This window comes from Elephas maximus, chromosome 3 (assembly GCF_024166365.1).
Source record: "Elephas maximus indicus isolate mEleMax1 chromosome 3, mEleMax1 primary haplotype, whole genome shotgun sequence".
Taxonomy (NCBI): Eukaryota; Metazoa; Chordata; class Mammalia; order Proboscidea; family Elephantidae; genus Elephas; species Elephas maximus.
The window spans coordinates 133,496,626-133,625,471 of record NC_064821.1 but is presented as its reverse complement, the minus strand read 5'-3'; the positions used below and the strand labels follow the sequence as shown (position 1 = coordinate 133,625,471).

At 40.0% G+C, this 128,846-nt stretch overlaps 1 protein-coding gene and 1 long non-coding RNA gene across 2 annotated transcripts; one reads left to right on the top strand and one right to left on the bottom strand.

The window, feature by feature from the left end:
• The first annotated feature begins 25,614 nt into the window (after positions 1 to 25,614).
• On the top strand, positions 25,615 to 33,796 carry LOC126073225 (uncharacterized). Its single transcript, XR_007516683.1, has 4 exons — positions 25,615 to 25,710; positions 27,786 to 27,909; positions 30,017 to 30,100; positions 32,903 to 33,796. It is a non-coding gene; the product is annotated as an uncharacterized LOC126073225 (long non-coding RNA).
• A 38,235-nt stretch (positions 33,797 to 72,031) lies between these two features.
• Positions 72,032 to 124,885, bottom strand: SAMD13 (sterile alpha motif domain containing 13; the record flags this gene model as incomplete). The annotated part of the gene is made up of 4 exons (XM_049875553.1): positions 72,032 to 73,199; positions 96,685 to 96,796; positions 120,416 to 120,500; positions 124,870 to 124,885. Coding segments are annotated over 4 exons (357 nt in total), but the record flags the coding sequence as incomplete, so codon positions are not given.
• Between the last annotated feature and the right edge of the window lie 3,961 nt (positions 124,886 to 128,846).

The following is a 128,846-nucleotide window of genomic DNA, read 5'->3' as shown; positions in this document are numbered from 1 at the left end:
GTCCCTGGAGAAGGACATCATGCTTGGCAGAGTCAGCAGAAAAGAGGAAGACCCTCAAGGAGGTGGATTGACACAGTGGCTGCAACAATGAGCTCAAGCCTAACAACGATTGTAGGGATGGCTCAGGACCGGACAGTGGTTTGTTCTGTTGTGCACAGGGTTGCTATGAGTCGGAACTGACTCGACGGCACCTAACAACAACAACAACTACTCCATGACAGCAATTAGACTAGTGTTTGGCCAAACCACTGGGAACCATAGGCTATCCAAGTTGACACATAAATTAAACGTCATGTTTAGCAGTAATTTTATCAATTATTTATCAATAACAATTACAGCTAACACTGAGCACTTACTATTTGCCCACCACTTTTATAAGTGTTTTATAGTTTTTCTCATGTAATCCTCACAGTAATCCTGAGAGATGGGCATGACTATTATTTCCATTTTATAGATGAGGAAATTTGCCTCAGTCCACAAAGCTAATGAGAATTCATACTTGGGCTGTCTGAATCCAGAGCCCAGAGCCCATCCTTGCAACCCCACACCCACCCTCCAGAACCACCTTTATATTGTTGTTTTTAAAATTATGATTTAGGTGAAAATTTACAGAGTAAATTAGCTTCTCATTAAATAGTTAATACACAAATTGTTTTCTGACATTGGTTGACAACCCCACGATATGTCAGCACTCACTTTTTCCACCTCGGGTTCCCTGTTTCCATTCATCCTGTTTTCCTTGTCCCTTCCTACCTTCTTGTCTTTGCTTTGGGCTGGTGTGCCTATTAATCTTGTATATACAGTTGAACTGTGAAACACCTCCCTCACGTGTGTTATTGTTGGCCCTATAGGCCTGCCTAATCTTTGGCTGAAGGGTGAACCTCAGGAGCGACTTCAGTACTGACTTAAAAGGGTGTCCAGGGGCCACACTCTAGTGGTTTTTCCAGTTTCTGTCCAACCATCAAGCCTGGTCTTTTTTTTTTTTTTTTCCAGAATTTGAAATTTGTTCTACATTTTTCTTCTGCTCTGTCCGAGATCTTCTATTGTGATCCCTGCCAGGGCAGTCAGTGGTGGTAACTGGGCACCATCTAATTATTTGGGGCTCAGTCTGGTGGAGTATGTGGTAGTTGTAGTCCATTAGTCCTTTGGACTAATCTTTCATTTGTGACTTCAGTCTTATTCGTTCCCCTTTGCTCCCGCTGGAACAGGACCAGTAGATGTATCTTAGATGGCTTCTTGCAAGCTTTTAAGACCCCAGTCACTACTCACCACAGGTGGATGTAAAAAATTTTCCTTATAGACTGTGTTATGCCAATTGAGCTAGATGTTCCCTTAGACCATGGTCCCCAGCTCTCAGCCCAGTATCTTGGTTTCTCAGGGTGTTTGGATGTGTCTGCGAGGCTTCATGGCTTTGCCTTCGTCAAGTTGTGCTGGCTTCCCCAGTATTGTGTACCGTCTTACCCTTCACCAAAGTTACCACTTATCTACTATTTAGCTATCTTGGACATGGATCTTTACCCCATACTGTACATTATACATACTGTACATTATACAGCATGGGGTTCTGACACCTTGTAAAAACATTTTGTGGGCAGTGTCTGACCTCCTCCAACCCCACAAGCACGGAGGAGAACCAACATCAACAGCATAAGACTGACTCCCATGAGGTGGAGGCCAGACAAGCCTCCTCTTTCTGCCATCTTTACTAAATCTGACACCAACCTTTCCTCCCACAGCACTCTACTTCTCTGCTGGGTTCAATAATTTACTGCAATGACCACACAGAACTCACAGATTATACTAATAGTTATGGGGTTTATTAGGAAAGTAATAGTTACAATTTAGGCTCAGAAATGTTCAGGATCCAGTTCTTCCATCAAGATAGCCTCTTCCCAGCCGTGTTTGAAGGTATGCCTCTCCCTGGCCCTCAGTCTCTGCCCAAAGGCACTGAGCTTTCTCTTTCCGTGGCCCAGGAAGCTCACCGCACCATCTCCTCCTGCTGGTCTGTCTTCTTGGTGATGGTGGGCTCTTTTCCTCTGACCTGGAATTGGCTCTCTTTTAAGGCAAAACTGCCCAATCCTCTTGGACTACCCTGTCACACAGTCCTGCCCAATCACCTGGGTGGGAATTACAAGACCACGGATAGAAAGGCCATACAAAAATAATCAGTGAGTAATCAATTGCACTGCACACCTGTTACTGATTTCTTTAACCACAGAGCTGATGGAAGCCTTGAAGAGGAGAACAGCCTCAGTTCTGGTCCAGTCCATTATCTCCTCTGTCAGCTCCTGCAGAGCCTCTTTTGGGGGCCACAGCAGATTTGTTCCACCCTGCTGTGGGCTCATATGGTTACATTCTTTTATTCTGACTCATTGCTCAGTAACCTCGATTATTCAAGCTTTGTTTAAGAGCCAAGGCCCAGTCAGGACCTTGCTAAGGAGCACTAACCTCTTCCACATGTGTCACACATGAACTCTGGAATGGCTGTGTGAACTAGTGTGCTCTGTCTTATTAGAGCTATGACTCTTTCCGTGTGGAATTCTGTCCTTTCTGAGCATTTGTCCTCTGGCCAGGTGTGCCTGTGATCTCCAGGCTGTGGTGAGGAGAGGGTGTAAGTTTCCCTCCCCATTCTTCCAGGAAGAGATACTTCCTGATTGGGGTCTGAGCAGAAGCAGCCCTTCCTGTATTAAACTCCTTGGTGAATTTTTCATTAACTATTCTGTGTTATCACATCAGCAGGGGAAGTGACAAGGCATCATTCATTCATTCACTATGCATTTACTAAGCACCTAGTATGCTCTAGGCACTGTGCTAAGCCTAGGGTTGCTATGGTGACCAAGCTAGAAATTGTTCCTGCTCTCATAAGGATAACTGTTTTTTAAGGAATCAGACACATGAAGAGGCAACTGAAATACAATTTGATAAAGGCTCCAACAGGCCGTAACAGAGCATTATGAGAGCACATGAACAGGGAACCTATCCCAGACTGGAAGGGCTGGACTTGGGGGGAAGCAACTTCTAAGCTAAGACCTGAAGGATGACTAGAAGTTAGGCAGGTGAAGAGGTTGGTAGAAAAAGAGTGTTCAAGAAAGAAGGAACATATTCCTTAATGGGTACAGAGATTCTATTTGAAGCGATGGAAAAGTTAGTGTAATAAATGGTGGTGATGGTTGCACAACAGTGTGAATATAATCAAAACCACTGAACTGTACACTTAAAATGGTTGAAATGTCAAATTTTATGTTATATGTATTTTAGCACAATTAAAAACATAAGTTCCAAATTAAAAAAAAAAAGGAGGGATGAAGAAAGGAGGGAAGGAAGGGAGGGAATGAAGGAAGGCAGGGTAGGAAGGAAGGAAAAGAGAAAATTCAAAGATCTGGAGGCAGAAAGGTTGCAAAGCTTGGAGAGCAACAATTCAGTCAGGATGGCTGAAGCTGAGTTTGATATAAGATATGAAGCTGAAGATGTGGGCAAGGATGTGGATATGAGGGGTGGCTATTGCTTAATCTCTCTATAGATCATGTAGGTAACACTTGCTTTCACAGACTAAACTTTTGTAACTTGGATATTTAGTGGCAGAGAATGGGACTAAGGAGTAACATTTCTTGAGTACTGATGTGTGTTGGGGCTAGGAATGATCTCAGAGATCTTTGGTCCTGGACCTTAGCCTGTATCATCCAGGAGCCTCACGCCAGCCAAGTGCCTCCCTCTCCCGGGTAGAATCCCTCGTGGCTCAAGGTATTTGCCTTGGCATCTGCTGGAGTCTTCCTCCTGCTGCTGTGAGCAGCACTCTCCACACCATTAACTGGTGCCCTCAGTCAAGATTCTCTCTGCTGCCTCTGCTGCTGCTGCTTCCACAGCCAGGCCTGATATGGTCGCTATTTCTGGGGTTGGCCTTGTTGTACCCCTTTCCCAGTGACTGATGTAGCCACCGAAGTTGTTCTTACTTCACAGGAGGAAAGAGGGAAGGGAAATTAACATTTTTTAATATTTCCTCGGACTGGGAACTAAGCAAGGCCCTTTCACATACAACAACAACTCTACCAGGTAGCGGTGGTTATATCCAGTTGGACAAATGGGGAAACTAAGGCTCAGAAACATTAAATCACTTGCGCCAAGTCACAAAGCTAATAAGTGGCAAGACAGGATATGAACCTGCTATGATTCCAAAACTACACAACACAACATTGCCTCTTTCCCTGTCAGTATTATCATTTTTATTGTTGTTAGATGCCACTGAGTTGGCCCCAACTCATGCCAACCCATCCACAGTAGAAGTAAACACTGCCAGGTCCTGCCCCATTCTCATGATCAGATTCAGACAGCTGTAATCCATAGGGTTTTAGTTATCTGACTTTCAGACAGTAGACCAGCAGGCCTTTCTTCCTAGTCTGGAAACTGCTGAAAGCTGTTCAGCATCATAGCAATGTGCAAGTCTCCATTGACAGATGCATGGTAGCTGTGTATAAGGTGCATTGGTTGGGAATTGAAAAAGGGTTTGCTGTGTGGAAGGCGAGAATTCTACCACCAAACCACCACTGGCACCACAACTCTGTTAACATCCCTCAGTTCTGCTCCTTTGGTTTTCTTATTAACCCTTTTCTTGAGGATGAGTCCACCAAAGATTGGGTCAGAGGCTTTTGAGGGTCCTCTTCAAGGGTCTCTCCTTAAATGTGTCCCTCCCATGTAGGAAGGACAGAATTCAGACATCTCAGACCATCAGTGCGTGTTAAATAGCCAACAATGGCATGGCCTCCCCCATCCTACCCTCCCACCAAATTTAGGTTATCCTTCCATGTTTCACTTTGATTAAGAACACAGCAATAATTTCTGATACTGGCTAGTATTCCCAAATTTCTCTCAGAGGATCTGATGAGTTTTTACACAAATAGATTTTTAGGCAGCAATTTACCTTTTTTTTGCCATACCTGCACAACCAAAGTGTGATTTTTAGGTAGGATCCTTCTTTGTTGCCTTCCCCAGACCCTCACTGCATGTTGTTTTTGGTTCACTCTTATTTTTGTCACTTTCTTTCATGACCATTTTAATGTTACATTACCATGCTAAATAAAGTAGTTTTTTCTGTCTCTCGGCCCCCTCCTGCTTCTTCTCTCAACCACCAGTAAAGCCCAGGGACAAATCTTGTAGATTCTAGCAATGGTGATAGACATGTTCCTTAGCTAGGGTTCTAGCTTCAGATGAGGTACTAATGAATCAATCACCAGGCTTTAATTAAGTGTCTCTTTGCTAAAAGGATAGTTTTCCCTGCACTCCTGAAGGTAATCTGGACCCTATCACCAATTACTCTTCTCTTTCCCAGCAGCAAGTAGAAGCAATTTTCAAATTGTTTATATTGATCTCAGGGCATTTTCCCCAGAAAATCACTCTCTATAAGAAAGGATTATAATTATCTCCAGTTAATGTAGTAGTCAAGAAATTCTATAGAAGAAAAGCAGTTTACATAGTGGTTAGGAGTACAGATCTGGAGTCAGCAGACTTGAGCGAATTCTAACTCTACCTTTTATTGGCTATGTGAATTCAGGCATGTCACTTAATCTCTTTGAACCTCAGTTTCTTCCCCTGTCAAATGGGAATAATGCTAGTTCACAGAGCTGTTAGGAGGATTCAGTTAGCATGGATTAGATAAAACAGAGTAAATTAGCATAGTGTGACCGGAGGTACTATTATTGCTTATTGTTATTATCAAGAATCTCTGTTTTTTAGGCCAATCTGATATATTTTCATCTGTTTCTTGGGATTCCCTTCTTTCCACACAAGTTCTCAATCTTCTTCAAAGGTCAGTATTGTCTCACTCTCATGAATACTTTAAATCTCACCCTTTATAACTGTGCGATGAAGTTAGAACTTAAGTTGCAGCTGACTTTTTACTTTTGTTTAGCCTTCTTCAAGAAGATGATTATGTTTTCATTGCAGAATGATGAAGTGGAGTTTGTCAAAACTGTCTATGGAAAGGATATGGTAAAAGTTCTCCATATTCAGAGAGATGGAAAATACCACACCATTAAAGAGGTGGCAGCTTCAGTGCAACTTACTCTGAGTTCCAAAAAAGATTACCTGTATGGAGACAATTCAGACATCATCCCTACAGACACCATCAAGAACACAGTCCATGTCTTGGCAAAAGTCAAAGGGGTATGTGTCATTTTCTCCTTAGATGCTGCCTATCTTGATGCAGAATTCAGTATAATATAGCATGGGGTTGTCACTTCCTTATTTCAAGTTCCCTTTACTTTTTTACTCCATTTGTTATTTTTACATTTAAGCCATTAAAAAAAAAAATGTCCTTTTTCTATCCTAAAATTCTCAGGCTTACAGAAAAGTTTGCTTTTCTTCTTCTTTTTTTTTATGTTTTATATTTTCTTTCTTCCTATTTTTACTTACTTCTTTGCGCTGCCTTCATGGCTCTCATTACAATATCTCTTAGGTAGAAAAACATTCACATGGTATCTCTTAATCAGGATGATTGCCTAAGAGAATTTCAGAATGGAATTTAACATATTTTTATCATACATTTCTTTGAGTCTGTCTTAGTCATCTAATGCTCCTGTAACAGAAATACCACAAGTGGATGGCTTTAACAAAGAGAAATTTATTCCTTCACAGTCCAGTAGGCTAGAAGTCCGAATTCAGGGCACCCGCTCCAGGGGAAGGCTTTCTTTCTTCATTAGCTCTGGAAGAAGGTCCTTGTCCTCAGTCTTCCCTTGGTCTGGGAGCATCTCAACACAGGAACCTCAGATCCAAAAGATGTGCTCTGCTCCTGGCACTGCTTTCTTGGTGGTGTGAAGTCCCCAAATCTCTGCTTGCTTCCCTTTCCTTTTATCTCTTGAGAGATAGAAAGTGTTGCAGGCCACACCCCAGAGAAACTCCCTTTACATTGGATCAGGGATGTGACCTGGTAAGGTTTTACAGTCCCACCCTAATCCTTTTAATATAAAATTACAATCACAAGATGGGGGACAACCACGGAATACTGGGAATCATGGCCTAACCAAGTTCATACACACATTTTTGGGGGGACATAATTCAATCCATGACAGAGTCCTATTATGTTTTCTTTTTTCTCTTATAGGAAGGGTATAGATTTATAGACAAAAGTGCCATTTTTCTTCCTGTTGTTACTATAGAAGAAAATCTTGAGTATAAGATAGATTTCTTTTTATCAACAACATTCATTTTTGCAAATTTTATTGCCTTCCTAATTTTTCTAGGTGACATTGGTGGTTCAGAGATAGAATTCTTGCCTTCCATGTGAGAGACCTCGCTTTGATTCTCAGCCAGTGCACCTCATGTGCAGCCACCACCAATCCTTCAGTGGTTGCCTGTGTGTTGTTATGATGCTGAATAGGTTTTAGCAGTGCTTCCAGACTAAAACAGGATAGGAAGAAAGGACTGGCAATTTACTTCCAAAAATTAGTCAATGAAAACCTTATGGGTCACAATGGTCGAAACCAATCATTGGGATGGTGCAGGACTAGGCAGTGTTTCCTTGTGTTGTGCATGGGGTTGCCATGAGTCGGGACCAATTCAAAGGCAGCTAACAACTTTCCTAACACTGTTACCGCTTACTATCCATATGTGTATATTTGTATGTGTGTGTGTTTGTTGTGTGTTGTCAGGTCAATTCCAACTCATAGTGACCCTATAGGACAAAGTAGTGCTGCCCCATGGAGTTTCCTAGGCTGTAAATCTTTACAGGAGCTAATTTCCAGGTCTTTTCTCCCATGGTGCCATTGGTGGGTTAGAGCCACCAACCTTTCAGTTAGTAGCCTGGTGCTTTCACCATTGTGCCACCAGGCTACTTTCTATCCATATACTGTGGTTAATTGCACTCTCCAAGGAGTCCTGGTGGTGCAAGTGTTAAGAGCTCTGCTGCTAACCGAAAGGTTGGCAGTTTGAACTCATCCGGCAGCTCCATGGGAGAAAGAACTGGCGATCTTCTCCTGTAAAAATTACAGTCTAGAAAACCCTATGGGGCATTCTACTCTGTCCTGTAGGATCACTATGAGTCAGATTCGTCTCAACAGCAGCTGGTTTGGTTTTTTGAACCTAGGGTATATGGTGGCTACGAATCGGAATCAACTCAATGGCAATGGGTTTTTTTTTTGTTGTTGTTTACCCAGGGTTTCTGTAAGTGTGAGTGAAGCTGTGCTGGATCACCAGAAGATTTCTGATCAACTATAATAAGTACAATTTAAGATAATTTTTAATTTGATTAGAAGCCTTCAAAGGCAAGAAATGTAGACTGGAAAGCTTCTTTTCTTATGCTTTGCATGAAAGTCAAGTCCAGGACGCATTAAATGAACAAACTGGAGATGTACTTTTCTGTAAGGCCTATTCCTACCCTGAACCTTTCTTTCTCTTGCTAATCAGAATGACCCAGGAAGCACTGGCAGGGATATAGAAAAAGTCGATGCTCTCTTTAAAAAAATTAGTCGAAAGAAGCCATCTGTGCTGTGTTATTGAAGAGGACCAGGTACCCAGATCTTTATATTTCCTGTACTGTGTGAGAAGTTGCAGAAAACTGAAAAAATGGACCTGGATGTCAACAATTTAAATTCATTCATTATAGATAGAGTGAGCATATAATTTCCTTTCCAATCATGATAATTTTGAGAGTGAAATAGGATGCTATTCTGGGACGACAGGTATAAAACAGAACAGTCCCAGGGAAATCTGTACAAATAGTCCACCTTAATTATAGACAAAGCCACAAATAATTCATAGACTGTGTGAGGACCATAAAATATTGCCTAGAGATTAACATGAAGGATTTGTGTAGAAATGGAGAGCCTCTTTCTGGTGGTAGAGAGCCTGTATGAAAGGCAAGGAGTCGCTATGTGGCACAAATGATAAGATCTAGACTACTAACCAGAGAGTTGGTGGTTCAAACCCACCCAGAGATGCCTCAGAAGTAAGGCGTGGCGATCTGCTTCCAAAAGGTCACAACCTTGAAAAGCCTATGGAGTGCAATTCTGCTCTGAAAAGCATGGAGTCTCCATGAGTAGAAATCGACTCAACAGCAACTAACAATAGCAACATACAAGGCAAGGAAGCTGAGGTGGCCCTTCATTAATATCTTGCCTTCAGAAACTGGGAGGGCCATTCACAAACCTCATAAAGAGTGTTATGAAATATACTATTGGTGCGTGTGGTGACTGAGCTTGCCATAAGAAGAATGTGCATGTTGAATTACTTTTTACTCAGCCATTGACATCCTCTTCTGCAAAATGGATTTCTTTTAAAAACAAGATAGAGTCTCACCTGGTGATGGTGCTTTATTAACTACACTTGGGAACTCTAGTGAAAAATTGGAATAAGGATCAACTCATCTGTTAAGATTCTAATTTTCCATTTCTCTGATTCTAAAAAGCAATTTGATACCATGGGTATCTAAAAATTCCTTTTAAATGGGGTAGCTAAGGCTGATGGCTAGCATTTTGTTTCTTTTTACAGATCAAAAGCATAGAAACTTTTGCTATGAATATCTGTGAGCACTTTCTTTCTTCTTTCAACCATGTCATCTGAGTTCAAGTTTATGTGGAAGAAGTCCCTTGGAAGCAACTTGAAAAGGTTATCTCACTTATTTGTGTTCCCAGTTTAATTTAAGAAATTGGATTTATGACATATGCTAAAATTTTCACATATTTTTTCTAATTTTCAGAATGGTGTTGAGCACGTCCATGCGTTTATTCACACTCCCACTGGAACACACTTCTGTGAGGTTGTGCAGATAAGGAATGGTGAGAGATTTTTCATGCCTTGATTCTGCAATAGCATTTTCAGGTGGCGCAGTGGTTAAGAGCTAGGTTGCTAACCAAAAGGTTAGTAATTTGAGTCCACCAGCTGCTCCTTGGAAACTCTATGAGGCTGTTCTACTCTGTCCTAAGGGTTGCTATGAGTCAGCATTGACTTGATGGCGACCATTTTTTGTTTTTTTCTCCCCCCTCTGAACAACCCTGTTTATTAACACCAAGGAAACTATAGAGAATTTTGAGGCCTTGTAAATCTGAAATGGGAATGAGAGTTGTGATTTTGGATTATATTAAACTACTCTCCACTTTTTATCTTAAAAATATAAAAATGAAATAATTCTTTATACAACAAATCGGGGGGTTAATTGGGGTAAATTATTTTTATTACCCAGTTTTGAGGTGAGGCAAAAAAAACACCCAGCAGACGAGAAACAAAACCCCTCAACTTTCTGACCGGTATTTTTTGTACCATACCATGCTATAATTATAATAGTCTTTATCAGAAATTTTTACTAAATAGCAATCAAGTTTCCATGACATTTTATTTGTATAATAATAAAACCACTGCTATAATTATAACTATTATAAAATGAATTTCATTTCAAAGAGCAATAACAACTATTTAATTCTCTTTACCAAGAAATTTTAAAGTTAACTGTGGAAGATAATTATAATACAACCCTTATTAGTATTGATAATTCAACTTAGCAAATATTATTAAAATTCTCAAAGTTTGTCTTTTGATTTGTTGAGGTTGTCAGAGTAGAGTTCAATAATTTGCTAATAATTAGACTAGAAAACCTCTAAGACTCACGAAGCCAAGCATGGTAGAAGTATCTGTATCCCAGTGAGAAGTAGGCTTTAGTGATCCTTATAGAGGGTGTGAGCTCTGAACTTTATTTTTTTTACTTTCCTTTCCTGTTTTTCCTTTCTGTATTCTTTAGCTCTCTTGAGTAGGAATTTGAGGTAGCATTTAATAAATGTAAGACATATTATAAGGTTAATAAAATATGCAACCTTTTTTTTCATTTTGAGTCCCATTGGATAATACTCCCTTTAGAAAGTTTAGTATATTAGCAATCATTTAATATTTTTACATCTGTGATAAACTGTAGACATAGCTAGGGTCTTCTCTGTCTCATTAACAGTTGTAAAATTATTGTCATAAAAAAGAGACTGAATAAACAGTTGTTGAATTAAGTTGAAAACATACTGATTTTTTATTCTCCATGATGAATTGTTTTTAGTCATGTGATACATTAACTCTGATAGTGCTGTTAGTTAAAATCTTCCTTCCTTCCTTCCTGTTCTAATTTGCTAGTGCTACCATAACAAAACACCACAAAGTGGGTGTCTTAAAGAATAGAAATTTATTTTCTCATAGTTCAGAAGGCTAGAAGTCTTAATTCAGGGTGTTGGCTCTAGGAGAGGGTCCTTCTTTGTCTCTTTTAGTTCCTAGTAGCTCTCAACAATCCTTGGCATTCCTGGGTTTGTAGATTAATTTGTCTGTCTCTGTGTCTATTCTGCTCTTTTTATAAGACACCACTGAGAAGTGATTAGGTTTAAGACCCACCCTACTCTGGTATGATCTTATTAACATATCGAAGAAAACCTCTATATCCGAACAGGATCACATTCACAGGTACAGGGGTTAGGACTTCAACATAATTTTTTGTAGGACACAATTCAACCCATAACCCATCTTTCCTTCTTTCCTTTCTTTCTTCTTCCTTCTTGCCAGAGATTAGTGATTTTGGAGGAGAGAGAAAACGAAAGGTTTCCTAACTCCTAGGCTGGTATTTTTCTACCCAAACTATATTGACTACCCTCATAAAATTATAAGCTCTAAACCAGCACTGCCAACAGAAATATAGTGCAAGCCATGTGTGTGATTTTTAAATTTTCTAGCAGTCACATTAGAAAAGCAAAAAGAAATAGGGAAAATTAATTTTAATATTTTATTTAATGCATTATGTACTAAATAATATCATTTCAGTATGTAATAAATATAAAAATTATTAATGAAATATTTTACATTCTTTTTAAAAAATTGAGTCTTCAAAATTTTGTGTGTATTTTATATTTATAAACAACAAAAAAGAAAGAAACCAAACCTGATGCTGTTGAGTTGACTCCAACTCATAGCGACCCTATAGGACAGACTAGAACTGCCCCATAGGGTTTCCAAGGAGCAGCTGGTGGATTCAAACTGCTGACCTTTTGGTTAGCAGCCGAGCTTTTAACCACTGCACCACCAGGGCTTCTTTATAGCACATTTCAATTCACTCTAGCCATGTTTCCAGTGCTTAATAGCCACAGTGGCTCATGGCTACCATATGGGTCAGGACAGCTCTAAACGGTTTTTCAGTGACTCTTGGGATACTAAGCACATTCCTTATTCCACCTTCAACTATGTAAAATGATAGTGTAGAATAAGATTTTATTAATTTAAAGATGAAAGCATTTATGAAAAGTGCTTTATGTCATTAATTCATATACTATTCATTCAACAATTAGATTTTGAGGACTTACGTTTTCTAGGAGCTGTAGGTAAAGAGATGAATATGATATTCTTTGACCCTAGTGAATTCATAGTAGGTGAATAGTAGAAGACAGACTTATAAACAGAATATACTATAATGTGAGGGTCTAAAGACTACAATGGAAGGATTAAAGACATGCTGTGAGAGCAAAGAGGTGCAAAAAACTAGCTCTTCTTAGGGCAATCTGGAAGGCTTGACAGGAAGGAGGAAATACTGTAATTGGCTTTTGAAAAATGATGCAGGATATTTGGGCACAGAAGGGGGACAGGGAATTATAAGCAGAATAAATGGGATGTTTATGCAGGTAGGAGGTGTGAAGGAGTAGAGGAGGGAAACTAAAATATTTTGAGAACCTATCTTTTATTGATCACCATACTGGGCAGCTAATTTTATTGTAGAAAGGGCAAAGCATTTGAGGAATGGTAGCATGTTTGGTGGTCTAGTTCTTAGTATGTATGAAGTTGAGATGAAGATGAAGTTGGTTTGGGCTGGACTCTGAAGAGTCATGTGTGCCATATTGACAAGTTTGATATAACTTGGAAGCCGTTTTGCATGCTGGTTAAGCCCACAGGCCTTGGAGTTAGACTGGACTGTATCTGAATTTGAGCTCTACTACTTAATAATTTTGTGACCTTGAGCAGGTTACTTACCCTACTTTAGTCGTTTTTCATTTGTAAAATGAGAATAACAGCGCCCAGGTCATTGGGTTATCCAGAGATTTAATAGAGACAAATGTAAAATGTAAAACATTTAGCACAGTAACGGGCACATGGGAAGCACTCCTTAAATGATAACTGTAATTATTATTTAAAATGACAACAGGGAGCCAGGGAAGGTCTTCCAAGATATGTGTGTATGTGTACGTTTGTTTGGTAATTATGATGAAGGTATGACAGACTGGCTAGAGAAACAGGCAGTAGAGAGATATTTGGAGACTTGTAGTAGAGATTCGACTCAACGGCACCTAACAACAACAGTAGACATTAAGAAATGATGGAGTCTTAACTAAGGCAGTAACAATAGAGATGGATAGGTTGGTGGGGGCACTATGTAAGGCATTTTTGAAGTGTAACCAATAGGTCTTAGTGGTTAAGTAGGGATGGGAGGCTAGAGAGAAGGAGGGGTTAGAGCTGGCCCTAAAGTGAGAGAGTTGGGGGAATTGACTATATGGAGAATACACGAAAGGAGGAAATTTTCATGGGGAAGCTAGTGAGTTTGAGAAATGGGAGGGAGATAGATTCAGGAACCACAAACAGATTGGTGGTAGGTGATGCTGTGGGGAGGAAGGAGATAACTCAAGAAGAATATACAAAGCGAGAAGAGAAAAAATGAGAGAGGCAAGAATATTCCCCAGTTTAAGGGTGAGACAAAAGAGTGGTCAGAGAAATAGAACGATTGGAGACAGTGTTATCATGGAAGCAGAAGAAAATTAGATTTTAAGAAATCAAGGATAGTTATTAGGGTAGCAGGATGCATAAAAAATAGGATCAGCACAATAGAAGTTTTTATTTTCATAAAAGTCCAGTTCTATTTATGTATGCGTGTGTGCACATGCTCTGTTCCCGTAAATTTATTCAGGGACCCAGGCTGATGGTAACTCTTACTCTATTTTTTCCCCTATCACCCTCTACTCTCTCAGCCCACCTCTCACTCCAGGCAACCACTAATCCACTTTTTGCCTCCATGGATTTTCCTGTTTTGGACATTTACATGAATGGGATCATAATATGTGGTCTTTTATGACTGGCTTGTGTCACTTACCATAATGTTTTCAACATCCATTCATGTTGTAGTATTTACCAGTACTTCATCCCTTTTACAGCCAAATAATATTCCATTGTATGGATATACTACATTTTGTGTATCCATTTGTCAGTTGATGGGCATTTGGGTTGTTTCCACCTTTTGGTATTATGAATAATGCTGCTATAAGCATTTGTGTACAAGTTTCTGTGTGGACATATATTTTCATTTCTCTAGGGCATATGCTGAGGGGTGGAATTGCTGGGTCATATGGTAACTCTATATTTAATATTTTAAGGAACTGCCAGATTGTTTTCCAAAGTGGCTGTATCATTTTATATTCCCAACAGCAGAATATGAAGGCTCTGATTTCTCTACATTCTTGTTAACACTTATTATTATCTGACTTTTTGTTTCTAAATTAGTATCCCATTTGCTCATTTTTAAAATTAGGTTATTTGCCTTTTTATTATTGAGTACTAAGAGTTCTTTATATATTGTAGATACAAGGCTCTTATCAGATATATAATTGGAAAATATTTTTTCCCACTCTGCGCATTGCTTTTCCACTTTCCTGATGTTCTTTGAAGCACAAAAATTCTTAACTTTGGTTAAGTTGAAATTATTTTTTCTTTTGTTGCTTGTGATCTCACTGTAATATCTATGAATCCTTTGCCAAATCCAAGGTAGTATCTGTGAATGCTTTGCCAAATCCCTTATATATTCTTCTAAGAATTTCGTAGTTTTAGCTCTTACGTTTATTTAGGTCTTTGATCCCTCTTGAGTTAATCTTTGTGTATAGTGTGAGATAGAGATCCAACTTCATTTTTGTGCATATAGCTAACCAGTTCTTAAATTTTTAATACTTACTTTTTAGGATCACCCTTAGAGTAGGCCTTTATACCAGACAACCAGGACAGGAGAAGAGCTTGGAGGAGGAAAAGGAGGGGACAAAGTCCCTCAAGCATAAGCTCCAAGCCTGGACAAGGTACACATCACTTCTACTGGAAAGAATGCAATCACAGAGCCACACCTAACTACAAGGGAGGCTAGAAAATATTATCTAGCTGGGCATCTAGGGGGAGGAGGAAATAGATTTAGTGAACAGCCAAGAGTCCCTGCATGAAGGCTTAAGAAGTTTGTGTTGAAAGAGAACTGAAAAGAAGCTGGGGAGTTTGGCAAATAGGCATCATAGCGTCTTCCTCAAGAATATTTTTAACAGAGCCATGGAGGCAGAAATGGAGTGGCCAAGTATACCCTGTTGCTGTCGAGTCGACCCCAACTCATAGCATTAGATAGCCAACACAGTTGCTAACCAAAAGGTTGGCAGTTCAAACCCACCAGCTGCTCTTTGGAAACCCTATTGGGCAGTTCTACTCTGTCCTATATGGTCGCTATGAGTTGGAATCAACTCAATGGCAACAGGTAAGTATTAGCCTAAGGAGCCCTAGTGATGCAGTGGTTAAGTGCTAGGCTGTTAACCAAAAGGTTGGTGGTTCGAAACTACCAGCTGCTCCATGGCAGAAAGATGTGGCAGTCTGCTTCCAAAAACATTCACAGCCTTGGAAACCCTCCCTATAGGGTAGATCTACTCTGCTCTACAGGGCAGCCATGAGTCAGAATTGACTTGATGGCACTGAGTTTAGTATAGGTTTAGTAGCCACCTGAATTCTAGTCACTTGGCTGCTACAGAGTGGAAAAACTTGTCACCATAATCAGGCCAAGTGTCTTGGTTATCTAGTGCTGCTATAATAGAAATACCACAAGTAGATGGCTTTAACAAAGAGAAATTTATTCTCTCACAGTCTAGTAGGCTACAAGTCCAAATTCAGGGAGTCAGCTCCAGGGGAATGCATTCTGTCTTGGCTCTGGAGGAAGGTTCTTGTCATCAATCTTCCCCTGGCCTAGGATATTCTCCTTGCAGGAACCTCAGGTCCAAAGGACACGCTCTGCTCCCAGCACTGCTTTTTTGGTGGTATGAGGCCTCCATGTCTCTCTGCTCACTCCTCTCTTTTATATCTCAGAAGAGTTTGGCTTAAGACATTATCTAATCTTGTAGATCTCATCTGTCTCATTACATTATACTGATAGGATTTACAACACATAGGGAAATCACATCAGAAGACAAAATGGTAGAAAGTCATATAATACGGGGAATCATGACCTAGCCATGTTGACAGATATTTGGGAGGACACAATTCAATCCATCACACCAAGGAACCCTGATGCTGCAGTGGTTAAGTACTTGGCTGCTACCCGAAAGATCTGTGGTTCAAACCCACCGGCTCTTGCTGCTCAGGAGAAAGATGTGGCAGTCTGCTTCCATAAAGACTACAGCCTTGGGAACATTACGGGGCAGTTCTGCTCTGTCCTACAGGGTCACTATGAGTCAAAATTGACTCAATGGCACATTACAACAACATGATCAGGCCAAAGCTTTTTCTTTTTGCAGAAAATTACAAAGCTTCAGGGTATTACAATCATTGTGGTGGTGTTCCCGGAAGCTCCAGCTTGGCTCATTTAGAGTCCAGCCCCACCCCCGATATTCATGCAGGGTGGGCAGGGATGAGGTAGAGGAGAGGCATCTATTCCCTTAAGTGGCTGCAGGTATGTGTGTTCACATGTGTATGAGTGTGTGTATCTTCCAGTGTTGGGTATAGAAAGATGACACTGTACTGTGTCCATCTTTTGGACAGTGGGGATTTATGTTCTTTTGGTAGGAAAGTTTAATTAATTTGCTTATTATGCAAGAGTCAAAACTGCAGGAATTGTAATGTGAGTCAATGTTACAATCATTGCCCTTACTTCATAGGCTTAACTGAAGAAAAAAATCATTGTCTTACTCAGACACATGCATGTACACACACCCTCCCACCAATTCACCTGGTGAAGGCTGTTGTTATAAATTCCTAAGTAATGCCTGCGGTGGGAGGACAGGCTAGGGTGGGGAGAATACTGCACTTTCAAGCACATTTACTTAAATACAAATTCAGCCAAAAGGGACTCTTCTCAGTGGGAAATGTGACTGGGTTTCTTCTAGTGGACTGGATTCATTCTTACCAACCGAACAGACGTTTATACAAAGCCTACGAAATGCCAAGCACCATTCCAGGTGCTGAAAATTGCTGTAAAACTCCCATTACGTTGTTTTTTTCTTTGGTAGATCTTTTAAAGCTACATCATTAAACTGTATTTTTAGGTGTTTCAAAGTCTGCTGGCTCCATGGAAGAATATGGAAGAGAGAGAAATTTGTTCACCCAAAGGGATGAGGGCTGGTGGTATGTTTGTGACTTCTTGAGCTCTGAGAGGAGAACGAGCCTGCATGTGTTATGCAGGCTGTTGGTTTAGGCGTTGCACAGAATCTTGAGTCTCAAACTCTTTCTCTCATGTGTCTCTGCTGAACTGCAAGCTTAGTGGGCCTTGAAATCCCTGGGACTGTTGACTCACTGATTTGAACTAAATCGGCCCCCAAATCTCATCACTATGTGAATTATAACTCTCAATTCTTTAAGCATCAACTTTCTCCCATTCTGACACTAATGATAAGAATTTCGCTAAGGTGTAGCTAAGCAAGGGAATAGCAGATGGAGAAGATGTCTCAAATAAACCAAAAAACCAAACCCACTGCCGTCGAGTCGATTCTGACTCATAGCAACCATATAGGACAGAGGAGAGCTGCCTGATAGAGTTTCTAAGGAGCACCTGGCGGATTCGAACTGCCGACCTCTTGGTTAGCAGCCGTAGCACTTAACCACTACACAACCAGATGTCTCAAATAGTAGGGGAAAAAACCCATCTGTTGACATGGAGGTTAAAGGGGACAGGAGGACGGTTTTGAGGAAGGGGGATGATGAAACCAGAGTCCTGAGGGAGACAAGCTGGGCAGACAGAAGAAGTGAGATTGAGAAAGGGGGAGGCCCAGGGCAAGGAGTCTGTTTATGTCTTTATGATATCAAGGCTAAAAGCACTCTTCAGTTCCTCTCAAAGAACAATTCTTGGCAAACACAGGTTCTTTAAAAATCACCTTGATCTTCACCTAGCTATACAAAATCCCAGTTAACTTCTTTGCCTCTGGATGATGTCATCTCTCCTCATCCAGAATGTCACAGAAGGAGCTCTCACTCTCCCTGCATGAGTTAAATGGACTCTCAAAGGCAAATGATATTTAATTGATCTTCACTTTTTCTAGCACTTTACAAGTTTAAGATTTTCTACTAGAATGATTTAATATAGTTTTAAAAATATCCTCCTTTTAGCTATTTGTGTCCTTTTTGGAGGTGTTAAACATGGAAGCAATTATCCTCCTCATGACAGGATTTTTTTCTTGGCTCAGTAAAGCTTTGTGCCTTGTGACACCTGATGCGTAGGTAAAGAATTGGGCTTATTTTCTATTAATTCTCGGTGAGTTTCTTTCCCTTAGAGAGCTAAAGAGTAGGACGTATGCTTCTCTGAGAGATAAACCACAATCTGTTAAGTGTGTAGGAGGACACGAAAAGCTTGAAAAGATTATGTCCTACCAAAATAAAATGCGAAAAATCTTCCTTTTGCATTACTCTATGACCATGGTGAAAGGGCAAAAAAGAAAAAAAGCTGATTAAGTGGTTTCATGGGAAGTAACCTAGAAAAGGACAGTCATTTTGGTTGAATTACTTCTTGTTAGTCTAAATTGGAATCTTTTTCAAGTGTGTTAGGCATCATATTTTTAGTTGATGGGCCCGTGAATTTGAAAGCCTTGGGTTCTTACCAGTGTTCAGATGGCTGGGGCACTGCCAACAGAGAAGATAAAATAAGCTCTCTGATTTCATCCACAGTGTCCAATGTGTGCCAAGGGAAAAAAAATTTTTTTAAATCAAAGAAAATAGATTTATTGTTGTTGTTTATAGTAAGATGAGAATGCCAAAGCTGATGGTTTGCATTCTGCCAAAACTGTGGCAATAGTTAGTCTTTGGGAACATGAGACATTTTATTTTGTGTGAAACCGAAGCCAAGACACATGAGAAAATGCAACCACTTTCTCCATCTTTAAATTCTAGCAAGAAAGGAGACCATTTCAAAGTTGCCTAGCAAGGCTGAAAGTTCCCTGAAGTAAATAAATCTCATCCCAGAGCTGGAGGCAGCCAGGGGAAGACTATCAGAAGGGGTTTTCAAAACCCATTGAGTTTCTGTGAAACATGGCAAATAGCTACAGGTGTTCGGGATCAAAAAGCAAAAGTCAATTATGGGAAAAGATGTCATAATAACTAACATTTATAGAGCACCCCCTATGGGACAATCTACTAAGTCCTTTTTGTGTATTAGACATGTATCAACTCTAGGAAGTAGGTATGAATATCGTCTCCATTTTACAGATGATAAAATAAAGGTACAGAGAAGTTAAGCAATTTCCTCAGGGGCATAGTGCTCATAAGAAGAATGGCTATTGGTATTTGAATTCAGGGAATCTGAGTCCCAAGGCTGTGGACTCAACCACTGTGCAACGCTGCAACTAGGAATCCTTTTATGATTTAAGACCTTCGGAGAAGCCAAAGTCTGATTGACTTACTTAGGTGCTGGTGATCAAGGCCAGCCCTATATGCAAAGATGAAAAGTAGGTAGAGTTTCCCTTTAGTTCTCTCTCATCTTCTCTTTATCCCCATTCAAGCATTCTCCCTAGTCGTTCTGCCACTTCCCTTCATTGCAAACCCATGTTTCATTTCTGCAGAATTTTGTTTTCTAGAAGGGATTTCTGCTGGAAGTAGAATTATAATATTAGTTTATAAAGACTTAAGTAGTCACTCATTTAAGGGGTCTTTGCATTTTATTAGGAAAAAAAGTTTAAAGAATAAGGAGTTTTCAAGACATCCAGGGGCCATTTCTAACAGTGCCATTTTAATTTCCAATTCAGAACAATGGAGATGGTATTTTCAGGCTCAGAGCTCTCGGTTCCTCAAAATACACTGTGGATGAGAGGTGACAACCTTCTTGTCTCCTGAAAAGGCTTCTGATAGTACAGAAGTGGGGAGAGGGGGATAAAGGAAGGAAGAAGCATTGTATGGATGTGGAGTGATCCAAAAAAAGGGAAGAAAACACAGAATCTCATAGTGTGATACTGAGTTCAAACTCTGCCTCTGCCAGTTTCTAGCCATGTGACTATGGCAAATGATTAAAGTCACTTGTATAAAAATACCTACTTTATAGGGTTGTGAGGATTAAATAAGATAAAGACTTAAAAAATATCCAGTACAGCATCTGACAGTCAGGGGGTTCTCAGCCAATGTTGATTCCCTCCTTCTCTCTCTTGCCACACTGTGTCTGAGTTGATGGCATCAGGAAGGGAAATGGTAAAGACTGATGGGGGTGCACTGTCTAGAAGAGAAGGAAAATAAGTTATTCCTTGACTCGAATTGATCTTTTTACACTTTTACAGTTCTCTCGGGTTTGAGACTTAGACTCACTTTGATTAGCTGTACACTGCATTAGAAATCAGCAGTTCTATTAAAGATCTGGAACCATGTTCACAGATCTTTAATAAGTTTTGTCTTTATACATTTAGAGGCTCTGCTTTAACTCTGATAAAGCCAGTTGCTACAGTGGGCGTTGGAGAGGATCATTCTTTGGCCTGAGTGTCATAGCCACATAAGGCATTGCTGGTATCTTTCTCTTTATCCTTCTTCAGATACAGCTTACAATGAGAACTTCAAAATTCTAAACAAATGCCATTTTCTGTTTCACCACCTTATCCTGGAAGACTACATGAATACCTTATTTAATAAAGCAGCACTAGATAACTAAGACACCACACATGATGTCCTTCTCTAGGGACTGGTCCCTCCTGATAACATGTGCAAAGTATGTCACACAAAGTCTCACCATCCTCGTTTCTAAGGAGCATTCTAGCTGTACTTCTTCCAAGACAGATTTGTTCATTCTTCTGGCAGCCCTTGGTATATTCAGTGTTCTGCCTCAACACCGTAATTCAAAGGTGTTGATTCTTCTTTGGTCCAGCTTTTGCATGCATGTGAGGCAATTGAAAATACCATGGATTGGGTCAGGTGCACCTTAGTCCTCAAAGTGACATCTTTGCTTTTTAACACTTTAAAGAGGTCTTTTGCAGCAGATTTGCCCAATGCAATATGCCGTTTGATTTCTTGACTGCTGCTTGCATGGGTGTTGATTGTGGATCTAAGTAAAATGAAATCCTTAACAACTTCAATCTTTTCTCCGTTTATCATGATGCTTATTGGTTCAGTTGTGAGGATTTTTGTTTTCTTTATGTTGAAGTGTAATCCATACTAAAGGCTGTGATCTTTGATCTTCATCAGTAAGTACTTCAAGTCCTTTTCATTTTCAGCAGCAAGGTTGTGTCATCTGCATAATGCAGGTTGTTAACAAGTCTTCCTCCAACCCTGATGCTGCGTCCTTCTTCATATAGTCCAGGTTCTTGGATTTTTTGCTCAGTATACAGATTGAATAGGTATGGTGAGAGGATACAACCCTGACACACACCTTTCCTGACCTTAAACCATGCAGTATCCCCTTTTCTGTTTGAATGACTGCCTTTTGGTACAGGTTCCTCATAAGATCCACTGAGTGTTCTGGAATTCCCATTCTTTGCAATGCTATCCATAATTTGTTATGATCCACACAGTCGAATGCCCTTGCATAGTCAATAAACACAGTTAAACATCTTTCTGGTATTCTCTGCTTTCAGCCAAGATCCATCTGACATCAGCAGTGATATCCCTCATTCCATATCCACTTCTGAGTCTGGCTTGAATATCTGGCAGTTCTCTGTCAATGTACTGCAGCAACCACTTTTGAATGATCTTCAGCAAAATTTTATTTGTGTGTGATATTAATGATATTGTTCAATAATTTCCACATTCTGTTGGATCTCCTTTCTTCGGAATGGGCACAGTCAGTTGGCCAGGTAGCTGTCTTCCAAATTTCTTGGCATAGACCATTGAGCACCTCTAGTGCTATATCCGTTTGCTGAAACATCTCAATTGATATTCCATCAGTTCCTGGAGCCTTGTTTTTCACCGATGCCTTCACTACAGCTTGACTTCTTTTCTTCAGCACCATCAGTTCTTGATCATATGCCACCTCCTGAAATGGTTGAATGTTGATCAATTCTTTTTGGTACAGTGACTCTGTATTCTTTCCATCTTGTTGTGATGCTTCCTGCACCATCCAATATTTTCCCTGTAGAATCCTTCAGTATTGCAGCCCCAGGCTTGAATTTTATCTTTAGTTCTTTCAGCCTGAGAAGTGGCGAGCATGTTCTTCCCTTTTGGCTTTCTAACGCCAGGTTTTTGCACGTTTCATTATAATACTTTACGTTGTATTTTCGAGCCACCCTTTGAAATCTTCTTTTTAGCTCTTTTACTTCATTATTTCTTCCTTTTGTTTTAGCTACTTTACATTCAAGAGCAAATTTCAAAGTCTTTTCTGACATCCATTTTGGCATTTTCTTTCTTTCCTGTCTTTTTAATGACCTTTTGCTTTCTTCATGTATAATGTCGTTGGTGTCATTCCACACCTTGTCTGGTCTTCCGTCATGAGTGTTCAATGCATCAAATCTATTCTAGAGATGGTCTCTAAATTCAAGTGGAATATACTCAAGGTCCTTCCTCCTAGTCTGTCAGCTCCGCTGAAACTTGTCCACCATGGGTGACCTTGCTGGTATTTGAAATACTGGTGGCATAGCTTCTACCATCCAGCAACACTCAAACCACCACACTATGACAAACTGACAGACAAATGGTGGCTCTCTCTGGTAGGTGCACATGTATAGCAGAGAAAAATATCGAAATACAGCCAATATTTACCTAGTTCTGAAACTCCACAGCCACTGAGTTAACTGCAGCAATTAAAACCACACAGGGGATGTAAATGATTGGATTATTAAGAGCTACCCTGGATTTTAATTGCAGATCATGAGTTACATTCTTGTTCTTCAAGAAGACCACATAGAATGTAGTGATGCCTGATACCTTAGGCCCTTGATTTACAGAAATAGGACAGGAAGGATAGATATTAGTTGTAACGAACTTAGAGACTGAAGAGAGGTGATCTTAGTAATCCTCCTGTGGAACTTTGGAGTTGGAAATTTGTACCCAGCTGTCTCCTCAACATCCTCCCGACCTCATCAGCCTGAATATACAAATAAAGTCATGGTGCTAATGTTGATCACCATATTTCCCTGGCTTTGTAGCTCCTCACTACAAAGATACAGAGCCTCTCTAGCCACACTCTCCCACCCCTTCCTCTGACAGCCTCCAACAGCAGTCGCACACATGCTGAGGAAGAAGCTTGAACATTGGGTAGAACTACCACCTGACTGGTTCTGCCTGTACTTGCCATGTCAATTGGGAAAAAGGTTGCTTCCCACAGAGCATTGTACCTTTGGACTTCCCAGTATGTTACATGGCTCTTCAGGCTCCACCCAAGTGCTGGAGCTACAGTAGGTCCCATATAGGAAAGGAGAGAAAGACTCTTCCCCTCCCTAACTCTGTGCCCCACCTGCCACCTGGGCTTTAAGCCAGAACAGCTTGGCACACAAGTAAACAGCTTCTTCAGGTTATGCTCACATCCTTCCACCTCCTCCATTCACTTTATGGGGTGACCTCAGGGACAGTAGGCGAGCCATATCATCTCCTCCTCCATTGTTTTCAACCTTCCTTCTGTCACCTAGGTATGTATACATGAACCAATTTTCTCCTTTCTTTTTCAGTCAAAAATCATAAGCGTTTATGGGTATCAGTACAGGTGGATTAATACCTTTGGGTCACCAGCCTCATCTTTCCAGTCTCTCCTTAGACTCAGCCAGGCATACGCTTCTTTCTACTCATGCATAAGTTGCCTGGTTTTGCTGAGTTCATTACTACAAGGGAACTGAGACACCATTAGAGGCTGGCGGAGTCATCCGCCAGTGTAGATGGTTGTCCTATGAGAACAATCTCCAGTAAAATGAGTCACAGTGTCAAAAGTAAATAGAGGAATGGCTCTTGAGGAGCTTATTAACTCATTTTGACATAATTACCTGTTGAATGATATGGAGCTCCAAACATGTAAGGTATTTTGGCCCAGAAAACACCCCTGCAAGTAACTGAGAGGAGGGCATTCATTTTTGTGGGCTTCCTCACAACTAGGAAGTTTATTCTCTGGTCTTCTGTTCCCCTAGGACAGGAGGCGGCAGGTATGTAGTAAATAATTTGGCCGTGGCCAAAGATAATTTCTGGCCTTTGTTCTCAGCTTCTGGAAGGTAAGCTCTGGGCTCTTGGAATGTTATACCTGATAGGAGTGTGTTCGCTTGCCTAGGGGTCTTGAGTCAGTGGACATTTTTAAAGTGGGAGCTGGCATGACAGAAAGACCAACCATGTGATTTAGGCTGGGGGCTATCAGTTGACTTGGAGACTGAGATCAACCACAGAAGTAATCAATCAATCCATCGTGCCTATGTAATGAAGCCCCAATAAAAACTCTGAACACCAAGACTCGAGTGAGCTTCCCCTGGTTGGCAATATTTATGCATATTATCACGTATCAGTTTTGGGTAAGTATTGTGTCCTACTCTGTCCTATAGGGTCGCTATGAGTTGGAATCAGCTTGACAGCAACAGGTTTGGTTTGTTTGGTTTTAATGTGTCCTGACTCCACAGGGAAAACCAAAACCAAACCCAGTGCTGTCGAGCCGATTCCAACTCATAGAGACCCTATAGGACAGGGTAGAACTGTTCCATAGAATTTCCAAGGAGCGCTTGGCGGATTCCAACTGCCGACCCTTTGGTTAGCAGCCGTAGCACTTAGCCCCTACGCCACCAGGGTTTCCTGACTCCACAGGGAAAGGACATGGAAACTTCATATTTGGTATTCCCTGGACTCTACCTGTGGTGCCTAGGTGGTGCAAATGCTTTGTGCTCAACTACTAAACTAAAGGTTAGCTGTTCAAACCCACCCAGCAGTAGCCCAGGAGAAAGTCCTGGGGTTCTGCTTCCATAAAGATTACAGCCAAGAAAACCCTATAGGGCAGTTCTACTCTGCAACACATGGGGTCTCAGTGATCAGAATCGACAGCAATTGGTTTGGTTTTTGGACTCTACCCTATGTACTTCTTGCATTGGATGATTTTAATTTGTATGCCTTCCCTCAAATAAAACTGTAACTGTGGATATAATGCTTTCATTGAGCTCTGTGAGTCTTTCTAGAGAATTATCAAACCTAAGGGTGATTTTGGGAAGTCCTTGAACTTGCAGTTTGTGTCAGAAGTGAGGCTACGCAGTTTTGTGTGGACGCTGTGTGCCCTCTAAGCCTTGTAGTTGGCACTGACTTTTCAGAGCAGGGATTCGTGGAATCTACATAGAGGGAAAGGCACATCATCCTCATCACTCAGACTGAACGGGAGGTAAGAAAAAAGAAATCAAGGAGGAGAAATGTAGTTCTTTTTATTAATGTAGTGTGCCATGTTTTAATGACTAGGGTTCTCATTGCTAGATCTCAGTTAGAAGACACTGTTTTGTTTATGACCTCATCCTCTCTTACCTTTTTTGTTTACTTAAAACAGGACCTCCAGCCATTCATTCCGGACTCAAAGACCTCAAGGTCTTGAAAACGACTCAGTCTGGATTTGAAGGATTCATTAAAGACCAGTTCACCACCCTCCCTGAGGTGAAGGACCGGTGCTTTGCCACCCAAGTGTACTGCAAGTGGTACTACAGCCAATGCAGAGATGTGGACTTTAAGGCCACCTGGTACAAATGGGTTCTAGGGTCTGGCTCTGAGGCAGGTAGTATTTGCTCTGTTTGCAGGGGCTCAGAGTTCATGGAGTCTTATGTCTGAAAGGAATTTCTAGGTTAAAACTCTGTTTTTAATTTTTTATATCAGTGGTTCTCAAACAGTGTGTATTGGAATCAGTGGGAGGGTTTGTTAAAACACGGATTGATGGACCCCACCTCCAGAGTTTCTGATTGTGTAGGTCTGGGGTAGGACCTAAGAATTTCTGTTTCTAATGAACTCCCAGGTGATGCTGATGCCACTGGACTGGGAAACCAAACCTTAAGAACCACTGGACTAAATGAAGACAACAATATCTGGCCTTACTACCTCAGAGGGTTGCAGAGAGGGTTAAACTAGTTTAGGGTGACCAACTCTTCCCAGTTTGCCTAGGATTTTCCTGGTTTTAACAACCAAAGTCCTGTGCCGTGGTAAACCCCTTGGTCCCAGGCAAACTGGGACAATTGGTCACCCTTGGCTAAACTCAAAATGATGTGATATCCATAGAAACACTTTGTAAATGATAAATGCTTTAAAAACATAAAGGTATGATTCTTATTATAATATCTGACAAGCAGTAATTAGGCCTTTGAACTTCCAGAGACAGAGAACTTGTTTTTTGACCAGGCATCTCATTTCCTTGCTGAAGCTCTAATTGTTAGAAACTTGTACCCTGTGATAAGCTGGAATTTGCTTCCCAGTAGCTTCCTCCCACTGATATAGTTTTGTTTTGCTCCTTTAATGATATGATAATATGAAAATCTGGCTCTGCAACATGTATAAACACTTCCTTCCTTCTCAACTCAAATCAGATCACTTCCAAGTTCCCAAAGTTGCTTGATTAAACCATGTTCTTATTTGCATCAGTGTCTGTGGCTATTTTTGACCTTCCCCTTCCTGTCCTTACCTGATAACCTTCTATTAATCCTTTAAGACTGAGCTCAAAATGTCTCCTTTTGGGTGAAACTCTCTCTAGAACTTCCAACCATGGGCAGTTCTGCCCTTTGTGCATTGTGGGTATTACGATGTATTGCCTAGGACTTAATGGGAAATCAAATATTCTTGAATGACTGAATATTTGTTTACATGCCAGTCTTAACTATTAGAACAAAGACCATATCTTGTACATATTAGTATCACAGTGGCTAGCAGAGTGCTTGGCTTATTGTAAGTATCTAAGAAATATTTGGAGAATGAATTATGCAAAACAGTAAATGTTTAGTGATCACTTGTTACGTGTAGCTAGAAATGTAACAGTAACATGAAATAGGCAAAATTCCTGGCATTGTGGAGCTTAACTCTATAGGGGAAATAAAACAAGAACAATATGGTATTAAACCAAACAAAAAAACTAAACCCATTGCTGTCAAGTTGAACCTGACTCATAGCGATCCTATAGGACAGAGTAGAACTGCTCCATAGGGTTTCCAAGGAGCACCTGGTAGATTTGAACTACCAACCTTTTGGTTAGCAGCCCAACTCTTAACCACTATGCCACCAGGGTTTCCAATATGGTATTAGGTAGTGATAAATATTATGAAGAAAAATAAACTAAATGAATGAGTGACTACAGTGGAATTTTGTCTTTATGTGGGAAGGTCAGTCAAGTAACAATTCAAGGGACCAGCCAAGCTGAGCACTAAGAGGGTGAGAGTGTTTGGGAGTTCTTCTTTATAAGTTCTTCAGATGTGGAGGGAGGTTTACCTTGGAATACCCATTCAGCCCTGGTGTCAGACTATGGAGACAGCCTAGTGATACTTAATATGTTCATTGGATGGTGGTGGTGGTGGTGTGTGTGTGTGTGAAGGGAAATAGGAAGTGAGATTTTTTGGCATTATAGGATACTAATTTCTTCTAAAACCGGCAATAAAATTGTTTTCTGGGGGGTAGAAAGGTCACTGCTAACTCAGCTTTCCCACACTGCCATGTGAGACCTTGTGAGAGTCTTAGTTCCCTTCTCTGGGTTTCAGGGACACTGTTCGGGACATTGTCCTGGAGAAATTTGCTGGGCCCTATGACAAAGGCGAGTACTCACCTTCTGTCCAGAAGACCCTCTACGACATCCAAGTTCTCTCCCTGAGCTGGATTCCTGAGGTATGTTTTGTCACTTGCCATTTCTGAGGATTGAGAGAACTTGTGTTTCCTGTCAGCTCTGAAAAAGAGTTGAGAGTTAAAATAAGAAATTGTAAGACACATGTAAAATGACATCTGTTATTGTTCAAAAGCTTGTTATAGCAAGTGAGAGGAGAGCAAAAAATGGAAAAGCCTGTCTAACTTAAAAACACAGGCCACTGCTGTGGTTCTTTAGTTTCGTTGAGAATTCTTTGAGTCCTTTCAACCTGCCACTGATTTAGGGCTCATATTCACAACACTTGAATGCCTTGAGGGAGGGATAATTAAATGGAGGACCTATGTTTCAGGGGAGCCAGAGAATAAAGGATAGATGTAGAGAGATTCCATCCGTCCGTCCGTCTGTCCATTTGATATTATTGAATGGTTATTATGTCTCTGCCAGCATATGAGGGATACAAAGATAAATTAGAAATGTTCCTTACCCTGAAAGAGCTCATCATTCAGTGAAAAAAAGAAAATAAGTAAACTAACAATATACTAGAGAATAGAGTATTATTGGAAATACAGAGGAGGGCACCTAACTCAGGTTTAGAGGATAGGGCTAGCCAGGCTTTCTGGGAGGAAAGAATCTTGAGTAGATACTTTAGGGGTAAGTAGGAGTTATCTGGGTTCACATTTGAGGGTGAAGGAGCTGGGGGAGTTATGGGGACAGGAGGTCAGCATGGTATAATTATTTACTGCTGAGCTTGTTGACCATATGTGAAACTCCAGGAGTGCAAGTATTTCCATGTGCCTAAAAATAAGGCAGGGTCCAGATCAGGAAGGACTATTTTGGGCTTAGCCATAGAGTCTATACTTTATCCTGAGAGCTCTTAGGGTCTAAGCAGGATGTGGCATGACTAAATTTGCACTCTAGAAAGATCACTCTGAAGAAGTATGATGAATTAAAAGGCTGACAGATCACTGGCAAGGAGACCTGTTGGGAGGCTATTGCATAAATCTGGGCAAGAGGGACTCCTGCTGTGACACAGTACTTTAGAGACTGCCTTCAGGCCTTCCTCTGGCTATGCCTCTGTCCACTGGGTGAAGTTTGTGGGGCCAAGGGAACAAGCCCTCTAAGAGCTCACACATCCCTTTCTAGACCCTTCTCTGGATACCTGGGCCTCCAAAATTTCCTGCCCTGAGCCTACTTCTGAACCTGTACAATTGTCTTCCTCAGATCTACCCTTTAAATAATAGATCATGCCATTGGCGTATACACCCTTAGGCTAGAGGGTTGTTAAAGGGGCAGCTGTTTGCAGGAGACATGAATGGGACAAGATGTGCAGGCTGGGGTGTCCACCCATGTGAGTCCAAGAGAGAAAGGTGGGTGGGCCAGGGCTGAGGGCTGGCCTTTCCGACCCTGCCATGTCTTGGCCTAGGACTCCAAGGAATGAGAGAATTTTAAATTTGAACTTGACCTTCTAGGTCATTATAAAGATATATTTGTAAGGCTAGAAGGCTAGAACATATTTTACTTCAAACAGTTTGTTAGTTTGATTCATAACTTTCAAATCTTTAGGCATCTGCTATACGGGCCTCTAGAAAACCCTGGTGGCGTAGTGGTTAAGAGCTACAGTTGCCAACCAAAAGGTCGGCAGTTTGAATCCATCAGGCGCTCCTTGGAAACTCTATGGGGCAGTTCTATTCTGTCCCATAGGGTCACTATGAGTTGAATAGATTCAATGGCAACAGCAAACAAACAAAAACAAATACGGGCCTCTAATTGTAGTCTTATCCCCGAGCCTGCAAATGTTAGGGAAAGGTGTAGTAGAGAGGAGGGAATGGTTGTAGGAGGAATTTGGGAGGTTAACTTGCCAGCATATAGAGACCAGTTGGACATCTAAGAGGTTTTCCAGGTTTGTGACCCAAGGAACCCTTCACTTTTCAGAGGAACAGATTTTGTACACTGAGAAGAGTGGGCCCACCCTTTAAAACCAGAACAAGTAGGAGAGAAGAGTGTAGGGCAAAGAGAGGCAGCAGAGGGTGCCTCAGAGACAGAGGTGGAGCCTGAGTAAGGTAGGGGGTGGGTGGTGATAGAGAGAGGCTCACAATTGCCCAATGTGATACATATTATTGTGCATTCCAGATAGAAGACATGGAAATCAGTCTGCCGAACATTCACTATTTTAACATAGACATGTCCAAAATGGGACTGATCAACAAGGAAGAGGTAAGAGAACTCTAAAAAATATTTAAAGCACACCCCCAACCTTCTTTATAGACTTGGAATGATAGTATCACCAACTAAAACTCTTAGCAGCTGTTGCTTTGGGGAATATTTATAGTCGCCACTGATTAGAGCTCTCTCAGACCCTGGGCCTTTCAATGCCTGCAGCTAGAGTACCCTAGAAGTGGATGAATAATTATAGAGGAGGGTTGGAAGCTGCAGAAGGAAAGACAAAAAAAAAAAAAAAAAAAAAAACAGAGTGTGCCCAAGGAAACAGCTCTGAGATCTGCTTCCTCAAAAGGTGCCACACAAGGTTACAGCTTCGTTATTCTTCCATCATGAGGCAATGGGGAGAGAAAAAGATGCTATTTTCAGTTTTTTCCATCATCTCTACCTTTTGATTAAGTAGCCAATTCAATAGCATACACAACACACAGAAAGATGAAAGAGTATTTGTGTTTCTAATTGCAATTACAGAAGGCAGGATGAAGAAATTCATTTTCTGAAAGGAAACCTTGTCATGGAAAAAACCTTGACCCATTTTTAGCCATGGCAGAAAGTTAAACCACTTAGTATATCCGATTATCAAACCCAAACCCATTTCCATGGAGTCGATTCTAACTCATAGCAACCTGATCCTACAGGGCAGAGGAGAGCTGCCCCATGGGGTTTCCAAGGCTGTGATCTTTACAGAAGCAGACTGCCACATCTTTCTCTTGCAGAATGGCTGGTGGGTTCGAATCACCAACCTTTCAGTTAGTAGCCAAGCATTTAACCACTGTCCCTTCAGGGTTCCTTGTGTATCCAACAACAACAACAACAAAAAATCCAACTAGATAGCCTGAAATCCTGACAAGATAGTCTCTGGGGTCAATTTTCGGCTATTAGAACTGTCTTTCACTCTTGGACCAATTTCAGAATGATGTTGTTAGTTGCCCCGTAGTTGATTCTAACTCATGATGATCCCATGTGTGCAGAGTAGAACTGTGCTGCATAGCATTTTCAGTGCTGTGACCTTTCAGAAGCAGATCGCCAGGCCTGTTTTCTGAGGTTTCTGTGTGGGTTCGAACCACCAACTTTTTGTCTTGTAGTCAAGAGCCATCCAGGGACTCCTACTTTAAAATGATAGGATTTCTTTATTTGATCCATCCTCCCAGACTTCTATAATTTAAAAAGCTCCATTTTGGGTAACTTCTTCTGTTGTGTATGGGGGAATAAGGTAAAGAAGGGACCATCAATTAACACAGTTCTGCTTCCTTGGAATCATATCCTTTGGTGGGTGAAGGCCAATAAACGGTTCTTCAAGAAGAGCCTACATTCTGGTTCTGCTGCCTCTGCAGCCTCAGTAGTCACAATCCCTCTGTCAGATACCTTACTCTGTTCTGCAGTGACTGTTGGCAGACTCCCTGGCTTTGCCCTGCCATCAGTAGCTGGTAGTGGTTGAGGGGCAGCTTTGGAGAACAAAGGTCTTGCTTAGGTGATAGAGAGCCCTGAGTGGCAGAGGAGAGAGTGACCTTGATCCCATGGGCTGTTCTTTTAGCTGAAAGAAGGGCAGCACTGTGTACTTCAGAAGAAGGAAAGGGTGTTTGTTGACTACTGAAATTTCATTATTTCAAACTTAAAGCCCCTTTTAAACAATTACCTTCTCAAGGGCAAGAGATGGACCTGGAAGAAATCCTTGCTGTGTCCACCAGGAAAAAACAAAAATACCACCAGTTACCATTAAGTTGATTCCAACTCATGGTGACTCCATGTGTGTCAGAGTAGAACTGTGCTCCATAGGGTTTTCAATGATTTTTTGAAAGTGGATCACCAGGCCTTTCTTCTGAGGTGTCTCTGGGTGGACTCGAACCTCCAGCCTTCCAGTTAGCAGCCTAGCATGTTAACCATTTTCATCACCCAGGGATTCCATGTCTACCAGAGGCAAAACAAATGGGCACAAGCAGGAAAAAGGTCAGGTTTCATGACTCAGTTGGAGCAGTGCTCAGCTCAGGACCCCAGGCAGAATGAGAAGGGCATCCTCAGGGCCCCCTGACACCTTAGGCCTGTACTGATCCAGCTCAAGGGCTTGCCAGTGGGCTGAGGCAGTAGTGTCCCTTCATTCAAGAAGCCAGACTCCCAGCTCCCTCCTAGAGTCCAGCCAGGGACCTAGAGGCAGGAAGACCCAAGCTCCTGTGAGTCAAGGCTCTGCATAAAGGCCTGTGCAAGGCTGAACAAGCTGTCCCAGTCTGAGTCTGCACTGTGGGGCTGGCTGGAACTACCCTCAGGATCTGACCCAGCAGGTGTGTACAAAGTGAAGGCAACACACAAGAAGCAATGAGTCAGAACACACTGACAACAGCAGAGAAGTGACAAACGGCAAAGTGGGAAGATGGAAGAACTCTAAAAGCACAGCCGTCTGGAGCCATTAGCATTGGGCTAACAGCCCTGCGGACCTCATATGCTCCTGAGGGCACGGCTGTATCACAGCACTGGACGATGATTGATGTGCAAAGTGAGTCATCAAGAAAAGGTCAAATTATGTTCTCTATACTCCATTGGAAAAGCAGGGATATGTAATGCATTTCAGAAACATTTATATCCCAATGATTAAACGTTTTTCAGAAACTCTCTAATCTTCTGGTAAATCAACTCCTCTCTCATCCATTGCCGAAAAAATAATGCACTGCCATGTTTGAAGTAACTTTACTGCACAGCACATACAATTTCCTGTTAAACAGGTTGTAGCTGTTTAAATATTGATTCACAGAAAAAGGAGGGGAGGTATTTTAATGCCTCTGAGATTAACGTGTGGTTTTTCTGCAGGTCTTGCTACCTTTAGACAACCCATATGGCAAAATTACTGGTACACTCAAGAGGAAGCTGTCTTCACGGCTGTGACATGGTAGCCACCAGTATGAGTCCACTGTCAGCTGAGGAATGCCTTATAGCCACTCACATGATGCTGGAGATTGTTTTGCGTAGCCATGCAAATATTCCACCTAGTAGATTGATTTATAGTGTTCATTTTTCTCCTGCATTAAGTAATTTCTTTGTTCCACACCTAGCTCAGCAAGGTGCTTTGTGGATTACCTGATTAGTAATTATCGCATGGTTTATGGATACAGTTTACTTAAAAAATACTAAGCAGTACGACAGCAGTCATAAATCAGTATTTCTTTTTGGCTGTCTTATGCCTTCTTATTCTAGAGAAGCCTTAAAATCAATTAAGAAAATAATCATGAATTAACGGAGGTGTCACATCAATTAACTTGTGTATTAGTTTAAGAAGCAAATATTGATTGTGTTTGTTCTATGGATGGCAAAACTTTGCTTCTGGGTAATGCAGAAAATGTAGTGACAAAATCAGGCTGAAATATATCACTACCATAATTTAAATTTGACTGAATATTTGAATTTTTAAGAATGTTCCACGTATGTAGTACTGGGAGCTTATTTCTACTTGATAGTACTTTTGTAATCTAAATGTATTGATTTTATGACTTTTACAATGCTTAGAGAATATTTAGTACACACTGAGGCATTGACGAAATATAAATTGTCTTTATGTGAATAATGCATCACTTTGGCACAAAGAGCCACTTTTAATAAACGTCAATATACAAATGGATGGATATACATATAGAAAGAAGACTAGAGAGTATATATATGAAAATATCAACACTGATGATTTCTAAATGGTAGGATTATGGATGATTTTTATTTTTGCATCTGCTTTTCTGAATCTTCCCAATATGAACATTTATTGTTTTTATAATCAGAGGAATAAATATAATTGATGATTAAAAATGCATACAGACTTGAGGGGTGATTATCTTTATATCAGTTGACTAATGCTACCATTGTATACATAGCATAAAACTTCATGAGTTATAATTTTAGAAACTCATGATGAAAAGCTGTCCAAATGAACATTATAGATAAGCTCCCTGAAGAATCTCACTTTTAAACTAAATGCTTATGTATGAGCATTGAGTGTTATTTGATGAAAAAAAAAAAAAACTCACTGCCGTCGAGTCGATTCTGACTCATAGCGACCCTACAGGACAGAGTAGAACTGCCCCATAGAGTTTCCAGGGCGCATCTGGTAGATTCAAACTGCCGACCTCTTGGTTAGCACCTGTAGCATTTAGCCACTACACCACCAGGGTTTCCTATTTGGTAATACTTCTGCTTTATTCTCCTTTATAATACTACTGCTTAATAGGTAGCATGGTGCTGTGATTAATTACACAAACTCAGTTTAAATCCTGGCTCTACTTCTAACTCGCTATATGACCCAGTTTCCTCAACCGTAAAATGGAGGTGAAAATAGAACCTACTTCATAGGGATTTTGAGGACTAAGTGGGTTAATGTTTATAAAGTGCTATGGAAGTTTTGGTGCCTGACACATATAAAATTCTATATGTGTATGCTAAATGAAATAAGTACCTTACTTCTTCTTAATTGTTAGATCCAAGTAGAAAGTCATCACTGGGTTTTGTGGGTGAAGTAAGAGAGGATATGGGGGATCTGAGAGCAGCAAACCCCAGAAGATGCTGGAGGCCATTTACAAACTACCACCTGCTTAGAAAGAATGTGGGATAAGAAGGATGAAATAATTTGATAAGGAAGGTTTTGTGCTACATTGAATTCTCATGTTAAAAAACGTGCTGCTATGTCATATAACTTGCATGGCCACATGGCCAAATGGCTGGTACATTTTTTTCCTCTGCTAATTTGATAATTCTCTTCAACGAGGCACTTAGAGGTTAGTACGACTTTTCCTTTAAAGAAAAAACAAAATAAAATAAAAACCCCAAAACTTAATTAGGCCCTTTCTTACTCGATGTTCTCTTCTTCATGTAAGTTTTGGAAATAGTATATTTTCTCCAGAGAAGAAATTGATGTTAGAACAGAATCCTTAGACAGAAATTGTGGCCCACGGCATATGTATATGCATTTTACTTCTTGTGAACTATTAAAACAGTTTATTGTAACAGGTTCCAAACAAGCTATTTGATGTTATATCCCAGGTGTGTGGCAGGAAAGGCTATAGTCTGTGACATTTTCAAGGGCCGGGTTCCTATTTGGTGAAGGATATTTTCTTGTGGTTAGAATTGTAAACTAGGTGCTGAAAACCAGACCTGGGGTTTCACCTGCTCCTGTCAGCTCCTTGCAGGCAGGCAGGCAGGTGGGCAGTGAACTGTAAACACCTGTGAGGTAATTTGTACGCAAACATTTTATAATCTTGTTATGGAAGGCTACGGGGACTCTGTGCCAATTTTCTGGAAAGCCAAGCTGCTGTCTCACACTGACCCTTCTTCTCTCTCCCTACCGTTACCCCAACAGGGATCTCAAGTAATTTCACAGAGGAATTGCCAGTAACTGCCATTGAGTCAGCTCCTGACTCATGGCAACCCCATGCACAATGAAATGTTGTGATCCGTAGGGTTTTCATTGGCTGATTTTCAGAGGGAGATGGCCAGGCCTTTCTTCCTAGTCCATCTTAGTCTGGAACCTTTGGTAAAACCTGCTCAACATCATAGTAACACACAGGCCTCCACTGACAGATGGGTAGTTGCTGCACAGGAGGTGAACTGATTGGAATTGAACCCGGGTCTCCCATGTGGTAGGTGAGAATTCTGCCACTGAACCACCCATGTCCCTTCACAGAGGAATAATGCAGGTGATTCCAGCCCACGTACTGCTTGTGAGGCAGTTTGCATGGTACTTAATGGAGCAGGCCATCATAAGGGGCTTGTGGATTTGGCAGTTAAGATTATGGCTAAGACTTGTTCCAAATCCTCTAAATTTCATCTCATAACTTTTCAATATCGACAGATCCAGAAACTGTATCCTGCTCCTCTTCCTTTTTAGAGTGAGACTTAAGATCATACCTTTCCTTATTTTTAGCACCTGCTTTCTCTTCCTTTCCCCCAATATAATAGAAATGACTCTTTTAGAGACAACAATTTACTTGTCACTGAAACAAGATTTACCTTTTTCAATTACTTTTTAACTAATGGAATTTGAACTGTTCTGTAACCTCCTTACCCTCTTTCCAGAAAGCATTTACTTTCCTTCGGACTCTGAGCTATATGGAGTTGCCCTTTGTGGTCTCCCTTGCAAAACCATTGTAATTCCTGCCTCCTCACCTGCATTTATGAGGAACTGAAGCTTGTTTCTGAAGATGGGGCTTTCAAGCCTTCTAACCAAACACACTGGTTCCCCCTGTTTCCAAATATTTCAAACTTATCTCTTTGTAGTTTTCATGGTCTTTGTTCTCATTTCTCTCAGAGTTCAGGCTGCCTCTCATTCTCTACACCCACATAGAAATTCTTAAAATTTTTTGGATCCTGTTGAGACTATAACATCTATAGATCTTCTTCCCAGAAAAATATCCATTCATGTGTCTACAGGTGCCTCGGCCTCTGCTAAGGAAATAGTTTATACTCTATCCTTTAAGTACAAAGGATTCCAATAGAAATTTACCACATAAGGAATGTATACATCCAAACTTAGAAGAGAGGCATACTGACCAACTTTGCCTGAGAAAGTAGATAAGTATATTTAGAATAAAACAGAAGGATCTGCGGCCTATTAGTTTTCTGAGGCTGCCATAACAAATCACCACAAACTTGATGTCAGAAAACAACATAAATTTATTCTCTCACATTTCTGGAAGCCAAAAGTCCAAAAAGTGGGTATTGGCAGGTCTACACTTCCTCTAAAGGATCTAGGGGAGATTTTGTTCTTTGCATCTTATGGCTTCTGGTGGCTGTCAGCATTTTAGGCTTGTGACTGCTTCACTCCAATCTCTGCCTCCATGGTCACATTGCTGCCTCCTCTTCTGTTTGTCAAACGTCCTCTGTCTCTTATAAGGACACTTCTCATTAGATTAGGGCCCACTCAGATAAGCCGGGATGATCTCTTCATCTCAAGGTCCTTAACTTAATTGTATCTGCAAAGACCCTTATTCATGGAAAATAACATTTACAGTTTTCAGGAATTAGGACATGGACCGGTAAGGGGACAGTAAGCTTTCTTTTGCAGGCAGCTCTTCTGGTACACATTGTATCTTTAGCTATACCCAGGCTACTCTTTCTTTCAGGTCTCGGGATGGTCACATCCCCCTCCCATTTTGATTAGCTATCATGTAGACATTTATAAAAGGGTGAAAAACATGGGCCTTGAATCCAGATAGTGTTAAGTTTTAGACTGAGCTCCACTAATTTGTAGTTGTGTAACCTTGGACAAGTTACTTACCTCTCTTAGCTTCTCTCATATGTGAAATGGGAATAATAATGCCTAAGTTCTCTCATTGTGAAATGTGAATAATAATACCTACCTCATGGAATAATTGAGGATTAACTGAGATAATACTTTTATGAGTTAGAAGGCTTTTGGTTGCAAGTAACTGAATGCCTACGGAGTATCTTAAACTGAAAGGACATCTTGTTTATTTAATAAGTTTAGAGGTAGAGTATGCCAGGATTGGTTTGGCAGCTTAATGGCAGCGTTAAGCAGTAGGGTTCATCCCATCCTTTGTTTTATCGTCCTCAGGGTGTAATAATATCTCCCTTGTGGCCACAAAATGGTGATAAACTCCTGTCATGGATGCTGTGGTAGGCTGCCCAGATCTCCCTTAGGGCCAAACACTCATCCTCTCAGATACCGGAAGTGTTGACCTCTGATGGCTTATAGTTCCATCCCTCTCCAGGAATTACCCTTGACTAAAGGAATCTGTTTACACCCACTCCCTGCAAGCAGCACAATCAATGTCTAGTCAGTGTGGGAGATACAACATTCTCTCTTGTCTCAATAGGGACAGACCTAAAGGGTCATTCTAGCTCCAGAGCTCCTGATTGGCTGAGGCCTCTGTTGCAACAGCATTGCAGTTCAACTTCTCCCTCTGCCCAATTCTGCTTCCTTTACTCTTCACAGGCAATAAACCTCCTGCATGTATTTTTCTTTAGGAAGTTGACCTTGAACCAGGAGAAGTTCTAGGAATGACACGCTAAAATGGAATTTGGGAGCTGGATCATCCACTGCCAACTGACAGTGAGAACCCCACCATTGGAGATGGGGTCCGGATAAGTCCCAAAATGCTGTAGTCATGTTAAAACCTACACCGAAGGTGAATTGGCTAGGCTACTGGAGGAAGGCAATATATTGGCAGGCACAATATCTGAGAGGTTTGAGAGGTTTGGGGAAGTAGTTATTATAAGGACTATGGAATTTAGAGAGTTGTTTCCGGGGGCCATTAATGCACTGAAGAAAGACAATGAAGTACTGGAGGTGATTAATAACCAATATAAGGCAAAGTGTGAAAGCAAGAGGGCATCCCTGACAGCATATAAAGAGACTCTACTTTCTTGTAGCTGGATGGCAGAAAAAACTTAGGATTAGGCCCAGGACTTAATTATAAGAGTAGCAGAGCTGCTTAGAAGACTGAATTCTCAACCCTGGCAGGTCCACTACACCAAGGTCAGGGCCCTGATTGATGCAATTGAAACCTTGAATCCCCAGATTTCCCAAAACCCTCTGTGCCTGCAGAAGTTGTCTACTCTTCCCTCTTAAAAGCTATCACTACTCCCCTTGCATGAAGACAATGCAGAGACATCTGCTTAGCAACACACTACATGCCCCCTTGGAATCTATTATCACCACCCCTTTTGGCCCCCAGACCTATATATAGGGTCAAATCACATCACAAACCAGTCAGAGACATGCTGGGCCTGCTAAGGAAGGAAAGGGGCCATTGCCAAAAGAGCTGCAAAGACGAAACCAATATATACAGGAGCTGGGAGATTATATAGGGGGACTGGATCCTGAGAAGGCTGGATGAATGTGAACGGAATATAAATTTGGATAAGGGAGAGTTTATCAATATGAGAATACTTCCTCATGATTTAGGATTTAACACCTTGACAAGGATCCAGAAGACAGTGTTAATATGCTGCTAGGATGTTAGGAAAAATGTTTTCCAAACTTAGACATTTGTAAAAGCTATGGGTGGTGTTAAATGAAGTAGAAATGCTAGAGCTGACACAGAAAATGATGAAGGAAGGAAAAAAAAAAACTTCAACAAAATACTAGCAAATAGAATCCAACAGGATATTAAAAGGATTATGATCAAGTGGGATTTATTTTAGGAATTCAAGGGTGGTTCAACATATGAAAATCAAGTAAAACACTACATTAATAGAATAAAGAAAAACTACATGATCATCTCACTTTATACAGAAAAGGCATTTGATGAAATCTAACACCCTTTCATGATAAAAACACTCAACAAACTAGAAATAGAAAGGAAATTCCTAAACATGATAAAGGGAAATTATGAAAAGCCCATAGCTAACATTGTACTCAATGGTGAAAGACTGAAATTTGTCCCCCTAAGATAAGGAACAAGACAAAGATACCACTCTCACCACTTCTATTCCACATTGTACTAGAAGTCCTAGCCAGAGCAAGTAGGCAAAAATAAATGAAAAATAAGAGAGAAGGTATCCAAATTGGAAAGGAAGAAGTAAAACTATTCACAAATGACATGATCTTATATATAGAAAATCCCAAAGAATTCCCAAGAAAGTTAATAGAGCTAATAAATGAATCCATCTAAGTTGCAGGGTAAAGATGAACACATAAAAATCAGTTGTGTTTCTATACAACAACAATAAACAATCTGAAAAAGAAATTAAGAAAATTCAGTTTACAATAGCTTCTAAAAGAAAAAATACCTAGGAATAAATTTAAGTAGAGAGATGAAAAACTTGTGCATCGAAAACTATAAAACATTGCTAAAGTAAATTACAGAATACATAAATAAATGGAAAGACATCCCTTTCTCACGGAGTGGATTACTTAATATTATTAAGATGTCAGTAATACCCAAAGTGATCTATAGAGTCAGTGCTATCCCTATCAAAATCCCAACAGTGTTTTTGAAGAAATGGAAAATACAGTTCTCAAATTCATAAATAATTGCAAGGGGCCCCTAATAGCCAAAGCAATCTTGAAAAAGAACAAAGTAGGAGGACTCAACATCCTGATTTCAAAAGCTACAGTAATCAAAACAGTGTGGTATTGGTATAAGGATAGACATATAGACCAACAGGATAGAATTGAGAGAAATAAACCCATACATTTACGGTCAACTGATTTTTGACAAGGGTGCCAAGTCCATTCAATGGGAAAGAATAGTCTCTTCAATAAATGGCACTGGGAAACTGGATCTTCACGTGCAAAGGAATGAAGTTGGACCCATACTTTATATATGAAAATTAACTCAAAAGGGATCAATGATCAAAATATAAGAGCTAAAACCATAAAATTCTTAGAAAAAACCAGTGCTTCAAGACCTGGTTTTAGACAATGCATTCTTACATATGGCACCAAAAGCTTGAGCAACAAAAGACAAAGAAGATAAATTGAATTTCATCAAAATTAAAAACCTTTGTACATCAAAGGACTTTATCAAGAAAGTGAAGAGATAACCCACAGAATGGGAAAAAGTATTTGATGACCATATATCTGATAAGGATTTAATATTCAAAATTTATAAAGAATTCCTGTAATTCAACAACAAAAGACAACCCAATTAAAAAATGCCAAGGACTTAAATAGGGATTTCTCCAAAGAATATATGTAAATAAGCACATAAAAAGATGCTCAACATTATTAATAGTTGTGGTTGTTGTTAGTTGCTGTCAAGTCCACTCTGACTCATGCCGACCTTATGTATAATAGAACAAAACATTGTCTGGTCCTGCATCATCTTCATTATAGTTGGTATTTTGAGTCCAAATTAATCATCAGAGAAGTGCAAATCAAAACCACAATGTGGCAGCACTTCACACCCACTAAGGTGGCTAGTATCAGAAAAGTGGAAAATAACGAGTGTTGGCAAGGATGTGGAGCAATTGGAACCCTCATCCATTGCTGGTAGAAATATAAATGGTGGACCTGCTGTGGAAAACAGTTTGGCAGTTTCTCAAAAAGTTAAACATAGAATTACCATACTGAAAAAAAAAATTGCCATGGAGTAGATACTGACTCAGTGACCCTTACAGGACAGAGTAGGACTGCCCCATAAGGTTTCCAAGGAGTGGCTGGTGGATTCAAACTGCCCACCTTTTGCTTAGCGGCCAGACACTTAACTACTGCATCACCATATGACCCAGAAGTTCCACTCCTAGGTATATACCCAAAAGACTCAAAAGCAGGGACTTAAATACTGGTACATTAATGTTCATTGCAGAATTGTTCACAATAGCCAAAAGATGGAAACAATCCAAGTGTCTATCAACAGATGAGTAGATAAATAAAATGTAATATATCCATACAATGGAATACTATTCAGCCATAAAGAGAAATGAAGCTCTGATACATGGTATGGCGTGGATGAACCTTGAAAACATTATGCTGAATGAAGTAAGTCAGAAACAAAAGGATGAATACTGTATGACCCCACTTATATGAAATAAGTAGAATAGGAATTACATAGAGATGACCCTTTATTACTTGTTACCAGGGGCTAGGGGAAGGGGGAAATGGAGAGTTATTATTAATGTGTACTGACTTTCTATTTAGAGAGTAAAAAAAAAAAAAAAACATTTGAAAATGGATAGTGGGGATGGTTGTATAACACGGTGAATGCAGTTATTGTCACTGAATTTTACACTTAAAAATGGTTAAAATTACAAACGTTTTGATATTCGATACATTTTACCACAGTAAAACAAAAAACCAATATTACATCTCCAAGGGGAGTGGCAGAGATTAGTGCTACCCTTAAGGACCTAAAGGGTTGAAGAGTGATAATCATCATTGTTGTTGTTTTAAATGCTGTTGAGTCAGTTCCGACTCATAGTGACCCTATGTATAACAGAACGCAACACTGCCCGGTCCTGTGCCACACTCACAATCATTGTTACGCTTGAGCCCATTGTTGCAACCACTGTGTCAATCCATCTCGTCGAGGGTCTTCCTCTTTTTCGTTGACCCTCTATCATGCATGATGTCCTTCTCCAGGGACTAATCCCTCCTGATAACATGTCCAAAGTATGTGAGACGTAGTCTCGCCATCCTTGCTTCTGAGGACCATTCTGGTTGTACTTCCTCCAAGACAGATTTGTTCATCCTTGTAACAGTCCATGGTATATTCAGTATTCTTCACCAACAACACAACTCAAAGGTGTCCATTCTTCTTGGGTCTTCCTTATTCATTGTCCAGCTTTTGCATGCATATGAAGCAACTGAAAAACACCATGGCTTGGGTAAGGCGCACCTTAGTCTTCAAGGTGACATCTTTGCTTTTCAACACTTTAAAGAGATTTTTGCAGCAGACTTGACCAATGCAATGCATCTTTTGATTTCTTGACTGCTGCTTCCATGGATGTTGATTGCAGATCCAAGTAAAATGAAATCCTTGACAATTTCAATCTTTTCTCCATTTATCATGATGCTGCTTATTGGTCCAGTTGTAAAAATTTTTATTTTCTTTATGTTGAGGTGTAATCCATACTGAAGGCTGTGATCTTTGATCTTCGTCAGTAAGTGCTTCAAGTCCTCTTTCGCAAGCAAGAGTGTGTTATCAACATAATGCAGGTTGTTAATGAGTCTTCCTCCAATCTTGATGCCCTGTTCTTCTTCATATAGTCCAGCTTCTCGGATTATTTGCTCAGCAAACAGATTGAATAGGCATGGTGAAAGGATACAACCCTGATACACACCTTTCCTGACTTTAGACCACGCAGTATCCCCTCGTTCTGCTCAAACGACTGCCTCTTGATCTATGTACAGGTTCTTCATGAGCACAATTAAGTGTTCTGGAATTCCCATTCTTCACAATGTTGGCCATAATTCGTTATGATCCACACACAGTCGAATGCCTTTGCATAGTCAATAAAACATAGGTAAACATCTTTCTGGTATTCTCTGCTTTCAGCCAGGATTCATCTGACATCGGCAATGATATCCCTGGTTCCGCATCCTCTACTGAATCTGGCTTGAATTTCTGGCAGTTGCCTGTCACTACACAGTTGCAGCTGTTTTTGAATGACTTTCAGCAAAATTTTACTTGTGTGTGATATTAATGATAATTCCCGCATTAGGTAGGATCACCTTTTTTGAGACTAGGCATAAATATGGATCTCTTCCAGTTGGTTGGCCAGGTAGTGGTATTCCAAATTTCTTGGCATAGATGAGTGAGCACTTCCAGTGCTGCATCCATTTGTTGAAACATCTCAACTGATATTCTGTCAATTTCTGGAGCCTTGTTTTTCGTCAGTGCGTTCAATGCAGCTTGGACTTCTTCTCTCAGTACCATCAGTTCCTGATCATATGCTACCTCCCATGTGGGGGGTGGGGAGGGAGGTGGTAATCATCATATCCTCATTTAATTCAGCGGTATGATCTCTAAAAGATCCTAGAGGAAGACAGAGGACTATTAAAAAATCAATTGAGTAGAACTCATAGTTGCAGCCACCATTTCATATGTGGTATTTTGCTAAAGCAGATTAGCATGGCCTCAGAAACACAGGATGTGGCCTTCAATCTGACAAACCCACCAGATCTTCAAATTAGGAAGGAGGAACAGAAGCAGTTTCCATTCACATGGGATGGCCAGTGGTATACAATTATGGTCTTGCTCCAGGACTATGTTAACCCTCCGGCCCTTGGTGTATGAGAAACCTGGACATTCCACAGAATATCACACTGGTCCACTCTATTGATGATAATCATGTTAATTGGACTGGGTGAGCAAGAAATGACACTTGTACTTCACAGGATGCTAGATAAAGCCATCAGTGCTCCATTGCATTAGTGACGTTTTTTAGAACTCCAATTACCTAGAGCGAGGGTTGGAAAAATCTGGTTCAACATCTGTTTCTGTAAATAAATTTCATTGGAACAACACAGCCTTGCCCATTTATTTATGTATTACCTATGGTTGCTTTCGTGCTATAATAGCAGAGTTGAGTAGCTGCAACAGAGACAATATGGCCCTCAAAGCCTAGAATATTTATTCACTGGCCCTTTACAAAAAAGTTTTCTGACCCCTGGTCTCGGGCATTTCAGGACAAATGATTGTATCTCAAAATTCCCACCACTGAGAAGAAACCACAGTGCTTGGTAGCCTCTTCATTTTTTGGAGGCATTATATTCCACACTCGGAAATACTACTCCAACCTATTTACTAAGTGATAAGGAAGGCTTCCAGTTTTGTGTGAGGTCCAGAGCAGTAAAAAGCTCTTTAGTAGTCTAGGCCATGATACAAGCATTCCTGTTTTGTGGGCCATATGAATCAGCAGATCCTATGCTATTAGAGGTTTCTCTGGTTGGTAAAGATGCTGTGTGGGGCTTTTGGTAAGCCCCAATAGGTTTTGGGAGAAAGGCCATACTACCCATAACAGAGAATTATTCACCATTTGAAAAATAGCTTCTGGGCCCTGGTAAAGACAGAACATCTGACCATGGGACATCAAGGGACTTTGTGGCACAGCTGGTAATCATTAGCTAGGTTCTATCATACACATCAAGTAAAGGCCCAGCAGCAATCCACTGTAAGATGGAAATGACAGATCCAGGATCGGAGGGTACAAATAAGGTAGACGAGGAGCAGGGGGCCCAGACCCCCATGTTATCCACTACTGTTTCCCCAGCACCTCTCCTTCACCTCACACCTATGGTCACACTTATGACAGTCCTGAAGGGAAATCCTCCCAAGGGTACAGCTTTTGGAAATGTACCAAAGGGTCACCTGCTTTATGTGGAAAGAAAAGTGGCCCTAGGTGTATAATGTATACAACCTCATGGGCAGTGGCTTGTTTGGTTGTCAGGCACTTGGAAAGAGAAAGACTGAGAGATTGAGAAGGAAGTGATATGTAAATAGATCTATGAGAGTGGACACAAAAGGGGAAGATCTTTGTACTGTATATTAATGTGCACCAAAGAGCATCAACCATGAAGAGTCACTAAACAATCAAGTAATCAAGTAGATAGAAGGACTTGGCCAGTTGATGTTAGCCAGCTTTTGTCATTGGCCATCCAAGTATTGGCACAATGAGATCATGAATAGAGTAGCTATAGTAGCAGGCATAGAGGATGAACATGGTCTCTAAAACACAGAATCCCACTTTTCATGACTGATTATAACTTGCTAACAAATATCCAACCTCCCAACAGTAGAGACCAATACCAAATGAAAACTTGATATGGCACCAATCCTTGAGAAGATGAATGAGGTACTTGGTAGCAAGTTAAATACACTGGACTCTTTTAACTCTAAAAGAGGCAGTGATTCATCTGGATTACATATTCTGAGTACAGGATTTGCCTTTCATGCCTGCAGGGACTTAGCCAGAATCACCTTTCAAGGGCTTGCAGAATCTTGCATAACATCACTCAGACCAAGGGACCCACTTTACTGCAAAGGAGATGTGGCAGCAAGCAAATGACCATAAGACCCACTGTCCTATCACATACTGCACTACCCAGAAGCTGCTGGTCTGACTGATTGATAGAATAGTCTCTTGAAGATACAACTGAGGCACTAACTTGGAGATGACACTCTGTGATGATGGGGTACAATCCTCTCAGATGCAAGATATGCTTGACTCATATATGGTGCTGTTAAGGATTGAATTGTGTCCCCCCAAAATATGTGTCAACTTGGTTAGGCCATAATTCCCGGTATTGTGTAGTTGTCCTCTATTTTGTGATTTTCGTATGTTATAAATCATAATCTCTGCCTGTGGTTAAAGAAGATTAGGGTGGGATGTAACACCCCTGTTCAGGTCATATCCCTGATCCAATGTAAAGGGAGTTTCCCTGGGGCGTGGCCTGCACCATCTTTTGTTTTATAAGAGATGAAAGGGAAGCAAGCAGAGAGTTGGGGACCTCATACCACCAAGAAAGAAGTATCAGGAGTAGAGTGTGTTCTTTGGACCCAGGGTTCCTGCATGGAGATGCTCCTAGTCTAGGGGAATATTGATGAGAAGGACCTTCCTACAGAGCCGACAGAGAGAGAAAGCCTTACCCTGGAGCTGACACCCTGAATTTGGCCTTCTAGCTTACTGGATTGTGAGAAAATAAATTTCTCTTTGTTAAAGCCATCCACTTGTGGTATTTCTGTTATAGCAGTGCTAGATGACTAAGACAGGTGCTATGTCCCCAGTGGGTAGAACACACGGGTATGGTAACCAATGGATAGAAATAAGAATGGCCCCACTTACCACCAATCCCAGTAACCCATTTGGTAAGCTTCTCTATCTCCTCAACTCTAGGCTCTGCTGGTGTAGAGGTCCTATTCCTAGAGGGGAGATACTTCCACAAGGGAACACAGTGAGAGTGATTTAAACTTTAAACTATAAGGCTGAACAATCAGCAAACTTGACAATTCTTAAGAAAAACAGCAGTTCCCAGCCCATTATACAGCTGAGAGAGAACCATAACCAGACTAAAATCTTAGAATATTTATAACTCAATGCTGTGAGTTTTACCTGAATGATGGAGGGAAGCTGTGGCACACATAGACCAAGTGAATGAATTCTTAGAAAATCATAGGAATTGAATGCTTCAATAAACTTCTAGTCAGACTTGTTTATTTTACACGAGGCAACTGAAGCCAGAGAGGTTAAGAGACTCGCTCAAGATCTTGCAGGGAAGACAATAGCAGATCTGGGACTAGAACCCAGGTCTCCTAACCCCTAGTCCAATGTCCCCTTCTTCCTCCAATGTGGCTCCCTAGTTCCAAAATTGTCGTTTTTAACACTGTGTGTATTAGACTAGTTTTCACTTACTCTGCATTCTGCAAGCACACCATACAGAGGGCTGTTGAATAACCTATAAACATTCTGGTGGCTGGAAGAAGTCACCTTAGCATTAAAAATTCATTATAGAAATCTGCCCCAATACACAGTTAGGCAGACTGGAGTCACCTTAATTGGCTTAAATTAATGATGTGATTCCATTCAGATTTTTAAAAATTTTATTATTATTATTATTGCTATTTGTTTTTGACCCACACATGTCTTTATTAAAATCACAAAGTAGGAGACATTTCCTTTTCATTAGCCTCATAAACCACTTTGAATGTCACTGAATGTTCATTTTGGACTGGGGACAGGATATGTTTAGAGTTCATCAAACTAAATTCTCTAGGTCTCTCGGGACCAATAAAATCTTATATGCATTTTGCTCAGCATATTTCTCCTAACTCAGATAACAGTTTTTCAAGGAGCTTAAACAATGCAAGCATTTTTTTTTTTTTTTTTTGCTGTTGTTTGCTTAATTTATTTGCCCTTATGAAGATAAAGCATCTAGAACCACCCAATATCCAAGGACCTAAGAAAATAATTATAATTTTGTTTTTAGCCACCAGGGCTCCTTACAATATTATGATACATCAAATGAGCAGTATTTAGGTTCAGCATACACTTGTTAATTCTGTGACTGGGTTGGCCTTGAAGTGGGGTAAGATAATAGTAATAATACCATATTTTTTATGGTACTGTTTATGAAATATCAGCAATGGTACATTGTACTCTCATTCAAACCCCATCAACCTTATGAGATTGGCCTTATGGAAGGACTGCTAGTTTCCCCCAGTATTCATCCTCCTTTCCTTGTTTAGCTGGATGCATGGCTGCCTGAAATAAAGACTACATTTCTCAACCTATCTTGCAGGTAGGGTATGGCTAAATGACCAAGTTCTTGCTAATAGCATGTAAATGGAAGTGTATGCAGGGTTTCATAACAGGTGCCCTTCTTTCTCTCTTTCTCTTCTTGGCTGGAATACAGTTGTAACAACTGACTCTCAAGCAGCCATCTTGGACACCATAGGAATGTATGTGTTGAGGATGGTGGAGCAACAAACTGGGAGAAGACTGGGATCCCATGATTACTGGGCTGCTGTACCAGCCTTGAACTGCTTACTTTCAGATTTCATACATATAAAAAAAATTTTTTTTTTTTTTTTTTAGAAATTCTTTAAGTCACTGTTATTTGGGATTCCAACTGAATTTAATCCTAACTGATACACTAGACCTGCACTGTCCTAAGATGCCCTTTAAGTGTAATATGCACACTAGATTTTGAAGACTTATAAAAAGAGATTGTAAAGTATATAATCAATAAGTTTATATTGATTACATAGGAAAACGGTAACATTTTGGATATAGTTATTTAAATAAGTATATTGTTTAAATTAACTCTGTTTATTTTTATTTTTAATGTGGCTATTGTTGTTGTTAGGTGCCATCGACTTGGTTCTGACTCATAGCAACCCTATGTACAACAGAAGGAAACACTGTCCAGTCCTGCACCATCCTCAAAATCGTTGTTATGCTTGATCTCATTGTTGCAGCTGCTGTGTCAATTCATCTTGTTGGACTCTTCCCTCTTTTTCACTGACTATGTACTTTACTAAGCATGATGTCCTTCTTCAGGGACTGATCCCTCCTGATAACATGTTCAAAGTATGTGAGATGCAGTCTTTCCATCCTTGCTTCTAAGGAGCATTCTGGTTGTACTTCTTTTAAGACAGATTTGTTTGTTCTTCTGGCAGTCCGTGGTATATTCAATATTTTCGCCAGCACCACAATTCAAAGGCTAAGTTCTTCTTCAGTCTTCCTTATTCATGGTCCAGCTTTCACATGCATTTGAGGTGACTGAAAACACCAGGGCTTGGGTCAGGCGTACCTTAGTCCTTAAAGTAACATCTTTGCTTTTTAGCACTTTAAGGAGGTCTTTTGCAGCAAAAATGTGCCTATTAGAATATTTTAAATTACATGTGTGGCTCACATGATATTTTTATGGGACAGTGCTACACTAGTGCTGCTTTGCTGTGTATCTGTACTAGAGAGTAGATGCAATACCTGAGGCTGAGAGGAACTATATACCTTACCTATGCCCCATTACAGGTAAAGGATGGGCCTGTCATTTAAGTTCAAATCAACCTGATGTCTCCATCACCCACTGCCCAGCGCTTTCACCCACTGCACTGCAATGCTTCTCAGCTGATCTCACTGAGTTCAGGCACAGAAGGGAGAATGCTGTGCCAAACACTAGTTCTGAAAGGCAGGAACTCCTGGTGCTTAAAGAGTTTAATTGCGTTTTCCTCAAAATGTTTATAATCTGAGGGGTTATATTGTATTATTTTGAATTCCCAGCATACGAAAATAGAAAGAAAACCATTAAAAAAAAAAAGAAAGAAACGAAACACAATTTACTGAATGACTCTGCTACCCTTAGTACAGAGAGGAGAAATGTAATTTCAAAATTTTTCTACAGAACGTCCCAGAGATGACAGAGCTGGAGGCCCTCGCAATAGATCTTTCCTTTGTTGCTTTATTTGACTTTTCTGGGAGCTTAAAGGCCTTTAACCCTGGCGACCAAAGGTGCCCCGTGGGTGGTGCCTGTGTGACAGCATATGCTATCTTGCAGCATATTTTCCTTTATCTTGTTACTTATAGATCTGGCTGCCTGGGGCCATGGCTTCCTCCATAGGTAATAAGTATGTTCAGCATTATTTCCACCTTTACTCACTGACCTCTTTCCCACCTCTGCTATGATACAGGGTACTATGATACATGCACTTATTCCATAGAAGAGGTCACGTTTTCTATTTGGAGATCGCCTGGCATCCTCAGCTTTTCCTGATTTCTCCCTAAAGGTAACTGTAGAAAGGAGCACACTAACCTAACTGAGGTGAGGCGGCATCAACATAGCTACCTACTTGTGGGTAACCAAAGACTTCACTTGCTTTGCCTGCAGGATCCTCCATTATTCTGCTCCAGGGCTAGGCTACCAACAGTTCTTTTCTTTGAGGTTCACAACCTTCAACTGATTCTAAGAGACGAGATACCCACAGTCACCAAATGAAGGTGGATGCAATCATTTTAATCTCTTTCTCTCTCTGCAGTACTGCACTCCTGGCCAGAAATGATACCCATACTACTTAATTGCCTATGGAGCTACAGCATGAAGCTAACGAGCTGTTCATTAATGTACCCATTGCTCACCCTCTCTCCTTCCTGTGGCTTCTGTTCCTGGTTTAGCTGCAGAGTTAACAAGTTTTCTCCTAAGAGGAATATCTGTCCTGCTGCAGTCAGCTCTTTGAACATTTAACTTCATCCTCCAAATCATTATTGAAAACATTTAATGGCTCTGGGCCCAGACCTGACCCCTGCAGATTCCATTTGTAGTGACCGTCAGAGGCAGATGAATCACCACCAGTAAGTACTTTTTGCATTTGGCTTCCAAATATGGGAGTAGTTGGGCAACTGTGGGTCATTAGACTTCTCCAAATTAAATTTCTCCAAAGACATATTTAACTAACAGAAAGAAAGGCCATTGTGTGCTCCTGACAGGGTATACAAAGCTCAGAGGGAGAAAAAACAAAACTATTTTCACATAGGATATTTACTGAAGACAGAACGAGGAGACTGCACCAACTGGTCTCTTTTTCTTCAAATTCATCATGTCCACTAAGTACCAAAAATTATACTCAAATCTGCTGCACATCCCAATGCAATATACCACCTTGTTTTCTTCTCAACTAAATCTACTTGCCGTCTCTAGATCTTGAATTAACTTACTATCAGGGGCTCTCTGGATGTTCTTTGCTTTAGGTCAGGGGACCTGAAACTCAAATGCTTTCAAAATCCAGATAGTTAATGCAAAAGTGTGAAGTTGCTGGTTATAAGACATTAGGGAATGGAAGAGACTTTCAAATCGGAGCTTTATGCCTCACCTAGAATCATGCAAATGTATTTTAAAAAACAAATACACACTTTGCTGGCCCAAGAAAAACATGTAGACTTAGATTCTGCTGAGAAGTGACCCTTTTGTGACCTCTCCTTTAAATTAATTCATTAAGTCTTCCTTGTAGAGTCTGAAAGGAGCCCTGGTGCGGCAGTGGATAAGTGCTTGGCTGCTAACCAGAAGGTCAGCAGTTCGAACCTACCAGCTGCTCCATGGGAGAAAGATGTGCCAGTCTGCTTCCATAAAGATTAAAAAAAAACCAAAAACCAAACCGAGTGCCGTTGAGTCGATTCCAACTTATAGCAACCCTATAGGACAGAGTAGAACCGCCCCGTAGAGTTTCCAAGGAGCGCCTGGCAGATTCAAACTGCCGACCCTTTGGTTGGCAGCCGTAGCACTTACCCACTACAGCCTTGGAAATCCTATGGGGCAATTCTACTCTTCATATAGGGTCTCTATGAGTTGGTATTGACTTCATGGCAATATTTTGGGGCGGGGGGTGGGTAGGGTAAATCCAAGGTTAGAATATGGGGCAGGGAGAGGAGATGGAGCGGCAGTTATTTTTCTAAATCCTTCTGGTGATTGTGATATCCTGTCAGCCTCCCCCACAGATGAGAATAATTTAAATTCATTAAACAGTTCCCACATATGCAAAGGTATTCAACTATGTGGATCATAACAAACTATGGATAACATTGCAAAGAATGGAAATTCTAGAATGCTTAATTGTGCTCACGTGGAACCTGTACACAGACCAAGAGGCAGTTGTTCAAACAGAACGAGTGGATACTGTGTGGTTTAAAACAAGGAAGGGCGTGTATCAGGGTTGTATCCTTTCACCATACTTATTCAATCTATATGCTGAGCAAATAATCTGAGAAGCTAGACTATAAAAAGAAGAATGTGGCAACAGGATTGGTGGAAGAGTCATTAAAAACCTGCATTATGCAGATGACACAACCTTGCAAGCTGAAAGTGAAGAGGACTTGAAGCACTTACTGATGAAGACCAAAGACCACAGACTTCAGTATGGATTATACCTCTACATAAAGAAAACAAGAATCCTCACAACTGGACCAATAAGCAATATCATAACAAATGGAGAAAAAACTGAATTTGTCAAGGATTTCATTTTACTTGGATCCACAATAACGCCAATGGAAGCAGGAGTCAAGACATCGAAGAATGCATTGCGTTTGGCAAATCTGCTGCAAAAGACCTGCTTAAAGTGTTAAAAAGCAAAGATGGTACTTTGAGGATTAAGGTGCACCTGACCCAAGCCATGGTATTTTCAATAGCCTCAAATGCAAATAAAAGCTGGGCAATGAATAAGGAAGACCAAAGAAAAAGTGATGCATTTGAATTATGGTGTTTGTGAAGAATATTGAATATACCATCGCCTGCCAGAAAAATGAATAAATCTGTCTTAGAAGAAGTACAGCCAGAATGCTCCTTAGAATCGAGGATAGTGAGACTTTATCTCACTTACTTTGGACATGTTATCAGGAGGGGACCAGTCCCTGGAGAAGGACATCATGCCTGATAAAGTAGAGGATCAGTAAAAAAGAGGAAGACCCTCAATGAGATGGATTGACACAGTGGCTGGAACAACGGGCTCAATTATAGCAATGATTGTGAGGATGGCACAGGACCAGGCAGTGTTTTGTTCTGTTGTACATGGGGTCGCTATGAGTCAGAACCCACCCAACAGCACCTAACAACAACATAAACCTTTGTCACAGAATACATTAGCATCAGAGCAATGCTCCTTCACACTCACATTCATGATGTGCTTCCCCACACAGCTTGTATATTTACTCCTAGTTACAGACCCAGATCACATTAAGAGAAATCCAGTTTGACCTGAAGAGGAATCCATGTCTCTGATTTTCACAGCTGCCTGGAGACCAAGGCTGCCTACCTGCCGAATTTCAAGCACTTTCAGCTTCTCTCCATGGCCTATTTTGACCACACTACTGTTCTCCTAGGAGCCCTGGTAGTACCATTGTTAAGTGCTCAGCTGCTAACCAAAAGGTTGGCAGTTCAAACCCACCAGTCATTCCATGGGAAAAAGATGTGGGCATAGGACCTTCCTAGACACATCAAAACACCTTGAGGAACCGAGTTACTGAGGCTGAGGGCTGGGTAACATGGTCTCGGGGGACATCTAGGTCAATTGGCATAACATAGTTCATAAAGAAAATGTTCTACATCCTACTTTGGTAAGTAGTGTCTGGGGTCTTTAAAGTTTGCCAGCAGCCATCTAAGATACATCTATTTGTCCCATCCCATTCAGAGAAAAGGACAATGAAGAAAACCAAAGACACAAGGAAAATATTAGTCCAAAAGACTAATGGGACCACATGAACCACAGCCTCCACCAGCCTGAGCCCAGAACTTGATGGTGCCTGGCTACCACCACTGACTGCTCTGATTCAAATTCACAAAAAAGACCAGACTCACTGGTCTGACAGAGACTGGAAGAACTCCCTCCCCTCTCCCCCAAGACTATGGCTCCCAGATACCCTTCTAACTCAGAACTGAAGTTCACCCTTTAGCCTAAATTAGATAATTAGATAGGCATATAAAAACCAACAGTACACATGTGAGTAATGTGATTCTTAGATCAATCAAGTATATGAGACCAAATGGACAACACCAGCCCAAAAGCAAAGATGAGAAGGCAGGAAGGGCCAGGAAAACTGGATGAGTGGGAATGGGGAACCTGGCGTGGGAAGAGGAAGTATGCTGGCACATTGCAGGGATTGCAACCAATGTCCCGAAACAATTTGTGTATAAATTTTTAAATGAGAAACTAATTTGCTCTGTAAACTTTCACATAAACCACAATTTAAAAAATAACCCATCTATATGAGATCAAAAGGGCAAAAATAATTTTAAAGCAAAGATGAGAAGATAAGGGGCAGGGAAACTAGAGTATTGGAAATGCAGTTAAAGAGAATGTTGACACGTTGTGAAAAATCTACTGATGTCACTGAACAATTTATATAGAAATTGTCAAATGGGAACCTAATTTATTGTGTTAATTTTCACCAAAAATACAAGATATTATTTTTAAAAAACTCCAAAAAACCTTGTTTTGAGTGCTGACTTTCAACAGATCACAGTGAGGGAACTGCTATGCTATATAAAGATTCACAGCCTTGGAAACCCTATGGGGCAGCTCTACTCTGTACTATAGGGTCACTATGATTCAGAATTGACTTGACAACGGTGGGTTTGGCTTGGGTTTGCTCTTCCCCTGGATGGGCAGAAACCAGGGCTTCGGACCAGTTTGTTCCAGTTCAAACATTTGCTGAGATTTTGCCTTTCTGCCCCAGATATACTGAATCAGAATCCATATTTTAACAAGATCCCCAGGTGATTATTTTATTTTATTGTGTTTAGGTGAAGGTTTACAAAGCAAATTAGTTTCTCATACGCAAATTTATACACAAATTGTTTCGGGACGTTAGTTGCAATCCCTGCAATATGTCAGCACACTCCCCCTTTCTACCCCGGGTTCCCCATTTCTACTCGTCCAGTTTTTCTGTCCCTTCCTGTCTTCTCATCTTTGCTATTGGGCAGGTGTTGTCCATTTGGTCTCCTATACTTGATTGATCTAAGAAGCACATTCCTCACGTGTATTATTGTTGATTTTATAGGCCTGTCTAATTTGGGCTGAAGAATGAACTTCAGAAGTAGCTTTAGTTCTGAGTTAGAAGACTGTCTGGGAGCCATTGTCTCAGGGGTTCCTCCAGTCTCTGTCAGACCAGTAAGTTTGTTTTTTTTAATATGTGAATTTGAATTGTTTTACATTTTTCTCCCACACTGTCCTGGACCTTCTATTGTTATCCCAGTCAGAGCAGTCAGTGATGGTAGCCAGGCACCATCTGGTTCTTTTGGGCTCAGGTTGGTGGAGGCTGTGGTTCATGTGGTCCATCATCAGTCCTTTGGACTAATATTTTCCTTGTGTCTTTGGTTTTCCTCATTCTCCTTCTCTGAAGGGGATGGACAAATAGATGTATCTTAGATAGCTTCTTGCAAGCTTTTAAGACCCCAGATGCTACTGACGCAAGTAAGATGTAGAACATTTTCTCTATGAACTATATTATTCCAATTTACCTAGAAGACTCCCAAGATCATGGTCCCCAATAACTTGGTCCCTCAAGGTGTTTGGATGTGTCTAGGAAGCTTCTATGACTGTGCACCCTTTGTGTTCTATTATATATATGAACATACATGCTGTACATACAAATATGTATGTAAAAATATCCACAGTCTAACCTATATATGTACGTGGGTATACTCCAATATGCCCTCTTGCCCTAATTCAGCATAAGGATCTGCTTGTAATTATTGTTTTTACTGTTGTTGTAGGGTTATATATGTTATAGAATTTACTGTAGTTGCCTCTTTTTTTGTTGTTGTTGTTCCTTTAACTGTCTTCTTTTGCCTTGGTCAAGTTGTGCTGACTTCCTTTATATTGTGCATTGACTTTCCCTTCACCAAAGTTATCACTTGTCTGCTGTCTAGTTAGTGATTTCCTCTCCCCACCTATCGCCTTCCTGATAACCATGAAATATTATTTCTTTCTGTAAGCCTTTTCTTGAGTTTTTATAATGGTGGCCTTACATAATACTTGTCCTTTTGTGATTAACTTATTTCACTCAGTATAATACCCTCCAGGTTCATCTCTGTTGTGAGATGTCTCACAGATTCATCATTGTTCTTTATTGCTGTGTAGTATTCCATTGTGTGTATGTCCCATAATTTGTTTATTCATTCATCTGTCGATAGGCATTTAGATTGTTTCCATCTTCTTGCTATTGTGAATAATGCTGCAACAAACATGGGTGTGCATATGTCTATTTGTGTGATGGTTCTCCTTTCTCTAGGATATATTCCTAGGAGTGGGATTGCTGGATCATATGATATTTCTATTTCTAGTTATTTATTTACTGTGCTTTAAGTGAAAGTTTACAAATCAAGTCAGTTTCCCATACAAAACCTTATACACACATTGTTATGTGACCCTAGTTGCTCTCCCTACAATGTGATGGCACACTCCTCTCTGCCGTGTATTTCCCGTGTCCATTCAGCCAGCTCTTGTCCCCCCTCTGCCTTCTTGTCTCGCCTCTGGAGAGGAGCTGCCCGCATAGTCTCATGTGTCTGAGTGAGCTAAAAACACACTCCTCACCAGTATCATTTTATGTTTTATAGTCCAGTCTAATCTTTGAAGAGTTGGCTTCAGGAATGATTTTAGTTTGGGGCTAACAGAGAGTCCAGGGACCATGATCTCTGGGGTCCTCAAGTCTCAGTTGGACCCTTAAGTTTGGTCTTTTTGCTAGAATTTGAGGTCTGTATTCCACTTTTCTCCTGCTCCATCAGGAATTCTCTGTTGTGTTCCCTGTCCGGGAGGTCATTGGTGGTAGCCGAGCACCATCTAGTTCTTCTGGTCTCAGGCCGATGGAGTCTCTGGCTTATGTGGCCCTTTCTGTCTCTTGGGCTAATGGTTTCCTTATGCCTTTTGGTGTTCTTCATTCTCCTTTGCTCCAGGTGGGTTATGACCAATTGATGCATCTTAGATGGCCACTTGCTAGCTTTTAAGACCCCAGATGCCACTCACCAAAGGGGGATGCAGAATGTCTTCTTAACAGTTGACCTAGATGTCCCCTGAAACCATGGTCCCCAGACCCCCACCCCTGCTACTCTGTCCCTTGAAGTGTTTGATTGTATTCAGGAAACTTAATAGCTTTTGGTTTAGTCCGGTTGTGCTGACTTCCCCTGTATTGTGTGGTGTCCTTCCCTTCACCTAAAATAATTCTTATCTACTATCTAATTAGTGAATACCCTTCTCCCTCCATCCCCAACCTTGTAACCATCAAATATTTTCTTCTGTGTTTAAACCTATTTCTAGTTTTTTAAGGAAGTGCCATATTGTTTCCCATAGTGGTTATATCATTTTACATGCCCATCAGCAATGTGAGAGACTTCCAGTCTCCCCACAACCTCACCAGCATTTATTGTGTTCTGAATTTTTGATCAGTGCCATTCTTGCAGGAGTGAGATTGTATCACATTGTGGTTTTGATTTGCATCTCTCTGACAGCTAATGATGGTGGGCATCTTTTCATGTATTTGTTGGCCTTCTGGATATACTCCTTGGTGAAGTATCTGTTTATGTCCTTTGCCCATTTTGTGATTGGGTTGTCTTTTATTGTTGAGTTGTTGAAGTTTTTTGTATATTTTAGAGATTAAGCCTTTATCAGATTCGTCATTGCCAAAGAATTTTCCCCAGTCGGTAGGTTCTCTTTTTATTCTATTGTAAAAGTCTCTTAATGAGCGTATTTAATTTTTAGGAAGTCCCAGTTATCTAGTTTATCTTCTGGAGTTTGCGCATTTTTAGTTATGCTTGTATTTTTTTATGCCATAAGTTAGGGCCCCTAGCATTGTCCTATGTTTTCTTTCATAATCTTTATAGTTTTAGGTTTTACATTTTGGCCTTTGTTTCATTTTAAGTTAATTTTTGCATATGGCATGCGGTATGGATACTGTAGCTGTACAGTAGGTTCTGAGATCAGAGAGTGTGAGCCCTCTTACTTCGTTCTTTTTCAATAAAGCTTTACTTATCTGAGTCCTTTCATATGAAGTTGGTGATTAGTTTCTCCACCTCATTAAAGAATGTTGTTGGAATTTGGATTGAGATTACATGGTATCTATGGATTGGTTTAGGTAGTATTGGCATTTTCACAATTTTAAGTCTTCCTGTCCATGTGTATGGTATGTTTTTCCATTTATGAAGGACTTTTCTGATTTCTTTGAGTAGTATTTTGTAGTTTTCTTTGCATAAGTCTTTTATGCCTCTAAAAAAAAACTAGTTACATTTATTCCTAAGTATTTTATCTCTTTTTTTTGGGGGGGGGGGGCTATTGTAAATGTTATTTTCCTAATTTCCTTTTCAGAATTCTCTTAATGTAGAGGAATCTTTTTGTTGTTGTTGTTTATCTTGTACCCTGCCACTTCGCTGAATCCTTCTATTAGTTCCAGTAGCTTTCTTACGGATTCTCTGAGATTTTCTATGTGTAAGACCATATTATCTGTGAATAGGGATAGTTTTATTCCTTCCTTACCAATTTGAATGGTTTTTATTATCCTTTCATGTCTTATTGCTCAAGCTAGGACTTCCAGTACAATATTGAATAAGGGCAGTTATAAAGGGCATCCTTGTCTGGTTCCCATTCTGAGGGGAAATGCTTTCAGTCTCTCTGTTGAGAATAATGTTGGCTGTTGGTATTGTGTATATGTCCTTAATTATGTTGAGGAATTTCCCTTCTATTCCTATTTTGGTTAGAGTTTCAATCAGGAATGGGTGCTGGACTTAACCAAATGCCTTTTCTGCGTTAATTGAGATGACCATTTAATTCTTTTGTTTTATTTATGTGCTGGATTATGTTGATTGATTTTCTAATGTTGAACTATCTTTGCATACTTGTTATGAATCTCACTTGGTCATGATATATTATTTTTTGATATGCTGCTGAATTTGATTGGCTAGAATTTTGTTGAGAATTTTTGTGTCAATGTTCATGAGGAATATTGGTCTATCATTTTATTTTTTAGTGGTGTCTTTGCCTGGCTTTGGTATCAAGGTTATACTGGCTTCATAGAATGAATTAGGGAGTATTCCTTCCTTTTCTATGTTCTGGAATACTTTGAGTAGTATTGGTGTCAACTCTTCTCTGAATGTTTAGAAGTCTCCTGTGAAATTGTCTGGGCCAGAGGTTTTTTTGTTGAAAGTTTTTTTTTTTTTAATAACCTCTTCAATTTCTTCTGTTGTTATGGGTCTGTTCAGGTTTTCTACCTCAGTTTATGTTAGTTTAGGTAGATAGTGTGTTTCTAGAAATTTGTCCATTTCCTCTAGGTTTTCAAATTTGTTGGAGTATAATTTTTCATAGTATTTTGTTATGATCCTTTTTATTTCAGTTGGTTCTGTTGTGATGTCACCCATCTTGTTTCTTATTTGGGTTATTTACATCTTCTTCTTTTTTTTCTTTTGTTAGTTTGGCCAGTGATTTGTCAATTTTATTGATCCTTTCAAAGAACCAGCTTTTCGTCTTGTTGATTGTTTCAATTGTTTTTTTCTGTTTCATTTATTTCTGCTCTAATCTTTATTATTTCCTCTCTTCTGGTGACTCTGGGCTTCTTTTGCTGCTCTTTCTCTATTCTAGTTGTAGGGTTAAAGTATTGATTTTTGCCCTTCTTTTTTGATGTGTGTGTTTATTGCTATAAATTGGCCTCTGAAAGCAGCTTTTGCTATGTCCCAAAGGTTTTGGTATGTTGTATTTTCATTCTCATTTGATTCTAGGAATTTTTTTTATTTCATTTTTAATTTCTTTTATTACCTGGTGGTTTTTTAAGCATGGCGTTGTTCGGTTTCCAAGAATTTTATTTTTTTCCTTATTCTTTATTATTGATTTATAATTTTATAGCATTGTGATCTGAGAAGATGGTTTGTATTATTTTGCTATTTTTGAATTTATTGAGGCTTTCTTTGTGGCCTAGCATAAGGGCTGCTCTAGAGAATGATCCATGTGTGCTGGAGAAGAATGTGTACTGTGCTGCTGCTGGGTGGAGTGCTCTTTATATGTCTATGAGGTTAACTTGATTGATTGTGTTAGTTAGGTCTTCTGCATATTTGCTGAGTTTCTTTCTACTTGTCCTGTCCATTGTCAAAAATGGTGTGTTAAGTTCTCCTACTATTATCGTAGAACTATTTCTCTTTTCATCTCTGTTGGTGTTTGTTTTATGTATTTTGGAGCTCTATCATTAACAGGCTTGTTGCTAACCAAAAGGTCAGCAGGTCAAATCCACCAGCCACTTCTTGGAAACACTATCGGGCAGTTCTTCTCTGTTCTATGGGATCTCTATGAGCCAGATTTGACTCAACAGCAACAGGTTTGGTTATGGGTTTTGGTCATTGGATGCTGTCTTAGTCATCTCCTTCCACTATAACTGAAATACCACAAAGAGAAATTTCTTCACAGTAAAGTAAGCTAAAAGTCCAAATTCAGGGTGTCAGCTCCAGGGGAAGACTTTCTCTCTCTCTCGGCCTTCTCATCAATCTTCCCCTGGACCAGGAGTTTCTCTGCACAGGGACCCCAGGTCCAAAGGACATACTCTGTTCCTGGCACTGCTTTCTTGGTGGTACGAGGTCTCCCTTCTCTGCTCACTTCCCTTTTTATCTCTTGAGAGATAAAAGATGGTGCAGGCCACATGCCAGGGAAACTCCCTTTACATTGGATCAGGGATGTGACCTGGGTAAGGGTGGTATACTCCCATCCTAATCCTCTTTAACACGAAATTACAATCACAAAATGGAGGACAACCACACAATACTGGGAATCTTGGCCTAACCAAGTTGACACACATTTTTGGGGAGACATAATTCAATCCATGAAAGATGCATAAATATTTATTATGGTTACATCCTTTTGGTAGATTGAGCCCTTAATCATTATATAATGTCCTTCCTTGTCTCATATGATAGTTTGATTTATAGTCTATTTTATCAGAGATTAATATTGCCACTGCTGCTCTTTTTTGGTTACTGTTTGCTTGATATGTTTTTCCATCCTTTGATTTTTAACCTATTTATGTCTAAGATGTGTCTCTTGTAGGCAACATATTTATGGGTCATGTTTTTTTATCCATTCTGCCACTGTTTCTTGACTCCTGCATTTAAACCATTTACATTCAGTGTGATTATCAATAAATTTGAATGTTCTACTGTCATTTTGTTACACTTTTTTGGGGGGGTGGTATTGACAGTTTCTTTGTTCTGCTTAATTTTCTGTGCTGAGTTCTTTTGTTCATGGATTGTCTTCATTTCCTTCATTTTTGTTAATTTTGTGTTTACCGAGTCTTTTTGATTTTATTTTGGTGGGTAGGTTTGTTTTCTTTGTGGTTACTGTGAGGTTTACCTTTATCATCCTATGTTTAAAACAGTCTGTTATTTTTAGATAGCACCTTGACTTCCTCTCCGTACGTAATTTCTATAAGTACACCATTCCCTTTTTTTGTTTTGAAGTTGTTGTTCATTTCATATTGACACCTCTAGTTCCCTGTTTTTGGTTCTGTTGCTTTATTTTACTTTTGAGATTTCCCTATATGGATTGGAATTTTGGTGATGCCATCATGTGGCTTACTCTAAGGTTGTTGTCTGATGTCACTGGTTCTCTGTCTGAAGGTCTCCCTTTAATATTTCTTGTCAAGATGGTCTGATTTTAACAAATTACGTTAATTTCCGGTTATCTGGGAATGTCCTAATTTCACCATCACATTTGACAGACAATGTTCCTGGGTATATGATTCTTGGTTGGCAATTCTTTTCTTTCAGGGTTTTATATATGTCATCCCATTGCCTTCTTGCCTGCATGGTTTCTGCCAAGAAATTAGAGCTTAGTCTTGTTGGAGTTCCTTTGTAGGTGATGTTTCATTTTCCTGAGCTGCTCTCAGAATTTTTTTTTTTATTGTGCTTTAAGTGAAAGTTTACAAATCAAGTCAGTCTCTCCTACAAAAATCTATATACACCTTGCTATATACTCCTAATTGCTCTCCCCTTTTTTCCCTCCACTCTCTATTTTCATGGCCTTTCAGCCAGCTTCTGATCCCCTCTGCTTTCTCATCTCCCCTCCAGACAGGAGATGCCAACATAGTCTCATGTGTCTATTTGATCCAAGAAGCTCATTCTTCACCAGTATCATTTTCTATCCCATAGTCCAGTCCAATCCCTGTCTGAAGAGTTGGCTTGGGGGATGGCTCCTGTCTTGGGCCAACAGAAGGTCTGGGGATCATGACCTCTGGGGCCCTTCTAGTTTCAGTCAGACCATTAAGTCTGGTCTCTTTACGAAAATATGGGGTCTGCATCCCACTGCTCTCCTGCTCCCTCAGGGGCTCTCCATTGTTCTCCTGTCGGGGCAGTCATCAGTTATACCCAGGCACCATCTAGCTCTACTGGACTCTGGCTGACCCAGTCTCTGGTTTATGTGGTCCTTTCTGTCTCTTAGGCTCATAGTTACCTTGTGTCTTTGCTGTTCTTCAATTTCCTTTGCTCCAGGTGAGTTGAGACTCATTGATGCATCTTAGACAGCTGCTTGCTAGCATTTAAGACCTCAGACGCCACTCTCTAAAGTGGGATGCAGAATGTTTTCTTAATAGATTTTATTATGCCAATTGACTTAGATGTCCCCTGAAACCATGGTCCCCAAACCCTGCCCCTCCTATGCTGGCCTTCAAAACATTCACTTTATTCAGGAAGCTTCTCTGCTTTTAGTTTAGTCCAGTTGAGCTGACCTGGCCTCTATTGTGTGTTGTCTTTCCCCTCACCTAAAATAATTCTTATCTACTATCTAATTAGTGAAAACCATTCTCCCTCCCTCCCCCCTCCCTCCTCCCAATCGTAGCCATCAAAAAATATTTTCTTCTGTTTAAACTATTTCTCTAGTTATTATAATAGTGATCTTACACAATATTTGTCCCTTTTCCAACTAATTTCACTCAGCATAATGCCTTCCAGATTGCTCCATGCTATGAAATGTTTCACAGGTTGATCATTGTTCTTTATCGATGCTTAGTATTCCACTGTGTGAATATACCATAATTTATCCATTCATCCATTGATGGGCGCCTTGATTGCTTCCATCTTTTTGCTATTGTAAACAGTGCTGCAATGACCATGGGTGTGCATGTATCTGTGTAAAGGCTCTTAATTCTCTAGGGTATAGTCCATGGAGTGGGATTCCTACATCGTATGGTAATTCTATTTCTACTTTTTTAAGGAAGCGCCAAATCGATTTCCAAAGTGGTTGTACCATTTTACATTCCCACCAGCAGTATATAAGTGTTTCAGTCTCTCCACAACCTCTCCTTTTTGTGTTTTTGGATTAATGCCAGCCTTGTCAGAGTGAGATGGAATCTCATTGTAGTTTTGCTTTGTGTTTCTCTAATGGCTAATGATCATGAGCATTTACTCATGTATCTGTTAGCTACCTGAATGTCTTCTTTAGTAAAGTGTCTGTTCATATCCTTTCCCCATTTTTTAGTTGGGTTATTTGTCTTTTTGTAGTTGAGTTTTTGCAGTATCATGTACATTTTAGAGATTAGACACTGATCGGAAATGTCATAGCTAAAAACTTTTTCCCAGTCTGTAGTAATCTTTTTACCCTTTTGGTGAAGTCTGGATGAGCATAAGTGTTTGACTTTTAGGAGCTCCCAGTTATCTAGTTTCTCTTCTGCATTGTTAGTAATGTTTTATATAGTGTTTATGCCACGTATTAGGGCTCCAAGTATTATCCCTATTTTTTCTTCCATGATCTTTATCGTTTTAGATTATATATTTAGGTCTTTGAACCATTTTGCGTTCGTCTTTGTGCGTGGTGTGAAGTATGGCTCTTGTTTCATTTTTTTTGCAGATATACATCCAGTTATGCCAGTGCCATTTGTTAAAGAGACTGTTTTTTCCCTATTTAACTGACTTTGGGCCTTTCTCAAATATCAGCTGCTCGTATATGGATGGATTTATGCTTGGATTCTCAATTCTGTTCCATTGGTCTATGTACCTGTTCTTGTACAAGTACCAGGCTGTTTTGACTACTGTGGCAGTATAATAGGTTCTAATATCAGGTAGAATGAGGCCTCCCACTTTGTTCTTCTTTTTCAGTAATGATTTACTTATCTGTGGCCTCTTTCCCTTCCATATGAAGTTGGTGATTTCTTTCTCCATCTCTTTAAAAAATGTCATTGGAATTTGAATTGGAATTGCATTGTATCTATAGATAGCTTTTGGTAGAATAGACATTTTTACAATGTTAAGTCTTCCTATCCATGAGCAAGGTATATTTTTCCACTTATGTAGGTCTCTTTTGGTTTCTTGCAGGAGTGTCTTGTAGTTTTCTTTGTATAGGTCTTTTACAACTCTGGTAAGACTTATTCCCAAGTATTTTTTCTTGAGGGCTACTGTTAATGGTATTGATTTGGTGATTTCCTCCTCAATGTTCTTTCTGTTGGTATAGAGGAACCCAACTGATTTTTGTATGTTTATCTCGTATCCTGATATTCTGCTGAACTCTTCTATTAGTTTCAGTAGTTTTCTTGAGGATTCTTTAGGGTTTTCTGTGTATAAGATCATGTTATCTGCAAATAGAGATACTTCTACTTCTTACTTACCAATCTGGATGCCCTTTATTTCTTTATCTTGCCTAATTGCTCTGGCTAGGACCTCCAGCACAATGTTGAATAAGAGTGGTGATAAAGGGCATCCTTGTCTGGTTTCCGATATCAAGGGGAATGCTTTCAGATTCTCTCCATTTAGGATGATGTTGGCTGTTGGCTTTGTATAAATGCCCTTTATTATGTTGAGGAATTTTCCTGCTATTCTTATTTTGCTGAGGGTTTTTATCATGAATGGGTGTTGAACTTTGTCAAATGCCTTTTCTGCATCAATTGATAAAATCATGTGGTTCGTGTCTTTTGTTTTATTTATATGATGGGTTTCATTAATTGTTTTTCTAATGTTGAATCATCCCTGCGTACCTGGTATGAATCCCACTTGGTCATGGTGAATTATTATTTTGATATGTTGTTGAATTCCATTGGCTAGAATTTTGTTGAGGATTTTTGCATCTAAGTTCATGAGGGATATAGGTCTGTAATTTTCCTTTTTTTTTTTTTGTGGAGTCTTTATCTGGTTTTGGTGTCAGGGATATGCTGGCTTCATAGAATGAGTTTGGGAGTATTCTGTCCTTTTCTATGCTCTGAAATACCTTTAGTAGTAATGGTGTTAAGTCTTCTCTGAAAGTTTGGTAGAGCTCTGCAGTGAAGCCATCTGGGCCAGGGCTTTTTTTTTGTTGGGAGTTTTTTGATTACCTTTGCAATCTCTTCTTTTGTTATGGGTCTATTTAGTTGTTCTACCTCTGATTGTGTGTGAGTTTAGGTAGGTAGTGTTTCTAGGAATTCATCCATTTCTTCTAGGTTTTCAAATTTGTTAGAGTACAATTTTTCATAGTAATCTGATATGATTCTTTTAATTTCAGTTGGGTCTGTTGTAATATCACCCATCTCATTTCTTATTCAGGTTATTTGCTTCCTCTCCTGTTTTTCTTTTGTCAGTTTGGCCAATGGTTTACCAATTTTGTTAACTTTTTCAAAGAACCAGCTTTTGGACTTGTTAACTCTTCAGGTTGTTTTTCTGTTTTCTATTTCATTTAATTCTGCTCTAATTTTTATTATTTTTATCCTTTGGTGCCTGAGGATTTCTTTTGTCGCTGCTTTGTTTGTTCAAGTTGTAGGGATAATTCTTTGATTTTTGGACCTTTCTTCTTTTTGTATGTGTGCATTTATTGGACATAAATTGACCTCTGAGCACTGCTTTCACTGTGTCCCAAGGGTTCTGATAGGAAGTGTTTTCATTCTTACTGAATTCTATGAATTTCTTTATTTCATCCTTAATATCTTCTGTAATCCAGTCATTTCTGAGCAGGGTATTGTTTAGTTTCCAAGTGTTTGATTTATTTTCCCTGCTTTTTCTTTTATTGATTTCTACTTTTATTGCCTTATGGTAAGAGAAGATGCTTTGTAATATTTTGATGTTCTGGGTTCTGGTAAGGTTTGCCTTATGACGTAATATGTGGTCTATTCTAGAGAATGTTCCATATGCGCTATAAAAGAAAGTATACTTGGCTGCTGTTGGGTGGAGTGTTCTGTATATGTCTATGAGGTCAAATTGGTTGACTGTGGCAGTTAGATCTTCCATGTCTTCACTGAGCTTCTTTCTGGATATCCTGTCCTTCACTGAAAGACATGTGTTGAAGTCTCCTACCATAATTTTGAAACTGTCTATCTCACTTTTCAATGCTGTTAGAGCTTGTTTTATGTATCTTGCAGCTCTGTCATTGGGTGCATAAATATTAATATGGTTATATCATCCTGGTATATTGTCCCTTTAATCATTATATAGCGTCCTTCCTTGTCCTTTGTGGTGGATCTAACTTCAAAGTCTATTTTGTCGGAAATTAATACTGCCACTCCTACTGTTTTTTGATTGTTGTTTGCTTGATATGTATTTTTTCCATCCTTTGAATTTTAGTTTGTTTGTGTCTCTAAGTCTTAGGTGGGTCTCTTGTAGGCAGCATATAGACAGATCGTGTTTTTTTAATCCATTCTGCCATTCTCTGTCTCTTTATTGGTACATTTAGTCCATTTAAATTCAGCATAATTATAGATAGGTATGAGTTTAGTGTTGTCATTTTGATGTCTTTTCTTGTGTGTTGTCAACAGTTTCTTTCTCCCACTTAATTTTTTGTGCTGAGTAGTTTATATATTGTCTTTTCTCCTTCTTCGTTGTTGGCTAATTTTGATTCTGCTGAGTCTCTATTTTTTTCTTGTATTTTATTTTGATGAGTAGGATAGTTAGTCTCCTTTGTGGTTACGTTAATATTTAGCCCTATTTTCCTAAGTTTTAACCTAACTTTTATTTCTTTATATCGCCTTGTCTTCCTTTCCATATGAAAGATCTATGACATTTCTTATTTCCTCTTTGTCATTTTAATGTTGTCTTCTTTTACTTAATGACATCGCTGTTTCTGTTTTGAGCATTTTTTTATCTTGATTTATTTTTGTGATTTCACTGTCTTGATGAACATCTTATTGCTCTGTTCTGTGTTCTAGTCTTGGATTGATACCTGATATTATTGATTTTCTAAGCAAAGAACTCCCTTCAGTATTTCTTGTAGTTTTGGTTTGGTTTTTATGAATTCCCTAAACTTCTGTTTATCTGGAAAAGTCCTAATTTCACCTTCATATTTGAGAGACAGTTTTGCTGGACATATGATTCTTGGCTGGCAATATTTTCCTTCAGTGCTTTATGTAAGTCATCCCATTGCCTTCTTGCCTGCATGGTTCCTGCCAAGTAGTCTGAGCTTATTCTTATTGACTTTCCTTTGTAGGTGCTTTTTTGTTTATCCCTAGCTACTCTTAAAATTCTCTTTATCTTTGGTTTTGGCAAGTTTGATTATAATATGTCTTGGTGACTTTCTTTTAACATCTACCTTATGTGGAGTTCGATGAGCATTTTGGATTGATATCGTCTCATCTTTCATGATATCAGGGAAGTTTTCTGCCAACAAATCTTCAACAATTCTCTCTGTATTTTCTGTTATCCCTCCCTGTTCTGGTATTCCAGTCGCTCTTAGGTTATTTCTCTCGATAGAGTCCCACATGAGTCTTAAGGTTTCTTCATTTTTTTAAATTCTTTTATCTGATTTTTCTTCAAATAGATTAGTCCTAAGTGCTTTATCTTCAAGTTCAGAAATTCTGCCTTCCACTAGCTCAATTCTGCTCCTCTGACTTTCTATTGTCTAATTCTGTAATTTTATTGTTAATCTTCTGCTGAATTTCTGATTTTTTTTTTTTTTGTCTCTCTATGGATTCTTGCAGCTTATTAAATTTTTTCATTATGTTCTTAAATAACCCTTTTAACATCTTCAACTACTTTGTCTGTGTGTTCCTTGGCTTGTTCTGCATATTGCCTGATTTCCTTCCTGATCTCTTTCCTGATGTCTTGAAGAGTTCTGTATATTACTCTTTTGAATTCTGCATTCGATCATTCCTGGAAGGCACCTGCATCCAGAAGATCACTGATTCTTTGTTTTGAGAGCTTGTTGAGGCAATCATCGTCTGTTTCTTTATGTGACTTGATATTGACTGTTTTCTCTGAGCCATCTGTAAGTTATTGTATTAGTTTATTTTATGTTTGCTTACTGTATCCTAGCTTATTGCTTTGTTTTGGTATGCCCAAATGGGTTGCTTGAGTGAGCGAGCTTGATTATTTTTGCCTTTGAAACTCTGACGTCCTCTCACCAGAGGGCTAGAGCTGTTATCAGGTGTATTGGTCTAGGAGTCCATTCACTTTTTTTGTATGAAATCAGCTCAGGTGTACAGGTTGCTGATCATCAAGTGTGTGGTACAGGCTCTGTCCTACAGTCTTAGAGTGGCAGGGGTGATCGGTGTAGGTACCGGTATCTCTTTGCAGCAGATGGTCACACTCTTAACACGGCAGGGGGCTGAGAACTGTCTCCTGAGTGCCTGTGAGGAAAGCGTGTCCGTATTCCCTAGGGTGCACAGGTGGGTGCATTCTGCAGACGGACCTTGGGAACCCAATAGTTTTGGTTGTAAGGACTGGGAGTTACCAGTTTTCCTTGGACTCCTGTTGTGGGTAGCTGGGTGACCTGAGTGGAGCCGCCAGTCCTTATGCCCCTGATGTGGGTAGGTGAGGACCCTGTTTAATAGGCAAAGCGGTGTCAAATATCAAACACCCACCTCTTCACCGCACAGCTGAAACAGTTGGAGTCTGCCAACAAGAGCCTATTCTCCTGAAATAGGCCCACACAGGACCATGCAGGAGGGAAAGATATTCAAAGTCCACGGACCGTTTATGCCTGGACAGGATCTGCTTCTGCCCTGGGCTTGCCCAGTTAGTGAAGTTGGCAGATTTTCTTTTCCCCCAATTGTGAATTTATTCCTACTCCAAGGCTGGGCGCTTCATAGGGCCTACCTCAGGCCCAAGGAAATTAACAGCCACTAAAGCCGGCTTGGGGGCTGGGGACACGTTAAAATATATGCAAGTACTTAGATTTTGCTGAGAGCACTGTTCTTCTGGGTGGTTTTACCGTTCTTCTCTGGTTCCAGAGGTGTGAGTAGGCTGTGTGGCTGGCTGGTTCTTCCTGAGGAAGCTGAGGCCGAATTTTACTACCAGCCTGCTACAGCCACTCCTGGGAATGGTGTCTGAGGGATCCCAGTGATTCACATCTGGCAACTCCACTTCTGAACCATCTCTTCCTCCCCCTGCCGCTCAGTCCATTTCCTAACTTTGCCTTTGATGTTCAGGGCTCCTAGCTTGTCATAAATGTAATCATTTCACTTGTTTTTTTTCCAGTCTTTGTTGTAAGAGGGATCTCAGGAAGCGTCTGGCTATTCCTCCATCTTGGCCCCGCCTCCTCTCAGAATTCTTTATCTTTGGACTTAGAAAGCTTGATTATAGTATATCTTGGTGACTTTCTTTGGGGTCTGTCCTGTGTGAGGTTTGTTGAGGTTCTTGGATGGAAATTTTCTTGTCTTTTGTGATGATGGAGAAGTTTTCCAGCAATTCTTCAAAAATTCTCTAAGCATTTTTTTTTTGTTTGTTTGTCTCTCCTGGGATGCTGATAATGCATAAATTATTCCTCTTCAAAGTGTCCCACATAACTCTTACACTTTCATTTTTTTTCATTCTTTGTGCTGATTGTTCCTCAAACAAATTGGTATCAAGGGATTTTATTCTATTTTGCTAATTCTTTCTTCCATTGTTTCAATTCTACTTCTATGTCTTTTCTTTGAGTTATCTGTTTGATTTTTTTTGTTAGTCTTCTGAATTTCTAGTTGCTGTTTTGTATGATTTCTAATTGTCTGTCATTTTATTCTTGTTTTCCTGAATTCTTCTAGGGTTTTATTTGTGTTTACCTGATTTTGTCTGTGTTTTCCTTGATCTCTTTGAGGACCCCATACATAAGCCTTTTGAATTCCTAATCAGGAAGTTCCATTACCATCTCTTCCTCAGGAAGGTTTTCTGCCCAGTTATTTTGGTCATTTAGTTGAGCCATCTTATTTCTTTATATGAATTGGTATTTTCTGCTGTCTCCGAGGTATTAAGGTGTTATTTATTTATGGTTTTTGTTTTATCAGGAGAGTCAGGCATGCTTCAGTGATCACTTGTCTGGCACCAGAGTGGTGTTCACTTTCTGTCTACAGTTGGATGGGGCAACAGTGCGCAGGGCCAGCCCTCATCACTGTTCACTGTATGTGTGAGATAGCTGAAGGTGTGTTGGGTGGGTGCTGTCCAGCAGTATAGGAATGCTCACAATCACCAAGTGGGGTGGGTGCCTGGGGGGTGTGGAGGTACTCCCTCATTCAGAGGGGGTGGGGTGGTCAGCCAGGGGCTGTGTAGGTGCTCTATGTGGCAGGGGGGCAGGGTGGGCAGCCATGGGTCACGCAGGCACTCTCTCTGGCAAGGGAGGGGCCGGGCAGGCAGCTCAGGGTGAGGGAGTAGGGTGGATGTCCAGAGTTACGTAGGCACTCTCTTTAGTGGGGGGGGGGGTAATGGCTGGGGGTCATGAAGGCCCTCTGTATGCAGGGGAGGGACATGGTGGGTGGCCGGGAGTCACACATGCACTCTCCCCAGGAAGGGAAGTGTAGGGTTGGACAGCTGGAGGTGCACAGGTGCTCTCCCCAGTAGGGGAGGGGGGCAGGTGGCTGAGGGGTATGCAGGTGCTCTCCCTGGTGGTGAAGGGGCAGGAGAGGTGGCTGAATAAGGGAGGAGAGGGAAAAAGAGAAAAATAATTTTTAAAAAGGGGGCATGGTTTGTCATCTTATTCCACACTTGCCACCCTCCCTAACTGTCAGGCACTGCCACTGGAGAGTTGCTCTTCTCTTGATCCTGATTCCCTCCCTGCTCTTGTATGCCCAGATCACTGAAGCTTTCATCCCCTTCCTATACTTTCCTTAGCTCCAATCCATGCCCTGCTCACCTTGCTTCACGCCAGGTATGTCGAGAAAGTTTCTCTGTCTCCTTTTGGGAGTTCTGTGATGTTGTCTTCCTGTGCTCCTCACCCAGGGTTGCTGCTGGCTTTGGCTCAAAATGGCTCTGCTATGCCAAGCTGTCTGTCAGGGCATCTTCACTGGCTATCTCTCCCTGTTTGCTGCTGCCATTCAGTTTCTTTTCCCATTTGGTATTTAATTCTTTGTCCTTTCATTTTATCTCAGGGTTCCAGGGTTGTCATCTGTATCTGTTTCACTTTATTTCTTGGGTCTTTGCTGTAGAGGGATGTGTGGTGTATCTAACTAGGCTGCCATCTTGAAGCCAGATGATTGTTATGTACGATAAATTTTGAAAACCACTGCTTTATTAACGGACACCTGGTGGCACAATGGTTAAGCACTCAGCCTGCTAAACAAAAGGTTGGCAGTTCGAATCCACCAGTTGCTCCTTAGAAATCCTATGGGGAAGGTCTACTCTGTCCTACAGGGTTATTATGAGTCAGAATTGACTTGACAGCAATGGGTTTGGTTTTGGTCTTGGAGGTTCTACTAATGGTTCTCAGAATTGGGCCCAAACCAGCAGCATTAGCATCACCTGGGAACTTGTTAGAAATGCAGATTCTCAGCAGAGCTTTGAACCCCACTGACTATACAATTTCCTATATTTTTTCACACTCATCTTCAATCTTCCTGTTCTTTTGGGAAATTATCTCCACAGGGTAATGAATTATTATACCCTCTAAAATAGGGACTTTATGAGGAGGAGGAAACTTTAGGGAGTCCATGAAATCTCTGCAAAATTCTGCCTGTGGAAATATGAACTTTTGTCTGGAGGAAAGGTCCATAGCTTTCATCATTGTTTAAAAACAAAACAAAGACAATGACCCCCACTGGCCTACAGCAAATAAAAGAATTTTTGGCTAAAATGGTATATATAATTGATTGTTGGGTGAGGGTAAGAAAAGGAACAAGGTCTACTTGGATGATTCAGTTTAAAAAGAAGATAAATCCACATATCCTCCATCACTACCACCAGGAGTCATGGTGACTCCATGTGTGTCAGGATAGAATTGTGCTAAATAGGGTTTTCAATGATTGATTTTTTAGAAGTAGATTACCAGGCCTTTCTTCTGAGGTGCCTTTTGGTGGACTTGAGTTAGCAGCCAAGTATATTAACCGTTTTTATCACCCAGAGAGTCCAAATCCACATATACCAAACCCAAACCCACTGTTGTTGAGTCAATTCTGACTCATACTGACCCTACAGGACAGAAGAGAGCTGTCTCACAGGGTTCCAAAGCTGCAAATCTTTATAGACGCAGATTGCCACATTCTTCCCCAGTGGAGCTGCTGGTGGGTTCAAATCGCCGACCATTTGGTTAGCTGCCCAGTGCTTTTAACCAAGCGCCACCAGGGCTCCCAAGTCCACATATAGATCCATATAATCCATACAGTCTTTTCCCCCCAAAACGCTCAACTTTCTCTCCATGGTTTCAAGGAAAGAACTTATTTCTTAATCCCAGTTAAAGAAGCAACCAAACAGAACAGGTCAAAGGTACACTGGGCATAAACTGAAGCAATGCTTTATTGCAAACACAAAGCACCAATTAAACAAGGCATTGACACATGGATTTAACAAATGTCTCTTTGAACAGAGATGTAGCAAGCCCACCTTTCAAGTTCTCAGAAACAAGGACTCAAACCAGGAATCAAGCAAAGCATCAGAACAATTAAAAAAATATTACGCCATCACGAAGGGATATATATGTATATATAAAAATATTGTGTACTAGGAACAATGCTTTTTGAACCATAACCCTTGGCAAATATCTTCTGAAACAATTATAAATACAAACCATAAAGTGAAAAATGCCTTCTTCAGAACCAAAGAACCAATTTAAATGCAAATCTATGCAGAAAATATCATTACCTTCTGTAAACCTAGCTGAATATGGATGGATATCCCCAGTATACAACAGGGTTCTCTTTTCAGAGCTATAATTCTGCTCCTGAAGGGGTCATGATGTGTGTTCATTTCAAACATCACAGCATATCCCAATGAAACCTTAATAAGGTCAAGCGGAGGACCCTCTATAAAAAGGGAGTTGGCAATTCCATCCAAGTAGCATAAGCTCTAAGGAGCAGAGGAATTCAAGGAAGACAGCAATTCCTTTCTCTTTTCTCCCCCTCCCCAAGTTTTCTCATTTTTAATCTTCTTATGTCTGTAACCAAAAGATGTTTATTAATTTTTTAAAAGAATTTTGTGTAAGCAATCTATGAAGGAAATCCTTATGATTTCAAAGCCTTTGTGGGGAAGGTGTCTAGTCATGTCCAAGATCATTCTATCTGACAAACTCCATATTAAAAACCATCCTGTCCACATTGTGTCCTTGCTCCCGGGCTGAATCCAGGTCAGCAGATGGATTGCCTAGTCTATCCAATAGGATAACGTTTTCATTTGATTGAAATTCTTTACATATACACATGTATGTATCCTGTTTACAAAGTTTCATCACACGAAACTAAATTATGTAATGATTTATTTTTTGAGGTCTAAGACCCCAATTTAACTCCACTATGAAGAGTTGTTCTTTAAATGCTTTGTCTGCAGAGGTTTTACATGATACTCGTAGATTTTCAGGGCAGGCCCCAATTTTAACTGAAGTCCTGTCAACACATCATTCCTTGTCATCAATAGCAGGGATTTTCCGTCAATTTCCTAGAACAGAAGCAGAGGGTACAGCCAACATTTAAGTCCCAAAGCTCAAGGATAATGAAGAAAAAGCCTTTCTTTTGAAGTTCCATGGAAAACCTAAAGAAAACCCAAACTTATTGCCATCCAGTCAATTCTGACTCATAGCGGCGACCCTACAGGACAGAGTAGAACTGCCCTATAGGGTTTCCGAGGCTATAAATCTTTATGGAAGCAGAGTGTCACATCTTTCTCCCATGGAGTGGCTGGTGGGTTTGAACAGCTGAGCTTTCAGTTAGCAGCAGAGTGCTTAACCACTGCACCACTAAGGCTCCTTTCCAAGGAAAAAGTCAGAGCAATTTTCTCAAGCTAAAAACATTTCATTTTCAGTTGTGCTAAGATTAAAAAAACAAAAAAAATCATCTTTTTTTTATCTTCCATCTTCTACTTGTGGAAACCCTGGTGGTATAAGTGGTTAAATGCTATGGCTGCTAATCAAGAGGTCGGCAGTTTGAATCCGCCAGGTGCTCCTCGGAAACTCTACGGGGCAGTTCTACTCTGTCCTGTAGGGCTGCTATGGGTCGGAATTGACTCAATGGCAGTGAGTTTGGTTTGGTTTGCTTCTACTTTTATTTTTAAATTACATACAATCTACAGATGATCTTGTTTTCAAACACACAAATATCACAACTTATAAAACTGATGGCAAGCTTGGAGCATGTACCCTAACGATCAAAAATGTTGCTTCCTAAAGGAATACATTTTCTTTTTCTAAAAGGCAAAATAGGCAAAAATTTCTGCATCAGCGTGAACATTCTTTTGCTCTCAAAGAAGGAACAGCAAAAATGTAATCAGTCTTCTGACTGAAGTTGATATTTTCCTTACAAGCATTTTTATTGAACTGGAATAAGTAGCAAATTTAATGGAAAAAAAATTTGCCCAGTTCTGTATGCACTTGTTATTTCACATTATTCTTATAATTCCTATTATTTTTTCCTACTTTATTTATAGATATTGCAAGAGTGAGAAATAGATTATTGATATTTTGCTGTGACCTGGCATCTAGGCTTGTAATTCTTCCCTTTTTTTTTTTATTGGCTGCATAGTTCTTAGAATCAGTAACTGCAGAATCTGTAATTGCAGTTTCACAGGGTATTTAAATATTTGAAAACATTGTTGCCAAATGTTCCCTTTGTAACTAACCCAGCCTCAAATCAAAGACAAGTCAGATTTGTGATTTTTTTTTTAATTTGGTCTTGAAGTCACAATGCCAATTCCTTTCATATAAGAACAAGAGGCACCCAATTTGTCCAAACTCATACACTGGAATTCAGAAAAACACACATGCATATTACCTTGAATTCAACTGTTATGAAAGCCAGAAGAAGAATATTTGTCCATGGTGATATGTAATAAAAATTAATTTTCATTGATTTCATTCACTTCCATACTTTGGGAAAGCTCTTTGAAGTGAAACCAAACTTTTTTAATCCCCCCTCTCCCCTACACACATACGAAGAAAACATAGCAAACATCTTGACTCTTTTTTTTTTAATTAATTTTTATTGTGCTCTAAGCGAAAGTTTACAAATCAAGTCAGTCTCATACAAAAATTTATACACACCTTGCTATACACTCCTAATTGCTCTCCCCCTAATGAGACAGCACACTGCTTCCCTCCACTCATTCTCCTCATATCCATTCCAGCAGCTTCTGGCCCCCTCTGCCCTCTCATCTCCCCTCCAGACAGGAGATGCCAACACAGTCTCCTGTGTCTACTTGATCCAAGAAGCCTATTCTTTACAAGTATCATTTTCCATCCCATATTCCAGTCCAATCCCTGTCTGAAGAGTTGGCCCTGGGAATGGTTCCTGTCTTGGGCTAACAGAAGGTCTGGGACCATGACCTCCGGGGTCCTTCAAGTCCCAGTCTTGACTCTTTTTTATAACATCAACTGCTAAAAAACTATTTTGAGGTTTCTGAGAAGGTTTTTTCTTATGCTGCCTTTACAGGCTCAGGACTAGTGCTTTTGGCATCCATAGCCTACTACGGGAGAGCAGAAAGTATTAACTGTCACCATCAAGTGCAGTATGTACAAATAGATAGCACTGTAGCATGTGTAGAGTAGGTGATGTGATAATATATGTGGTATATGTTGCATTTTTGTTGAAAACTATCATGAAAAGTAGTTTTACCTGTTTATATACAAGGTTTTTTTTTTTTATTCTAGGATACATTGTTATTCATTCATATGCACAAAGATTACAAGGACAATGCAAAAATACAACAAATAATAGTGGTGAGGGCAAAAATAAATAAATAAATTCCTAAAAGAACTGTCTACATTAGAAAAGGTAGAGATTACCATCTGTATTTTATAGGCAAACCAAGAATCAAGCAAGAAGTTAACCTAAGATAAAAATGGTTTAGTTTACCAAAAAAAGGGTAGCATAGGATTTGCATTCTCATCTACCTACAGCCAAAGTCAATGTTCTTTTCATAACTCCCTTCTGCTTCTCTTAACACTTAGAATAAGTATGTGCTGTCTAGCTGGTCAAATTGGGACTAGAGTCTTAAGTTTCCTGGAGTCTTGCCAATCACTACAATGGGCATTGGAAAAATTACTCGCCCTCTTTGAGCTTGTTTCCTGTTCTTTAAAAGGAAAACCATCTTGCCTCAATTTCAGTATCAACCTCTCTACGCCGACAGCCCCTCTCTCCGTGGATCTTCAAGATTCCAAATACGACTGTGACAGGCAGAGGCTCTGCCAGCCACAAAATTTCCTTCCCCGTTCTTCTCCAAGTCCACTCTCCACACATTTCCCAACCAGAGGTCTTCACTGCAGGTACTCGGGAGACTACAAAACTTTGGGGCTTCTCATGAAACAGGTAAGGATCCCGAATACATAAAATGGTTTAAAACTTTTGGTAAAGAAACACTGAATGCTAAATATTTGTAATTGTTTACTGTGGGGAGAACCTGAGCTGATTCTTAGGGGACCTGGGTTCAAGAGGCAGACCAGCTGTGTGTGCTTGGTGAAGACTCAGCACACCTGTTCATGATTATACCCACATACTTCTGCCACTGCCAGACAAGGGGACACACTGTGCAACTTCAAAAAAATACCCACTTTTTGACCTTAGGCAAGTCCCTCCCTGTTATGTCTCCTGGGTGACTACTGCGGGGATACTGGGTTTCTGAAAGGATTCCATGAAATACTGCTCTTGCAAATGTTCCCTGGGCTATGTTATACAATCTCTTGGCATCGTCCTTTCCATCATCATTGACAGGAATATGGTCTTCATTTCACTTGTAAACTACCTAACACTAACCAGAACAGAAATTACTTTGAGCTGTTCTATGGTGTTTCTGAGCTTTGGAAATCTTGATTTTGTCAGCTACTAGAAGGCCAAAGTCACACATTAATTTGTGAGAGACAACTATTCAAAACCATAGCATACAAAGGTTGACAGGCCAAGAGTGAGACATTATTTAAGGATATAGGAACTGACTTTTCAATAAAGTAGTTTTTTCTACTTGTTAGGTGCCGTTGAGTTGGTTCCTACTCATAGGGACCCTATGTACAACAGAACAATGTTGAATGACACTGTATTTTTGTTATTGTTTTCTCCCTACAGTAAACAATTACAAAAATCAGGTGACATTCAGCACTTTTCTACTTAGCAAATAATCCTAAAGGTCACCTGCTAGTGACACCTACAGGTTTGAAAGACGGTAGAAGAGCTTTTGACACCTGGAAGGGAACACAGCAGCAGCTGTGAAGGTACTGTGAAATCATAGGAATCTGAATTCTAAGTCACTTCAAGGCTCATGCTCTCATCCTGAGTGCTGAGGTGCATACTGCCTCTCTTGGAATGTTTAAAAAAAAAATAGTAAAGCCGTTCCTGCTCGCCATCTTTCCTTTGCTGTTTGCTCATACTTACTAACCCAACCCAGTGCCATTGAGTCAATTCATACTTACTACATATTTTAAACAGGCATCAGGAAGAGATGACATCACTTTCATTTCCATACCACAAGAAAACATCCTTGACTGAGATGTGAATTAAAAAAAAAAAAAATCTTTGCAGGCAAAAATCCTTCCACAACTCAGCATTTTTGTCAAAAATCAAGTATGTCTGTGAAAAATGCTGAAATTTGGATTTTACTTAAGACAAAATGGAAAATCATGTTTCATGCTCCAATTTGATTTTTCCCTTTGTTCAGGAGACACACTGCAGTTCACCTCAGACCAGGGCTGGTAAAAGAAAGCACCATCTGGAAATGCCCGTTTTAGAATTCTTGAAATGCGTATCGTTTTCGTTCACACTTACAACAAAACATTCTTTTTAAACCATGACTACAGTAGCTCAGATATACGGAAGTAGAAGTTGGAGTAATGGGAGTGGGAGATTTAGGGCAAGACAGGCTGCAGTCTGAATCCTGTCTCTACAATTTACTGTGTAAATTACTTAATAACTTCCCTGAGACTCAGTTTCTTACTTTTATCCCTTGAATGATTTTGGAGATTAGAAATGATTCATGTACAGTACCTAGCTTAGTGCTGACATACAGGAGGTACTCAATAACCAACAGGTGGAAATTGATAGGCTTTCAAAGAAAAGGAATGTATTCAGATTCCAAATCTGCCTTCTGCTTTCTTTCTGGATGTGTGCTCAGTGTTTGAATGCTATCCTTTGCCAGAGGGATGCATTGAAATTTTCAAGTTCAGAAAATTTAATGAGATTAAAAAGGTTCAAAGACTACAAAAAACATTTGCCTTAAAAAATCACACACACAGGAAAATCCCTTGATTAAAAAGCGAATAATTTGTTACATAATTTCAACAAAAGATTGTGATGCAAACAAAAGCCAAATCTTGCCAGAGTCAGCATGGAACTGGCGGAACTAGAATGAGCACAGGACTCAAAGGAAGACAGGTTCTAATGCTGTCTCCATCAGTGACTTTCTACAAGGAGCAATTCCTCTGGACTTCAGTGTGCTTATTAGTAAAAATGAAAGGATGGAGTGTGACCGATTCCACCCAATTAAAAAAAAAATTTGCATGCATGCATATCACATTAAAGCCAAAACGATAATTAATTCACATCTCAGGGATCCTGTTCACACTTCTGTGTTAAAGGACAATCATTTGTTAGCTTCAGTGACACTTTTTATATTGATTTTATCAGTTGATTATGCAAAAACATTTACCCTTCAAGTTCCTGTTGGGTAATAACATACAGAATATTTGCACAGTTAATAAGCTCCAGCAAGGACTCCTGCATTGAAGTAAAGTTTAGAGTAGATAGGTGTAAATTTCCAATGAGGGCAAGATTCTAGATTTAAATATAACAAGTGAGTAAAATCCATAGATATTATAGCTCAGTAGATAAGCACTTGCCTTAGAGTAACACATTACTTCATCACTTATTAGGTGGAGCCTGGGGCATGTTACTTAACCTCTCTAAACCTCATTTCCTTATCTATATGGGGGAAGGGATAGCTACTGTATATCATTGCTGGAAGGATTATTGAGATAACACACATTAAGAAGAATTCCTGGCATCTACTGAGCACTCGGAAACCCTGGTGGCGTAGTGGTTAAGAGCTACAGCTGCTAACCAAAAGGTTGGCAGTTGGAATCCACCAGGTGCTCCTTGGAAGCTGTATGGGTCTGTTCTACTCTGTCCTATAGAATCCCTATGAGTTGGAATTGACTCAACTACAATTGGTACTGAGGACTCAATGAATGCTAGCTATTAAGAAAAAAACATGAAAGAAAACTTAACCCATTTAGTTTTTACTCTTTCTCTCTGCCAACATTACTCTATACCTAGGTAACTCTTTCAATTGAGTATGCTTGGGATATGTCCACCGGAAAGGAAGGAGGTGAGGTGAAAAAGAAGAAGCGAAGAGGCTAGGAAGCGAAAAGAGATATGGGCAATTGGATAACAGCAAGATATGGGGAAAAATTCACAGAAGTCAGTGGGATTTATGATACGACACTGCAACTGACTCAGATGGGCATATGTGTGGCAACATCTCCACTGTTCCTAATATAGAGTAGGAGAAAGAAGTCTCAAATTAGAGTGAGAAGACTTGGGCTAGAAAACCAACTCTGCTGCTAGTGTCAACATCTGGTCAATTACTCCCTTCCTCTGTGAAATGAGAGGTTTGAACTAAAGTGACCTCTGTCTGTTTCAATTCAAAACACTCAAAGATTGTAATTATGCCTTTGATAAACATCAAGACTCACCAGCTTTAGACGAAAGTCTTTCTGTTAAAGAACACAGCAGCAATTCCTTAGTATGCAGGTAGAAGAATCTAGTGAAATATTCTTTCTTTTTCCATTTCAGTCCTCCCCCTTACATTTTCTAGCACTTTCTTTGTAACAACTCTCTTGCCATTCACTATCTGGCTACACGTGGTGACCAGTCTGAAGTTTCCCATTCCACTGCTTACAAAGGGTACAAATGTTGAGGAGGAAGTGGGACTTGGTCCTGAGCCCAGGGATACAAAAGTGGAAAATCCTGTGTCCAACACAGGGGTCACATTAAAGAAGGAATTGAATCTCCTGGCCGTATCCACATGGCCAGTGGAAAAATAATCTCCTGAAAAGAGGTCTTCATCTTCAAAGATGTTCTGAAAGATGGCTTGCGGCCTCTCAAACAATAGTTCCTCCTCCAAGTGGTTTTCCTCTCTGCTGTCTCCTCTATTTTTCCTTCTCTTCAGGTTCCCTCTGGAATTGTCATAGTCATTGCGTTTCTTGGCATCAGACAGGACATCATAGGCCTTTGCTATTTGTTTGAATTTCTCCTCAGCTGTCTCTTTGTTCTCTGGGTTCTTGTCTGGGTGTACTTGTCGTGCTAACTGGTGATAAGCTTTCTTAATACCAGAGAAGGAAGCATTCTGAGGCACTCCAAGTACTTTATAGTAATCTACCATGTTTCTTTACAAGGCCTTCCCTCGTTAGACAAAAAGATTATTTCCTGAAGAATTTCCACATAACTTCGGAAAGAAAGATGATGAGCTATTCAAGTTCCTCTGAACCTTGTCACATGATTCTAGGGATGAAGTCTCTTCTGTGGGAGAAATTCCTCTTTTGGTGTAAGTACCCTCCACACTCCCCCACCCCCACTCCCTGTAGCTCATTGTGGGTGGAGTGACTATGATCTCAAAATTCTCAGCCAATGACTCTCATCTGATGCTGCATTTGCCTTGCAAGCCTATTGGTGGAAAATCTGAGACGAAAAATAAACATATTGTAAAGCCTTCACCTTGTTTAAAAATTCATGCTGAGCAGCTTGTTAACAGAGAGAACTATTTGTATGGCTCAAAGAGGAATCTTTACCTCATCTGTTAAAGTAACAGTCACACTTAAATAAGATACAAAATCCATTTTGACTCATTGTGAGGGCTAATACCTTCAGTGACCTAATGGGTATCACTTTGTGTTACTTAATACTTGCTACCTACACATGGTAGATGAAAAAGGGACTGTATTAACCTTCACTTTTAGAACCTACTCCTATAATGTGTTCTATCAGAAGAGTCCTACCTCTGAAACCCTGAAAGTCCAATATCCTATTTATTTCCTCACCTCCATTAAACCCACTTTTTCATTTCAGCTTTACCTTCTCCAGGGCTATAAGTTCCCTTCAGACTCTTTTGTACTACATTTGAACCCCATGGCTGACCGTGGGACCCTTTCTTTAACCAGCTCTTACAAATCTTTAGGATCTTAATCTTCTACTGCACCTACTCTACAACACCCCATACAAGTACAGTCCAGCAACCCAGCTTCTCTAACTCTTATACCTGGTATGGCTGGAAAAAAACAAAATCAGGTAACCATGAAGATGAAACACTATATATTTGCAGTGTACCAATCTCAGTTCCACCATGTGTCTATCAGTTTGTCGTAATGTGGTGGCTTGCATGTTGCTTGTGATTCTGGACGTGTTGCTGCTGGTATTTCAAATACCAGCAGGGCCACGCCTTGGTGGACAGGTTTTGGCTGAGCTTCCAGGCCAAGATAGACTAGGAAGAAGGACCAGGCAGTTTATTTCTGAAAAAAATGGCCAGTGAAAACCTTATGAATAGCAGTGGAACACTCTCTGATACAGTGCCAGAAGATGAGCCCCTCAGGTTGGAAGGCACTCAAATAATGACTGGGGAAACACTGCCTCCTCAAAGCAGAGTTGACCTTAATGAGGTGTGTCATGGACTGAATTATGTCCCCCCCAAAATGTGTGTATAATTTGGCTGGGCCGTGATTCCTGGTATTGTGTGATTTTCCTATATGTTGTAAATCCTGCCTCTATGATGTTAATGAGGAAGGATGGGTGGCAGTTGTGTTAGTAAGGCAAGACTCAATCTACAAGACTGGATTGTGCCTTGAGGCAATCTCTTGAGCTATAAAAGAGTGAAGTGAGCAGAGAGACAGGGGGGACTTCATACCACCAAGGAAGGAGAACCAGGAGTAGAGCATATCCTTTGGACCCGGGGTTCCTGTACAGAGAAGCTCCTAATCCGGGAGAACACTGATGAGAAGGCTGCCTGAGAGAGAATGCCTTTCCCCTGGAGCTGACGCCCTGACTTTGGACTTCTAGTCTACTTTACTGTGAGGAAATTAATTTCTCTTTGTTAAGGCCATTGACTTGTGGTATTTCTGTTATAGCAGTACTAGATGACTAAGACAACATGCATGCAGTCAAGCTTTTGAGACCTTTATTTGCTGATGTGGCACAACTCAAGATGAAAAGAAACAGTTCGAAACATCCATGAGTAATCAGAATGTGGAATGTACAAAGTATGAATCAAGGAAAATTGGAAGTTGTCAAAAACAAAATGGAACGCATAAAGACTGATATTCTAGACATTAGTGAGCTGAAATGGACTGATATTGGCCATGTTTGAACAGGAAAATCATATGGTCGACTATGCCAAGAATGACAAATTAAAGAGGGATGGTGTTGTGTTTATCGTCAAAAAGAACATTTCAAGATCTATCCTGAAGTACAACACTGTCAGTGATAGGATAATATCCATAGGCGTACAAGGAAGACCAGTTAATACAGCTATTATTCAAGCTTACACGCTAACCACTAAAGCCAAAGATGAAGAAATTGAAGATTTTTACTAACTTCTGCAGTCTGAAATTGATCAAACATGCAATCAAGAGGCATTGATTATTTCCAGTGATTGGAATGCAAAATTTGGAAACAAAGAAGAAGGACTGGTAATTGGAAAATATGGCCTCAGTGACAGAAATGACACCAGAGATCACGTGATAGAGTTTTGCAAGACCAACTACTTCTTCATGGCAAATACCTTTTTTCAACAACATAAACGGCAACTATACATGTGGAGGTCACCAGATGGAATACACAGAAATCAAATAAATTACATCTGTGGATGTAAAAGCTCAGTATCATCAGTCAGAACAACGCCAGAGGTCAACTGTGGAACAGACCATCAATTGCTCATTTGCAAGTTCTAGCTGAAGTTGAGAAAAATGAGAACAAGTCCAGGAGACCCAAAGTACTATCTTGAGTATATCCCACCGGAATTTAGAAGCCATCTTAAGATCTGAGGCACTGAACACTAATGACCAAAGACCAGATGAGCTGTGGAATGACATCAAGGACATCATATATTAAGAAGGTAAGAGATCATTAAAAAGACAGAAAAGAAAGAAAAGGCCAAAACGGATGTCCGAAAGACTCTGAAAGTTGCTCTTACACATAGAGTAGCTAATGTGAATGGAAGAAATGATGAAGTAGAAGAGCTGAATGGAAGATTTCAAAGGGCAGCTAAAGAAGACAAAGTATTATAATGAAATGTGCAAAGATCTGGAGTTAAAAAACCAAAAGGGAAGAATACACTGGGCATTTCTCAAGCTGAAAGAACTGAAGAAAAAATTCAGGCCTCAAGTTGCAATACTGAAGGATTCTACAAGGAAATGTTTTTCTTTTATTGTGCTTTAAGTGGAAGTTTATTCATGTTAATTTCTCATACAAAAATTAATACATACATTGTTTTGTGACATTAGTTGCAGTCCCCACAATATGGCAGCACATCCCCCCTTTCCACCCCGGTCTTCCTGTGTGCATTCAATCAGTTCCTGTCCCTCCCTACCTTCTCATCCTGCCTCCGAACAGGAGCTGCCAATTTGGTCTCGTGTATCTGACTGAACTAAGAACAACATTCCTCACATGCATTATTTTTTGTTTCATAGTCCTGCCTAATCTTTGTCTGAAGAGTGGGCTTTGGGAATGGTTTCAGTTCTGGGTTAACAGAGCATCTAGGGGCCATAGTTTCGGGGGTTCCTCTAGTCTCTGTCAGACCATTATCCAGGGGAAAATATTAAGCGACACAGGAAGCATCAAAAGAAGATGGAAAGATACACAAAGTCACTGTAACAAAAAGAAGTGGCCAATGTTCAACCATTTCAGGAGGCAGCATATGATCAAGAACTGATAGCATTGAAGGAAGAGGTCCAAGCTGCACTGAAAGTGTTGGTGAAAAACAAGTCTCCAGGACTTGACAGAATACCAATTGAGATGTTTCAACAAATGGATGCAGTGCTGGAAGCGCTCACACGTCTATGCCGAGAAATCTGGAAAATAGCTACCTGGCCAACCGACAAGAAGAGATCCATATTTGTACCCATTCCAAAGAAAAGTGATCCAACAAAATACAGAAATTACCAAACAATATCATTAGTGTCACACAAGTAAAATTTTTACTGAAGATCATTCAAAAGCAGTTGCAGCAGTATATCGACAGCAAACTGCCAGAAATTCAAGCCGGATTCAGAAGAGGACATGGAATGAGGGATATCATTGCTGATGTCAGTTGGGTTATGGTTGACAGCAAAGAATACAGAAAGATGTTTACCTGTATTTTACTAACTACGCAAAGGCATTAGACTGTGTGGATCATAACAAATTATGGATAACATTGCAAAGAATGGGAATTCCAGAGCACTTAATTGTGCTCATGAGGAACCTGTACTTAGATCAACAGGCAGCCATTCAAACAGAACAAGGGGAGACTGTGTGGTTTAAAGTCAAGAAAGGTGATTATTCAATTGTATGCTGAACAAATAATTCGAGAAGCTGGACCAAATGAAGAAGAATGCGGCATCAGGATTGAAAGAAGACTCACTAACAACCTGCAGTATGCAGGTGACACAACATTACTTACTGAAAGTGAAGAGGACTTGAAGCACCTACTGAAGAAGATCAAAGACCACAGCCTTCAGTATAGATTACACCTCAACATAAAGAAAACAAAAATCCTCACAACTGGACCAATAAGCAACATCATGATAAACAGTGAAAAGACTGAAGTTGTCAAGGATTTCATTTTACTTGGATCCACAATCAACACTCATGGAAGCAGCAGTCAAGAAATCAAACAATGAATTGCATTGAGCTAACCTGCTGCAAAAGACCTCTTTAAGGTGTTAAATAGCAAAGATGTCACTTTCAGGACTAAGGTGTGCCTGACCCAAGCCACGGTGTTTTCTATCACCTCATATACATGTGAAAGCTGGAAAATGAGTAAGGAAGACAAAGAAGAGTTGATGCCTTTGAATTATGGTATTGGGAAAGAATATTCAATGTATTATGGCCTGCCAGAAAAACAAATCTGTCTTGGTAGAAGTACAGCCAGAAACGCTCCTTAGACTTTGTCTCACATACTTTGGACATATTATCAGGAGGGACTAGTCCCTGGAGAAGGACATAATGTTTGGTGAAGTAGAGGGTCAGCGAAAAAGAGGTGGACCCTCAACAAGATGGATTGACACAGTGGCTGCAACAATGGGCTCAGGCATAACAACGATTATGAGGATGGTGCAGGACTGGACAGTGTTTCCTTCTGTTGTACATAGGGTCGCTATGAGTCAGAACCAACTCAATGGCATCCAACAACAACAGCAATCTCAGTTGTTTCAGCAGAATACTGCAACAGTTCTTTTATTTATCAGCTCCCTCCATTCCCTCTGGCAGCCAATCTTACCCTTTATTCCTCTCCTCTAGTTTCTTATTAAATCTCTACCTACCTATCTTACTCATCTAGTACTGCTGTAACAGAAATACTACAAGTGGATGGCTTTAACAAAGAGAAATTTACTCTCACCATCTAGTAGGTTACAAGTCCAACTTCAGGGTGTCATCTGCAGGGGACGCCTTTCTCTTTCTGTCACCTCTGGAGGAAGGTCCTTGTCATCAATCTTCCCTTGGTCTGGGAGCTTCTCCATGTAGAACCCGGGGTCCAAAGGACGTGCTTTGCTCCCGGTGCTTCTTTCCTGATGGTATGAGGTCCCTGACTCTCTGCTTGCTTCCCTTTCCTTTTATCTCTTGTAAGATAAAGGGTGGTACAGGCCACACCCTAGGGAAACTTCCTTTACATTGAATCTGGGATATGACCTGAGCAAAGGTGTTATGTCCCACTGTAATCCTTCTTAACCACAGGCAGAGATTATGATTTATAACACATAGGAAAATCACAGAATGGAAGACAGCCACACAATACTGGGAATCATGGCCTAACCAAGTGGACACATATTTTGGGGGGACACAATCCAATCCATGACACCATCCATGTCCACCCCCAGCAGAAGAGCTTGTCTCTTGTTTAGCAAAGGAAACAGAGGCTGTGAGGAGCTCACTCAATGCCCCTAAGGGCAAGGGCAGTCTTATCTATATCTGCACACATCACCATATATGATCTAGGCTTAGAGGAAGATATCTCAGTATGAATCTCCCCATACTCTGTTCATCTCATCTCTTTCCATATCCTCAAAGACTTTGCTTCACTTAACTGTCCTCAATTTCCAGTAATTTTAACCTGTTTAATACTTCTGGCTACTTTCCTACATGTAAATAGGTTTGCGCGTCTCTTCCCTTAGACACTCATGCCAATATGACCCTCCAGCTACTTTCTCTCTTTGCTTGCCTACCTCCCACTCACTCCTCAACTTGGAGTCAAGGGTCCTCCACTTCCCAAACAGTCATCCGCACTCCTCCCCAACACCACTGAAATTCCACTGGCACATTTAACCATCAACATATTAATTTCCAGATCTGATGATACTCCTAGATCCTGCTGGACTTCACTTTTTTGAAGTATTTGATCATCTTATTCACTGTAGTGGGTTGAATAGTGTCCCCCCAAGATTCATGACCACCAGGAATCTCAGAATATGACCTTACTTGGAAATAGGGTTTTTGCAGCTGTAATTAGTTAAGGATCACAGGATGGATCCTAAAGCCAATTACTAATGTTCTTAATAAGACAAGGAGAAGACACCGAGAGATGCAAAGAAAAGGCCATGTAACACTGGAGGCAGAGACTGAAGTTATGCTACCACAAGCCAAGGAATACCTGGGGCTACCAGAAGCCGGAAGAGGTAAGGAGGGATGCTTCTCTAAAGACTTCAGGGGAAGCATGGCCCTGCTGACACCTTGATTTTGGACTCTAGCCTCTAGAACTATGAGAGAATAAATTTCTGTTTTGTTGAGCCACCCAGTTTGTGATACTTTATTATGACAGCCCGAGGAAACTAATATATTGACCATTTCATTTTTCTTGAAACTCTCTCCTTCACTGACTTCTGTAAAACCTCTTAGTGGTTCTCTTCTCACCTCTCTTAAGTATTCCTTCTTGGTTGATTTTGGTAGTTACCGTTCTTCTAGCAAATAAAACCTTAGTGTTCTCCAGGGTGCTGTCCCTGGCCCTTTTCTCCTCCCCTTCTAAATGCTTCTCTCATTCTCAAGCACTCTTAGGGCGGCTGATGATTCTTGTATCTCTGTTTCTGGGTGTCATTCTCCTGAGATGCCTGCTAGTTATTTTCACTTAGATGCCCTACAGGGCTCTCAAACTTAATGTGCTTCAAACTGTGCTCATCATATCCCTCTCAAAACTTAACTTCCAAAAAACTTGCTAGTCATCCTGGTTAATAGTGCCACCTTACAATCATCTAAGCGGACGACCTGGCAGTCATTCAAGGCTCTTCCCTTCCCTGCCTCTGAGCGCTGGGCTCAGTGCTGGGAATACAGCAGAGAAGCGAGACAGGACAAAACTTCACCCCTCCATTGGCAATCATCCACTAAATTATTTTGACTCTCTTCCCAATAGTTTCTAATCTATCTCTTCCTTTCCATCCCTAGTGGGACTATTACAGTAGCTGTCTTGCCCTCGGTCTCCTTGTTCTCCAAGCCACTTTCGATATTTTTCAAAAACACAAATCTCATCATGGTACCACCCACTTACCATCCTTCATTGGTTCCCTGGTGCATCTCAGGTAGTCTCTCTTCTGCCAGGCAAACCAGACTCTCTGTTATTTCAACCCCTGTCTATCTTTCTGTCTTATTCCTTGGCATTCCTGCTGCACACTTTCTTCTCTAAGCAGATCAGTTTCCTAAGATAAACCATATTGTTTCATGTCCCTATGCCTTTGTGTTTGATCTTCCCTTTGCCTGGAATCTTCTCTGCTTCCCTCTAATATCTGTAATGGTTTCCGTGGTTTGGGGATGGGCATTATTTTAATAGTTTTATATTTATTTTAATGAGCATTAGGATAAACTGTAACAACCATGGAAACAAATGAATAAGTGAATAAGCCAAAGAAGTGCCACACACCTGGCTGTCATATAATGTCTTATAACTGCTGTCATTTCAGAGGAATGATTTAAACAACGATTTGGGCATTTTAGTTTCTAGAAATGTATTCTATTTCAATTCAGAAGGTTCCTTACTAATCAGTTTTTTTTTTAATTAACTTTTATTGAGCTTCAAGTGAACACTTACAAATCAAGTCAGACTGTCACATATAAGTTTATATACACCTTACTCCGTACTCCCACTTGCTCTCCCCCTAATGAGTCAGCCCTTCCAGTCTCTCCTTTCATGACAATTTTGCCAGTTTCTAACCATCTCTACCCTCCCATCTCCCCTCCAGACAGGAGATGCCAACACAGTCTCAAGTGTCCACCTGATATAATTAGCTCACTCTTCATCAGCATCTCTCTCCTACCCACCATCCAGTCCCTTTTATGTCTGATGAGTTGTCTTCGGGAATGGTTCCTGTCCTGGGCCAACAGAAGGTTTGGGGACCATGACCACCGGGATTCCTCTAGTCTCAGTCAGACCATTAAGTCTGGTCTTTTTATGAGAATTTGAGGTCTGCATCCCACTGATCTCCTGCTCCCTCAGGGGTTCTCTGTTGTGCTCCCTGTCAGGGCAGTCATCGTTTGTGGCCGGGTACCAACTAGTTCTTCTGGTCTCAGGATGATGTAGGTCTCTGGTTCATGTGGCCCTTTCTGTCTCTTAGGCTCTTAGTTATCGTGTGACCTTGGTGTTCTTCATTCTCCTTTGATCCAGGTGGGTTGAGACCAATTGATGCATCTTAGTTGGCCACTTGTTAGCATTTAAGACCCTAGATGCCACATTTCAAAGTGGGATGCAGAATGTTTTCATAATAGAATTATTTTGCCAATTGACTTAGAAGTCCCCTTAAACCATGATCCCCAAACCCCTGCCATTGCTCCGCTGACCTTTGAAGCATTCATTTTATCCCGGAAACTTCTTTGCTTTTGGTCCAGTCCAGTTGAGCTGACCATCCATGTATTGAGTATTGTTCTTCCCTTCACCTAAAGCAGTTCTTAGCTACTAATTAATCAGTAAAAAGCCTCTCCCACCCTCCCTCCCTCGTAACCACAAAAGTATGTGTTCTTCTCAGTTTATACTATTTCTCAAGATCTTATAATAGTGGTCTTATACAATATTTGTCCTTTTGCCTCTGACTAATTTCACTCAGCATAATGCCTTCCAGGTTCCTCCATGTTATGAAATGTTTCACAGATTTGTCACTGTTCTTTATCCACGCGTAGTATTCCATTGTGTGAATATACCACAATTTATTTAATCATTCATCCATTGATGGACCCCTTGGTTGCTTCCAGGTTTTTGCTATTGTAAACAGAGCTGCCGTAAACATGGGTGTGCATATATCTGTTTGTGTGAAGGCTCTTATTTCTCTAGGGTATATTCCGAGCAGTGGGATTTCTGGGTTGTATGGTAGTTCTATTTCTAACTGTTTAAGATAACGCCAGATAGATTTCCAAAGTGGTTGTACCATTTGACATTCCCACCAGCAGTGTATAAGAGTTCCAATTTCTCCGCAGCCTCTCCAACATTTATTATTTTGTGTTTTTTGGATTAATGCCAGCCTTGTTGGAGTGAGATGGAATCTCATCCTAGTTTTAATTTGCATTTCTCTAATGGCTAATGATCGAGAGCATTTTCTCATGTATCTGTAAGCTGCCTGAGTATCTTCTTTAGTGAAGTGTGTGTTCATATCCTTTGCCCACTTCTTGATTGGGTCATTTGTCTTTCTGTGGTTGAGTTTTAACAAAATCATGTAGATTTTAGAGATCAGGCACTGGTCGGAGATGTCATAGCTGAAAATTCTTTCCCAGTCTGTAGGTGGTCTTTTTACTCTTTTGGTAAAGTCTTTAGATGAACACAGGTGTTTAATTTTTAGGAGCTCCCAGTTACCTGGTTTCTCTTCGTCATTTTTGGTAATGTTTTGTATTCTGTTTATGCCTTTTATTAGGGCTCCTAAGGTTGTCCCTATTTTTTCTTCCATGATCTTTATCGTTTTAGTCTTTATGTTTAGGTCTTTGATCCACTTTGGAGTTAGTTTTTGTGCATGGTGTGAGGTATGGGTCCGGTTTCATTTTTTTGCAAATGGATATCCAGTTATGCCAGCACCATTTGTTAAAAAGACTATCTTTTCCCCAATTAACTGACACTGGGCCTTTGTCAAATATCAGCTGCTCATATGTGGATGGATTTATACCTGGGTTCTCAATTCTTTTCCCCTGGTCTATGTGTCTGTTGTTGTACCAGTACCAGGCTGTTTTGACTACTGTGGCTGTATAATAGGTTCTGAAATCAGGTAGAATGAGGCCTCCCACTTTCTTCTTCTTTTTCAGTAATGCTTTGCTTATCCAAGGCTTCTTTCCCTTCCATGTGAAGTTGGTGATTTGTTTCTCTATCACCATAAAAAATGTCATTGGAATTTGGATCAGAAGTGCATTGTATGTATAGATGGCTTTTGGTAGAATAGACATTTTTACTATGTTAAGTCTTCCTATCCATGAGCAGGGTATGTTTTTCCACTTAAGTATGTCCTTTTGAATTTCTTGTGGTAGAGCTTTGTAGTTTTCTTTGTATAGGACTTTTACATCCTTGGTAAGATTTATTCCTAAGTATTTTATCTTCTTGGGGGCTACTGTGAATGGTATCCTAATCAGTTTTGTATTCATTTCTCTTATTGTTAGCACTACCTGTTTGCCTGTTAACTCTTTTCTCAATTTTCATGGGCTGAAACGATACATCAGCAGAATTTGAATTGTCACTTTTCCTACTCATTATGCTATAAAATATTTTAAGCATTTCAGTAGCCAACAGTTGTGAAGAAACATTCAAGTTTCAAAGCATCCTGAATATTTTCAATTCTCAGTATTATTAAATGCCAATAAAGCAATAAATGTTATTTCCAACCTGTGGGGTTTTGATTAGTCTAATTCAGAGTTGGACTTGCCATGAAGCTAACGAAACTTAAGCTTTACCTTAGCAATTCTGTATTCACAGTTTTGTAATTGTTTTTTTTCCCCACAGATGGCCCTTAGAATTGTATAAGCTTCAGGAACCACAAAACCTGGATTTGTCCCTGGTCTAGTTAGAAATATCCATGAAGAATCACGTCACTTGAAAGACATCTGGCCATGATTTACAACACTATGCTCAGGGCTGTTCTGATTGGCTTCCTACATTACTGCCCCATTTTGAAGTAGTGTTACTTGTCAATTTGTAGCAACAAGAAAGTTTACTTGTCTCTATTAAGTCAGTAAACTCATTAAAAAGTAGCAAAAAAAAAAAAAAGTGCCAATCTTTGCATCTCAAGTCAATATTTAAACAACCATGCTAGGTATTTTACAGAAAAATACTGTTCTCATTCATGGTGTTTTGGAAAGTAAAGACATTATAGAGTAAAACTAATTTGTCACCATAAGTTGTGTATTGTTTTGGCATGATCCTCTGAGGGGAAAAAAAAATATATATCTCAAAATACACCTTGTTCTAGAAATAAAATCACTGATGTCACTCACTTGTAAGTCTGATGAACCTGAACAATATAAATTATATGACATTAACTGAATGGCAGATCTCTATCTCCATTGTCTTCATATACATTTGGAGTATGTGAATTAAACAGATAAAGACATAGAAATGAAGTGACTGCATTACAAGAGGCAGAATTGTCTTTGTGACCTATAGTTAGCATCTGGTTTGGGTGATGAAGTCACCCTACTGGACTGTCAGAATTCCTTAACTAGCAATTAAAGCACTACCAGTACATATGGATTCATACCAGATAATATGACTCATGTAGCTCTCAGAGTTTAAGAAGGTAAAACTTGCCCTGAACAGTTCTCTGTGAGACAGGTGAAGATGTTTTTGGATGAGGTCAGTCAAAAGGTTCTCTCTTAAAATTAAAGCTCTTAGCAAAGTCAAATTCCTGAGGTATCTTTGACTCTTAAAACCAGGCAATGCATATTCATGGGCCAAGTGTCAACTTTTTATCACCTCTTCACAAAAAATCAAACATCTTCACAAAAAATACAACAGCTCAAGTGGTTTGGCCATGCATCAAAATCATACTTCAGCAGCACCAGTTTCAAGATAACATTTTTGACTCAAAGCAGGAGGTTGAGCAATGGTACGTTTGTTAAACTCAGCATTCACTTTATAGAAATTTCAGTCCTAGAAGAGCAAACTCTGTGGGATCATCCAGTGACCACGAGTCAATTAGGAGAAAATAAACTAGATGTCATGACTCTCACTTATGTCCTTCGCCATAGCCTAAAAGGTCTGTCTGCTCAAAAAAGACACTTGAGAAATTAGCCACCACACCACTGTAGGAAAGGGCTGTTACTGGAAATAGAGACGTTATTGGCAGTGCTTGAAACACTCACTGCTCTCTCTAGGAAGGGCTCCCACTGCCTCATGTGCTTAGGAGCCAGTGAACCTAGCTGAAGGACCATGTTAATGAGGCCAGTGGACCAGACTCCCCACTGGACAAGCTGTTTCACACGGTGAACAATTGTGGCCTTGATGACACAAACCACATGTCAACCTGAGGGAGAGTGACATCATTGTTCATAAAAGAGGACTAACCAGAACAGCAGTACAATCCAAAGCACACACACTATTGACACCGGGCCCCTAGTGAGAGGGCAGGAAAGGAGGTGAGCAGAAACTTAGGCCTTCAGTTGTGGGTCATACAGATGACTTACAAGAGGTTTTGCCAGGGGAAACTAAATGAAGGTAACTGTGCTCCCTGCACAATTCAAATGTGTGCCTGCACAGAAAATAAGAGGCTATGTAAAGATTATCAGCTGAATCCAGCTGCCTCCCCACCCCACAGGAATACACAGCATCATCCCTACCCTTCGGACAAATCTTGCTCAATATCCTAACATCTTCCAAGGGGCACGCTGTTAGAAAGCCATAGCTAAGTCTGGTTGCTACAGCAACACAGCATCCAATGATGTTTTGTGAGACCAGAATATGAAGATAGACACTCTCCCAAAAGCTGGCCCATCTGATGGTGGATGCGTCTGGCAGCAACTTCAGTCATGAAGTCATGCAGCATAAGCTCCCATATCACTGGCAACCGTGCTGCCCATGACTCATGTAGCTCTCAGAGTTTAAGAAAGTAAAACTTGCCCTGAACAGTTCTCTGTGAGACAGGTGAAGATGTTTTTGGATGAGGTGAGTCAAAAGGTTCTCTCTTAAAACTAAAGCTCTTAGCAAAGTCAAATTCCTGAGGTACCTCTGACTCTTGAAAACCAGGCAACCCATATTCATGGGCAGAGCTAAGTCTGGTTGCTACAGCAACACAGCATCCAGTGATACTTTGTGAGACCAGAATAAAGACACTCTCCCAAAAGCTGGCCCATCTGATGGTGGATGCTTTTCAGAAGCATTTGGGTGTGCTCTCCATCCCTGCCCCACTTCCATACAATGGCAGGGCAAAGCCTTCCCCGAGAAGATTTAAGGATGTATCCATTTTAATTGTTTCTCAACTGCTGTGATCTAGAAGATGTGCCAGGACTGTGTTTAGGTTGGATGTGGTCTGCAGTCTTCCCACACAGGATGTTTTGGGTGAATGACTGCTGACTGCTGAGTAGATTTCATCTTCAATGCCAGGAAGATCCTTGGAGGTGAAACACTGAAGGCCTCTCTATCATGATGATGAAAGAGGCAGGTTAGCATGCTAGAGGATCCTGATCCTCAGTCCTCAGGAAAATCATGGCAATGGGTTTGGTTTTTTGGTTACTTTGTCTTATCCACCTGAGTGTGAACAGTGACTCCCTCCTCACCCTCTATCTCCTTTTAACAAGAAGAGTAAAAATTATGAGGATTTCACAGCAGGAGAAAGATTTGAGAATAACTCAAGGCTGAAACTTTCCCCCACCTACCCACCCTCCTTTGTTAAGAATGATGGCATTCAAATTGCTGGACTATGCTTGCAAAACTCCAGTCCTCTGGGAATTCATTCCTCAGGCTCCTTAGTTGGTGGGGTCAATGCAGTAGCAAGATACTCCTTTCCCCCTTGAAAGAGTTCTGAATGAAACACTTTAGGTGAATTTGCTCACTTTTGCCTCCCAGCATCCCTGATGCCAGAGTGAGGTCATCCCTGGGAGAAAGGTCTGCTTCAGGGCCCAGCTTAGAGCTGTCCAGTCCCATTTCTGAAGTCCTGCATAGGAGCTGGATGGCCCACAGAGCCTCTTCCCACCGACACCCCAATCTTGGATGTGTGCCTCACAGGAGTCTGAACAAAAGCTTGACCTGAAAAAGGTTTCTGGATGGCTGGGAATCTGGCCAAAAGACTTTTAGCTGAGCCCCCTTTTTTTGCTAACCTTTCACTATATTATTTAAATTTAATTTTAGAAAGGAGTTACTCAACTGCAATGACATAAATGGACAGTATATCATTAAAAACCAAAATGAAATATGTTCCAGCTGATCAGCCTTCTACTTTCCAACCGAAGCTATTATTTATCCCCATTTTATTAAAAAAATTTTCAAACATGAAGAAAAGTTGTAAGAATTTTATAGAGATAAAAATCCATATTATCATCTAGATTTTACAATTAACATTTTAGTATACTTATTTTATCACATATCTATCTATCTATTCATCTTTCTATTCAGTCATCAATCCATCTTTTTAAAAATGCATTTCAAAGTAAGTTGTATACATTAGTGTACTTCTCCCTAACTACTTCAGTCTGCATACCATTAATTGTTCAGTATTTGTTTATAGTTCTTTTCCATTTCAGAGAAAACTTACAGGCTATGTAATGCACAAATCCTAAGTAAACCATTTGCATATACCTGTGTGTATATGCAGTAACCAATGTACATACTTTTAATAACCCAAACCACTGCTGAGATATACCATCACCCAGAAAGCTCCCTCATTCCCCTTGCCAGTCAATCCCCACCACCTCCTATCCAGAGGCAACCAATGTTCTCATTTTCTTCTAACATTGATTCGTTTTCCTGTTCTGAAACTTTATAAATGGAACCATTCAGTGTGAACTCTTTTGTGTAAGTCTTCCATCATTCCACATATTTTTGAGACTCATCCATGCTGTTGTAAATATCATTAGTTCATTTCTTTGTATGAAGATACCTCAGTGTCTATGTTTATTAGAGTCCCTGGGTGGCGCAAATGGTTAAGCGCTTGACTACTAACTGAAAGTCTGGTGCTTTGAAGCCACCCAGAGGTGCCTCAAAAGAAATGGCTGGTGATCTCCTTCTGAAAAATTACAACATTGAGAACCCTATGGAGCAGTTCTACTCTGTACAAATGGAGTCACCAAAAGTCAGAATTGACTCAAAGCCAACTGGCTTTTTTTTTTTTTTTTTGGTATGTTCATTCTTCTGTTGATGGACACCTGGTTTTCCAGTTTGGGGCTATTAAAGATAAAGCTACTAAGAACAATCCTGTGCAAATTACTGTGTGGTCATATATTTTCATTCTTCTCAGGTAAATACCCAGGAGTGAAATTGCTGGGTCATGCAGTAGACGTATGAGTTTACATTCGCACCAACTGTTTATGAGAGTTCTGGCTGCTCTACCTCCTCATGAACACTTGGAGTTTATCAATCTTTCTAATTTTAGCTATCCTAGTGGGTATGAAGTGTTACATTAAGCTGTTATTTTGGCAACTTTTCCAAAGTAACCTTCCCCGACGCCCCCGCCAAAAATATATATGTGTGTGTGTGCATACATGGATCAAGTATAAAGGAAAAATTGGTTGAAGGAGGCCTAGACATTGATATATGCGATAATAGAAAGGTTCATCTTATCCAAACCCAGGTTAGGCAGCCAATAGCTTGAAAGAATAAGAAATGGGCAAAGAAAATGTGGAACAAGCAGCCAGACCAGTTTTTCTCATTTACAACTCTCTCAACTATAATATTAGAAAAGTAAATTTAATGCTTAGAAGACTACAGCCTTCACTGACAGGGAAATAGAAACTCTGTCTCCTTACAGAGCTGGCCCAGTGTAGACCACAATGGGTTCCTCAGTTTGCCTCCTCATGGTCAAGCCCCTTCAGCCTCATCCCTATAGAGCTGGCCCAGTCCATAAACTGGAGTCTTGACTACCCAGACAATTGGGATGAACATCTTGCTCCTCCCTTCTTCTTCCTAACACCAACCCTGGACCTGAGGGAGGGAATTAACATTTTTTGAGCATCAACATTGCACCGGGCCCTATCGTAGTCACTTTGTGTACACTGTTGTTTAATCCTCCCAATGACATCCCTATAAAGTTATCTACTGACAGCTTCCCATTATAGACGTAAAACTAAGACTCAGAGAGATCTAGCAACTTGCGCACAGAGATAGAAGAACAAGAATTTGTCTCTGAATCCTATGCACTTTCCACTCCACCATGCTGATTACTCGGAAAGCAAATTGGAGGTGGCTTAAGAGCTCAGTTGGTATGAAGTAGAAAAAGGTGCTACATGTCTCCTTGTCAGATTTGTCTCTTTTTCTTTCTTTTCTATTTTCAATTTTCTAGTGTGTTTGTGTTGAGGTCATGGTTGTTCTGCCCCACCCTGACCAATCAGTCTTTCACAAGATGCAGACATAAAAGAGTTGTAACTCTCCTCTCTGCAGCTGTGACCGTGTTTCGGGCTTTGAGATTTTCTCTTGCAGGAAGAAATCATTAGCCTGTCACTTTCACTCTCCTCTTCCCCACCCTCTTCAATACCTTAGGGCCTGATAGCAACAGGGCTTGATGTGGAGGATATGCAAGGAGCAAAGGCAGCAGTCCTGATCCCTCACTGTTCCTTCCTCCCATGGCTGGGAGTTAAATGTGTTCATCATCATTAGACCAAGTTACCTGTTCCTGAAAAGCACTAGCTTGCTCCTCAAATCCCGCTGTTCGGAAATAATTGACGACATCTATCACAGCCCAGTCTGCAGGGTCTGGTGGTCTTCCATTCTCCATGGAACTACAAAACACAAACATGACAGCCGTCATGGTAATGCATGTATGTGTTCTGGCTTGCTGGAACCATGGCCCTCTTTTCCTTCAGCGGCCCAGATCCCAATCTACCTCTCTTGTGTTTCATGGGCTTAGAATATCATTACTCTCAGAAGCTCATTCACTGCTTCTCTAATAAACCATTAGACCTTTAAGATAACGTATTTCCTCATGAACTGTTTTTTAATCCAGAGATAATGAGAGTAACCCAATGACTTCCGGTGACCCACAGGATGATATTCATACTCCAGAGTTAAGAACACCAGGCTCTTTACAATATGGCTCAACACATTTCTCCTTTTCTATCTCCTATCCCCTTCCCTGAGTCGGAATCTACTGGACGGCACTGGGTTTTTTGGTGGGGTATCCCCTTCCCTACTCCCACCCCCATACATCCAGTGCCATAGGCGTGCTGTACCATGCCATTTTATGGCTCTTCACCTTTGTACATGCTGTCTCAACCACTTATAATGCTCCCTGTCCCTTCACCCATCTTTACCTGAAAATACTCTACCATTCCTGTCATAGTTCAAATCCCACCTCCTCTATGAGCTGTTTTCTGGCTCTACCAGGCAACTGCTTTTGTTATAATCTCCTCTGAGTTCTTCTAGAACTCTACTCAAATGTATATTATGGCACTTTCCACACTGGATGATGACATTTGCTTATTGGATAGCATTCCCATTAGCCAATGGCTTGAACCATTTCTCACTTTATTATTCCTAGTGTCAAGCACACAGAAACTCAACTGATATTGCTCAAATGAATAAATGTATGATAACAAGCATTTGTTTGAGAGGGTCTATGGATAACCTACCTCACTGGATTTACAGAGGAGGGTAGGAGAAGTGGAATACAGGAAGAATGGCAAAGATCTACAGTTACTATTGCTCTGCCTTATTTCTGTTTGGGAAGTATTTTTCTGGTTTCTATTTTATATAACTTGTTAATTCCTGATCAAAGTAAGATATTTCTCCAACACCATTAGAGTTAAAAGTACTAAGCCTAGGTACAGCTCTGCCGCTCACTAACTTGGTGTTTTTGGACTATTCACTCCTTCAGTTTCCCCTCCTATAGGACGGTAGCAATCTAGCAGATTACAAGTCTGTGACTGACTAATGGGACATTCATGAAACCATGTTTTCTATTAAAACTATCCTTGTTTAGAGTCATCTGCTTAGTTCACTCATTCAACAAATATTAAACACTTACTATATATCAGGCCATCAGATGGGTACTGAGGATTCAATAGTGATAGACTCCCTAGTACATAATTTGTGTGTATCAAATTGCTACAGGTGTTATGATAAAGAGTGTACAGAAAACACAAGAGGTACAAGGAGGGGCTGGTCAATTCTATCTTGGATGAACAAGGAGATAGGAAAGGGGATGGGGGGGCGGTCAGGTCAGGAAATGCTTCTTGGAGAAAGTGATCTTGAGTTTGGAGACTACATTTCAGCTTCCAGATAGAGAGAGCCACTTGAGAAATGTTGTGGCAGTCTGTTTTATCTGAGGGAAGAGCAAGCAGGCCAGTACGACTCCACATGCCTCTCACAATTTTGGCCTAGGCTCTGGTTTAGGTCCTCTTCACTCAAGTCTTATTCTCTGGATGATCTCTTCTATCCCCTTGAATCCAGTTACCTAAATCTCCCTCTTGAACCTTATATACAATAGCCTACCGGAATCTCTACTTGGGTGTTTCCCATGTGCTTTTAGGCTCAACATGTCTAGCATGAAGTTACCATCCCCTTCCCTGCATCGCCCTCCTCTCCAAACCCATTCTTCACCAGTGTTCTCTTCCCAAGTGAACGCCATAACTTCTGCAGCATGAGACAGAATCCCGGGAGTAATCCAGCTCCCTTGTCTGTTGCTTACCTCAATTAACAAGTCCTCCTAAAAAGCTCTTGAATCTATCCTATTTTTCTCCACTAATACTGCCACTTCTTTTGTTCAAACCATGCGATTTACTGTAGAGCCCCTTATCGTACTTCCTCACCTCAAATCTTGCTCTCTTTCAAGCATTTCTCTACACTCAATCCAAGGTGACAATTTGTTCCTCTGCTTTAAATCTTTTAAAAGCTTCCTCTTGGCCTTAAGATAAATTCCAAATAGCTTACTTGGCTTAGGAGTTTCTTTAGGACAAAGCTAGGCCCACCTCTCCAACTAAGAATATGTTGGTGAGCAAAGCAGACCTAGTACTTACTTTATGGACCTCACAATCCTGTGGGAATAGACATTGGTCAAATAACGATACAATTAAATATACAACTGCATATTGTGGTAAATGCTGTAAGTGACAGGCATACTGTGCTATGATAGTCTAGGGGAGGCTTTCCTGTGAAAATTTCTTTTGGGTTGAGGTCTAACTGTATGAAGCTAGGAGCTAACTGTATGAAAAAGTCAGGTGATGACTGTTCCAGGCTCTGTGGCAGGAGTATGTAGAACAAAGAGTTACGTAGGTGTTAAAAGCCACAGTAAGGATTCTCGATTTTTGTCTAAGAGCAATAGGAGCTGTTGAATAATTTTATATAAAGAGAGTGACCTGATCAGATTAACATTCTGAAAAAAGAGGGTATTGGAGAGAAGCCAGACGGGAAGAAAGGGCACCGATTAGAAGTCTATTCAGTCATCCAGGCAAGAGATTATGGTGACCAGACTAGAGTCTACTGAAAAAGAGAGATGTGTGTGGATTTAAAAGATATTTAATAAATAAAATTAACATGATTTAGTGACGAACTGGGCATGGAGAATGAAGGAGATGGGAGTGTCAAAGGCAACTGTTAGGTATCCAGCCTGTGGAACTGGATATATGGTGCTATCTTCACTGGGATGCCACCACCAGGTTTAGTTGGACACACTGAATTTGAGGTACCATTTATATTAGAATGGAGATTTAACATGCCAGAAATTCAAACTGGATTCAGAGGAGGACGTGAAACAAGGGATATCATTGCTGATTCATATAGATCTTGGCTGGAAGCAGATAATACCAGAAAGATGTTTACCTGCATTTTATTGATTATGCAAAAGCATTTGACGATGACCATTATCATAACAAATTACGGATAATATTACAAAGAATGGGAATTCCAGAGCACTTAATTGTGCTCATGTGGAACATGTACATAGACCAAGAGAGAGTTGTTTGAACAGAAAAAGAGGATACTGAGTGTTTAAAATCAGAAAAGGTGTTAGGGTTGTATCCTTTCACTAAATTTATTTAATCTGTATGCTGAGCAAATAATCCGAGAAGCTGGACTATATAAAGAAGAACGTTGCATCAGGATTGGATGAAGACTCATTAACAACCTGCAATATGCAGATGACACACCTTGCTTACTGAAAGTGAAGACAACTCTCAAGAGGCACTTCCTGATGAACATCTAAGCCTACAGGCTTTGGTATGGATTACACTTCAGCATAAAACAAAAATCCTCAGCTGGACCAATAAGCAACATCATTATAAATGGAGAAAAGATTGAAGTTGTCAAGGATTTCATTTTATTTGAATCAACAATTAGTGCCCACAAAAGCAGCAGTCAAGAAATTAAAGGATGTATATTGCACTGGGCTGATCTGCTTCAACAGACCCCTTTGAAATCTTAAAAAGCAAAGATGTCACTTTGATGACTAAGGTGCACCTGACCTAACCCATGGTATTTTCAATTGCCTCATATGCATGCAAAAGCTGGACAATGAAAAGGACAACTAAAGAAGAATAGATACATTTGAATTGTGTTGGGAAGGAATACTGAATATAGCATGGACTGCCAGAAGAACAAACAAAGCTGTCTTAGAGGAAGCAGAGCCAGAATGTTCCTTAGAAGCGAAGATAACAAGACTTCATTTTGCTTACTTTGGATCTGTTATCAGGAGGGACCAATCCCCGGAGAAGGACATCGCACTTGGTAGAGGGTCAGTGAAAAAGAGGAAGACCCTCAATGAGATAGACTGACACAGTGGCTACAAAAGTGGGCTCAAATATACCTACTATTATGAGGATGGAGCAGGACTGGACAAGGTTTCATTCTGTTATCCATAAGGTTGCTATGAATTGGAGTCAACTTGATGGCACCTAACAACATGAGCCTGGAGTTCAAAGCAGAGAAGTGGGGACTAAAGATACACACTTGGGAGACAGAGGTGTTTAGATGGTGGTCACACCCTTGGGCAAGGTGAGAAGAGAACTGGGCCTAGAACTAAGTGCTGGGGAAGTTCAGCATTTAGTGAATGTTGAAGAGATTCATGTTACTTTTAAATGAAAATTAAATTGCCCAGACTTTGGGGATCCCTAAAAGTCTTCAAATATCCAAAAGTCAATGGTCTAGCTGTATCGCCATCTCACCCCCAGCATAACATTTTGCTCATAGCAGTAGCCTAAAATATTTGATTAAAAAGCAAACTTCTGTCCCACTCAAAGAAAAGGGAGTCACTGATCACATGGCAAACATACTTCATTTAAAAACATTTACAGCCAGTGCTTACTAGTAAGAAGTGCTTTTCTTTTTTGGGGTTAGAGGTGGTGAATCTATAAACCCTGCATGCTCACGCACACATACACACCTATGCACAGATACATACACACTTACCACTGATTAGGCAATATTCTTTGGGGACAAAAAACTATTTTTCACCCTAACATGGTCAAACATTAACTTATATTTTTAAATCAATACTGCTGTTTAAAATCAATGCTAATTTGGTTTTAAAAAATTATCCATGTGCTTGAATTTTCCATCATCCCATTAACATAGGCAACCATTAGCTGACGTTGGGGACTCTCTTCAAGGTATCATCTTCCTTCTCACTCTTGCTTAAGGTGGGCTTTAAAAATATTTGGAAAGGTGTTCATTGTTCAAAAAAAGTCTTTTAAGTTATCTAATCAGTTAACTTCTAACAAGAAGCATAAAGTCCCATTGGATACACTTTTAAGTTTCCCAGAAAACATCTGAATTCAATCTTTCTGGGGTTGACTTTAATAAGCTGCCTTTCCTCATAAGATTAGTTATTTAATAGTAATAACAACATATACTATATTGTAATTTGGGGGTAGGAGGCTTTCCTGATTCTTATGCTGCTGGAATGTAACATCATCACTTCCATTACCCTGTAATATCCTGGAGTACTAGCAATAAGCAGAGAACAAAGACTTTGTACAACTGTTGACAGTGTACCATATAGAAATGTGGAACCAGGTGCTTTCTCAGGCTTAGGGTGAGGGAATCCAACCAAAACAGACAAGGGTTTAGAAACCAATTAATACATTTAATGATTGACCCACCTATGTTCAGTCCTAGAAGCAAATTAACTTAGAAAAAAAATCACAACATTAGACTATTCATATCCTAAGAAGAAAAGCCTGTCTAACTTCATCTCTGTAGCTCTCCATCACCTAGCACATTAGTCTGACTGGCACGTAGTAGATACACAGCAAAGGTCCGTTAAGTTAATGGACTAAGCACCAGGGAGTACTTACAGCCTATAATACACTTCTCACAGTTTCCTAATATTAGGCTCCCCTTTCTTGTTAACTGGCTACTGTAAGCCTCTTTTGGAAATGAGGAAACTAAAGCACAGAAAGGCTAAGTAACTCACCCCAAATGACATAGTAGATAAAGCCAAGATTAGAACCCAGATATGCTTGACTCCGAATCTATGCTTTTTCCATTAACTTATTCATTGATTAGGAGCCCTGGTGGCACAGTGGTTCAGAGCTCGGCTGCTAACCAAAAGGTCAGCATGTTTGAATCCACCAGCCATGCCTTGGAAACCCTATGGGGCAGTTCTGCTCTCTCCTACAGGATTGTTATGAGTCGGAATAGACTTGATGGCAATTTTTTTTTTTTAATTCATTGATTCAACAAATATTTACTGAAAGCCTACTATCTCAGTACTGAGCGAGTTGCAGAGTTACAAGGGGAGAGACTGCACAGACTCTGCCCTCAAGGAGCTGGAGATCTGGCAAGGGTGAGCAGCTAATTGTTAAGTTAATACTAGAATTGAGGGGAAACAAGGTGCTATTGAGCATGCACACAATGAAAGGCCCGGTTAGTTCTGCTGAACTAGGAAACTGGAAGACTTTGAAAGGCAGTATTGAAAAGCATTTATTGTTCCACACACCCTAACCTAGGTCCTTCTTGGTTGTCTATTAATGCATGATGGATAAGATTTCGCTGGGTCCTCCCAGTGATTTCAGCAACAGTTTTAAGCAGAAAGCTTGAGATGAGCCAAGGGATTATGATGGCAGGAAGGCACGGGGAGCCAGAGTACCAAGGCCAAAAAATCAACCATGAGAATATCTTGGAGGATGAAGTTAAGTGTCATCTTCCCCTCTGGGAAAACAGTAAATCTCCCCAAGAACCGCTATTTGTGACCAAGGTGAGGCATTTTATTCTTTTATAAATGCATAGGTCTCTCCAAATCGTTTTTAATGACATGTGTATATCAACTTCCAGAAGCAATTTAAATAGTACTGTTTAAAACTCCTCCTAAATGGTGATTCCACTGTGGCTGCTGATTTTTCACTGATCAAATGAGGTGACAGATATAAAAGTGCCATTATCAATTAATATTTATTACTCATAGTGGAAACCCTGGTGGCATAATGGTTAAGAGCTATGGCTGCTAACCAAAAGGTCAGTGGTTCGAATCCTCTTGGCACTACTTGGCAACTCTACGGGGCAGTTCTGCTCTGTCCTATAGGGTCATTATGAGTCGGAATTGACTCAGCATCAACGGGTTTAGTTGTTTTCTTTCTTTTTTTTATCATAGCAAAATGTTTCTTAGGATACAATATATAAAAATGATGTTTATGAATCTTTTTCCAAGCACAGAATCTTTTAAAAAATGGGTTTTGTTTGTTTTTTGCTGTTTACCTTACTACAAAACACTAGCAACAGTGTTCAAGGACAGATTTTGTCTGCCATTCCGTCACTTAATCAAATCGATGTTTCCATTTAACTCAGTCACCTATTAATCCTTGTGCATATGGTTAGGCACATCATGTACTGATAAAAATTATATCGTGTGAATAACTCACATTGGGAAACAATTATCCCTTAATTAAATAATCACCTTACTTTTCAAAAGAGCTAGAGAGGTACAATCATGGGGACAGAAATGCAATAAATAACAAATTTGGCAGATATCTGCAGATTAACTGAGACCTTATTATGAGTGTTTTCATATTGGTACATTATAATTTTAAGTGCTGGCAGCAAAAGTCTCCATTTTCCCTTTACATATCAGTGAGGGCAGATGGAAAATGGTTGAAACTCTTCTCCAAATGTACCAGTGGATGTTTTATGGTACTTATGATGTTATAGGTTCTGAGAGTGGATCAGGCCAAAGGAATAATCTGGATAAATACAATTCATATGTGATTTTGAAACTACATTATATTCATTCATTAATTGCATTTCTTGCTTCAAAGTTCAGAGCAAAAGTGACTTTTAATACTGGTTAACATATTATGGTGATCTATTTGTCACATTACTCCTTTATAAAACTGTGTGTTACTATAATTCTGTGTGTTACTTATTTTTATACTTGGAAATGCACTCTAACTTGGTACTGCACTGATCTTTACAAATTATTTTTAAAATCAGATTGACCTACTTTTCATCCCCTGTCTGAAAACTGCCTTTGGCGAAAGGCGATTTAATTCTGATTCTAATAAATTAATATTGATCTCTTTGCTTATGACATGTCTAAGAAAGAGTCAACTAAATGAGCTTTAGTTTTATGTCATTCCTTTCTCCCTCTCCCTTCATGCTAACAAGCAGAGGTCTGGCTAAAAGCAATTAAGGCTTTGATAGGTTTGTGGATGATAGGCTTTGGAGCCCTAAATCAGTGACAACACCAGGAGCAGGTATCCAGGACAGATGGGGGCATCTTCCTGCATCTTTCCCTTCCTCTGTAATTGGTAGCTACCCTCGGGCTGATGGCTTTCCTCTGAAATTGCAGTGTGCTCTGTCCAAACACTACCAGTTGCCATCAAGTTGATTCCGACTCATGGAGATTCCATGCACGCAGAGCTGTGACTTTTTGGCAGTAAATTGCCAGGTCTTTCTTCTGAGGTGCCTCTGGGTGGGCTCAGACTATCAACTTCCTGGTTAAGTATAAAACATTTAACCGTTTGTGGCCACCCAGGGACATCCCAACACTAGACCTTGTCATATCTCTGCTTGGAATGTCCCCCATACTCCATCCCATCTTTCTGAAAACAAAAAGGCCTATGAATTGCCTCGCTTCCTACCAGATCTTAATTTTCCAGTACAAATAAAACCCTCTGAGCTAGGGTAAATAAGGACACTTCGTTCAAAAGGACTCAATGAATCTTTTTTTTTTTTTTTTTACTATCAAATACAATTCATACATGCCAAACACAAACTTATTATGAATGTTTCATATCCTAATCATTACTGCTAAAGATGATAATCTAAAGAATGCCTCTAGAACTTTCCTTCCCTGCTCTGAGTCACAGTACACTCGTCTCCATTCCAAAGCACTTAGGTGTGGCTTTAAGGCTCAGACACACTCAATTCTCCTTCTGTAGGGATCTCAGTAGCAAGACAGAAACTACGTGGAAAACAGAAACCTGTCAGGGCTGATAATGTATGAAAGATATATAGTGCATGTCTGTGGATTCTGCTGGCATTAATTTAAACTTCTGTTGCTTTTACACTTAAAATATGATGTCTTAATAGGCTTAGCTGACTCTATAGTTTTGTGCATTTAACTCTTTAAATTTATACTAAGGCAACGGATAAAAGGCAGTATAAATCAAAACAGTAAACAGATTCAATTCTTAGCCCAAGTTATCATTTAAGAGAATAATCAGTTTTTAAGTTATTTATCATAAGACCATACAGAATGAACTTAGAAAGCAATAAAATATATACTTTTTTTATGATCATTTATTCATTAATTTTATTTATTGGGCTTTAAGTGAAAGTTTACAGTTCAAGTTAGTTTCTGAAACAAAAATTTATACACACATTGTTATGTGACCCTAGTTGCTCTCCCTATGATGTGACAGCACACTCCTCCTGTCCACTCTGGATTTCCTGTGTCCACTCAACGAGCTCCTGTCCCTTTTTGCCTTTTCATCTCACCAACATTCCAACTCTCAACTCTCCAACATTCATTATTTTGTGTTTTTTGGATTAATGCTAGCCTTGTTGAGGTAAGATGGTATCTCATTGTAGTTCTGATTTGCATTTCCCTAATAGCTAAAAAAAAAAAAAAAAAAAAATTTTTTTTTTTTTTTTTAATAGCTAATGATCATGAACATTTCCCCATGTATCTGGTAGCCGCCTGAATGTCTTCTTTGATGAAGTGCCTGTTCATATCCTTCGCCCATTTTTTAATTGGGTTGTCTTTTTGTTGTTGAGGTTTTGCAGTATCTTGTAGATTTTAGAGATTAGATGCTGATCAGATTTGTCATAGCCAAATTTTTTTTCCCAGTCTGTAGGTTGTATTTTTACTCTTTCAATGAAGTCTGTTGATGAGCATAAGTGTTTGATTTTTAGGGGCTCCCAGCTGACTAGTATCTTTTCTGGTATTTGTGCATTGTTAGTAATGTTTTGTATTCTGTTTATGCCATGTATTAGAGCCCCTCGCATTGTCCCTATTTTTTCCTTCTATGATCTTTATCATTTTAGATTTTATATTTACGTCCTTGATCCATTTTGAGTTAGTTTTTATACATGGTGTGAGGTATGGGTCTTGTTTCATTTTTTTACAGTTATGCCAGCACCATTTATTAAAGAGAGTGTCTTTTCCCCAACTGAAGGACTCTGGGCCTTTGTCAAAGATCAGCTGCTCATAGGTAGATGAATTTACATCTGGATTCTTGGTTCTATTCCACTGGTCTATGTATCTGTACCAGTACCAGGCTGTTTTGACTACTGTGGTGGTATAATAGGTTCTAAAATCAGATATTGTGAGGCCTCCCACTTTATTCTTCTTTTCCAGTAATGCTTTACTTATCTGGGGCCTTTTTGCCTTCTGTATGAAGTTGGTGATTTGTTTCTCCATCTCATTTAAAAATGCCATTGGAATTTGGAGTGGGATTGCATTGTATCTGTAGATCACTTTGGTTAGAATACACATTTTCACAATGTTGACTCTTCTCATCCATGAGCAGGGTATGCTTTTCCACTTACATAGGTCTCTTTTGGTTTCTTGCAGTAGTGTCTTGTAGTTTTCTCTGTATAGGTCATTTACATCTCTGGTTAGATTTATTCCTAAGTATCTTCTTGGGGGCTATTGTAAATGGTATCAGTTTGGTGATTTCCTCTTTGAAGTTTTCTTTGTTGCTGTAGAGAAATCCAATTGATTTGTGTTTGTTTATCTTGTGTCCTGATACTTTGCTGAAATCTATTAGTTCCAGTACTTTTCTTGTGGATTCTTTCAGGTTTTCTGTGTATAAGATTATACCACCTGCAAATAGAGATACTTTTACTTCTTTCTTACCAGTCTGGATACCCTTTATTTCTTTTTCTAGACTAACTGCTCTGGTTAGGACTTCCAGCACAATGTTGAATAAGAGTGGTGATAAAGGGCATCCTTGTCTGGTTTCTGTTCTCAAGGGGAATGCTTTCAGACTCTTCATTTAGGATGATGTTGGCCTGTTGGCTTTCTATAAATGTCCTTTACTATGTTGAGGAATTTCCCTTCCATTCCTATTTTGCTGACAGTTTTTATCAAGAATGGGTGTTGAACTTTGTCAAATGCCTTTTCTGCATCAACTGATACCATCATGTGGTTCTTGTCCTTTATTTATGTGATGGATTACATTGATTGTTTTTCTAATGTTGAAAAAAATTTTTTTTTTTTTCTTTTTGAACCTGGTATGAATCCCACTTGGTCATGGTTAATCATTTTTTTGGTATGTTGTTGAATTCTACTGGTAAGAATTTTTTTGAGGATTTTTGCATCTATGTTCATGAGGGATAACCTGTTGCTGTTGAGTTGATTCCAACTCATAGCAACCCTATAAGACAGAGTAGAACTGCCCCATAGGGTTTCCAAGGAGCTCCTGGTGGATTTGAACTGCCAAACTTTTAGTTAGCAGCCCTAGCACTTAACCAGTATGCCACCAGGGTTTCCTCATGATGGATAGTCTGTAAATTTTCTTTTTTTGTGATGTTTTTACCTGGTTTTGGTATCAGGGTTATGCTGACTGCATAGAATGAGTCTGGGAGTATTCCATCCTTTCCTATGCTCTGAAACACCTTTAGTAGTAGTGGTGTTAACTCTTCTCTGAAAGTTTAGTAGAATTCTCCAATGAAACCATCAGAGCATGGGCTTTTTTGTGTTGGGAGATTCTTAATTACCTTTCCAATCTCTTCTTTTGCTATAGGCTTATTTAGTTGTTCTACCTCTGTTTGTGTTAGTTTAGGTAGGTAGTGTGTTTCTAGAAATTTGTCCATTTCCTCTAGGTTTTCAAATTTCTTAGACTACAATTTTTCATAGCATTCTGTTACAATTCTTTTAATTTCAGCTGGGTCTGCTGTGATACCGCCCATCTCAGCTCTTATTTGGGTTATTTGCTTCCTTTCCTGTTTTCCTTTTGTCAGTTTGGCCAATTGTTTATCGATTTTGTTGATCTTTTCAAAGAACCAGTTTTTGGTCTTGTTAATTCTTTCAATTGTTTTTCTGCTCTCTATTTCATTTAATTCTGCTCTAATTTTTATCATTTGCTTTATTCTGGTGCCTGAGGGCTTCTCTTGATGCTATTTGTTTGAGTTGTAGGGTTAATGTTTTGATTTTGGACCTTTCTTCTTTTTGGATATTTGCATTTATTGCTATAAATTGACCTCTGAGCACTGCTTTTGCTGTGTCCCAAAGGTTCTGGTAGTATGTGTTTTCATTCTCATTTGAGTCTGTGAATTTCTTTATTGTCTTCAACTTCTTCCATAACCGAGTAGTTTTTGAGCAAGGTGTTGTTCAGTTTCCATGTGTTTGATTTTTTTTTTTTTCTTGCTTTTTTCTGTTACTGATTTCTACCTTTACAGCTTTATAGTCAGAAAAGATGTGTTGTAATTACTTCTGGATTCCGTTACAGCTTGCTTTGGATTCCGTTAAGGTTTGCCTTATACCCTAATATGTGTTCTATTATGGAGAATGTTTCACGTGTGTTGGAAAAGAAAGTATACTTGGCTGCTGTTGGGCGGAGTGTTCTGTATTTGTCTATGACATCAGGTTGGTTGATCGTGGCATTTACATCTACTGTGTCTTTATTGAGCTTCTTTCTGGATGTTCTGTACTTCATCAAAAGTGGCATGTTGAAGCCTCCTACTATTATTGTGGAGTTGTCCATCCCTCTTTTCAATGCTGTTAAAGTTTGTTTTATGTATTTTGGAGCCCTGTGTTTGGGTGCATAAATATTTATTATGGTTATGTCTTCCTGGTGTATTGACCCTTTAATCATTATATGGTGTCCTTCCATATCCTTTGTGGTAGATTTTACTTTAAAGCCTATTTTGTCAGAGATTAATATTGCCACTCCTGCTCTTTTTTTATTTTTGTTTGCTTCATATATTTTTTTCCATCCTTTGAGTTTTAGTTTGTGTCTTTAAGTCTCAGCTGTGTCTCTTGCAGGCAGCATATAATCAGATCGTGTTTTTTTTTTTTAATCCATTCTACCACATTCTGTCTCTTTATTGGTGCATTTAGTCTGTTTACATTCAGCGTAATTATTGATAGGTATGAGTTTAGTGCTGTCATTTTAATATTTTTTTCCTGTGTGTGTTGTTGACAGTTTCTTTGTTCCACTTAATTTTCTATGCTGAGTCATTTTTTTTCATCTTTTTCACTGTTGCTGATTTTGTATTTGCTGAGTCTTTATGTTTTTCCTGTTTTTTATTTTGATATGTAGGATTGTTAGTTTCCTTTGTGGTTATCTTAATATTTACCCCTATTTTTCTAAGTTTAAACCAATCTTTTATTTCTTTATATCGCCTCGACTTCCTCTCCATATGAAAAATCTATGACTACTTTTTAGTCCCTCTTTGTTTTAATGTTGTCATCTTTTATATATTGATGTCTGTTTTCCTATTTTCATTGTTTTAGCTTTGATATATTTTTGTGACTTCCCTATTTGGGTTGATATTTGGTTGCTCTGTCCTGTGTTCTAGTCTTGGGTTGTTACCTGATGTTACTGATTTTCTAACTGGAGGACTCCCTTTAGTATATCTGGTAATTCTGTTTTGGTTTTTGCAAATTCTCTAAACTTCTGTTTATCTGGAAATGCCCAATTTCACCATCATATTTGAGAGGCAGTTTTGCTGGATATATAATTCTTGGCTGACAATTTTTTTCATTCCAGGCTTTTGCCTGCATGGTTTCTTGCCTGCATAGTTTCTGCTGAGTAGTCTGACCTTAGTCTTATCGACTCTCCTTTGTAGGTGACTTTCGTTTATCCATAGCCGCTCTTAAAATTCTCTCTTTATCTTTGGTTTTGACAAGTTTGATTATGTCTTAGTGGCTTTCTTTCGGAATCTACCTTGTGTGTGGTTCAATAAGCATCTTGGATAGATATCTTCTCACCTTACAATATTAGGGAAGTTTTCTGCCAACAAATCTTCAACAATTCTCTGTGTATTTTCTGTTATCCACCTCTGCTCTGGTACTCCAGTCACTGGTAGGTTATTCCTCTTGTTAGTGGCCCACATAATTATTAGGGTTTCTTCATTTTTTAAAATTCTTTAATCTGATTTTTCCTCAAGTAAGTTTGTGTCAAGTGCTTTACCTTCAATCTCACTAATTTTGACTTCCATTGCCTCAATTCTGCTCCTATGATTTTCTCTTGTCTAATTCTGAAATTTATTGTTAATCTTCTGGATTTCTGTTTGCTGTCTCTCTGCAGATTCTTACAGCCTGTTAAATTTGTCATTGTGCTCTTTTATAATATTCTTACGTTCCTCTACTGCTTTATCTGTGTGTTCCTTGGCTTGGTCTGCATTTTGCCTGATCTCCTTCCTCGTCTCTTGAATAGTTCTGCATATTAATCTTTTGTATTCCCTCTGGTAATTCCAGGAGGTTATATTCCTCTGGAAGACTTCCTGATTCTTTGTTTTGGGAGCTTGCTGAAGCCACTGTGATCTGATTCTTTATGTGATTTGATACTGACTTTTGTCTCCAAGCCATCAATGTTATTATATTTTATTATTTTATGTTTGCTTACTGTGTCCTAGCTTCTTATTTTGTTTTGTTTTGATATGCCTAAACAGGCTGCTCAAGTGAGCTAGTTTGATTATTGGCGCCTTTGAGTTCTAACATCCTTTCACCAGGTGGTTATTAGATTTGTTAGGTATGTGAGCCCAGGAGTCATTTACTCTTCCTGTATGGATTCAGCTCAGGTGTCCAGATAGTTGGTCACCAAGTTGTGGCGCAGGCTCTTCTCTACAGTCCTAGATGGGCAGGGGTGATTGGAGTAGGCACAGGCACCTGACTGCAGTAGGGGGTCACACACTGAACAAGGCAGGGGGCTGGTGGCTACCACTGAGTGTCTGGGAAGAAAGCATGTCCCTGTTCCCTGGAGTGCATAGGTGGATTTTGCAGCTGGACTATGGGCACTCAGTGCTGTTGGCTGTAAAGACTGAGAGGCACCACTTATTCTTGGACCCTTGTTGTAGGTAGCTAGGTGGCATGGGTGGAGCCACCAGTCCTCAGGCCCCTGATGTGGGTAGGTGAGGACCCTGCTTAATGGACACAATGGTGTCAAATGTCATGAACTTGCCACTCCACCATATAGCTGATACAGTGAAATTAGGTTTCAAGTATATACCCTGTTGTACTGTGCTAATGAGGGCCTACGCTGTTGAAATGGGCCCACACAGGTCTATATAGGGGTGAAATGCATTCAAAGTCTGTGGACCCCTTATGCCTGTGCCTAGGCAAAGAGCTGTACCTGCCCTGAGTTCTTGGCTTAGGGGAGGTGGAGATTATTTTTTCCTGTTAATTTGTTCCCTCCCTCAGGGTGCATGATAGGCCCTACTTCCGGCCCAGGGGAAGTGGCAGTTGGCAATCGTTGAAGCCAGCCTGGGACCAGGGCACAGCAGGGAGGGAGCAGGGAGAGAGGTTCTTCCCAAATGAGGTGTTTTTTGATCCATTCAGTAGGTTAGATGCGGGTACTTATCTTTTGCTGATTTGAGGGCTGCTTCTCGCTGGTTCTGGAGAGTCGAGCAATTTCTGCCACTCAGTTTCTCCTGATGAGGAAAATGTGTCTTGAATGCCACTGCTTGCCTCACCACGCTCGCTCGTCAGCTGATCTGGCCTGCAGGGTGCCAGTTCCCACCAGGTCAGGTCTGGTAACTCCTCGCTGCTTCTGAACTGTCTCTCCCTCCCCCTACCACTCAGTTTGATTCCTCAACTTTGCCTTTGATGTTCAGGGCTCCTAGACTGTCATATATAATTGATTCCCTTGTGTTTTTGGATCTTTGTTGTAAAAGGGACTACTGGAAGCATCTGACTGCTCCGCCATCTTGGCCCTGCCTCGGCAATAAAATATTAAAGGATAAATTTTAGCTTCTATAAGAAAAATAAAACTCCAAGTTTCAAGTATCACTGTTAACACCCATATATTATCCATATTCAAGAAACTATATAGCTCTCTAACTTATCCTACCAAACAGACCTGCATAAGGGTTACATCAGATTCTGATTAGAAAGGTCATTTTTCAGGTACAATTTATGGCCTCAATTTACTTCTTTTCTCTCTTTCCCTCCTCTTTTCTTTCCTCTCTCCCTCCCTCCCTTTTCTCTCTCTCATTCTCTTTCTTTCTTTTTTCTAACAAACTATCTGTTAAGAGATATTTAGTATTAGCCAGTTAAAATGTCTTGAGAGTTTATTTTTCCTTGCTTTTAGTTTAGAGGTACCTCACCATCACAATCACCAGCAGATTCAGACTGCTGTTCCCCAGAAATAACAGCATCCAGGGAATCCTCAGGTCACTGCTTTCAGGTGGAGTCAGGGTAATGTGGCTGTGGGGACCGGGAAAGGGTGGGAATGTGGGATAATCAAATGGTGGATGGAATATATGAAGGTGATGGAGAGGGAGTACTCAGGAACTACCAAGTAAGCTGAATAAAATCCCCTCATGCTTTCGAAGAACATAATCTAAAGACTGCTGATTAATTATATGATGCTATAAGGGGACAGGATTAGGAGTAAATGAACCTGAAGCCAGTAATCAGGCACACAATTATTTCTATCACTTTCCCATTCCTCCTTCCTCAAAGGAACCATGTAAGGCTTCTAAGAAAATAGTCAAATATCCTGTGAGGTTATTTATACAACCCTAAATGGTTTTTCTTTTTTTTAAATGACTGCTTCCATGAGAGATGGAGGCCTGACTGATGTGTAGATTGTTGTACATGTAAGTATTGATTTTTTTTAATAAGTAATAATAATCACTTGCTATTGGTATATGAAAAATTCTCTTTGATAATTCTACAATGAAGTCAGAGTTTTGAAATTCTAGCAATACCAATAAAATGTCAAACAAACCCTACTCTGGAGCCATGGTGAAACAGTGGTTAAGAGCTATGGCTGCTAACCAAAGGGTCCGCAGTTTGAATCCACCAGCCGCTCCTTGGAACCCTCTGGGGCAGTTCTATTCTGTCCTGTAGAGTCACTATGAGTCAGAACTAACTCAACAGCAACAGGGAACCCTACTCTAATATTTTACTTCCACGATTCACCTACGAATCTTCTAATTCATATGGGCACACATGGTAATTTTTTAACTTAATAGCTAAATAGGTGTGTAGCGATCTGCCCACAGAGAAGGCTATTTCAAAAGTTAGTGTTATAATTTTAATGTGAGCTTAAAAGTTTATGTTATAATTATACAACATTCATTTCCCCCTCCAAAAAAAAAAAAAAAATAAGTATCACTTTGCTCATTATGAAAGGAAAGACAGTTCCAAAAAAAAAAAAAAAAAAAATTGGGTTTGCTTCATAATGAAACCACCATCACCAACTGAACACAAAGGCAGAGGAGTATGGTCAGATATGCATGTTGAAGAAAAGATGTGACATTAAACAGAAATAGCTTCTTCTGAAAGTCCTTGGTAAACTCTTGTCGCTGGGAACTTGCTATTTCAGCACAGGGTCTCCACTGATGGTGCAAGGGTGTGGTGGTGGTGGAGAGAGAAACTGCTTCCTGTTGAAAAGCTGTGAATTTATTGTGGGAATAAATGTGTTTATTTGTGGGAATCGCGGGTTCCTCTCCTTCCTAGGATAAAACGGATGGGGAAAAAAGACCAACTGATGAACAAGGGAGTAGGACTAACTGAATGGCAAAGAGGTCAATACTGAATACTTGTGATTTGGACAGAGATGCACATACGTATAAAATACCTAGGTTTTTTTTTTTTTTTTAAGAATTCAGTAAACATAAAAGTCAAACAGGGATGAACTGTCAATGTGTCTTGTACCAACGTTTATGATTAATCCAAAATCTGTGCATCTGAAATCCACAAAAAAAGAACACTATGATCCATTTGTTCAATAAAAGTTCACTTATATATGTTCTTGGAGCCCTGGTGGCACAGTGGTTAAGAGCTCAGGCTGCTAATCCACCAGCCGCTCCTTGGATACCCTATGTGGCAGTTCTACTTTTCCCTCCCTATAGGGTTGCTCTGAGTCAGAACTGACTGAACGTTTTTGGTTTATATGTGTTCTTGAGGGTAACTATGTATACATGTGGATACATAGGGTATATGTATAGAAACTGTCTAGAAGAATATACTCCAAACTATTAAAATGGCTCCTTCTTCAATATTTTCTTACTTATTTTTAACAATGTAATAAGGACCCACGAACACATCAGGCAAAAAGAAGCTAGAATCTTGACAATAAACTACATCTATGGTTTAGCTCCCCATCTCCACTCCCTCTATCTGAGGTAATCATCATCTTGAATCACATGTTCATTTAACTTCTTGCCTGGTGCATGTGTGTAAGAGTTTTTCTTGGGTTTATACTTGTGACATCCAATATGGTTGCCACTAGCCACATGTGGCTATGGAGCATTTAAATTTGACTAACAGACTGAATTTTTTAACTTTAATTTTAATTAGTTTAAATTTTAAATCATGAAGCAGCATAAAATGTTTCTGTTAAACACAACATCATTGTTTTAGTATGACTAGATCACACTTTAACTGTTGCACCACACAGGATACTACTGTTGAACTGAAGTTCTCATGTGAGGTGTATCTGTCCTCTCTAGTATTACACATAAACACATCGGCAAGCTAACTGATATTAACAGATTGATTCAGTTCAAATTATTTTTCTCCTATGCATCCACTAACAATGTACTTTGTTGAATATTTGATGCAGACAGCATAAGTTATGGGGATTCCTTTGTCCGTCCTAACTGGTCATTAAAGTGGCATTCTTGTTATAATCTAATTAAATTTTTTTTTTAAAAAAATAAGCCTTGATAAATTTTAAATTTTAAAAGGAGGCATACCACTGATGCAGAATCAAGCAGAGATGTAGAAACTAGTACTAGAGCTAGAAGTGTTAAGACAAAAGGGAACTGGAAGAAGGTATGTTGCAAATTTCATGATAAACAGCAAATGCAATTTGGTACAGCAGAACAAAAGAAAAAAGGTGTTTGTTGTGTAAAAAATGTTAAAGGTAATAAAATGGACAATATTAACAGAGAGTTTAAGCAAATACATAATGAATTTTAAGAAAATTTATGTTGTTGTTAGGTGCCATCGAGTTCAAGTTTGTTCCAACTCATAGTGACCCTATGTACAAGAGAACAAAACACTGCCCGGTCCTGCACCATCCTCACAATTGTTGTTATGCTTGAGCCCATTGTTGCAGGTACTGTATCAGTCCATCTCATTGAGGGTCTTCCTCTCTTTCCATGACTCTCTACTTTACCAAGCATGACGTCCTTTTCCAGGGATTGGTCCCTCCTGATAACACGTCCAAAGTACTTGAGAAGAAGTCTCACCACCCTTGCTTCTAAGGAGCATTCTGTCTGTACTTCTTCCAAGACAAATTTGTTCATTCTTCTGGCAGTCCATGGCATATTCAATATTCTTCACCAATACAATCATTCAAAGGCATCGATTCTTCTCCAGTATTCCTTATTCACTGTCCAGTAATCACGTGTGTGTGAAAGAAAATATCATGGCTTGGGTCAGGTGCATCTTAGTCTCCATGGTGACATCTTTGCTTTTTAACACTGTAAAGAGATCTTTTGCATTAGATTTGCCCAACACAACACATCTTTTGATTTCTTGACTGCCGCTTCCATGGATGCTGACTATGGATCCAAGGAAAACGAAATCCTTGAAAACTTCAATCTTTTCTCTGTTTATCATGATGTTACTTATTGGTCCAATTGTGAGAGTTTTTGTTTTCTTTATGTTCAGGTGTAATCAGAAGTACACCGCCAGGTTCTTCTTCCTAGTCTGGAAGCTCAGCTGAAACCTGTCCACCACGAATGACTCTGCTGGTATTTGAAATACCAGTGGCATAGTTTCCAACATCACACAGGTGAATGCCTTTGAATAATCAAAAAAAGGTAAACATTTTTCTGGTATTCTCCGCTTTCAGCCAGGATCCATCTGACATCAGCAATGATATTCCTCATTCCACGTCCTCTTCTGAATCCAGCTTGAACTTGCGGCAGTTCCCTGTTGATGTACTGCTGCAACCACTTTTGAGTTATCTTCAGCAAAATTTTACTTGAGCGTGATATTAATGATATTGTTTGATAATTTCCATATTCTGCTGGATCACTTTTCTTTGGAATGGGCACAAATATGAATCTCTTCCAGTCAGTTGGCCAGGTGTCTGTCTTCCAAATTTCTTGGCATAGATGAGTGAGCACCTCCAGTGCTGCATCCATTTGTTGAAACATCTCAACTGGTATTCTGTCAATTCCTGGAGCCTTGTTTTTCGCCAATGCCTTCAGTGCAGCTTGGACTTCTTCCTCTGGTGCCATCAGTTCTTGATCATATGCTACCTCCTGAAATGGTTGAATGTCAATGTTTGCAGCTATTTCTTCTCATTTTATGTCATGCCACATGAACAAATGAAGGTCCTAAAAGTTTTATTCCATTCACGTCATTAAAGTCAACTCTACTTTGAGGAGGCAGCTCTTCCCTAGTTGTATTTTGAGTACCTTCCAACCTGAGTGGCTTAACTTCTGGCTCTATATCAGACGATGTTCACTGCTGTACATAAGGATTTCACTGGCCATTTTTTTCAGAAGTACACCACCAGGTCCTTCTTCCTAGTCTGTCTTTGTCTGGAAGCTCAGCTGAAACCTGTCCACTAGGGGTGACTCTGCTGGTATTTGAAATACCAGTGGCATAGTTTCCAACATCACAGCAACACACGAGGCATCAGCCACTTCAAGGGAGAAAGATGTGGCAGTCTGCTTTCATCAAGATTACAGCCTTGGAAACCCTATGGGCTAGTTCTACTCTGTCCTATAGGGTCACTATGAGTTGAAGTTGACGGCAACAGTTTGTTTTGTTTTTTGATTAATAGTATTAAACAACTTGTCATATGTTAATTGGCCATATCTGTTTCCTCTTCTATGGCGTTTTTCTATGGGGTTGTTTGTGCTTTTCTAATTGATTTGTTGGTAATCACTGTTTAAGACCCTGAGATTATTATAAAACAGTACTATTTATGATAGTATTAAAAATTTGAAATATGTAGAGATTCATCTAAAAATGATGTACAAGACCTGCACAGTGAAAACTGTCAAACACTGCTAAAAGAAGTTAAAGAAGACCTAAAACAATGGAGAAATATACTGTGTTCGTGGGTTGGAAGACACAATATTGTTAAGATGTCAATTCATGTAGTGCTGGCGAGAAAATATACAAAGAGATCAATGGAAGGAAATAAGTCCAGAAATAGACCCACATGTATACGATCAAAAAAGTTGCAGGAGCAAATTTTTACAGAAGTGGAGAAAGGACAGTCTTTTCAACAAATGGTGGTGAAACAAATATCTGTAGGCAAAACAACAAAAACAAAACAAAAACCAACATTTCAATCCTTAACTCAGACCATACACAAAAATTGGCTGAAAAATCATAGCCCTAAACCTAAAACTACAAAAATTGTAGGAGAAATCATAACATAAAATCTCTGTGACTTTCGGTTAGGTTTCCTAGCTATGACACCACAAGCACTCTCCCTAAAGGAAAATTTGATAAATGGGACTATATCAAAATTAAAAACATCTACATTTTGAAAGAAACCAGAGAATGAAAAGACAAGTCATACACTAGGACAAAATATTTTCAAATCATATACTATATCTAATAAATGACTTCTAACCAGAAAATACAGAAACTCTCTAAATTTATTAAAAAACAAACAAACATAAACAGCAATAAAAAGTTGGTCAAAAGATATGCCACCAAACCTGTTGCCATCAAATCGATTCTCACTCATAGCAACCCTGCTGGGCAGGGTAGAACTGCCCCACAGAGCTTCCAAGGAGCTGGTAGGTTCAAACTGCCGACCTTTTGGTTAGCAGCCATAGCTCACTGTAGCTCTTAACCACTGCACCACCAGAGCTCCTCATTAGTCATTAGGGAAATAAATATTAAGCCACATCTAACATAATGTCTATTATGAAACAGACAGACCCTACCAGTGTTCATCAGGTTGTGCAACAGCTGGAGCACTCACACCCTGCTGGTGGGAATGTAAAATGGTAAAACCAGTTTGGAAAATGCTTTAGCAGTCTTTGAAAAAGTTAAATATGCACTGACCATACGGCTCAACGATTTTATTCCTCAGTATTTATCTAAGAGAAATGAAAGCGTGTGTCCACACAGGACCTGTACACACATATTCAAAGCAGCTTTATTTGTAATAACCAAAAACTGGAAACAACCGAGTGTCTATCACCATGTGGATGCATGAACAATGCACAAATGGCTTTATGTCAACACAATGAAATATTATTCAGTAATAAAAAGTAATGAACTGTTGATACATACAATAACATGGATGAAATCTCAAATTAGTTATGCTTACTGAGAAGCAGACCAAAAAAAGGTACATTCTGTATGATTCCATTTATATAAAATTCTAAAAAAAAAAGAAAGCCAGTCTATAGTAACAGACAGCGTATCAGTAGTTGCCTGGGGGTGTGGGGGCAGGGAAGGACAGGAGGGGGATATTACAAACAGTTTGAGGAAACTTTGGGAGTAATGGCTATGTTCATTGTCTTAACTGTGGCAATGGTTTCACGAGTGTACACAAATATCAAAGCTTTTCAATTTTCACACTTTAAACAGATGCAGTTTATGATCTGTCAATTACACTTCAATAAAGTATAAACGATTAAAATTAAATAAAAGTTCAGCTCATCCGTTGCCCTAGTCACATTTCAAATTTTCAAGGGCCACATGTGGCTAGTGGCTACCACACTAGACAACACAGGTATAGAACATGTCCATCGTTACAGAAAGTACTATTGGACGGCACTGATCTCACTCACACACAATACAGCATGTGCTTCTTTCATTCCTCCTACATCTGCCCACCCCAAACTTAAAGATAAGGGTGGGGATAGGCAAGGCAGTGTGCCACTGATACATAAATTATCTGAGGATTTTAAAAAGTAGAGTTTATTAAGTTTATTTTAATGTGACTTTCCTGTGAAGTAAAAAATACCTCCTATTATTAAATATATGGCACACTATCTCCTTATTCAGATATCACAGTTTCTACGGATTATATTTAATTACTTTCCTCCAAAGCCTTAAAATTGAGGGCAATTTTAAACCAAAAGACAAGGAAAAAAAAGGAACATAACTCCCTCTTAAAACTTACCTTTTCCTTGTGATTACACTGGTAATAGTTTTAATATAGCCCATAAATGAAAATACACATCTTTTTCCCATACACTCACACATACCTTATCTTCTGAGTTTCAGAATATTATACTACATATTGCAACTGAATTTTCCTATTTAAAATAATCAAGCACACAACTCTTATAAACAAATAATCAGAAATCTCAAATGTGAAAACATACATTAAAATGAGAACACTATTGTATGCACTGAAATATTTCACTTCCAACCAACAGTTCATAAAATTAGGACAGAGAAGTTCGTACTGTAGCTTTTCTCCTTCCCTCACTAGAATCCTCATTTTTTTCTGAGTTCGAGATGATTTTGTTTCACAAAAACCCCAACTCCATTTTCTGCCTCCCCCCCACCTCCCCGGAGCGTTGTGGACCTGAGCGGCAGAGTCTATGCTTGCCCTGTGTTTTTCTTTCAATATGCAGAATGCAGGGCTCAAATGCACAACTGTCCTTGTTCCAGAGCCTCATACACAAAATCTTTATGCACATTTGGGTGTCTCAGTCACCTCTGTTTCAGGAATGGAATACAGAAAAAGGCAACTGGGGTTGGGGGGAGGAGGAAGGCTGGTGGCCAGAGTAGACCAACCAAGACAATCCCAAAACAGTGTATTGTAGTAGATAAGCAGGAAGAATAAACAGAAACCAAGTTCCTCTGTTGTTTGCAGAGGCAGAACTCAGAAACCAGTTTCACTTACTTTTTTACACCGACAGAGCCATTTTCCTTGTTTTCCATGTCAACAGATAGCATGGGAAGGCGGCAGGGTTCCTTTACTTCAGCAACTAATCAATAAGGAGAAAAGCTCGTGTTTAAATTCTTAGAAAGTGAGAGAAGAATATTCTGTATCAGAAACATAATGGTGCCTTTTACAGCTTCACACCAGTTTACATTTGTTTGTTTAAATCTCCAGTTTTCTCTGCGACTGGAGAGATGTGATTTAACCTAAAGAACTGGAGGAGACGGATTGGGGTGCTTTCCTCTGTACTGGCACTCCCTGCCTTGACAATAAGCATTTGCAAATGAAATTGAATCCTTGTTCAAAACAAGTGCTATGTGAACTGGCACTACTTCCTCTGGGTGCCAGGCTCTCTCACTTAAGACACTACAACTCATAAATGAGGGAAAGTAGAGAAAAACAATCCCCTTTCCCTGCCCCTTCCACCATGGGTTGTGATTTTTTTTTTCTTATTGCATTTTTTTTTTTGTCCACTCCCACTGCTCCTATATTTTTTCATTGCAACGCAGAAGGGCACTTAAAGCTTTTGTCAGCAAGTATTCCCCTACCTCACAGATTCTCAACGAAAGCCTCAAAAGCCCGTCTGTGAGATAGCCACGCTGTGGTAAAGCTGCAAGCCCACAAAAATGTCAGATAGCCCTTAGCACAGAAAGGTGGTACTGGTGTGTGTGTATGTGTGTGTGTGTGTGTGTGTGTGTGTGTGTAAGAGAGCCAGAGAGAGAGACTGAGAGAGAAAGAGGGACAGGGAGAGAGCGAGAGAGGAAGAGAGAGAGAGAGAGAGAGGCTCATTAGATTTACGTAAAAACAATCAAAACATTCAAGGAGGTATAGTAGCATTCAAGCATCCATCACTTTGTCTTTTTGTTTAGTAGGATGAGGACTGTGAAAGAAATAAAAACCCTTCACAATTAATGTGCAATCAGCAAGATGAAAAAAACCTCTGAACAAAACTGCTTTAAGGAAAAAAAAAAAACTAGTTCCGAAACGTGCTTGCTCTTCTACAGCTGAAGCCATAAATTAAAAACATTTCCTCTCAAATCACTTTATACTTCGGCACTCCTTCTCTAGGGATTACTCTGACATGACAAGTGCATCATTTAGTATATTCACAAGATTTTATCACTGTTAGAGAAGTAGATGATTAACAAATAATACTGTAAGTGTGGGACAGTCTTCACTCATGATGCACACACACACAAACTTCCAGTTGCTAAGCCACTTAGATCACTGATAGAGAAATTCAACATTTAATACACACATAGATATTAACATACATCCACACACCGTTACAGAGTAGACAGGAAGATAGTGCTGCTGCTCCATGCCAAAACAAATGATTGCACTTCAGTTGGAAACTGTTACACATTCACCATTTTCTAAGCATCTCAGGAAAAAACAAAAAACAAACACTCACAATGATACTCTGCAACATCACACTACATTGTCTTATTATTATTTTGGTGGAAGAGTAAAAAGGAAACCTACCTATAAGCAACTAAAACATATGATTTTTTATAGGCTTATCAAGAACAGCCAAAGAAACCCCAATGTTTTCTTTCACAAAGTAGGCTGGCAAAGGAATTCAATAAGGAGGTACAATTTGACACAGTGAAATAAAACCAGGCTGGCTCTCAGCCAACATGACGTTAGGAATCACACACAAGCTGCACCAACTGCCTTCTGGTTCATGGCTGACTTTTTAAAGCTACAGTGTGCCTGTTCACTTTTGCTAACTATCTTCAGCACAATTAGTGGAAGTGAATGAAATCATGAGTCCAAAACTGTAGAATTCTCTCTTGTACAAAGAAAGGCAAGCTGTATCAATAGGCTCATGTTTTCTTGCTCCACTTCATTTTGCTGCGTGGTATGTTTCTGCTGCTGTTCTGAGCATAAACAGTAATGTTTCAAACTATTTTTCCATCTCCCCACCCCCCAATCCCTTGTGGGAAAAATATAAGAGCCCAATGCTTATGGGACCATGACCAGTGAACACTCAGAAGCTGCACTGTGTTACTTTTTCTTCCTAATAGAGATTGGGGGACAAGGTTCTCAGGGTTGGCTTTTAAGTAATCTCTTTGTGAAAATAAGGACACACTGCCCAGCAGAAAATGCTTTTATGTACTTCATTATGCAGGAAGTAACATATTTCAGAGTGGGCAAAATAGATGGCCAGATCTCCTGAGAACACCCACATTCTTTTATTTTGGCATTCATCCTACCAAACGAAGCCAGCAGAAATTCAAACCAAAAGAAACAAAACCTTATTCTTTTAAAACATAAAAACAATTAGTTCTGGGAAGTTTAATTTTAACTGTTTATCTAGTTGTTCAGAAAAATAAAAACATAATTCAACAAATTCAACCAACATTTATTGAGTAAATATGAACACCTGGCACTATATTAGTTAAATATGACTAAAAAGACCTTGTGCCGACCCCTAAATCCCAATTCAGGAATCTGGGAGATTGGGTAAAGGGCCCAGGCACAATCTTTTGATGAAGTTCTTCTAGCCAATCTCACAGTTCTCTGGCTTGGCTGTATATATACAGAAAACATAAATGGCTACCTCTTGACTGAAATAAACCCCAATCAAAATTTAGACACTTTTTGGTCAAGATGTCAACAAAACCACTTAAGACAGTGTCAAGAACGCAGGTTCCCAAGAAGGATCCTGGAAAAAGTTATCTGCTGCTGTAATGCTGTGTAGATTTCAGGCAGAATTGAGAACATTGTTCACCTCTCTCTTCTTCAGTAATTTTTAAGGGCACCAGGAGATCAGTACCTGTCATCTAAATTTGGAAACTGAATTTCAAAGTCAAATTTTGCTTTTTTTGTTTCCTTCCTTACTTATTGCAGGAATATTAGGAAATTCGATACCCTGAAAGATCATCACTAAGAGAAAGATTTCAAGTGCTTTTTCTACTGACCATTGCCATTACGCCTTGAAAAGGCAAACAACACAAATTTAGGAATGAACTCTATGTGCTCAGGCATTTTTGAGTACCATTTTTTAAATATAGGTTAGGCAGGTGGATCCTTGACCACTGCTGATCAAAAGGATAAACTACCATGGAAATAAAGAGCTCTCTCACCAACAGATCCTATAAAGTTTTTGAACTTGACCTAAAAGTTCTTAATTGTTCTCTAACTAATCTAAAGTGGAAGGGACTGGACTGTGATTCCTGGGGAGAGGTGAGGTGGATAAGGGGATATCCTGACAGCCTCTGCTCAGAACAACATCTCCAAGTTCAGCTCACCACTCTGGAAGGCAGAGAGGCAAGAGTAGTTACACCCAACTCTTTCTTAGACACACAGGAGGAGGGACTCTGTGTAGTTTTCCCAACCATTTCTTCCTACATATAGGAAGGAACTATCCCCTCTTCTCTTGCCTGCTGTGATCAAAAGTTTATCTGTTAACACTTTTGCCCTGGGCTAGCTACAAGCATCTTTTAAATGGTGATGAATTATAGACCAATGTTCTGTAGAACAAGAAGCCCTAGTGGCACAGTGGTTAAAGCACTCAGCGGCTAACCGAAATGTTGGTGGTTCCAGCCCACCAGCCATTGCTCAGAAGCAAGATGTGGCGGTCTGCTTCCTTAAAGACTGCAGCCTTGGAAACTCTATGGGGCAGTTCTGCTCTGTCCCATAGGGTTGCTGTGAATCAGAATTGACTCCAAAGCAACTGGTTTTTTGGTTCTGTAGAAGACTTCTAACTGACCTCCACATAAAAAAAGCATCAGATTAACTGATACTCTGTTCCCCTTGTAGAGCAGACTGCATGGGAAGCAGGGCACACTGACTGCTGGAAGCTGGTGGCTACTGTCTGTTAACTTGTGTTGTTACTCATGTGTACCAAGCTCAGCTATGTTTGCTCCCAAACCTGTTTATGTCAGTTGTGCTTGTTATGAATAGGGAATAAAATATTCAGTTAAAAAAAGAAGTTTGTTAGAAAAGTGTAGGGGTTTCAGAGGGTGTTTGTAGGAAATCAATCCCATTTTATAAAAAGGGAGCCAGCGTCATTCTAAAATTATGACAAAAGAATTCACTTATCAGTTTTTAACTTTGGTATTAAAATGACATCTGTAGAAATAAACATACATATTAATACTCTCCCTCCAATAAACTGTTTCATGTCAACCCTCTTCTCTGTTTAAAATGATACCTGTGTGGTGCACTGCATAATGCAGTGTGTATGTACGGTGTGTGATGTGTGTGTCGTGTATGGTACACCTGCGGTGTATGTATTATGTGGTATGTGGGTGTTTTGCATGGTGTTTGTAGCACGTGTAGTGTGTTATGTTTGTGGTAGGTGACCTTGTAGTATATGTGTGCTGTGTGTAGCGTTTGTGGAGTGTTTATAGTTTGTGTATAGTGTGTGAGCGCAGGGTGTGTATGTGAGAGAGATGCAACAATACCTTCTGATCCAGCATATTATGAAATGTGCCAAAATAACTTAGAAGACACTTGCGTAGGGATTCTGGAGCAATACTTGCCGGCCCACTTGGGTGTAGGCACAGACTGAGGACCGGCGATCAGGCAGGGCGGGAAACTAGTGCCTCACCTCGGAAGTGTTTCTTTTATTGATCAGCACTCTCCTCCAGGTAGTACGGCCTCATCCCCTGCTGCTAACACTCATCCCAAAGGAGCCTCCCATCCTGGATCGGCTCCCAGGCGCAACCCGCGGCTTGAGAGCAGACCTAGGTCCACGTGGCAGCAGATGAAACTTCCAGAAAGTCGTCTGAGGGGCAGGGCCGCGCTCGACTGGTCCCGATGGGCGTAGCCAGGGAAAGCGAGGAGTCACTTGAAGAAGGGACAGTGGGGGCAGAAGAGGGGGCGTCTGGCAGCTTCTTGGACCAGCCACTGACTATCCTGAGCCAAGAGACCAGCCTGGGGCACCGGCGACAGAGTGGGAAGTTTGTAGCAAAGACGTTCAAGAAGAACCAGTTTGTCTTTGAGTTTGGGAGCTCCCCGGGGGAGCCCGTCTTTGGGAAAGGGGGCGTGGAGATGTGTCACTCGCTGTGCGCCTGGCCGAGCCATGTCCCTACCCCGGCCCATTCTGCGAGCCGGCTTGGCTACGTCTCTGCCCCTAGTTCCGCTCCGGGGTGGCAGTCCACGCTCGTAGGTGCAACAAGCTGCAGGAGTACGGGCACACAGCAGAAACGTGGGAAGCGCAGGGCAGCTTTTACTGTAGTTTTGTTTCCTTTTATCCTGGAGAGGGCAGAGGACTGGCGCTTTCCCAGTACCCTCACAGTACGAGCGGGTCACTTTCTCCCCCCTTGGCCAGCGCGTGAGGTTTTTTTTTTTTTTTTTTTTTTACCGACTGTGCTCTGCGCCGAGTCCCACGTGGAGCCGGCTGGGCGGCGTGTGGCACGCCGGGAATTGTAGTCCTCCGCGGGCGGGGCGGGGGTCTGACAGGTGGGAGCCGAGGAAAAGGTGCAGTATGGAAGAGGTGGGAAGGGACCTGGCGGCTTGTAAATGAGGCAGGCGTTGGGGCGGTGGAGGCAGGGGCCTTGTGAAAGTAAGGAAGGACAATTTGCAAGAATTTAAAACCCCCAGGAGCTAGGGGTCCAGGGAAACACTCCTAGAGAGGTTTTTTTAATTGCGGGTTTTCAAATGAATCCCTCTTGTCTTACTCTTTTATGGCAATCCTGATGAAGTTGTAAGTTGGGTTTTGGCAGTAATGAAAGTAGAGATTTCCCCAGGCCAAGTTCATATTATGTAGGGCCTTACTCTCCCTTTAGCCCCCAACACTCACGTGACATTCTGCTTGGAGCATCTTTTGCTCACAGAACTCAGTTGAAGCCCTGGGCATGCAAAGGGTGGGTGAATTATTGCACTTTACAGTTTACAAAGCTCATTTTATTTATTTGGTTCATTGTATTAGAACCATGAAACAGCATTGTGAGTTAGGTTGAGAAAAACTAAAGATGCAGGGAGTTTTGTGTGCCGGCACATGTAGAGGCTGGAGCCATACAGCATTCTTCCTTTCCTTCTCCAGCCCAAAGCTGGTAGCTGGGAAGAGAGAGCTGAGAGAGGGAGGGCTTGAGGACAGATGTAGGTCCAGTGGAAGAAGAGGAAACTGCTGTGAAGGACTTTCTTGAAGTGGCTGAGGAGTAAATCTTTACTAAATGGGAAGATAAGCAGAACCAAAAGAAGAACTTATGAATTGGAAGAATAGAGTGGGAAGGAATAGTAGATGGGATAGCTGTAGAGACTGAATAACCAAAAAAACCAAACATGTTGCTGTCCAGTTGATTCCGACCCATAGTGACCCTGTAAGGTTGTTATCAGGTTATCAGCAACATGGGCAAGTTGTATCAAAAAACAAAACAAGGGTTTTAGAAACCAGATAAACCTGGAATTCTGGTGTTGTCACGTCCAAACTCATTCTGTGACCTTAGGTAAGTCGCTTAACTCCCCTAAACCCCATTTTCCTCATGTTTAAAAATTTAAATAATAGTAGTTCCTACTTTATGCTGTGGCTGTGTGGCTTAAAAGAGCTGAAAAGACTTAGTACTTGGCATGTAATAAGCACTCAGTGTTAGCTACTATTGTTATTATTATCTGTAGAAATTCTTTTTGTAGAAATATCAAAAGATAAATTGGAGTAGAATTACCAATTAGGAGGCTGTGCCAATATTCTATGCTGTGCATAATGTCAGCTTGAACTTTGGAGCTGTGAGACACTTCAGAGGGAAAACGGACAGAGCAATGCAATCAGTTCGATGTGGGGAATGAAGAATAGGGATCAAAGATGGTTGCCATTTCTCGACAGTAAGTGGATGATGTTGCTGTTTACATAAATAGGTACAACAAATGGAATATAGGTTTTGGAGGCAGAAGATTAGCTTAATTTTGGACATTATAGCCTGAGGCTTTCTGTATGTGAACGACCAAGCAACAGTTAGAAATGTGGATTTGGTTATCATGGGTAAAAATGGAACTTTGAGAGTCACTTACTTAGAAAAGGTTAAGAGCACATGGAGAGGAAAAAGGAAGGGGAGCAGGAGTGCACCGGTGGAGATGAGGAGTCAGACAATGATACCAGGCAGGGATCGGTGAAGGTGGAGGAGTGCAGTGACCTGGAAGCCAAGGGAGGAAAGAGACATGAAGAGGAGATGGTCAACAGTGTCAAATGCTGTAGAGAGGTAGCAAGGACAACAGAAAAGAGGCCACTGGATTTGAAGGTTAAAAGTCTTTGGTGACCCCATGGGTCTCAACTTGATGGAACTGCCCTGAGGGAAATTTACCAGAATGATTTTGCTTGTCGTAGTGATTGGGGAGGGGTCGCTACAGAATTTAGTTGGTGGGGCCAGAGATACTAGACATCTTGCAATGTCCAGGACAGTCCACCCAGCAAAGAATTGTCCAACATCCTGTGCAACTTTTGACTGTTCCACTCCTCATTCATGTACATGAAAAACCGGTTTATAATTGTCTGAGCCTAGACTGTCTTTTAAATGTAAACATAAAGTGTTTTTTTTGCACAGTTTTAAGATTGAATTTTCCTGGAATACAGCTACTGGATAAATTGAGGGAAGATTGTGCTTTATTGTGTTCAGAATTTGACTACTTACCTATAATGTCACTCATGGAATTTGAGTCACTGATACAGTCCATCTTGTGGCTGTCAGGGTGATTGTACAGAGGCATGCAAACATCTGACTACTTCATTGTATCTTTTAGTTTACAGATGTCTGATGAGTTTGATATTGAGTCATACATTTATTTTATTGTAAATTACTTTCTTTAACTTTTCCTTTATATTACAGTTAAATAATTGCCTTGATTTTTAAAAAATTCACATGTATAGGTAGCTTATGACTTTTAGTTCATGAGAGTAAAGGGAATATTATCCCATATTTGTTATAAAAAGAGGACATTAGGTTTGAGAAGGCTAGTAACTGTTTACTCATACAGTCAACAACTACCTCTTGAGTGGCTGCTGTGTGTTAGGAACTATGCTAGCAAACAGTGGTTTTCCGCCCTTAACCAAAAAAAACCAAACCCAGTGCCATCGAGTCCATTCCAACTCATTCCTGCCCTTAGGGAGCTTATATTCTAATGTGTGTGTATGAGATGCAGACTATAAACAATAAACATTAAATAAATAGATTCTATAGTGCTTATAGGGTCGCTGTGAGTCAGAATCAACTCGACGGCACTGGGTTTGGTTTTTATAGTATATTAGGAATTGATAAATGCTGTTCAGAATAAAGTAGGATAAAGGACATTGAGAGTGTGTGAGAAGACATGAATTGAAAATTTAAATCCAGTGATTAGGTTAAACTTTATTGAGAAGGTGGCATTCGAAGATAGATCTGAAGTTGGTAAGAGAGCGGCCTTGTGGATTTCTGAGAGAAGAGCATTCCAGGAAGAGAGAGCAGTCAGC